Source organism: Rhinolophus hipposideros (assembly GCF_964194185.1).
Source record: "Rhinolophus hipposideros genome assembly, chromosome: 24".
Classification (NCBI taxonomy): Eukaryota; Metazoa; Chordata; class Mammalia; order Chiroptera; family Rhinolophidae; genus Rhinolophus; species Rhinolophus hipposideros.
In genome coordinates, this window is record NC_138070.1 from 5,041,066 (window position 1) to 5,159,251 (window position 118,186).

A 118,186-nucleotide genomic window follows, 5' to 3' on the forward strand; every position below is an offset into this window, starting at 1 on the left:
AGGTGTCTGCTTGCATGTCACTTCTTTTTTCACCTAGGACCCAGTCGGCTTCTAGAAGAGGCTCAGCTGAGCCAAGCCCATCTGCAGGAAAGTAGGAGGCTGAAGAAGTATAAATAGTTCCTCATTTCCTCAGGGTTGCGATCAAGACAGACCTTCTTAGGCAGCTTTGATTAAACAAATACAAACCAAAACGTGGAAATAATTTGTGACATTAGTCTTGCCCTTCCTTTCCACCCTGACATTTAAACCTTAGCCTTGGTTTTTAGAGACACAGAGGCAGAGGTTGTTATCAGCTCTTCCGTTGAACCCAAATGCTCTTAGTCCTTAGGAAGAAGGACAGGAAGGTCTAGAGTCTGGGTGTGTTTGGAACACCCCTCCCTGGCACCTTGGAGGCCACTCCAGACAAGCATACAACCCCCTCTGTAAGCGGGAGATATACTGGCTTTAACACAGAGTCACCAAGAGCAGGCAGTAGCATGGAAACCCAAAGGGTCTCGGTTCCCCACCTGTCTGAGCCTCTGAGCAGCTGAAAGCAGATTCCAGAAGGCTGTGGAGGTCTCCACCAGCTGGGGCAGGATGGGGCACTGGTTGTTGGCACAGGCTTCATAACTGCTGCCCAACGTGGGTTGGAATCTGGGTCTGCCCCTGGATCTTGGGCCAGCTCTGCAAACCAACCAAGCTTTGCTTTCCCTTAGAGATAATCACAGCCGGCAGGGTGGCTGCACTGATTAGATGAGGTGCAGGGGGCGGGGAAGGCTCGCTGGTCATAGAGGAAGCATTCAGACGTTACCTGTTGGGATTTCTAGCAAACCGAATGCTCATCCGTCTCTCCTCTTTGTTTCATCCCTGAAGGATGAGAGGGGACTGCTAGAATCTAGACTGGACCCGCTGCCAAGGTTGACCTCGTCCTGCAAACCACCGAACATCATCAACAGCTCAACCATCCTGCCTTATTTCAGGGCAATCGAACTGTTATCAAACGACAAAAATATCGATCACGTCATAGACCATCTCCAAAAACTCAACGATGGACCAGAAACAAAAGTGTTAGTGCCGAAAGGGAAGTTTCAACGTAAAATGTTCATCTTTGCTGTTAAGCAAGCGTTTTCTACGTGCATGGAATCACTGAGCCCCATGAAGATGTGTGAAGCCTCAAAAAACAAAGATGAGTGATAGCTAAGTGTGCAAACTTGGCTGTGAGTTATCCCAGAGCATAATGCCAATGTACATTGGTGCCAATCCAAGGAGAACTGAGATAGAAATGTATGGGTGAACTTTAAGCAGATTTCAAACAATGTCATTGTTATTAGTCCTGGTATTTATAGAATGTTTCTCTTCTGAGGACAGAAATCTTATTTATTCTTATTATACCCTTCTGAGGGCAGGAAGTGGCAACTCTGTTAACTTATTGATATTTATTGTATTGAGAGTTGTTAATGCTTCTTGGAGGAGCCCTCAGAACCTATTTAATAAATTATTTTGAATTTTTCTCATCATCATGTGTTTTGCATTTTGTGAGGGGGTTACAGTGAGTGACAGGGAACCCAGCCTGGGTGGCGCTATGGCTGAGGGAGCCTGACTTGCTGTGGAAATACGCACTTCTTCTGTCACCACCATGTGTCCCCATCAGATGGGCTCGGTAGCAAATGATAGTAATTCTAGCTGCAACACCCATTTATTGAGCAGTGTCTTTACACCAAGCTACGTAAGTACCATTAGTGTCCTCTTCTTATGGGTAGTCACTTGGCCGAGGCCACAAAGCTATTAAGTGATGGGACCCAGAGCCAAGCTGGCTCTCACCACCATGTCCAACCTTTGTCCCTCACTGGGTCTTCGGGGCACTTCATGCCATGGTTGGCACAGAACGAGCATTCAAGGGTCTAGTGCATGTTTCCCCACGCGATTTCCAGTGTCCCTGCTCCTGCAAAATCTTATTCCTTCATTTCATCAGGGACTTCCTCATAGCCAGGGCCAAGAGCTGGTCGTTCGAATGAAAGTGGAGTCAGTTGTTGGAGCTCATCTGGACTAATAATTGTTTCCAAAGTGTGCTCTCTGGACTGGCAGCGGCATCGCCCGACTGCGTGTGAGAAATGCAAACCCGTGGACCTCCCCCCAGACCTACTGAATCAGGCACTTTGGGGGTGCAGCCAGCAACCTGTGCTTTAATGAAACCTCTAGGTGATTCACAGGCATGCTCAAGCCTGAGCACCACTGACCTTGAGTGGAGCAGCACGTTCATCTTTATCTTATTTGGGGGGAAACTGAGGCCCAAGGAGATACAAGAGGAGGGGGGATGAGGTTAAGACTCTGAGACAGGCAGTTTAGCCTTGGACTTCTCATTCTCACTCTTGCATGGATTCCTACTCTAAGTCCCACACCAGGTTTTTAAGCCCTCAAATCTCCTAGCCTCCGAAGACAATGTTTTGGTCAATCCTTCCCAAAATAGCCCCTGTGGTGGACAGCTATCATTCTTTTTGACTGTCCAATATTACATTACCTTTACTATTACTAGAAACATTGTCCAAAATTGGGAAACAAGGCAAAAAGATAACCATATGTCCTTCCAAAGAATACAATAAACATCCACCAGTCTGTAGTGATATAAATAAATAGATGGAGGAGAATTCTGTGTTCCTTACAGAATTCAAATTAATCAACGTAGGAGGAAGGAGGGAAACAGAAAATCGCCGTTAGAGCTAGCGGCTCCGGCCAGGTCTGTTGGCGTAGGAATGGTCAATGAGTCGGCAAAGCTTGGAGCGGAAACAGGAATTTGCACAGCCTCACAGCAGCTCCCCCAGATGTTTACCTCACACCCACAAATTCTCGCCTCTTTCTCCTCCAGAAGGTGGAGCTGGGTGGGCTCCCCTGCCCTTTACAGTAGAGGGATGTGGCGACTTGCCTCTAAAGCAGAGACGGAAGGAAAGACAGCTATGGGACAGAGCAGACACACAGCTGACACCACCCTGAGCGAGGGAGCAAGGCGAACACCACCAGTCAGTGGGTGTGAGGGACCCGGACAGGACGGGGGACAGGGTGTGATGGGGAGGCCCTCCCTCACCTCTGCGGGTCTCCCCCAAGTCCACAAGCCCAGCCTCCTCATGAGGAAACATCAGCCCAACCCAAACCAAGGGCCATTCTACAAAATCCCTGACTGGCACTCTTCAAAAGTGTCCGGGTCAGGAAAACCAAGGGAAGGCTGACAAGCTGACATACTGGAGACTGAGGGGACACGAGGGTTGCATGCAATCTTGGAGGAAATCCTGACGAGGGACATATGTGAACAAACTGCACTGGTATTAATTTCTTAGTTTTGTTCAACGTACCACCATTAGGCAAGACATTCGTATTTAGGAGAAGCTAGGTATGTGAGAACTCTGCACTACCTACAAGGTTTCTGTGCATCTAAATTGATTTCAAAGTAAAACAGTTTTTCAAAACTCCGGTTCCTCTGTCACACCAGCTACATTGCATGTGTTCAGTAGCCACATGTGGCTGGTGGCTCCAATAGTGGACGCACAGACATGGAACAATTCCATCACCGCCGAAAGTGCCAGTGGACAGTGCTGGCCTCAGGGAATTGGACTTTGTTTGGCATGATTTACTACTGATCAGTCCGAGAGTCTGTAGACTCGTAGAAAACTGATGATTCAAATGATTTCTATGGAGTCGAGATGATAACCCCAGAGGTGATGGTTTTATTGATGGTAGGACGTTAACCAGTTGAAAATCTATCTACCGGAGCATTTTAGTCCAACATTCATTTCTTGACCAGTGACGGAGAGGCAGATGAGAGATGTCAGTTTCTTGGCTTGTCCTCGGAACCAGTTGCGCTGTGGTGTTTGATGCCTAGGCTGAAAACCTTGGCATGTGCCCACGCTGTCTGAGAACAAAGTGTGGACAGTTTGTGACTTAGGTTTGGTGGAAAGCAGAGCCTGCCTCCTGCTATTGAAGCTGAAAAGGTAAGAGGTTTTTTGCCTTCTTTGTAGCGAGGATGTGGGGGTGTGAAAAAACGTTTCTTTACTTAGGCACTTCTACACCAAGTAAGGTTTCCACTCCAAGCGAGTGCCCAGTTCTCTGCGGACACCCGCTGGGTGTCCCACAAGGCAATTCTGTCCTGACACTGGCTACCCAGCGTTAGTGCAGACCCCATAGGACTGCTCCCCCTCCACTTCAGGCGCCAACCGCAAGTGGTAGGTCCCCAGGTTACCCACACTTCTGCCCAACTTGGCTACAGAGTTGGGGTTCCCACAGCCTTCCTCAGGTACAATAATTTGCTAGAACGGCTCACAGAACTCAAGGAACCATTTACTTATGTTTGTGGCTCATGACAAAGGAAGTGACAAAGGACACAGAAGCACAGCCAGAGGAAGAGGCATAGAGGGTGAGGTCTGGAATGGTCCCGAGGGCAGGAGCTTTGTCCCCATGGAGTTCGGTTGTGCCGTCCTCCTGGCATGTGGATACGCAGAGGAGAAGAGACAGGGCGGGTGGGGCTGCAAGTTCCAAGCGTCTAACCATGACTTGGTCTTTCTGGAGATATCAGGAAGCCCACCGGGAGACACCTCATTAGAGCCGAAGATGTTCCATCACTCAGGAAATTCCAGGAGTTTCAGGAGCTCTGGGTGAGGTACTGGGCCAGAGAGCAAATGCGTACTTCTTATTACGTCACAACATGTGACCATGATAATACAGACTGGACTGGGGGCTGGTGACATGAAGTGGCAGGGAGGGTGGAAAGTTAATGGTCGCAGGGAGAGGTGGCGATTGTCTGTCTTTGGTCTCTGGGGCAGCAGGGGCTGAGCCATTAGTGGCTGCCAACCCCCCTTGGGTCCCTTGGGTCCTTTAGCCAACCTAAACTCCGTTCTGCTTGGCTCAGTCAGAGCAGTCACGTTGCTCAGCTGATGGGCCAACCCAGGACCTCCTGGGACCTGGTGGCAGACATGGGTTTTCTCCTTTTCTCACCGGAAGCCCACCATTCTGGAGATGACTCAGCCATTGGCTGTGGGACTGCACCACCGTTCTGACTAAAACCGCCTCCTGGTCTTGTTAGGAGAGGAAACATTTTGAAGCTTTTCGTTTCTCCTCTCGTACTTCCAGCAAATCCACCTACAGCTTCTCTGATGAAAAGGCTTATCTGCTAACCAAAGCCCCCTTCCTTCCTTTGGGGGAGCATGCCAAGCTCTGGTCGGGGCTGGACAGCTGGGTCCCGTGCGGTGTCACGCTTGTTCTACTGTCCTGTTGTTACTTTCTTGAAATTCTTAATGATTCTCGAACAAAGGGGCCCTACACTTCCATCCTGCAGTGGACCCTGCAAATTACGTCGCTGGTCCTGCTGGGGTGTTTGAGTGAAATGCAGGTTCCTCCTGGGTTTTACACCCAGATTCTGACTGAGCAGGTCTGGGCTGGGCCCTGAAATCGGTACTTTTAACAGCTTTCTTGACATCTAATTTACATGTCTTGAAGTTCTCCCACTTAAAGGGTATAATGCGGTGGGGTTTTTTAGTATAGTCACAGAATTGTGCAACCATCATCACTATCTAATTCTAGAACATTCCATCACCCAAAAAAGAAACCCTGTTCCCATTAACAGTCACTCCCCTCAGCCTCTAGTCATCACTAATCTGCTTTCTTTCATTGTGGATTTGCCTATTCTGGACATTGAATGTCATGGAATTATATCACACGTGGCCCTTTGTGTCTGGCTTCTCTCAGCATGATGTTTTCAGGCCTCATCCATATCGTAGCAAGTGTCAGCCCCTCATTCCTGTTTATGGTTGAATAATATGGGATCAGTATTTTTCCAAGCCCCCAAGGCCTGATGCTGGGCGCCTACCAGCTCGTCGACACTGCCTGACGCCTACTTTCCCCATTTCTCAGAAACAAGAACAACTTGGAGGGGAGGTAAGGGAAGAGATTGGGAGCAGACATGTGCCTCTAACTCAAGACCACCTGCCACAGCATCATGCAAAAGGAAAAAACCCAATTTCCTTGCCTTTCCCCAAAACTGTGACATGGGACAGAGATGCCCGCAGGGAATAAGGGTGACAGATCCTAAGTAACCTGAATCACCACTAGTAAGGACTCTCAAATAATTAGAATTTCTTTTGGTGATAATTTGCCAACATCAAGAAACACGCAAAAAGATAAGCAGAGCTCATCATTTTGTGACAAACTTATTATCTCCTCCACCAAACAATTGTCGTGGCATATCTTGGGATCAAAACACTCCAAAATCATGACTTTAAAAAAAATCAAGTGCCACTAACAGTGTAAAGAAAAACACACGAATAAGTAAGGGTCGCAGAGAAGCAAAAACTAGTATGATAACATGATTTATTTGTTTCAGAGGGAACTTTCTGTGACTGAGTAAAAGCTTAACCTTGCCCAATTTTTAAAGAAAGAACAGGGAATATAACATAAAGCTGTAAGAAAACCATTTTCAAACCAATGTCATTTTTTTTTAAATTCTGGAGAGTTAAAAGGTGAGAAGAAAAATAAAAAGGAAATAGAAGAGGCAATCAGATAATGAGAGAGAGAGAGAAGAAAGAGGAAAAGGAGGAGGAGAAGGAGGGAGAGAAAAGAGAAGAAATGCGTTAGTGTAAAATAAGAAATCAAATAGCCAGTAAATGTGAAACAGCTCAGCCTCTCTCACAACCAGAAAGGCAAAGAAAGAGAAGATCCTATCTTCTGCCCACCAAATCAGCAAAGGTTTTACAAGTGAGGTTGTGATGAGAAGGTCCTGCTCAGCCACTTCTGGACACAGGTATCAGTCTCCTAAAAGGATTCCATTCCTCGCCCCGTGGCCCTCTCCCGCGGTTCTACCCTAACATAATTTCCTAAGGAGATAGCCACCCACTTGGACAGGATATACACACTTCATGGTCAAAACAGCATTAAAATGGTACATCTAAAACAAGGATGGGGCAAATATACGGTGATGGAAAGAGAACTGACTCTGGGTGGTGAACACACAATGTGATATATACATGATGTATTACAGAATCGTGCACCTGAAATCTATGTAACTTTACTAACCATTGTCACCCAATACACTTTAATTAAAACAAACAAACAAACAAGGAAATAAGAGTGGGACCGACCTGTGTTAGTCCAAGTCTTCCGGGAGAGAAGCGGATGGAATTCACCATGCCCCTTGTTTGTCAGCAGCCCAGCCTGTGAGGGGAGGAGGGGAAGTAGCAGGAGGAGGGAGGGGGCTGGGAGGCTGGGCAGGTCCAGGCAGGTCTGCACCCAGCTGAAGGAAGGGGTGAAGAAAGAAGGGCTGGTTGCAGGCTCTGAGACTGCAGTGCTTTTCCAGGAGAGTTCGGTAAGGCGGTCCGGGAATTCTCAGAGTCACTTGTCAGAGGAATGAGGTAGTCTCAGTGTCCCTGCCACACGGTCACTGGCTGGGAGAAGCCTATGGGAGGCATGATGGGCCAATGGGTTTCAGAGCACAAGAGCTGGGGCCCTCAGTCCAGATCTCTGCTTCCCAAAGGAGAAGATCTGAGAGGTACATGTTCAGCTCTGTCCTATCACCCAAATGACTAAAAATAAGAAAATGGCTAAAAAATACTATGGTGTCCCTATACGATGGCCATTCAAAATCATTTTCTCAAAGAATTCTTAATGGTATGGTAAAAATGCTCCAAATATTATATTTATAAAAGCAGGGTTCAAAACTGTATTTATGGTGGGACGGCCCGGTGGCTCAGGTGGTTGGAGCTCCATGCTCCTAACTCCGAAGTCTGCCGGTTCGATTCCCACATGGGCCAGTGGCCTCTCAACCACAAGGTTGACAGTTCAACTCCTAGAGTCCTGCAAGGGATGGTGGGCAGCGCCTCCTGCAACTAAGATTGAACACAGCACCTTAAGCTGAGCTGCCGCTGAGCTGCCGCTGAGCTCCCGAATGGCTCAGTTGGTCGGAGTGCGTCCTCTCAACCACAAGGTTGCCGGTTCTACTCCCCCAAGGGATGGTGGGCTGCGCCCCCTGCAACTAGCAACAGCAACTGGACCTGGAGCTGAGCTGCGCCCTCCACAACTAAGACTGAAAGGACAACTTGACTTGGAAAAAAGTCCTGGAAGTACACACTGTTCCCGAATAAAGTCCTGTTCCCCTTCCCCAATAAAATCTTTTTAAAAACTGAAAAAACAAAACTGTATTTATGGTGATCCCTATTAAGTTTAAAAGTGTGTGTGTGTGTGTGTGTGTGTGTGTAATGTGTATGAAGCAAGACTGGAAAAAGCATATCTTTGAGGATGGGGTAATTTTCTTTATATTTGTATGCATTTCCCAAATTTTCTAAATTCAGTGTGTATTATTTTAAAAACAAGTAAAATAAATACAACTTTAAAATTTAAAGAAATCGCAGTTGGAGGGAGGAAGATGAAATGTGGAGCAATGTGAAGGGTTTTAGAAGGACTATCAATAAACGTAAAATTCTTTGGCCACCAGGGTCTGTTCACTGTAGCAGTGGGTTTGCAATGTTTGTTGTTTCTTCTTACTATTCTTTGAAATTAGACTAGGGTCCACTGTTCACCACTCTTCATCTGCTCTCCAGGCCCCCAGCTGAATGGCACAATCCAAGCAGCCTATCTGGTCAGGTTATTCCTGACCATTCCTTGTACAGTATAACCGATTTCTCAGTGTCACCAATGCAGTATTATTTCTCCCAGCGCTTCCGTGGCCTATCCAAAACTATAGTACTTTATAATGAGAAGGAATATGCAGAATGACAATTACGAGGCTCTTTCAGATCTCAGCATTATTAATTCACTTATTCGAAAACATTGTTTCACCCAACAATATTGGTGCTAAGAGCAGATATTCTTGGGTTTCAGTTTCTGGTCCTCTCCTTAACTACATGTGATACAGCCTTAGACAGATTACTTCATCTCTGTTCTGGGCACTTTATATGAACGGCATTCTACAGTACGTGGCCTTTTTTGTCTGGCTTCTGTTACTCAGCATCACGTTTTCAAGATTCATCCATGTTGTCGCGTGGGTCAGTGCTTCATTCCTTTCTATGGTTGAATACTATTCCATAGTATGGATGGACCACATTTTGTTTATCCATTCATCAGTTCCAGGATGTTTGGGTCGTTCCTTATTTGGCTCTTATGAACAGCACTGCTGTGAATGTTTGCACACAGGTATCTGTTTGAATCCCTGTTTTCATTCCCTTTGGGTCCATACCTAGGAGTGGAATGGCTGGACCACATGGTAACTCTGTTTAACTTTTGGAGGAACTACCAAACTCTTTCCCACAGCAGCTGTACCATTTTACATTCCCACCAGCTATATATGAGGGTTCCGATATCTCCACATTCTCACCAACACTTCTTATTTTCCATTTTCTAAAAATTATAACCGTCCTGGTAGGTGTGAAGGAGTAGCTCATTGTGCTTTTTATTTCATTCCCCTAATGACCAATGATGTTGAGCATCTTTTCTTGTGATTAATGGTCATTTTCTTATCTTCTTTGGAGAAAAGTCTACTCCAATCCTTTCTGTATTTTTTCACTTTATTGTTGAGTTTTAAGAGTTATACATTCTGGATACTAACCCCTTCCTAGAAACGTGATTTGCAAATATTTTCTCCCTTTCTGTGGGTTTTCCTTTTGCTTTCTTAATAGTGTCTTTTGACACACAAAAGTTTTTATTTCCAATGAAGTGTAATGTATCTCTTTTTCCTTTGGTTGTTTGTGCTTTTGATGTCATGTCTAAGAAACTGTTGCCCAGTCCACGGTCATGAAGATTTACACCTCTTCTCTTCTAAGTCCCAACACCACTTGCTGAAAAGACTATTTTTCCCTCACAAGACTCCTGGCACCCTGTAGAAAATCGTTTGACATTCGATGTATAGGTTTATTTCTGGACTCTCAACAGGACAGAATTCCATCGATCTACACGTCTGTCTCAATGCCAGGATCAACTGCCTTCGTTATGTATGTAGACTTGTAATTAAAAATGGGAAATGTGAGCCCTCCGACTTTGAACTTCTTTTTCAAGATGGTTTTGGTTCGTCTGGGTCCCCTGCATTTCCACATGAATTTTAGGATCAGCTTGTTCATTTCTGCAAAGAAGGTGGTTGTCATTTTGGGAGGGGATTGCACTGAAGCCATAGAGCACTTTGGGGAGTATTGTCGTGTGGGCAATACTATCTTCCAACCCACAAACACAGGATGGCTTTCCATTTAGACAGGCCTTCTTTAATGTCTTTCAACATTTTTTAAATCGGGGTAAAATTCATATAACATAAAATTAACCATCTTAAAGTGCACAATTCAGTGGTGTTTTAGTATGATCACAATGTTGCGTAACCACCACCTATATTAAGTTCAAAAACATTGTCATCACCCCAAAAGGACACCCCATAATTAACCCGTCACTCTCTAACCCTCCTTCCCCGAGCCCCTCGCAAACCTAATCTGCTTTCTATCTCTATGGATTTGCCTGTTCTGGGTATTTCCTATAAATGGGATCATACAATACGTGGTCTTTTATGTCTGGTTTCTTTAACTCAGCACCGTGTTTCTGAGGTTCATCCACATTATAGCATGTCTGAGGACATCATTCCTTTTTACAGCGGGATAATAGTCCTCAACAATGTTTTGTAGGTTTCAGTGTAAAAGTCTTACATTTCCTTGATTAAATTCTCTCCTAAGCATTTTATTCTCTTTGAAGCTATTGCACATAAAATGGTGTATTGCTAGTGTCCAGAAATGCAGCTGATTTTTGTATATCGATGTTGTGTCCTGCGACCTTGGCGCACTCATTACGAATGTGTGTGCATGTGTGTGTCCCTTACCGTTTTCTATATATGGCGTCATGTCATCTGCACATAGAGACGATTTCCCCGTTAAATATGTTGCTGTGGGGTTCTCGTTGATGCCCTTATCAGGTTGAGAGAGTCCCCCTCTACTCCTAATTTTTTGAGTGTTCTTATCATGAAAGGTAAGGCTTAGTTTTCTCCTTTGTAACATAAGGATAAACATCTCTACCATACAGTGTCTTTAGGGGATAAAAATGTGATAACGGAACATGGCCAGCATGGGGCTGGCCCCTGTAGGCTGTTATCACAGGGGCAAGGGCCAGGCTCTACAGTCAGACACACCCACGTCTACAGCTCAGGTTCAAACTTAGTCATGGTGCCACTGGGCAAGTTACGTAACCCTCTACGCCTCAACCTCCTTATCTCCGAAGTGGGCTGCGAACAGCACCCGTGTCACAGGGCTGTTGCGTCACCCCGGGCAGGTAGTGGGTTGATGTGATTTCAATCATGAGCTTCCTAAGTAAGTGCCCAGGACATAGAAGCTTTGCGCTACGGTAGATGACTGATAAAATGCGAGGTGGTCCCTGTCCTTAGGAAGGGGTGATGATGTGAATGCAGTATTGACAATTCCCCAGCAGAAGGTGGCATGTGACGTAAGTGACAGGAATGGAGCATTGGTTGCAGTTCAAAGTCCAAAGTGGGTTGGGCCAGGGCAGGCTAGAGAGAGGAGAAAACACAAGGCCTCCGGGAGAGGGACTGCTGGCCAAGGCACAGCGGGAAGAAGCACGGGGCCTGGCTGCAGACCCACAGGGAGGCCATTTTGCTCAGAACCTGGGCTGTGTAACGGGGAGTAATGGGAGATGGGAGATGCCACGTTGATGACCCCGGGGCTTTATTCTAGATGAGCAGGAAGTTCTGAAGTGCTGGGAGGAGGGCAGGTTTTGAAAAGGGGATGGGTGTTAGGAAGCAGAATGCTATGTTCTGACCTTGTGAAACCAGAGCGAAGAGGGTTCTGTTAGGACATAACTCTGACCTGTACCAGCTGTGTCCACGACACGGAATGGGATCACAGTCTGCGACATTTCAGAGACAGAATTCACAACACAAGATTTGGCGAATGAAAAGGGAGCGGGCAGGATGCGGTGGGGAAACGAGAATTACAATGACTTCAGGGTATTAAAAAGGAGGATGGTCTTTGCGGTGGCATTAATACAATCTGAGAAATTTGCAAGAAGATTTGATTTGTTGGGGAAGCATGAAGAGCAAAAGTAGCTAATATGACGGGCTTCCTACACACCGGGCCATGTAATCCTTACAACCGTCTGGTGGGTGTGATGTGATCGTTAGACACATTTTATAGGTGAAGACTTTCAGGCCCCCAGAGGCTGTCACTGGCCCAAGGCAGTCAGGAGCCAGAGGGTGAGGCGTTGGATTTTAGTTGAAATGCAATAGGAAGCCTCTAGAAGCTCAAACAGTGTGTCGTGTCTTTAAAAAGCTCATTGCAGCTCTGTGGAGATGACGGAGGAGCAGCAAGAAATGGAACATGGAAAATAAGTCACCCAAGGAGGTGATGGCAGTTTGGTTTATTGTGACAGCCGTGGGGGTGGGGTGGGGTGCTGGATCTGTGATGATTTGGGAGGGAACACTGACAGGAATTACTGATAAACTGAAGGTGGTAAGTGAAAGAAAGGATGACACCAGGGTGAGGTCTGAATTTATGGCTGAGCAATTGGGTGAAGAGCAGGGCCATCTATCCGGATGCAGAATATTTGGGGACGGATGAGTTTGCGGCAGGAGAGATTGACAGTTAAAGAAACACCGGTTAGAAGTAGAGAGAGTTGAGAGAAACTTGTGAGTGGAGAAGAATGAGTCAACTGGTAAAAGAGACAGAAGAGATAACAGACAAGAAAAAGCCCCCATGGGGAGACACGGCCACACGGAGATGTGGGATTTGTGAATGTTTCTGTCTGTGGGAAGCGCTCTCCCTGGGGGTTTTGCCCCTCTCTGCCTGGCTAACTCTGCTTGTGCTGCTGGCTCCTGGTTCAGGTGCCAAGTACCAACGGGGACACCCCTGACCCTCTCCAGGACTGGCTCCTGCCGATCCTGTAGGACCTCATGCACCCGCCTTCACCCCATCACTCGCAGATTTTGTTATGTCTCCAGTACAGCCCGTTGTGTTCCCTGAACCAAGGTCAAATTCAGCCTTCAGCACATGCTTGATCAAATACTGGAGGAAAAGAGGGAAAGTGGGGAAACTCGTGGCAGCTATTTGGGGAGGAGGTACAGTATGTCTGTCTCAGTGGTGGTCACTCAGTTAAGTGACAGGTGGGCTGGGATTCAGGGGACATCACAGGTTGGCGTCTGGGCTGCAGGGCAGGATGGAAGGACTGCTAACTTCTGCAGCACGCCCCACCCCCACTGCAGATCTGTAATGGAACCGACCAACCCTGTTGGGTCACTTCCCCCAGGAGTGAAAATCAGTCAGACTAGATGGAGAGATTAGACTGTTTGCTGTACCATACCCATTAAGGCAGGAAAGTAGACGCTTATCTTAGAAAGCTTTTCCCCTCTTTAAACAAAAAGGGTTTTCTAGGTAATAGTTCCGTGACACAGAAAATCTGATCAATCAGAACTCTCCATTCCCCAGGTTTCTCTTTAACTGTGACTCGGTAGCTTTCACAAAGCTTTCGGAAGCCTCTAAGGCACCAACATGGCAGGCATGTGTGTAATTCTGGAAACGGTAATTAAAAACACACTTACTATTAAGAGATGAAATCTATGCGGTGTCTGAGGTTGGCTTCAAAGGAGTGGGGGTGGGGTGAGGTAGATATAGAATGGAATTGGCCCTGCATTGGTCACCATTAGAGTGGGTGATGGGTACATGGGGGTTCATTATACTGTGCGTTCTACTTTTGTGCATGCTGGAGGTTTTCTGAAGTAAAAAGGTAAAAAAAGAAATAAATAAAATGCATACTTATTGAAATTTAGGACCAGTGCAATCACACCGCCCTCCATGAGGCTAAATTCAGATTTTGACACCCAAACCAGAGCTACTAGAGAGGACAAGCTGTGTTCTACAGAATCAAGTCCACATCCAGGACAAAATGCTTTTAAATGCCGTTTAGGGAGAATTCTTATCATACCTAAACCTAAGTACTAAATTGCAACCTAAATGACTAAAGTGGACCTTTTATACTAAGTCTGTAATCGCAGGAGTCAATGCCTAAGTGAGCTTGACGTCTGCCCTCGCCAGTCGCCCCCTCGCTCCCCTGAAGTCTTACCAGGGTTCCCACACCCTCCACCTCTCCGAGGAGGGAAGGGCAGCTGAGCCGGTGGAATGGCCGGGGCTGAGGGTTCACGCAGCAGGTTACCTGGGCACCTGCCATGTGAAAATTGGGTGCTGGGTACAGCAGTGACCACGGGGCCTTGGAACCTGGAGGGGAAGCTGGACAGAATGACAAGCACGGTCGGTGCCTGAGGAAACGGGGGCTCTGAGGCCTAACTTCGTGTGTGTGCTTACGTGTGTGGGCACCGGTGTGGGCACGAGTGATTGTCCCCCTGCGCTGGGGGGAGTGCCTTTGGGGCTGGTTTCTGAAGAACTGCTATGTAAGGTTGAAGACCGGAAGAAGGACTAGGAGATAGCCAGGAAAATGAGTGGAGGTGGGGGAAAGGCCTGGGGAAAACCTGAAGAGAGAAGCACAACGTGGTTGTGTTCCAAGAACTGAAAAGAGCAAAGAAGTCTGCAGGGGCAAGATGGCGGGCGGGGAGGATGGCCAGGAGGGGTGGCCTTGCTCTGCAAAGCCCTTGAAGGACTGAGTGAGGAGTGACATGGCTGGACTTGGGCTTCTCCAAGCTCGCACTGACTGTAACGTAAGCTGGACCATAAGACAGGATGGGCTGGAGGACACCATGGTGGGAACTGGTTGAGAAACGACAGCAACATGGGCGTGGATAATGGCAGGGGGTGGAGAAAGCGGTGACGTCTTTGGAAGAAAATTAGAAGGCAAATTTGACAGGGCTTGGTGTTGGGAAAAGTGAAGGCAGAGTGAGGGGAAGGACTTCAGAGGTAACCCTCAGATTTGGTGCATGGAAAGGATGCTTACAAGATAAAAGTGACCCTTTAGCCATCTTACTCAGACATGTAGCCTCGTGACCTTGGGAATGACTCGGATTCTTCCCTATGAAATGGGAATAACTACACCACCAACCTGAGACCTGTCCCCCCACGGTGGCTCCACACCTGACAGTGCACTGGCCTCGCTCCCTCTGGACACTCTGCCCCTCCCCTCCCAGCCTATCCACTCTGCCTTCTTCTCCAGATGATGTCCCAACCACCTTCTAAGATTCCACATGTACCATGGGGCTGGGCTCAGGAAATCATAAACAACAAAATAGATACCTGTTGCTTAGCGCAAAGGAAATTGAGCTCTTTCTAAAGCCCACAGGAGTCCTTGCACCACTCACTTCTCTCTCTCGGGCCCCCCTCTCAAGATCCCAAATCTTGTCCTGTCATGAACTCTGTTCCTTGGGGGAGGCATGGGGATTTGATCAGACAAGAGCCTGTGTATCCAACCACTGCCTTTTGGTCAAGAGATCCAGACCTGGGCAGTTGTTGGGTGAAACAGCTGGCAGCTCCACAGAGGGACAGCAGCCTGCAAGGACCCCATGGCTCATCCCATCGAGTCTCCCTGCCCAGGCACAAGGAGCGGGGTGGGGGAAGTCGGGGTACAGGAAGATGGTATGGAAGAGAGGAAAGCTTCAAGATTAGCGATCATCAAAACCTTCTCAGCACAACACAGGTCAACTTTCTAACTCTGCTGGTCAACTTGCCAGCATTTTCCATCTCTGGTATTAGGTCAACAGGTTAGCAGAGGCCACAGCCACCTGGGACCATCACGAGAACCCTTTCAGCGTCGGGGCCAGCCATATAGGCGATAACCTCCACTTTCTTACGTGCAGGGCTTCATGGGTCAGAGCACCGTGACACGTGTGCTTTTGTGAACTCACCGCCACCCTGTACGGCGTGTGAGGCAAGGGCTGTGTGCTGACCTTGCAGGTGAGGAAATAGGCAGTCTGTACAAGCACCACTGAACTGTTCGCCTGGCAAAGCCCTGCAGCGCCAGACTCTGGTGAGAGCAAGGCCTGTCACACTGGGCGTGTCACCAGCCCTTTCAGCACAGGCCCCTTTAGGACCTGCCTTCCTGGACACAGCTCCAGAGCCCCCGCCTGCTTGGGCCTCTCCCCACACCACTCCAGGCCGAGCCACATCTCCAGGTTAGAATGAGTGAGCTTTGTCATCTCCTGTCATCTCTGCCACAACTCAACCACTAATGAACACACACCACAGGTTTTTCCAAAAAATACGGCTTTTTATTGTCTTGGATGCAAATATAGTTTTCAAACTGCATTGTAGTGTTGAATACAGCTGGTGGAGATGTGCTTCTCGACAGCAGAGCAGAAAGGGCCGTGTTCTGGGTGACGCAGGCCTGAGGGAGCCTCCAATGGACAAGGCTCTTCTGGGGTCTGATTGGTTTTCAGACCCCCAAAGGGTACCTGTCTCCTCAGGGGCCCTGGAAAACGAGTCATTTACACAATGGACCAAAACCTGGAACAGAACGTGGTGTTTCGGCCCTGCTGTTACAAAATAAGCAAATAATACGGTTTCCTTTCACAGACTGTGTGAAAAAATTCAGATACAGAAGCAGCAGGCGCAGTGGGGGAGAGGCTGCTTTCCAGCTCCCTTGCGAGAACGCGGCCCGGGAGTTGTGGCTCCTGGGGCCGAGCCCTTCATACCTTTTAATTGCAGGATGTAAACTCTACGGAAATGTATAAACTTCAGTCTCTCCCAACCCTCCACAACCTCAACTCTTGAGAGCAGCATGTCTCTGCTCAGAAACCCAGCAGAGAATCCTTCAAATCAGCGATGCCCTGGGTTGACTGGGAAACCGAAAGTTCGACTGGGAGATAGAGGTGAGTTTTGCTACATAATTGGAAAGGAATTTCACAAAAATAAAATTCCATTAAGTAAACACACACGCACACGTACACACACACACAAAGGAAAAGCCAACATTCAACATAAAGAGTTCCCTTTTCTTTCTCAAGGGCTGATTTTCCCAAGTTCCAACAAGAAAACAGCCCACAGGGGCTGAGGCAGGAAAGCCAAGTCCTCAGAAGGGAGAGAGACTCAGGCAGCTGACCCGTGTGAAGCACCGGGGAACCTAAGGCTTCTCTCCGTGTTCCTGGAGCCCTTCCGACCACAGACCTGCTGGGCAGACCAAGGCCAAGATAGCTACGAAATGGTACAAACATGCGTTGAGCTTCCAAACTCTTCCACCCTCCAGCCTCGCTGCTCTCTCCCTTTACCTGTGTTCAGACATGGAGAAAACCCTCTATTATACGTGGGAGGCATTGGGGTGCTGAGCCAAACCAGGGTTTGCCACTGCCCGGGCATCCCAAGGCTCCACGCTGCCACAGCAGGGCTCTCCCCACTCCCTTCCCTGCCAGGCGCCAGCCCAGGAATCGCTCTGCAAAGTTAAGTCCTTACAGGTGGTGGGTGGGTTTCGCCTTCGGCAAAGGGATTAAGCGGAAGCAAGGTGTCTCTAGGGAAAGGCTGTTCTTCCTGCCAGAGAGAGAGCAGCCCGACTTACACCCTGGTTTGTGAGGGGGCCTCGAGCAGTGGGACAAATTCCACCGAGGGACCAGGTGACCACCAGAGGGGAAGGGACTGCTGAGAGTGTGAGGGGGAATGAGGTGCTGTTACAAGCCTATCTGCAGCCAGTGACATAAAAGAACCGAACTGAGAAAGGATCGGCCATCGCGGGGCCTGGCCCACTGCACCCACCCACCCTTCCCCACACTGAGCGAGTCTGCTAGCCACGGCTGACAGACCCACAGGACAGTCCCACTCCACTCCAATGAGTTCTAGTCAGCTACAGTGAAAACTGGTCACCTGCAGACAACTATAAACCTGCTACCGGGGATTCTAGGTGGGGAGCCAGCCAGGACTGCACATGGAGACGGGAGTGTGTGACCCTTCCGGGTAGTGAGTCTGCCAGGATCAGGCAATGGCACTCACCACCGTACCACTTCACCTGGGACAGGACAAAGGGGTTCCGCACCACCCTGGTCTCCTGTGTCCCCTAAGAATCTGTTTATATTTCTATCAGCCATAGCAGAAAAACCTTTAGGCCTGACCTCTAGAAGGGGGATGTAGGGTCAGGTTGCAAGAACAGGAAGTAGAGAAAGAGGGGTACCCAAGGACACACGGCCAACCACTGAGCACCCCTCCCACAGGGCCGAGCTGCGATGCCACTGCCCAGCCCCATTCCCTCATCCTTGACAAGACCCAGTACCAACTTCTGATGTGGGGACTGCTTCCAAAGCTGCCGGTCTGCCACCTTCTGAGGGGGTGACAGCTGGTGTGTAACTGGCCTGAGATAAGAGGGACAGGCCTTCTGCCTTTCAGAAAGCCCCACGGTGGCAGCGGCTCTGTCCCCACTCATTGTGAAACAGCAAGCAGCAGCGTGAGGGAGCTGATGGCACACAGAGATTTCACAGAAACACTTGCAGAGTCCTGTGCCAGACAGCATTGTTTTCTCTTTTCGGATTGATTTTTCTTATTCTCCAAAATGTCAGCATTTTAGTTTCTTTTGTGGGAATAGGAAGAGGAGTGGGGGTGACAATGAGTGTAAACAAACCACAGCCCCACCGTCAGCATCCACGGCAGGCCGCTGGCAGAGTGGCCTCGGTATCCCAGACCCCAGCTGGGGGACTCCAGGATGGAGGTCAAGGCTAACCCAGATTCATTAGGCAAGATTCCACAAGAAAACTTCCAGGACAAGAAACGATCACGTCTGCAGTAAGAGAAACAACAACTTTGTGGCCTTCCAGGCGTGGTAATGGCAAGCACCAAGAGAAATGGATTTAAGTAAATATCTCAAACAAAAACATGCATCTGTTACCAGTCTGCTGGGACACACAGAGACAGAGAGACAGACAGACAGACACACACACATCCTTCAAAGTCACATACAAGCTAACAGCCTTAAATATCGAACAAAACAGAATCATGAACATTAATTCAGCAAAAGGGAGAGAGGGAGAGGTAGGCCAAAGAAGCAAGAGGCCAATTTTATATCCCATGGAGTTTTTAAAAAAGGACTCCCAGCAAGGGGTGGGTGGGGAGAAAGCTATCGATTTAGGAGAGGTTTAGGCCGGGCCAAGCACTGTGGCCACCTCACGGTTTATAAAGGCACAGGATCTGGGGCAGGAGCCAAGCTCCCGACCCTCCACGAGCCCTCAGAGCTGGGGACGTTTCACGTTTTACTCTTTTCCTTTGACTCTCCTGGGGCTCTTACCTCAGTGGTCGCCCCCTTTTGAAGGGGGCTTCACGTTTACCCTGGGGGCAAAGGTGGGTTCTCTCACATCGCAGTGGAAATTAAGGACCAGTCCAGCCTCATCTTGTGCTCACCCCTTGGAAAGAGATCCGGGAGGCTTGTAAACACGTTTTATGGGGAGACTGAGGGGTGCCGCCACTCTGCTCTCGTACGGGGTCGGAGCACGGACCAGACTGCAGGCGACTGACTGGTCAGTGACCTGCAGCGGAGACGGTGGCACGGCCGGAAGCGGGAGAACCCCCATCCGTGCTCCATCACCCAAGCTGAGGCAGGGCTGGCCGCCTTCTGACAACCTTCCCTGGGCCTCCAGGAGCCAGGGTGGCCTCGGCATGGATCGGAACTTCAGGAGGTAGTGATGGTTCCCCCACACAGGCCTCCCGGGCCCCCTCAGACTCCCAGTCTGCCCAGCACTGCTGTCTTGTCACCATCTCTGGCAGGGAGGCTAGGTGACAGCCAGCTGGCCCTCTGAACTTCACAGCAGGACGATAAGAGCACTTTCTTTGCAGGAGGTGCTCTTAGCCGGGCTTCCTGAGTGTTAGTTTGCCCTTCCACCCTCAGCTCCTCCAGCAGATCCGGCGAGGACAGGGCCTCGACACCCTGTGGCCGTGCCTTCCCCTGGACCCACCCCCCACTACAAGTCGCACATTCAGAAACAGCCCGCTGTCCCCACACGTCCCCCGCTCCGTCAGCTCCGAGGGTAATGCTTCGCTGTCTGATCTGGGAGACGCCGACACACAGGGAGGCTGGCCTCCCTGGAGTTCTACCTGTCAACATTCGGTTTCTTCCTCCCAACACAGGACGGGACAGACTTTGGGTGTGCAGACGTCTTTGGTCCGAGAACTGTGATGGTTTGAGGCTCCCGGGTGAACAATGGCAGCACCGTGGAGTCTGGTCTTTCAAATGCCACACCCTAAGGGCTGTGCGTGTCCTTTAGACACTGCTGACTTGTCCGAGGCTGACCTTGGAAGCAGGTGGAGAAGAAGGGTGGAAGGGCCACGCTGTGAGCTGACGCCCGGGGAGGCCCCGGGCTGAGTCCCCACCATAATTCTCAAGTCACGCCAAGGGGACCTAAATCTAGCGGATGAGGACACCGCGCCGGAGGGTTTCCCAGCCAGAGTGGCAGCTTTGCATTGTTTGTGCTTTCCTTCTCGTCCCATGTGCACTCACAGCCCCTGCTTTTGCAGACGTGCGTTCTGAGGCTCCCCAAGCAGCTGACCGTGCATAAGCCTGAGCAGTTGTCCAAGTCTATCTACAAAGTCAGAGTCAGAGGAAGTCAGAGGGGAGGAAGAAAGATGCCTTCCAAGTCCCCACGGCGGGCCAGAGCAGTACAACTGCCCAGGATACGACAGACATGAACCAGAAGGGACCCTTCAGTTTTCCAACTCCAGGAGCAGTGCTGCCTCCTGCTGCCCCACCTACTCCCCACACTGGCGCCAGGGGCCACCAGCAGAACAGGGCCACAGCGGCAGCGTTCCGTCTGGGCTGCCCCGAGGGCAGGAGAGGTTGTGACTGAGGTTGCTGAGTGAGACTTTACAGCAAGGGGTCCCCAAGACAGGCTATTGCCGTTGGCAGGACCGACCCTGCTTCAGACCTGAGTACAGTGCCCCAGCGGCCCAGTGGGCCCGCAGAGTCAGAGGGAGGCCCTGGGGCTCCGCGTCAGCAGAGGTGCGGCCACCTGTCACAAGCAGGGAAAGGTCCCCAGGGCATCTCGTGTGGCCACGTGCCCACTGAGCGTTGCTAAGACTCCCCCGATCTCTTGCCAATCTTGGTGACGGCCTCTGCAGCCTGCTCTGGCAGCCGGGACGGGTCTGTGAGGATGGAGGTGCTGGTACTCAGATGCCGCAGGGTGTTCAGCACCGCTGGAAGACAGGAGGGGGGTTAGCCTGACGGCACGGCACACGCACGGCTTCCAGCCCCACAGTGAACCGCGCACGCAGTCTTACACACCACCGTGGCGGTTCTCGTGCCTGCCAAGGTGGGAGGCACTGAGCCCAACCCAAGGGCAGGCCCCAGGAAGCTGCTATGCCGACGGGGCACTCACCCCTCTGCCTGTAGGATAGCGCCCCGAATCCTACCTTCTATCCTACACAGGCGGGAATGCTAAGCTCTTCCCGCTGGTCCTCCTGTTAGCACTACGCCTCCATAACCTGACTTGCAGGCATAGCTTTGTTGGTTATTTTAAGGACTAAACAAGAAAACACATCTGAAGGCACCGAGACAGGCCTGGTGAACAGCAAGTGCTCAGTAAATGTGGGCCAGACGTGATCGCAGTGACACACACACAGGTGGCAGGCGAGCCGTGCTGGCCCAGCGCCCGCTGCACAGCACCCGCTGTGGGCCCTGGAGCCGGGCTTCTCTGCAGCTCAGGGTGATGCCCGCAGCCCCACACCCAGGCCACCGGCCCGCCACTCACTCGGCCTGAGGATGGGCAGGGAGCAGTGCTGGTCCAGCCAGGACAGTGCCGTCCGGTGCAGCTCTTCCAGGCTGTTGGTGGACACCATGCCCTTGAAGGACTCAAACAGTGGCTTGATGATGACACTGAACTACACGGTATGCGGGTTAAAGAAAAGGTTGAGCGAGGAGGAGGTGGGTGGCCTCCTTGGGACCAACAAGCAACTGCAGACGGTGGCGACAGGGCCTGGGCAAGGTAAGCAGCCCTCACACACGCCACAACGGCTCTACCTAACCACGCCCGGCTCTGAGCAGGCCAGAGGCAGGACAGGGACGTTTCCTTGGTCTGGAATGTGTCCTGGTGCAGCAGAAGCACACAGCACAGCGGGTGGAAGCCATCTGTCTGCAGATGACGTCTGTCTTTTGTGTCAAACACCAGGATGCCGGCTCTCCACCTCAGGCAACCTGCTCAGTGGAGGCACGAGGTCCACCTGCCCTGTGACCTGGGCCGGGACACTGTCCCCAGGGCCCCGTGCCTCAGCCTGGTGCTGAGGAATGTGCCATTCGACCAGAGGTCCCGCTTCACCCCAGCTGCCACTCGCTAGTGATAAGGGATCAGGATCAGAGCTCGGCCTCAGGACAGCAAGGCAGGAAGCCAGAGGGGCGTCCAACCTCTTCTTTTCAGAGCCAGCCATTAGGTGCACAGGTACCATCTGCCCTGTCAGCTGACAGGGGCGGCTCCTGTTTGTCAGAGCCAAGGCCGGGGTGGCGGCCCACCCACCGTGTGTGCACTGTCTGCTCAGAGGTGGAGTACCACCTGGGTGAGGAGTGACAAGGCAGGAGCCGTTCCCCGTGAGGGCCCTGCTGCCATCTGGAAAGCCAGGTGAGCGGGGCCTTGTCCCCAGAGACAGGGCCCAGCACCTCATGACGGCATTCAGGGTCTGGGGCACAAACTTAGAGGACAGCCTGCAGAGAACTGGTTTCAATGTGGGCTCTGCCACTTGGTCCTGTGAGCCCCAGTTTCCCATCTGTCACATGGGTGGTACTGCCCCTTCCCACTGTTGGCTGCTGGAATGTGTTAGACGAGATCCCACCTCCTCTCCACACTATTGCTTCCGCAAGCGGCTCTAGCGGTATCTTTATTTCTCAAGGACCTAGAGAGCACTGCTGGCCCCTTGTGCCTCGCAGGAAGCCCCGAGCCTGGGGGGTTGCCAACGACAGACTCGCTCCACATCGTGGGCCTGGCCAGACCTCCTCGCTCGACACAGAAACTAGCACTGCCTGTCCCAATGAACAACCACCACCTAGAGAGAATCTTTCTGAAGGAACTAGACTGTGGATGTGTGCTGCTTTGGTGTGCTGGTTTGGGGCGGGGGGGAGGGCACAAAGAAAACCCAAAGATACAATCCAGAACTTCCAGTTCTGCAGGGTCCGGCTCTTCACATATTCGTCAAACATGTCTGTCATGTGATCGAACTGGCGCCGGGTGATGGGGACTCCTGTGGCCGGGAGCAGCTGCTGGCAGGAGCTGAAAGGGCAGGACGAGTCAGAAAGCTTGGAGGAGCTGGTGGCAAATTTGGACCCCGGGGGCCGCAATGGACATGGCCAGCCCGTTGTTGGGTCACCACAGGCCCAAGAGGGGGCCTGGGAAGGGGAGGGTGACAAAAAGCAAATTGCTGCTGCCAAGGGTGCCAAGGTCACAGGCCCAGGCCGCGCCTTACATGATGGTGGCATTGAGCTCCTCGATCTCGTCCCGCAGACGCCGCGCTTCCTCCTGCACCTGGCTGCGTTCCTGCTGCAGCTTGGTGATGTGCTCCACCGTCTTCTGCAGCGTGATGGCGTGGCTGGTCTGCGGGCGGCGGGCAGGCGGCGGGCGTCAGGCACAGCTCCGCCCTGCGGCCGGCCCGCCTGGCCCCCGGCCCCCACACCCCCGGTGCCTCACCAGCTTGGAGTTGTTGGAGATCAAACTGTTCAGCGTGTCGAAACCCATCTTGATGTTGAAGCGCCTCTTCTGCTCAGCTGAAATGTGCTTCATCTGCCGGTTCTGTTGGGGACAGGGCCCGTCACAGCGACCTGGGGCCGCGTCCCCTCGTCCCTCCTCTCCCTCCTCCCTCCCAACCTGCTGCTGACTACTGGGGACAGAGCTACGTGGAAGGAGGGGCGACAGGAAGCTGGAGGGCAAGGCCCTTCAACGACTGGAAAGAACAAACGCTGCTGACTCGGCACTTCCCAGCCACCCGCAAACCTGTCCCCTGCTGTCCCAGTTCTGGCAGCTGCCACTTCCTCCCACGTTACAGGACTCCATGTTCCTTCCACAGGCCGGAGAGTGGGTGGCGGGGGGAGGAGCGGGCTCAGGCTCCAAATGACAGCAGCAGACACCATGCTTCTGATGCTAACTAACCCAGCCCAGGGACACGGGAGCCTGTGGCTCTCCTTTCCAGTGTCCTACGGGACGCAGCTGTCCCAAAGGTCCCAGGCTATTCTCCGCCTCCTGGCCGCCCCATCCTTCCGAGAGAATCAAGACCTGAGAGGGACATGAGGTACCTTTAAAACAGCCACATTTTTGGGGTCCGTGGAGTATTTCCCTGAGCAGTTGTTCTGGGGAGACTGAGGACTAGGGCTGTGTTCAGATGCACATGGGGACGCCTGCCCTGAGGTCGGGCCGTCTCGACCTGAGAGAACAGACGCTTCTGAGGGACAGGGCTGGAGAGGGGGGCTTGGCAAGGCTGCACCAGCTGCAGTCCTCACCCACGAAGCGAACCCCCAACAAGTCCTAAGACTCGGAAACCCCTGGTGAACCCTGCACAGTGGCCTCAGAGCAAAACCCAGAGAAATCCTTGCCAACCTCCAAAGGGGGTTCTGCCAGGCCCGAGCGAGGCCTGAGGAGGGCTGGCCGGACATGGAGCGGAGTGTGGCCTGAGCTCTGCCAGTCACACGTCTTGGGGGACGTGGGCGTTTTGAGAGGAGGTCGGATAGCCTCTTACAAAGCCACCTGGAGCCAACAGTCTCCACAGGGCTTATAAGGCTCTGCTTCTCACCCGGTGTGGTAAGAACATGCATATGTTCTACTTTTGTTCTTTAAACTCTACAGAGATGTTTTCTCGTACTTTTTTCAACCTTACCCACACCCCAAACTTTAATTAAAAAAATAAAAACACTGTTTTACCCACGGAGAGTGTGATGGAGAGAACCTACGACCTTGGTGGGCCGTGCTGCAACCTCTCGGCCCTTCTACCTTCCTGTACACGACGGTTCAAGTTCATTTCCTCTACTGGATTATTCCTGCCATACACTCTCTCAAGCTCCCAGCACAGCTCTCACTTTCTGTGTCTTAAGTCTCAGTAGACAAGGTGACATCTCCCAAGCTCTTCCTTATGTGACTTTAGGGGCCTGTCTCATTACTAGTCTGTGTCCTTTCCAGACACGAGGTCCTTATTCTTCCAAAGCTGTCCTCGGACAGATCCCTCTGTCTGGTCCCTGTAAGCAGAGACCTTCCTCCTTGTGCCTTCCGAGGCAGAAGGAAGATAGCTCTTGAAACCGAGTTCCAGGAGCAGCCAGGCCGTGGCTTGGTTTCAGCTTCCTGAGCGGAAGGAGCTGGGCTTCTGGTTCCAGCCCCGCCCCAGCCCCAGTGGAACAGCTTGGGACAAATCCCTTACCCCCAACCTCCTGCTGGCCAGGCGTCACCCTGACTGGCTCCCCAATGAAAGGCCCACACGTGGAAGCTGGCTGACAGATGCGCAGGGCTTATGAGCTGACGCGGAGACAGAGCTCGTGTGTTCTGGCAACTACCGACAAGGACCCCTCAATTCCTTTTCTCCTTTCCTGGCTCAGACTGGCAGCTCAGGGCCAGGCCTTTCTGAAGGAGGTTACCATTCGTGTTTCCCCGAGTTTCTAGCTACCGACACTGCAACATGCCAGCTACTTTTCCACGGCTGTGGTTCTCCTGCTCGAGTTGAACATTTTCCTAGCCTGGGCCATCGGCAGGCTTGTGACACCTCCCTGCATTGCCCACGAGGCCAGGCTCAATCCTGAGGCACCTCACGGGCGCCTCCCCACCCCAGGAGGGGGCCCACTCGTTTCACTTACAAAGCCCCAGCTGCTCCCCCGGAGTAAACACTCACTGGCACATGCAGGGACCTGGGGGCTGCCCCCGGGCACTGGGGCCTGCTCGCCCTTCACCAGGGACTCCGGCACTGTGCTTGGAGAGAAGAGCCGGGGGACGGGCGTGGGCTGGCTGCTCGTGGCGTGGCTGAGGTCTGTCACCAGGATGCCACTGTGGAACTCCGTAACTCCAGGAGCCTGAGGTGACACAGGAGACAGAGGTCACCCCTGACCATGTCGTGCTGGGGGAGGCCGCCCACGAGCAGGACCACGCGGGGGTTGTGATGCTGAGGTCTGTCCCTCACCCTGGCGATGGCAGCAGGCGTGAGGACCACGTTGGACTGGGCCACGGTAGAGGCCAACATCCCTTCTGTCTTCAGAGGGCCTGTCATAATCACTGCTTGTGCTTGTCCTGCAAAGGCAGCAGCTGGCACAACAAGCACAAGGTGACGGGGGGCTCCTTGTGCTGAATCCCAAGCTGTCGGGCCCCAGGAGAAACACACGACCCCTTGGCTGCCACGGAGACAGCTTCCTTCACCACAGGGCATGGAAAGACAAAGCCACCAGGGCACCTAATATTTGTTTGTAACTTCTTGACGGGGACAGATTACACACCCAGGAGAGAGATGACTGGGACCACAAGTTTCCAAACTGAGTTGAGACTAACTTTAAAAGAACAACACAGCATAGAAAATAGAGTAGGTCACACACATGTAGTGTTTCATAACGTTTTTCACATTCCAATGTGTGTCACGGGTTTATAAGCCTTGGGGACAGGGGAAAACCCAGGGGAGGGGGTCACCCCCCGACTCACCTGGGGCGATGCAAGCATTCTTCAGTACCAAGGACACAGGCTCTGGTTTGGGAGCAGGCACTATTTTAGGGGGCTGCTTGGGCCTCCCTCCAGTCAAGGATACAGGTTTGGGGTGCACAAAAGTTAAACGGGGTTGGGGAGGCCCCACGGCTGGTGGCCGGGTGACTGGAGACAGAGCCAGGCCACAGGGGGAAAGTGAGGGGGTGGGATGGCGGGTGGTGATGACAAGGCCCTGGCTCTGGCTGAAGGTGGTGGCAGAGGCATCGTGCGTGAGAGTGGCAGAGGCCGTGTGGGTGATGACAGCTGGCGACTTGTTGACTCCAGCAAACTTCTGTGGCTGCAGGAAGGCAGGCGGAGTTGTGGGGTTCAGGGCAGTTGCAGGAGGGGGGACGAGCGGCATAGCTGGGGAGGCTGGTGCTGGGGTGTGACTGGGAGAGAGCATGGGCATGGTGAAGACGGGAAGGAAAGGCTGTGGGACGCTCAGCGGTGGCGCCGAGGGACCAAAGTCTGCGGGCTGGACAAAGGGGTCCTCGGGCTGGCCAGGGTGCTCACAGCCCGGCCTGTCTGTGGAGTCCAGGGCACTGGCTGCTCCAGGCGGCGCAATGAGGCTGTCAGGGAGGCTCACGGTGGGGAGGGCAGTGGTTGGCAGGGGGTTCTCCTGAGCGGGGAGACAAGGAAGTGAGCAACAAATGCTGCGACCACACAGCGTGTCACTTTCTAGTTCAACACACCACAAAGTCCAACATCGTCCGCCGGGCACCTGAGATGAAGCCGCGGACAGAAGGGATAAAAGGATCCCCCATCCCGTGACTGCTAATCTGGGGAGATGGATCTGCGTCTGCCCAGGCGTCGGCAGGGCTCTTGTTTCCAGAAGGAACTAAATGATAACACAGGGCTCAGACAAAGCAACTATCTGCACACAGCTGGCTCTCAGCCTGGGAATATCTTGTTTCTGGAGTCCAGCAGGGGTCCCCCGAAAGTCCCTGCCATCTTCTGTTACAGAGCAGAAGCAGCCTGGATCACAGCTGCTCATGGGGTTCCCTCAGGACAGTTTCATGTTATCACCTTCTAGAGAGGTCACCTCTTCCAAAAAGGGAAACGCTTTAAGGAATCAGCTGTTCAGATCTCAGTCTCTACAGAAGAACTTCCCAGAGCCAGGCGGGAGGAGATGGGGCCAGGTTACTGGTGTCTAACTGGGTACGGGCAGGACCCTGCCTGACTCAGCCCTATAGCCCTAGCTTGTGTTAACTGCTGAGTAAAAAGTACAAGGAATACATAGAACTTTTTCTTAGCGATCCCCGTTTTTGCTTGCTGTCTCGCTAAGCCCATCTTAACAGCTCAGAACAGAGCTCGCTGCACACACGTTATTTGGAGCCTTTGGCAGGAGCACGAGACAGTCTCCCACGATCATGGAGACCTAGGATGCTTTCAAGGACGGCTAGAATAACTTCGTGTGTTCGGCACTAGATGCAGCCACCCCTAGCACTTTGCACATGACTGCGTGGTCGTGGCTGCAGAGGCCTGACGACCAGCCCGGTGCCCCTCCCCCAGCTCCCTCTACCTGAGCAGGTGGGCTGTTGGAATCTGGCGCAGGTACTGAGACAGGTGCAGGCAGCATGGACCCGAAAATAGAACGGCTGGAAGAGAAGAGGTCTGAAAGACAACACCAGGGGCTTTTGAGCTCTGTGTGCCCATCTCTTCCCTGAATTAAGATGCAAACAAATCAGGCACTGAACCCCTGAGGAATGATGGCAAGAGGGCATTCTTCCCAGAGGTAACTCTGCAGAAAGAGGCCCTCTGATTGGAACCGCACAGGCTGGCAACTAGGATGGCTCTGAAATGCTCCCAGGTCTGGCATTTCACCTGCTCTTACAATGGCGGGAGCTCAAGGCCCAGTTCTAACCACAGGAAACTGCCCGGGACGTGGCCGTGTCCTCAGCGCCCTCTGCTGCCTAGAGAGAGAACTGCTTACAGCCATGGCCAAACCAGAAGCTCTGAGAGACAGTGACAGTGAGAATACAATTTCCTTGACAGAGAACTGTCCCAGAGAAACTTCCCAGGCTTTGTAGCTACAACCAGAAAAGAAAGTACTTTTGGAATACTTCTAAGTCCTCCCCACATGCCCTGCACATTCTAACAGTGCCCTCTGTGAAAGGGAAGCACCAGCCCCCTGGGCACAGGAGGTGCCGGTAGCCGTGCTTTCTCTGCCCCATGTCCTCACCCTGGAAAGGTTCAAACGTGTCCATGAAGTCCAGATTGGGCTGCAACGGAATCAGCCCCGGCTGAATCATGTCCGCATTTCCCAGATGTGCTATAAGAATCAGAGAGGAGACAGAGGACTCACTTTGCCTTCTCAAAGTCGAAAGGCCTGGAATGGATCTTCCTGGCCTGCTCACATTCTAGATTCTTCCATGGAGAAATGTAGGCAGCTGGCTGGGATTTTGACCCTCTTGTGGGTTCCTGACCATTCTCCACCCTCAGAAGGCAGGAAAGAATGTGAGTTTTTGCAAGAAAGGTAAACTGAGTATCAGGAACAGACACTCCCAGGGAGCTGTGAACAGCTATGCCGACATTTCCTCCCGCCGACCCCGTCTAATTTTCAGTCGGTGGGCTCTTCCCTGAAGGGTTAACCAGACAACCAGGTGAGCGGTCATGCCCAGAAATGCTGCTGACTTTGCTTAGAGTGAGTCACAGGCCCTGCCACTGGGCCTCCGCACACATCCTCTGCTAAGGGGACAGAATCAGAGATGTGAAGGTGGCTCAGATCAACCCCCCCGCTGTGTTCTCTCAGAGGTACCACGGGCCTGACAGCTGCCCAGGCAGGCTCAGTCTGCAGGCCCCACCCACTCAGGATATGTGGCCCTCAGACGTCTGTGAGGCTGGCCACTGCTCCTCCTTACGGGCTGCCCTAAACAAGCGACACACAGCAGCTCAGACATGGCCCTGAGGCAAAGCCTGCCCCAGAGGGGGCCTGGCAGAGAAGCAAGCCAGCTGAGCATTCCAAGTCCAGGATGTGGAGTGGGTTACCTATTTCCCGTGGGTTGGGCCAGGCCACCGGCTGGTGTGAGGAGAGCGTGGAGAAGAGTGTATCGCTGAATTCTGACATGAGCATGTCTGTGTCCAGCAGTGGGTCCTCCTCCATGGGGACTGGCGTCTTCCATCCATCCCCATGTTTGTGCCAATAAAGCAAGTCATCATCCTACCGCCAACAGAGGGGGAAGGAAAAAGCGAAGGGCGACAGTGGACTCAGTTCCCAACCTGTCATGTGGGGACACACGTTCTCCTATCCTACAGAGGGGCTGCTGTACAGAAGATGAGGTGAGTGCTAGAGGCATGTGGGGACCCACCTAGCAAAGAGAACTGCCCGGTTTCCTTAGCCTTTCGTGTCCTTCATGTGGGAAGGGGGTGGCCTCTCCTCAAGCTGCAGGGAGAGTCTGTGTCCCCACCGCCTTCTGCTGCAAGGCTCATTGTCGGGCCACCCAAGTCATTGCTGCTTCTTGTCAAAAAGGGGTTCCCCTGAGGGTCCTCATGGCCCCGGCTCACTCACCTGGGCCAGGCTGGAGAGGTCCTCATCCCTGTGCTGCTGTAACTGTGGAGAAAAGGAGGGACAGGTGGTCACCCAAGGCCCTGGCAGGGAATGAGACCTGCAGCCTCTCCTCTCTAAAAGTGCGCGAACTCCGGAAGCATCTTGACCTCTTCTGTCTGGGAGGCAGGTGGGGAGAGGGGTCCTGCCTCCTGCTGTCCCTAGGCCGATGGGGGCACAGAGGAGATTTCTAACCAGTGTTTGTGGGACAAACAGCCTGCCCATAGCCGGAGAAGCCGAGAGCTCAGACAGGGTGACCAGGCAGCGATGGAGCCACAGCCTCAGGGCCAGCGTTCTGAACACGGACGGGCGAGGTCATGTCGCCTCTACGGGGGCTTCACGAACATGCCCTTTGTGGAGCCAAGCAGGACGGATACCCTTTTCTTGAAGTAGGTTCTCCACTTGTGATACTCCCGGATCACGATCTCGATGCGGCTTTTCCAGTACTTCCCTTCTGTGGTGATGGCCTGTGAGAGGGAAGCAGGTCAGGGTGAAAAGACGGCGTCTTGGTGGATGAGCAGAAGTCACTGTGCACAAAGCAGCGTCTGACGCTGGGCTGGAAGTCAGCCTAGTGGACCCTGCCCTGTGCCCACACCTTCGTTCATAAAGTGTCTCCCTCTCTGGGCGACAAGTGGCCTCTGATTGAACATGTGCTTTCACCTCATGACCTACAACAACCAGGAGGGGCTTTGGCAGCACGGTCCCGAGGGCCTGGACGGGGTGGGGTCGCGCAGAATGCTCGGAGGGAGGAGCCCTCCTTCCTGGCGCTGAGGGCCCTACACAGACCTAGGGGTCGCAACAAGGGCCTGTTTCCAGTAGCCGCTGCCGCATTCTCAGAGTGAAGACGAGCGGTGAGTCACAGGGAGTGTCAGGTGGAAAGTGACTTCCCAGAGGACCTAGCTCAGCCGTCCCTTACGCGGGGCGTGAGTCCCTGCCACCATAGCCTTGCAGAGTTCTGGTGAGAAGGAATTCACGACTGCCTCAGCCAGAGAGCCCACCTCACTTTCAGCTCCCTGTCACATCAAGGTCCCACATCATTTCACCTGAAAACGCTTCCTTGTGTGTCTCTGACAGTGAAGAACCTTCGCCGTGAATAATACAGTATGGATACCAGACCTGACATAATTTTATTCTTGAATGTCTAGTACCATGTCCAACCACTCAACACTGTCTTCCATTAGGTTACTTTCCATTCTCCCCCCTTTTATCACAGCAGAAAGACATGCTTGGACAAAACTGAAACAGTGCAGGAGAGTATAAAGGAAAGAAGGGTCTCGGCTCTTCCGCACATGTACCACCCGCCAGAGGTACCCACACCAGGAAGAGACTTCTGAATAAAGATACTAAGATACTGCCATGCGGCTTGCATTTTTTTTTCATGTATTTTTCCTTCAACATCCTTCCCTCCCAAGGCAAAAAGATCTCGAGGTCATTCTTTAATTGTTGAAGATATCTGTCTTGCAAGGATCCTAAATCCCTCGCTGCTGTCTCCAGAGCAGTATGAATGTCACAGGAAAGGAGAGGGTAAGTCCCGCCTGGAGGACCCCTCAGTCCCTGGGTCAGCCAGCTCCGAGAAGGGGCGGCCTCTGCAGGGTGTCAGAGGCCACCGCTTCCATATCCCTGTCACTTCTCAAGGTCACAACTGACAGGACAGTGCAGCCCTGCACCGTCCCCTGTGGTCACCCACTGTGGGAGCCGACCCTCACTGCCAGCCCTCCGTGAGTCGTCTCCTCCCGAGTGACCGACGGAGCAGTCCTTTCCTAGCCACCCGTGGTCAGCAGCCAAGTACCTCCGGCCGGCGATGCTCATCAACTTCCACAGAGCCGTCCAGTGGCGTGACAAAGTGGCACACAGGATTCTGGCGCTTCTCCAAGTCTGGGGAGAGAGAGGGTAAGACATCATCACCACAACCAAGCCCCTGAAGGAGCCCCGGGCCTCCGTCCACAGCCCTTCCCTCAGGGGGAAACCCTCCCACATGTTCTTCTCTTCTCCTTCCCTTGGAAAAAGGTGTCAGAGAAACAAAGGGGCCCAGGTTAAAGGGCAAGAATCGGTCAGTAACACATGGGTGAGAAAGGGAATCCTGCTCATTGAGAGAAATGTCAGCCTAAGCCAAGGGTGGACAAACACGCCAATCACCTGTCGAAGTCACCAGGCCCACTACACCCAGGGAGTTGCAGACAGAACAAGGCTGGGACCTGCATCTTCTCTGACCTGCTGGCAATGGGAGCTGCTCTGACTCTTCAAATGTCACCTCTCGACTATACCCTTCCTGACTCCCCTGAAAAGAACTGGGCCCTCCCTCCTCCTCTGCCTTTACGCACTAGGTCCAAGCATCTGTCGTAACAGTGGGAGCTGTTGGGAGCAACTGGCTAACACACGTGTCTCCTGCAGACGACAGGCATCTCCATGACGCGGACCCCTAGGCTGACTCTCTGTGCCTGGCGGCCGAGCAGGGTCCAGCTCACCAGGATTTGGCTTGCTTGTCCCTCTGCACACTGCCCGAGACATGCTGCTCTTTGAGGCACATGTTCCGAGGGGCCCAGGTGCAAAGGCCTCCAGGTGGAAGTACCTGGAGGGTCGCCCCACAAGGCCCCAGGGTCCCTGCAGCCTCCTCGCAGCCCCAGCTCGTAGAGGGCCCCAGCTGAGGCCCCACTTACACTGCATGTACCAGGCCCGCCAGATGGCATTGTTGAGCCGGATCTTGTCTCTCCACTGGAGCTTCAGGCCCTTAAAATTCTTCCACTTTGGAGATACTAGCTTCCCACTGAAAGGCAAGAAGAGAGGAAACTCAGTGGTTCCTCTGAAAATAAAATGAAAGAAAAAAGTGCCACCAGATCATCCCAGGCCCAGAACTCTGGATGAATCCGTTACAAGCCACAGGACAGGCCTGACAGAATATACAAGTCACTGGGGTGTGGAGTGGGAGGGGCTGGAGGAGTGGTGGCAAAGGCGGCAGGTGTGGAGGAAGCAGGACGGGCCACGGGCTGTTACTTGTCGGAACAGAATGAGGGTATACAGGGTTCATTAGCCTATTCTGTCTACTTCTGCATGTCTTTACATTTTTCCATAGTTAAAAGTTACAAAAAGATCTGTTGATTTTGCAACATACGAGCAACAAATCACACTGTACATCTTAAACATACACAGTGTCACATGTCAATTACACGTCAATGAAGCTGGAAAAACAGAAAAAAAATCTGTGGACCACTGAACGAAAGCCAAGTTCTTCTAATCTGGTCTCGGCCCGCCTCCTTTGCCACCAGTCCCCACGAGGCACTTAGAACCCAAGCACCCAAACATCCCACTGGCCTTAGAATCTGCGGGGCCCCCTCCTGACTCCAGGCCTCAGCACACGCGGTCCTCACTCCTTCTGGAGCTCCCTGCGCCCTGGCCACCTGCTCATCCTTCAACGCTCCTCAAACACCATGTCCTCCAAACTGGCACTGGGCTCTCGCAGGGTGCCGCCGATGGCTTCAGGGTTCCCTGAGCACTGTTTGAACCTCGAATAGCACTCCGCCACAGCCCACACAGCGCCCACTGTCTGTACCCACACCTCCCTCCACCGGACTGCAGCTTCTCAGGGACGGCCCTTTAGGCTCACCCTCCCTAAGCACTTAGCACAGCACTTGGCACACAGCAGGGGTTCATGTAATAATTCTTCGTTAATCAGTTAAAGAGCTCTTGCAAAGCAAGCAAGGGACGCTCCCTGGTGGCAGAGCTGTCTCAGTTTAGTTTTCCAAGGGCTTTGCCAGGAGCCACCTCCAAGCAGCTGGCAGAGGGTTTCCCTTTTCCAGATGGCTTGAGACGGGCATGGCACTATTTTTGGTCTGTACCAAAGCGGGTTCTCAGGGTCCTCCTGACCACAGGTCACAGCCCTGCCCTTTTTCCAAACCCGCTCAGAAAGCTCACATGACGAGCAGAGACGCGCCAACAGTCACAACAGCTGAGGTCTTCAATGGCAGTGCCCAAACAAACAGTAAACCTTATCTGAACCTGAAAACCTGAGTGGTTACAAATCAAAAGGCCTGGCGGTGAACCTGATGAAGCCTCATGGTTCCCCCCACCCAAACCAGCACCGAGCCAGGCCGGGAATCACAGAATCACATCAGCCGAAGGCTCAAGTCCCAGCCCCACACCCAGGGAAAATGTCACAGCACGTCGTCGTCTTACAGTCTGAGAAACAGACAGTAGCAGCAGCAGGCTTCAAAGCAGGCGCACCCCTTTTTCCTCCCCGCCTCTCTCCCACCCACAGGTACTTCCAACCAGCCCCATGTTGCTCAGCTTTCACCCGCAAGCCCAACAGCCTGCAGCCACAACGTTTTAGATCCTCCACTGCATAATCCAGTCCTGACTGTGAACTTCTACGGTCACTTAACTTTTCTGGGACACGTTTCCTACGTAGGATCAGAATAATAACATCACCTCCAGAGTGTTTTAACACAGATTAAATGTACACAGGCACACACACAGACACACTGACACACACGCACACATACACATGCACACACACGCACACACATGGACACACACACACACACGCACACAGACACACATACACATGCACAGAGACACATACACACGGACACACAGACACACATACACACACGCACACGGACACATGCGCACACACGGACACACACGCACACACATGGACACACACACGCGCACACGCACACACGGACACATACACGCACAGACACACATACACACATGCACACACACGGACACATGCACACACACACGCACACAGACATGTGCACACGCACACACATGGACACATGCACGCACACAGACACACATGCACACACACGGACACGCACACGCACACACAGACACATACACATACACACACGGACACACACACACAATGGGTGAACCCTAAAGCAAAATATAAATGTAAGAGATTAATAACCACCTCAATAATTTAAATTTATTACCAAAAGGCCTGATTTTAACTCCTCCTGACTTGAAAAGTCCTCTTTTTTATGTGCCACTGTTGTCACATGGCTCTTCCTCCTCTCCAGGAGGGAAAAGGTGACACCCACGTGCCCACTCTCAATACCACAGAACAAAGACCTGGGCAAAAGTCCACCCTGAATTCCATGTATCTGCAGAACCATTTGCTTCTCATTTACTCATCTGACGAGCGTTACATGCCTACTCTGTCATGATGTGCTAAGAACTCAAGAAAGGGACGGACAGGGCAGATGAGGTCCCCCGCCCTCGTGGAGCATACAAGTTGCTACAGTACAAGTCCTGACTGTGTGCTGAGGGTCGTGAAGAAGAGCAGAGGGCTGTGGGAGCATACAGTTGGCATAACTAATCGGCCTGAGCAGTCAGGAGGGCTTTCTGGAGGAGGTGACATCTAAGCTACAGCCTAGAGGATGAGAAAACTTTAGCTAAACCAAGAAAAGGGGGAGAGGCCTTTCCTTCTGCCTGACTTGTTATGGCCCTGAGGTGAGAGCAAAGATGGCTCTGGCCAGGCAGTACAGAACAGAGCCTGAAGGGGTGGGGGAAGTGGGGGTGGGGTGGGCAAGGGGGAGGTGCTTCTAGACCAGGCTGGACAGCAGAATAGATACCACAGTATATTAGGCCCCACGATTTGGCAAAACCAACCCTCTTCCTCTGCAAGATCTTTCAGCAGCCTGACGTCTAGCTAGGCAGGTGGTTCCAGGAAAACACAAAACAGAAAACTGTCCCTGCCTCTTTAAGGGCGAAAAAGAACCCCAAACTTTTCTATCATTGATAGCATCCTCACATTGAAGACCATGAATCACAGGCCTCCTCCTCTGCTGAGAGCCCTGACCCAGCACTTGCTATGAGCAGAGAGGACCCAACAGGCAGGGAGGACCCTGGGACAAGTCACCTTTGGTAGCTGGCAACATTCGCTTAAGAACTAACCCCTGGGCTTAAAAACAAACCCAACCGTACCCCTGCTTTGTTACTGAAGACAAAGCGGGGCGAGGTGAGTGAGAGTAAGAGCATCTTCTCAGAGAAGCCAGACTACACAGACAGCTTCAATTACTTACATCGAAGGGGGCGGAAAGATACAGAGAGAGGGAGAGAGAGAGAGAGAGAGAGAGAGAGAGCGCGCGCAAACTCTATAGGCTAAAACCCAAATGTGACAGGGTGTGGTTTGGGGGTTCTCGTCTTCCTTGCTGAAATGTTTCACTTTTCCTCGATGTTTATGTCAAATTTGGTCAAACTGAGAACATAAGCTGCCGTAGGTATCCCACCAGCATCCCAGGTTTCTGTAATTATCTCAACAGCCAACAGGTGGCGCTCCACCGACGCATAGAAGTGAGTCCAAAACCAAAACCAAAACCACCCGCAGAAGCACCGAGGGTGGAAGGGGTCCAGGCTGTTTTCGTCGGGACTCACCACCCCTCCCCCACAGCAAATTCAAGACAAGAGCTGAAGAAGCAACACACAGAGCTCTATGGTATCAAGGTACTACAGAGAAAAAGGATTCCATAGGCGAATTGTTAGGAAAATGTGGGATACATTCCTGACGGGCTTCTCAGAGCCTTTAATGTGGGAAGTGACTGTCAGTCTTCCCAGAAGGGAAAGGAGACACTCCCTGCTCCCCAACCACACCTGGACTGGGAGCCTTGCTACCGGGCTACCCAGAGTCTAGTTTCCCACAGGACGGCCGAGGAAAGGCTGCTCTAAGTTCTGAGACCTTGAGTTCCCCAGAGCTGTATCCCCAGAAGCATCTTTGGTGGGACGTCTGCTTCCCCTGGGCCCTGCCCCAGCTTCACCCTTCTTCCAGACATGGCTGCCTGGGATACTTCTTGTTCTAACTCAGGATGATGTTACATTCCTTCTTTAAAGTAGAACCAGAAACAGAATATGAGAACTTCTAAGTCCCTGGCTTGCCCCCTCCCATAAACCAAAGGCCTCTTCTGGCCCTCACCACCCAAACCTGCTCCTCTTATATGCCTGGGCAGCTCCTGGGGCTTCCCTGACAGAACAATGGCCTGGATTCACCTCCCGCTGTCCCACTAGGACCACAGGAAGCCCAAGGCCTGGCTGACTCATCCCACCCCAGTGCCTGGCACCTGAGAGGTGTATGGAGTTACTAAATGAATGCTCAACTTTTCCATAAAGAAAACTCTTCACACTTACCCTGCCATGCCAGTCTTCCTGGAAGACAGGTTCATGACCTGAAGCAGGATGTTCACAGTACAACAAAGGCCCCTCTCAAAACTGTAGGTCAGAACCCGCAAACTCTGAATTCTGCAGAGGCCTGGCCAGAGCCCACTTTGGAATGGGAATTAAGTGCAAACCCTGCACAGCAGGAGTTGGAATTAACAGAGGAGGGTGGGGCTGGGGCAGGGTTTTGGGATTCTGTGGGTCCCAGGTAGGATTGGCTCCGAACTCCAAGTTAGACCGGTCTCTCCAAAAGAAAGCAGGCAGGGGGCTCCGGGGTCTATCACTCTAGGTCTCAGCCTTGGTGGAGTCCACTCACTCGTTCATTCAACCGTACTTGCTTGTTATGTGACATTTCTTCGCCATTCCTGATGCTCGCTGGAGGACCCACTAACAAAACATTCCTAGCCCTGCCTTCCCCTCCCTCATTCCCTCCCAGCTGGGTGGAGTGGATGTGTCACCAGTGAGTGTCATAGGAGCACCTGGCGTGAGTGGCCCAGGCCCTTCCCCCCTTTCCTCTTAGCAAGCTGCCCACCAAGGGGTCTGCTGCTACTGAGCCTGGTGGAAGGGACGGCTGGGCCTAGTCCTGGAACTACCTGGACAGGCAGGCCGGGCTCCATGCATAAGTCACATCCTCAGCTCGATCAACATTACAGGTCATGTTTTGGCCAGCATCTGCTGGCTCTTGTTTATTGTGGTAAAGTACATATAACATAAAATGTACCATCTTAACCATTTTAAAGTGTACGATTCAGTGGCAGTAAGTGCATTCGCACTGCTGTGTGCTGGTCACTGCTACTGAGTTTTACAGCTTTTTTTCTTCGCCCCAAAAGGAAACCCTGTACCACCAGCAGTCACTCCCCACTACCTCTTCCCCCCGCCCGTCACCCAGTAATCTACTTTGTCTCTTATGAATTTGTTTCTTCTGGACATTTCATATAAAAAGAGTGACAAAACATGTGGCATTCGGTGCCCGGCTTGTCACTTCGTACAAGCTCTTAAGGCTCATCCATGTTGCAGTGTGTCAGTACCTCCTTCCTTTCGATGACTGAATCATATTTCACCGGATGGACAGACCGCGTTTTGCTGCTTCTTTCATCCATTGATAATCATTTGGGTTGTTTTACCTTTTGGCAACAGTGGCATGTGCTGCTGGGAACCCACTCCTCTATTTTATTTCCCAATCAGTTCAGAACTCTGATGGGGAGACAGCTCTGATCACTAGGCTGGCTCTGGGACAAATGATGGGCAAAAACAATTGTAAACTGTTGGAGGGCAAGTGGACAATTGTCTACCAACATCGTAAACGCACAATTCCACGACTAGGAATCGATTCTACAGACCCACTTGCAAACGGACACAAAGACATAAATTAAACTGCAGTGCTGTTTGTGGTGGCAAAAGGCTGCAGACAATCTAGGGGAAATGGTTTGAAAACTATGGTATAGCCACACAGTGGAGGCCATGGGGCAATTTAAAAACAACATACATTTGTATGTGCTGATATACAGGCAAGATCTACAAGATGTGTTCAATGGGAACAAAACCAAGGTGCAAGATATACAGTATGGCCACCATTTGCACTTTTAATAGGGAGATTTACACACAGACACACTGGAAGGGAGGGAGGAAAGGATGGAGGCAGGCAGGGAGGAGGGGGCAGGAAGACAGCCAGTCAGTCTCAGGAAAGACACACAAGAAACAGGTAACAGTGAAATGGGGACTTCCCTTTGCAGAGGTGAATTAAGGGATTCGGTAGTTTTCACTGTTGACCATTTTATACTGTTTAAAGGTAACATAGGCATGTATAATTTTTTGTAACATAGGCATGTATAATTTTTTAAAAATAAACAAGGAAAAAACAGCAGGTACAGTCCAAAACCTTATAGGGCTTCTGGTTAATTTGGGAAGACAATCACATGAGCAGATAAAATTTGTACCAGTCAAGTTGTGCACCAGGTCCAAGTGTGAGGATAATGGCTCCTAAGTGGTCTCTCTAATGAGCAAGTGGATGAATAACGCTCAGACTGGTCTCTCTTCCAGGACTCTGATTCTTTTTCTTCAAAAGAGCGATCTCTACTGGCTTTTCCTGGGATCTGGGCCGGGTTCCACAGGCTGCTTGGAGCCAAAACTAACAGGCTCCAGACAAAGGTTCATTGAGGAGCCAAGACGTGGGGTGAGCCACCCGAGAGGCAAGGCAGGAGGAGGGCACCGCCTGGAGCTGTGGGCCCGCCACCCTCTGAGGAAGCCTGGGAGGTTTTCAGGCCCTGCTCCCAAGCCCAGGCCTGGGTCCTCCCTCCAGTGCCCAAAATTCATCCTCCTCATGGGTCATTTGGTGTTTTTTTTAACCTTCAGAGAAAAGTCCTGTTGGAGAAGCAGGCTCTGAGGGTGATGGCAGAAAGGCAGGAATATGGGCTCCTGAGGTCCACTCTCAGGTCTGTCCTACTGACAAGGAGGGCGCGTGTCTTTGGGGTGTGTGTGTGGTGTGTGGGGTGTGTGTAGGTGTGGTACGTATGCATATGTATGTGGTACGTGTGGTGTGTATTGGGGTATGTGTGGTGGGGTGTAGTGTGGGTATGAAGTATATGTGGTGTGTATGTTCCAAGTGGTATGTATGTTGTGTGGTGGGTGTCGTATGTGGTGTATACTTGGTGTGTGTGTGTATGTGTGTGACAGCACATTTGTGGATGTGGTTTGCTAGTGTGTCTAGGTGTGCATTGGCCCACGTGTGTGAGCAAGTTTATAAGGGTTTGCGTTTGTCTGTTTTGTATAAAAAGCAGGGACTAGTTATCTCTATGACCATCAAAAATTAGAGCAACTTGATGAAGTTGAAACCAGGCAGTCGGCCTCGCTCTGTGGTGGCTTGGCCTGCTGTGGACACTAGTGACCCGTCCTTGCTGGGAGCACTCCCCCGTGTGCTCTGGCCTTCCACCCGCTGACCAACACCGCCATGCTCATGCCATTTCCAAGCAAATGAGGAAAGAGAGCGGTTTCCGTTTCTGGACGAGTGACCTGAGCCCCGCCTTCAGTGAAATGGTGACCCGTCTGCCTGACAAGGGAGCTGGGAGGCCTCAAAGACCCAGCCCTGGCAGAGTGAGTGCCCGTCAAACCTGGGGCATGTTCCTGAGTTTCCTGTCAGATTCCAGCCATACCTGGACTTCCAGGCAAGAGCAGGGACGCTGGGCCGGGCACCATTAGGCCATATTCGTACGTTCATTACAAACTTGAATCCAGAGCCCAGGGTGTTCCTGCTTCCCCTGGACGGGGGACAGGACCAGACTTCCAACAGGAAAAAGGTGGTGAGTCACTTCCACTTGCATCATTTGTTCATAAATTTTAATATTTAAAAAAAAAATCTGTGTATTAGCCATGTGTCTCTTCCTTTACAAACTGTGTGTGCCCCTCAACTTTTTAAAAACGTTTTATTTTGAAATAATGATAAACTCACAGGAAATGGCAAAAAGCACAGAGCCGCATGCAGCCTCTCCCCCAGTGAGGACATCATTTGCAGTTGCAGCACAATTTTAGAACCAGGAAACTGGCTCTGGACTCCAGCTCTTAGCCTGTTTCCACCATCCATTGAAACCTTAGCAGTTTTTTGTTGCTATTTTATGTTGGTGATTCTATAAGATTAATGCTATTAACCCTTTGTGATGTTTCTGCAAATGTTTCCCACTTCAGCCCCTCCCAGGGCGTGAGCCGCGTACACACTGAACACTACAGACTCAGATGAACTTCCTGGTTGGCAATATTCTGCACGTTGTCACACATCGTGGCCCAAAAGGTAACGCCGTCCAGGACCCCCCTGGCAGAGGACAACCGAGCACCGTCTTAAGACCCTCTTGGAACCTCTCTGCCCTCCGCATCCTTCCCTTGGCTGATTCCATTTGAATCTCTTCCCTGTAATAAGCCATCACCATGAATACATAAGCTTTCAGTGACTTCTGAGTCCCTCTAGAGTATTACTGACACTGACGGTTTGGGGACTCCCCCAACTTACAACTGCTGTTAAAAGCTGCCTTGTGGACTCTTCTCTTTAACTTTGTACTTGGCCCCTAAGACCTTGTAATATATATGTATCTAATTATATACATTCAGATAAATATATGAGTCAACATAATACTCAAATGTATGGATCGTAATTTTGTTTAACCCATTTTTAACTTATATGTCATAGGTATCTTATTATGCCAATAAATACTTTTATATTAGTTTTATTAGCTATAAAATACTATAGTATATATATTTACCCAACCTCCTTAACCATTTCTCTATAGACATTTGTTTCTAGTAATGGACACATGTTGTTTCCATTTTTCACTATTATAAACAATGCTATGGTGAACATACTGCTACTGGAACGTTTTGTGCAATTACACGACCATTTCGGTGAGATACGTTCTTAGAAATCGAAAAACTAAACCAGAGGGTATGCATACATTTATAATTATTTTATAGTCAAAGAGTCTTTCAAAGTTTATACTAAGTTACCCTCCCAACAGCAACAAATTGTGTCTATTTCCCCAAACCGCTACTCATATTAGTTATTATTGTTTGCTAATCTGACAAGCAAAAATTTAGTTCACCTGATATTTTTGGTTCCCACTCATTGGTGTCTTTTTATGTTTATTAGCCATTGATGCTGTTGTTGTTGTCAATTGCCTGCATATCTTCTGCTCATTTTCCATTAAGAGCCTTAATTTGGTGGGAATGTCTGCAGCACACATGAGAGTTAACAGGCCTGTTTTGACTATGTATCTTTTCCTTGACTATTTATGGTGTGTTTTGTTTTGGGTTTTGCTCTACTTAACTCTTTAATGTAAGGTGGGTTTGTTGTTATTTTTAGTAGAATTATTTCATTCATATAGTCAAAATTTTAAAGTCTTCGTTTGTTTCTATTTTTTGCATCATACTTAAAAAGGTTTTTTCCACCCCAAGATTGTGAAAACACTTATGTAGATTTTCTTCTAGTATAGTCACAGTTTTACTTTTATATATTTCTTCCATATTTTCAGTTTCACTTTTTACTTTCAACTCTTTGCTCTACCTAGAAGTTATTTGGTATAATGCTTGATACTAGGGTCCCACTTTAGTTAGTGGTTGCACCTATTTACTAAATAACCCACCTTTCCCCTGATGGACTAAAATACAATCTTCATCATATACCACGTTCCCATATATATACTTGGCACCACTTCTGAATGCCCCCCTTCTTTTGGTGTTTTGTATATATGTTTTAATGGTTTCACTTTTTACATTTAACTCTGATGCATCTGGAAGAGAAAAAAAAATCAATCTAGTTCTTTACATAGCTCATCAAAATAAATTCAAACTAGCTATCTGATTGTCACTGTCCCCCACTAATTTGACACTTTCATTCACATATATTCAATTATAATACAGACAGGGGTCTGTTCTGGAGCCTCATGTATCACTGAGTCATGTCCAATTCTGTGCTGGTATTACACTGACTTAGAATTACAAACTGTGATATACTTTACTATCTACGTAAGGCTAGTCCCATCATTTTTTAAAGCAAATTTTAGAAGTCTTGCCTATTTATTCTTCCATGTGAACTTTACAATCATGTTGTCAGTTCTCAAAAGAAAACTATTTAGATGGGAGGTGCACTTAATAAATAAATTAACATGGGCAGCACTGACCAGTCCAACTGGGTCATCTCCATCCTAGGTCGGCATATGTTTCTCCACTTACTCAAGCTACTTAACTTACTTAAAAAGTCAAAGAAATCTGAAGCTGTCTGATATTCTTTAAATTTCTTCACATATGGTCTTCACATTTCTAATCGTAACACTTTTATAAACATTTAAAAAAGCAAAAAGAGGGGCGGCTGGTTGGCTCAGTTGGTTAGAGCGCAGTGATCATAATACCAACGTCGCCAGTTGGATTCCCACATGGGCCAGTGAGCTAGCGTGAAAACGACTTGAGTGAAAACTCCACTAGAGTGAAATGACTAGAGTGAAAACAAAGACTTGACACGGAGCTGAGCTGCGCCCTCCACAATTAGACTGAAAACAACTTGACTTGGAGCTGATGGGTCCTGGAAAAACACTCTGTTCCCCAATATTCCCAATAAAAATAAATAAATAAGCAAAAAGAAAACAGAGAGAAACCGGCGAGACAAACACAATCACATAGTCACACGCCTAGACACAAGCTCTATCCATGTTATTATAGTCAGCACAGCCCAGGCCAGCTGATAACAGTACCTGCCACCCTCACCTGCCCAGGTGGCTAAGCCACAGATACAACTGAGGGGTTTCTGTCCTATTCAGTACCAGGAATGCTACCCTCAAAGAACACAGCCTTTCCCTAGCATTTTCAACCACTTACGGGAAAAGGTAATTAATAGGTTCAAGTATTCACCAAGGTTGAGATTTTTATGTAAAGAATAAAAACCTCCACCCCACTGCAGACATCTGGCTTAAAGAGGAAGTAAATTAACAGAGGTCTTGGGCCAGAATACACACCTGGAGTCAGGACTCTAGAAACCAGCCACCAGAGATGTACTAGAAATAGACCGTGTTTGCAAAGGTTCCTAAGTTCCTACGACGACTGGCAGGAAAGGAGTTTGTTATTATCACCATTATTAGTCATTTTCAAGGCACTGCCAGCTACATAACCTACTTAAAAGGCAAAGAAAGCTGAAACTGTCTGATGCATTTCAAAGGATAAGGTAACACTCTCCAGGTAGCCAAGACCTATAAATAGGCTTTAAAAGCGTTGGTTTCTATTCTAAAAGTCAGCTTTAAGTATTAAAGAAAACCCATGGAATCTGCTCTCTAGAGTCTGAAACTCCAAACCTTGACTTTGACAGGAACTAGGGTCACAGTGACATTACAGTAAGGTAACTGAAGTCAGCCTGGGTACCTCTATCAAATTCTAATCTTTCTGGGGCCCGGAGCTGGAGCTAGAAGTTAATTCTGTACAGCGTCTATGATGATGCCCTGTGTGCAATGGTGCTTAACAAAAGAAATGGGTCGATGATACAAAGAAGTGGAACCTTTTCAGGTTGCGTGTGGGTCATACACACGCATGAGTACCGTGGCCAGATTAATCTGGCTGATATAGCACTGTCTTCCTGGCACTACCCTGATTCACCACTCAATTCATTTATTTAGCACTGTTCTTGGTGCTAAGAATAGAGCAGTGAGCAAAACCAAGTTTCCAGCCTCATGGAGCTTATATTCTAAAGGGGAAAAGACAGGCAGACAAGCAAACATGTGCCTCACCAGGAGTCCTCAGCAGTATATATGCAGCAACAGCAGGCCGGGGAGGGAGCTGGGAGAGGCTATTTATGCAGGTGTTCTGCGAAGCTGACGTGGGAGTGGACGTGAAAGTAAAAGGGGAGCAGCACAGACCCTGGATGGATTCTGGCTTCTGCTCCCACAAGCCACCAAAACCGCCCTTGCCTCGGCTGCTGACAACATTCACACGATCAAACCCAACAGTCACTTTTCAGACCAGAGCTCCAGGCAGCCTCTGACGCCTTTCTGGTCCCCACGAGTCACCACACTCCCGGCCTTCTCCCGCTCACACCCGGCCTTCTGGTCGCGCTGCTCTTGCTGGGTCTCTCCTTCGCCAGCTTGTCCTCCACCTTCCCTCAGCCTCTAACTCTGCTGTCCTCGAAGCTGGTCCCGGGCTCTTTGTACTCCACACTCTCTCCCTCTGCTCCCTTCCGCGTGTGTCTTCCAGGTTCGTACACGGGCTGCCCCGATTTCCTATCTGGGCTGCTCCCCTCTTGCCTTCATCCCACCCAGCAAGCCAGAATGCCCTTGACGACGCACGTCTGTTCACATCGCTCCCCAGGGGGAACCCCTTCAGAGGTTCCCCTGCTGACAGAAAGGAATCCCTAAATATTCACCAAGGTCGAGTCTCCTCCAGCTGCACACATCTGGTTTTAACAAGAACCTCATTCAGCCATCTAATTCCTTCATCTTCCAAATACTAGCTTCCTGCAGGAGTCCCCCTGGATCACTCACAAGGTATAATAGTTAGCTAGGCCCTCTCACCATATCCTGTACCTACCAGAATCTGCACTTACCTATTTTTATGTCTGTTGACTGTCTGTCTCCACAAACAGACTGCATTTGCCACGGGGCAGTGACTACGCCTGTTCTGTTTACCGATGCCTGCCCCTCCCCAGCACAGAAGCTCCACAGTATGTGCAGAATGAACTCCAGAATGAAACTCCACTGTCTTCCTATAGCCTACAGCCCCACTCTGGACTAAACGGCCCCTGCTCCCTGGCCTGCCCATGCCTCCAGCACTCTGCCCTCCAGGCTCTGCACTGTGCCCCATCTTCTAAGCGGCCCTGTGTCAGACCACACCTCAGTTCTTTGCCTGAACCCCCGAGACTCACGTAGCTGGATTCTTGCCCATTTGGTCTTAGTTTGCATTTCCCCCCATTTAAAATCAGGTAACACATCTTAGAATATTAACTGATTATCACTTTTTCCAGGTTTGCTTCACTTTAGAGAACACAAAGCAGTAGCACAGCTGAAGAGGAACTGTGTATTACAAGCAGAACAAGAAGAACCCAGGAGTTGGGAGCCAGTACTGCAGCCCCCGTTTGGATGCTAAGTGGCAATGTGACTTTAAGTGGGGTTCCATGTCTGCTTGCCACGTCATTTCTTCTTCCTGGCCCTGCTTTCCTTTTCTTAGATGAGAGAGAACTGAATTAGCTTATCACAACTCGCATTCCAGTTCTAAGGGTCTAGAACTATCGTCCTCCCGCCCCAGAAAGGGAGATGCTGGCCCTAAAGAACACAAATGAGTGGAACTCAAAGTAGGGGTGTGTTGGGGTAATACCTGCTGCTACTAAGCAAAATAAAGAATAGAAGGATCTGTAACACCCCCACCTTAACCACAGACGTCTAGTTATCTCTGAGGAGGGGGCTTTTAAAAAGCATACAAACCAATACAAAACTTTGTACAGCCCTCCTCACAAAACAAATTCCAAAATAAAGTCTGTTTTACCTTTGCCTGCTAAAGATAATTTCTCCTCTCTGCTACTGAGAATCAGCTGTCACCCTAAATCTCTCCCTCTTTTCATCCTCCTGCCATGCATGCTTGTGAACCTTCCAAGTGGCAGAGGAGTTTGGGATGGGCAGCAGAGCTGGAGACTAACCCACTAAATCAAAGACAAGCTAGACCATCTGGGTCAGATCCGTGGCGATTTCAGAAACACTGTAAGTCTCTACATCAACCCAACGGAGATGAACCCCCTTCAGCTGACACTGTCTCCCGAGACATATGAACATATTACATCGTTACCAGATTCAAAATACCTACATTTTTCTCTTTGTGATTTACTCATTTTCACTGTATCATTTTTGTCAAAAACAACAATGGATTATTCATAAAATCAAGCTTAAAAACAGCGGCGGGAGATGAAGTTTCAGTTTATCATCAGGCTCCAGTTTTTAGCCTCAGGCCTTATTAACTCTGCTGCATAGGTCATTCCCATCCTCCTTGCTGTTCCCATCCTAAAGCTCCAGGAGAGGGTAAACACACCTTTAGTTGCCACAGTGCTGCAAAAATCAAGGTCAGGTAACTTACATCTCATTCATCACCCCTGCTTCAAGGCCTCCTGGAAATATAGACAAAAATACATCGAGAATACCTAAGGCACAAATAATTTCACAAACTGCAGAGCAGGAACAAAAGCCAACACAGAAAGTGATGGACATTTATTTTCTCAAAACTCAAGTCCCTAATATGCTGATTTTTCCCACATTCACAACAAATGAGCCGGACAAGACCGTGTGGTATATAATGAAAAGGCCGAACCAAATGGCTAGGAGATTTTGTGCTGTCTTACCCCACAGACCTTTGGGGACCAGGATGCATTTTGGGGGTGGGGGGAGAAGGGAGAGAGGTATTTATGAAGGAAACTTGAAGCCAACCATTTAAACTGCTTTTTCAACTGTGCAACTTGAGTCTTCATGTTATTGCGAGGACAAGCTCTGCGTTCCTGGTACATCTGATTGCTCTCAGGTCAAAATCCCAGGTTTTACTGAGGAAATCTGATCCTGGCCATTGATGTCATAAAAATTCATCTATCAACAGCATCTCAGGCCAGGCCACCCTTCACGGGTGGAAACACAGAGTGCCTTCCAATAAGCAGACTCTGAAGTACAGCAGCAACTTTCTCATTAGAGGACGATTTCATAATCACCCTGCTACCCTGCTGCTAGCCACGGGACGGGGAGAGAGGACGGTGTCCCCACCTGCCTACCACGCGGCCTTGGGCAGACATCTGGCCTTTCTGAACTTCATTTTCTTTGGGGAAAAATAAACTATGTCACAGAGCTGTGGTAAAAATTCAATGCAGCCAGGTGTTGAGAAGGACTCAGCATCTGGGACACAGGAGGTTCTTCTCAGTCAAATGGATTTCTACGCTCAGTGGCCATTCCCATGGCCTTCAGAACTGTTCGGGCTCTGTGCTGTCACAAAGCACAATCACAGAACTCCAGGCCACAGCAGCCAGCGTCCCAGTGACCCTGAGGGGTGGTGACGAGCAAAGGGCCTTGAGAGCAGCACAGAACTCCATTTATAGATGGGACACGTTCTTCAGTGACAATGCAGTCGCATCCCACCACTGTCTGGGCACAGAGACAACTGTCTTTCTTTTTATTAGCACGTTTCACTCTCCACCACAGAGGAGTATCTACATAGTAGAAAAGCCTAATAGCTCTTCAACAGGAATTGAAGCTGGGGCATTTCACAGACGCGCATCACCTGCGCCCCAGCCCCCTCACCCCCTAAGCTCCCTGAGCAAGGAAATGCGGCTGAGGGATGGGTGACTGCCTTTCACGTTAGCTCTTGGGCACACTTCTCAGGGATGCCCCTTATCAAGCACACTTAGTCAGGCTAGAGAGAGGAAAACCTGAAGAAGGTGGGAGAAGGAGAGACGCAAGGAGGCGAGCTGGTGTCCTGAGCACCGCGGGGGCTCCAGGAGGGAGCAGACCGGCCTGGGGGTCCACGTTTTTGGTAGTGGTGCTGAATGCTACACCTCTTTCAGCTCCAAATCCGTAATTCTATGACGCTGTAAGAGTAAAGAATAACGAAAGATACCAAATGAAACATGGTTACCCTAGAATGCGAAGAAGCCAGCTTTGAGGCAGCTGGAACAATGAAAAAGGGAAAGACCAAAGAGTTTAAATTCCTCAGTTCTTTATAAGGTGCAGATAAATACGTGTTTGGATAAGAAAAAAAGGAAAACCCAAGGGCCTGCAATTACACTTTGCTTTCCCAACCAGGAAGCAATGCATGCATGCCGCGTGGAAGACGTGACCTGCAGGCTGAGGGTGAAACATCCCAGCAGCGTTCCTGTCACCTCTGCTCTAAGACTGGGTGATAAAGCCCATCGCTTGCTCTTGTCTTCAGCCCCTCACAGGCCAATGAGAAAGACACGAATGTCTGGGTCAAAGGGAGTGTATGAAAACAGGGGGAGGCAGGCGATGGTGCGTGGGTCCAGGACGTCTTCCTCAAGGAGGAGGCCTGAGCGGAGATGGGCAGGAGTCAACCAGGAAAGGGAATGTGGAGAAAAGGGTTTCAAGCAGAAGGAAGCAAAAGGTATGGTTCAAAATATCAGCAGTTTGGCTTCGCCCCCCCCCCTCACTTTGATAAGAGAAGATAAGAGCTGACTGTGGAGCCTTAAGGATCAAAGTCTCAGCCTTGCCGTGGGATGGGTTCAGCAACAGCAGTCAAGTCCTGGGAAAAAGAAAAGAAAGCGATGGGACCATCATCCGTACCTCGCGTTTAGGGTCAGTGTCATTTTCTGAATCTGCAGTCCAAAAAGATGATGGAATTAAGGAGGAAGAGCCAGCCCGTCATACCAGTTTTCAAAGTAAAGCAGAACAAGAAAAAGGGGCGAGAGACACGAAGAAAAGAAGGGGGAGAGTAGGGTTTAGGAAAGGGAAGTTTGGGAAAGATACCTCCTGTCCTATTGGTAGTTTGACTATGTAAAAGTGAAAATCTCTTCTAAATCAAAAAATCAATAAGCATAGTTAGAGGATAAGTGCCAAACTGAGGGAGATGGTGAAGAAGAAAAAAACATTACTGTCTAAGGAGTTCTACAAAATCAGTCAAGTTCCCCAAGTTACTTTCTAATTGCAGAGAGAAAAACATACTGTATTTTGCGCACCCACGTTTTTGGCCCAAACTTTCAGGGGAAAAATCTTTCGTTTTAATTTTTTAATTCAAATTTTTGTTTTTTGTATTATACTTGTTTTTTGGACTTAAGATACTTGTTTTTTGTATCATAAAGGAATTTTAGCATTTGTTTTTAAACATATTATGATACAAGAAATTTTATGTAACAAATAATTACAAAACACAGCAACAAATACAAGGTACAAGAAATTTTATGTACCGGTAACAAATTTACGATATTTACACCTCATAGAAGGCCAAGAACTCTTCCTGGTTCCAAGTTCGTCATAAGTTCAACAAAACTGATTGTCGTATTCCTGGGTATTATTTTGCCTACGGATATCGTTATTGATTTCTAGAGTTACACTTTTAACTTGTAAACATAAATAAAAGAACTAAAAACATTTATATAGATACGGAATTAGCTCCACCCGTGTATAATGTACATCATTATTTTTCCCTCACAAATTTGGGCAATTAAGTGTGCATCATACACGGCAAAACACGGTTCCTTTACAATGAAGAGATCTGGCAGCGGACTTAACCAAAATGATCAAATTTAGCTCCACTAAGAATGGGACAACCTGACATTATGTACCTTTGATGTGACTGTCTGTGAAGACACTCCCCAGAAAACGTTGAACCTAAATGTAATCAAGCCTAACATGGGTTTACAGGAAATACAGAGGGCAGAGGGACACCCCAACATGAAAACAAAGGCAAAACGTGGGCCATTCTTCAAGACAACTGGACTGGTTGCTCCAAAAAGCCAATGTCAAGGGGGAAAAGGTAGAAGGATTATTCTAGATTAAAAGCAACTTGAGATGAAAACCAAATGCAAAGCATAAGCCCCGACTGAGTCCTAATTCATAATAACTAAGAACAAAAGACATTCTGAGGAAAACTGGAGAAATTTTAATATAGACTGTATGTTATATGAATTACTGTTTTCTTTGGCATGAAAATGACAATGAATGGGAGTATCTTTATTTTTAGGGATAAATGTCATGCTGTCTCCAACTTTTTTCCTGAACCATCTGAAAGTCAGAGACAGATACATAAAGCAAGTATGGCAAAAGTTAACAAATGTGGGTCACAGGTGGTGGCTATAAAGGTGATGGCTGCACCATTATTTCAAAGATTCTTTTTTACAATAAAAAGTTCAAAAAGTACTGGAAAAGGAAAGACCGACATCCCAACTTAGAAAAGAGCACAACTGAAGAATCCAAAGAAAATTCACAAATATGAAATAAATGGTCAATTTCAGGGAATAAAAAATTCACTAGCGATCAAAGAAACACAAATAAAAATACCAGAGATACTGGGGTTTTTTTTGCCTGTCAGATTAACAAAGATATTTAAAAACACAGTAATAAATGGTACCAACTTGTTTCTTAAAGGTACAGCCATTTTGGAAAACAGTTTGACAGTTTCTTATGAAGTGAAACATGTACTTACATATGACCCCACGTTTACCCAAGAGAAATGAAAACAAATGTCCACACCAAGACTTGTACCTGAACATTCACAGCAGCTTTGATCAATAAAGTGCAGGCAAGCCAAATGTCCTTCAACAGGTGAATGGCTAAAACAAACTGTGGGACATCCGTGCAATAGAATATCAACTACTGATACATGTAGCAACACAGATGAGTCTTAAAAACATGCTGAGCAAAACAAGCCAGGCAAACAGAGTGCACACTATATGGTTCCACTTATACTCAACAGAAGGCAAGACAAATGCAACATAGAGTGAGGAGAACAGGTGGGGGATGGGAGGCATGCGTGGGGAGGGTACAAGGGGACCTTGTGGGGTGATGGAAATGTTCTCTCTCTTGGCTGTAGTGGCTGTTACAGTCGACCGTGTGTGCATTTGTCAAGACGATAGAACTGTGCATTTAAATAAAAGGTGAATTTTCTTGTTTACACAGTAAACCTCAATAGGATTGATTTAAAACGTAAAATTACAGTAATGATGCCCAGAGTTGGGGAGGGGGTCAGGGAATGCGCTCTTCTGTGCACTGCTAGTGGGAACAGTAATCAATAGAACTTTCCCTTTTTTGGTAACAGCATCTTCGGGATATCATTTACATGCCACACAATTCACCCACTTACCGTGTACAGCTCAATGGTTTCTGGTATAGTCACAGAGTTGTGCAACTACAACCACAATCCATTGTAGAACATTTTCACTCCCTCAAAAAGACATGCCGTACCCCTTACTCATCACCTCCCCATCATAAGCAACCACTAATCCGCCTCTCGTCTCTGTGTGTACGCCCACTCTGGAGATCGCATGTAACTGGAATCATATAATAGGTGGATTTTTTTGTGTGACTGGCTTCTTTCACTTAATGCTTTCAAGGTTCAATCCATGTTGAAGCAAATATTCCATTCCTTTTTTATGGCTGAATAACAGTTCATTGCATGGATATATCACATTTCATTTACTTATCCATTAGTTGGTAGTCATTTTGAATTATTTCCATCTTTTGGCTCTTATAAGTAATGCTGCTAAGAACACTCGTGTACAAGTTTTTGTGTGGACATACACTTTCATTCCCTTGAGTATATACCTAGAAGTGCAATCGCTGGGGCAAATGGTACCTCTATGTTTAACTTTTTAAGGAACTGCCAGGCTGTTTTCCACACCAGCTGCACCATTTCATTCCCACCCACAGTATAGGAGGGTTCCATCCTTGCCACCACTTATCACATGCTAGTGGGAATAAAGCAGTATCTCCGTGGTTTGTATTTTCATTTCCCCAGTGATTAATAATGTTGAACATCTTTTCATGTGTTTATTGGTCATCTGTGTATCTTTGGAGAAATGTCTGTTCAAATCCTTTGCCAGTTTTTTTAATTGGGCTGTTTGTCTTTTTATGTTTGAGTTGTATGTAGTTTTTTTTATGTATTCTAGATACACATCCCTTTTTAGATATATGCTTTGCAAATAGTTTCTCCCATTCTAGGAGTTGCCTTTTCTAATTAGTACAACTGGTAAAAATCAGGCTAGCAACATACATCAAAGATTTCAGTGTGAATATCCTTTGATCTTACAGTTTTGCTTTAAAGAATTTATCCTAAGAAAATGATCAGAGAAGTGAAATGAGAAGAGCTACAAGGAAGAACATTCACAAAATACTATTTAAATTGAATCTCTTTACCTCACACCATGTATAAAAATTGACTCCAAATGGATCATAGTCCTAAAGGTAACCACAAAACTATAAAACTTCTTGAAGAAAACAGGAAAAAGTCTTACAGAGCTTGGGTCTGGTAAAGATTTCTTAACTAGAACACAAAAATCAAGACTACAAAAAAAAAAAAAAAGACACACTGGACTTCACCAAAATTAAAAACGTTTGCTCTCCGAAACACAACTGAAAATAATAGTGCAGGTCTATTTTTACCTACATAGGTACAGAAAAAAGTAAAAAGGACACAGTAACAAAATAATAGGGTATATAACTCCAGGAAGAGTGTTTCAGAGGATTCTGCTCTTTTCCATCTTTCTAAAATGTCTAAATTCTCCATTTGACGATGAGTATGCATTTCTGTATAATGAGGAAGGTTGGAGAGGGACCTCCACAAAACTGTTTGCATTTTGAAAAAGGGAAAAGTGAATTTCCACCTCATTATTAACAGAAAGTAATATTCAATTACCCAGGAGACACAGCTTACCACGTTGATTTGTAGTTACTATTATTTGCCACATCCCAGAAATAAGAATACACTGTAATTTTCTTAAGAGTTTAATGTCTTTCCTCTTTCACATGAGTTGCAGATAATTTCTATCATGCATATAAATTAATATGGTCAACAAATTTCAGTGATGCAATTGGATACATAATGGCTTAAGATTATTCTGTAAGAAAAGTTTACATGTACAGCATTACCTCCCAGCTAGCTGGAGTTTCATTTAGTGATACAGACGTAGGTAAAATAATTCAAGTTAGATAATAAAGGTCTATGCACTTGATTCAGAGAGTCTCTAAACCCTCCCTAAGTTAATTACCCTTATTTTACACTCAATTTAACAAGTTATGCAAACTAACAGAAAGTAGGAAGCACCGGACAAAAGGGGAGGGTAAGTGGCAAACAGTGCAGAGCAAGTGGCAGCCAACAGCCTGGAGGGCACAATCATTAAAGATTTAAAAACCCAACTCCCAGAGAGCCTGAGAAAGTTGGGTGGAGAAGCAAATATTACCTTAATGGTGCAAGACTATCAAGAGGTTACTATAATAATATGTAATATTCAGAAATGGGGTTCTAAAGAATCAGAAGTTATATTATAGTCAATATGTTCAAGAAGCAGTGAAGATTATTACGCATTTGAGAGAGATTTCCACTTCCATTAAAAATGACTAAGTTCATAAGAGACGGCTAACGAAAGAAATAATGGTGATCTGGGATTGGCTTATAGCACAAAGCTCTATTCATTAAGAGAGCGGCTAATAAATAAGGTGTTTCTACAAACGTGACTGTCTCTGAGTAAGAACTAACTGTGTGGATAAAGTGATTTTATTTCACCACCCTCCCCCCGCCCCGGCTCTGGCCACCTCACAATGTCCTCCTGCCTTTGCAGCTCCACCGTGGAGAAAAGGCACCGTAACTTGGCTGTCCAGGGCTTGGGGCGTTTGCTCCCAAGCTCTTTAAATGGATTCTGCAACCACACTGCATTTGGAGAGCCATCCAATCAAATGCAGAGAAAACAATTTCCTGACTGGCAGGAAATGGAGTCTGGATCTCACCGCAGTGCGAGCTCGCTCCCTCCCACGTGAGTTCCTGCTGTCCTCACCTGTGAGCCTGGGGTTTCCACGAAGACAGATGATAATGACTGATCTGACCCCACACATACGAAAGTGAACGAGGGGCAGAGGTGAGACAGGGCGACCTAAGTCAGCAGCAGAAAGAAGCCAAACACCGAGTTTCTGCTTCCAGTCTGGAGGGACTGCATCCGGGAGTCCGGCCAGAGGAATTATTCGCTCCACAGATGAACGCTGGACCTTGAAGCATCATACACATGATAAGGGCAGATGCCAGGCCAAAAGGCTGGCGAGAAGGTCAGCCGTGACAGCAGGTGGGGAACCTGGCCAGAGCAGGTGGTCTCCTGGACAGGGCAGGCGAGTGCCAAGTGAGGCTAAGGGCACAAGCAAACAGCCCGATTCCTGCAGGCTCCGTGCCAAGAGGCCACGATGGCTGCCACCCAGCTGGGGGCCAGGAGTGGCCTGGGATGCCCACTGACCAGGAGACAGCTGTCCGTTCTGGAATGGTCAGCTAATCGCCTCAGGCGCTGCTAAGCACAGAGAACAAGGGAAAGCAGGTTGTCCCTTCTGGCCGGGGCAGTCCTCTTCTGGCCTGCGCCCCCCCCCCCCCCCCCCCCCGAACGCGGCTGAGGTGGAGGAAAAGCAGCCAGTTTCAGAGCACCAGAGCGACTGGAGCTTTATTCAACACAATGACGGCTTTGTCAGGAGACTGCAACGGCCCCAAGGAGCCAGTTGAAAAGTCTGCCCTCTTCTCCTCATTTCTAGCCCCTGGTCCCCATGAGTTTGACACACCACACTAAAAAAAGGGGAAAAAAGTTACACACATAAACCAACATCTGCCAACTGATGTTGGGAGGGGCCGGCCAGCTGCCATTCAGAGAAGACACCACGGGGCTGGCTGTTTCACAGCCGTGGGTCTTCCACCCAGGAGCTGAGCTCCCGGGACATAGTAACCTCACTTACTAATATATTTAGTGATCTTAGGCAACAAAGAACAAGGACCAAAACGGCAAGTTTTTCTCCCGTGCTGGTGGGTCAACGTTGCAGTCAATTCAGGGGTGCAGCAAACCCAAGACCTCAGTTAGAGCCACCAAGCAGGGCAGCCGCTCCCAGCTTCACAAGAGCCTGAAAGCTGCCACTCCAAGGCCCTCAAGGGCAAGAAATGAAAATTCTCTCTGCAGGGAAGAACTGGGGAGGGGGAGGGCACCAGCAGATTACAGTACTTCTCACACCACACCCTGCCCTGCTCACTTCATCCATATTTTACAAATCAGTGACAATCATCTCCAAGCACTATACAAACACACCCAGAGCTCCAAGGAGCCAGCAACAGGAACAAAAACAGAGATAAGCAAACGAAGTTATCCGTAAAGAGCAGCTGGCTACATACAGGCCAACCCAGCTCACTGAGCCCAGCCGGTCTCTAGGCTGCTCTGAGGAGGCGGCGGCCACAGGTGAGTCTCCCCAGCACCACCTGCCTACTGGCTCTCAGGAGCTGCACAAGGACAGGCCAAGGACAAGCCAGAGGCTAAGCTGATAACTAGGGTCTTTGCTTCCATGAGAAGGTTTTTTTCTCCATGGGACAAGGCCTTCTACCAAGGTTTCTCTTGGGGGGAAAAATCATGAATTCCAAAGCTAAAGGGAAATAGCGACCGGTCCAATAAAGAGGTAACCAGCCTGGGACAGAGCTAGGAGGCCGGCAGGCTCTGCTAGGCTCGGAAACGGAGCCCTCAGTAAGGAGTTCTGAGCTAGAAGGTAGCCGCTGGACGTGAGGCCACAGGGGCAGCCTAACCGCTCCACTGGGCCTAGGGCGTCAGAGGACCGGATCCAGCTTTGAAAACACACCCAGAGTCCTGAGGTCTTTAGCCAGCGCCTCCCGCGCACACTCTGCCAGCAGTGCGATGGTGGGCTGCATGGGACCCCTGACGCCCGCAGCTGAGTCAGGTTGCTAGACCAGAGAGCACCTCCAGACTCGATGTGACAGGAAGTATTTCAATCGTCTTCCAGAAGGTTGAGGCAGCGCGTCCTTCCACGTACCAAGGCACCCTTGCGTTTTGTTTTGTAACTCGCAGGAACACGCATTCACGTGCTCCCCGTCACGTGTGCACTTGGCAAGCTGTGCTGGCTCCCAGCTGGAATCCCCTTTCGGAAGCTCTGAGCTCTGCCCGCCTGTGAACAAGAGACTGTCCCCACCTGCCCACATCCCTGCGAAGCCTTGGCTTCGGGGGTCTGTCAGCCAGCAGGGCACAACATGGGCATGCAAGCTGGAAGCTCAGCCCAGGTGTGCGCGCTGCCGACCTGTGTATGTCGCACACCACCCGCCATGTCCCTGCCCCTCTGCAGGTTGTAAGGACACACGGCAAATGCAGGGAGCTTTCCTATGCACAGCCCAGGCCCTGCTCACAACCTTCCTCCACACACCTCATTGAGCATAGAGTGGAAGGTGTGACACGGCAGGTCGGGGCCTAATATGGCAACTGCCGCCTTTTTTCAAGAGTCCTATCGAAAAGTTCTCAGGGCAAAGGGTTCTTTCTGCCAGGAAGAATGAGGAGGCAGAGGGACGTTTTCAGAGAAAATAGCCAACCTGGAGTATGGTAACAGAGATTAATAGAACAGGAACCCAGAAACACCTTAAGGTTACACAATAATGCCATGAAATATTCTCAATGACCCTCAGAGAGGGATTAAATAAAAAACAGTATAGCCACACAATGAAATACTATTCAGTTACTAAAAAATATTGCAGATAAATATTTGGGGGCTTGGAAAGGTATGCACCATCTATTAAGTGGAAAAAATACACTCACTATGCAAAAGAAAAAAGAAAAAATAAAATGAAAAACAAATAAAAAACCCACAGGTCTGGAAGGATAAACACTAGGGAATTGACAATGGTTATTTCTGGGTGTTGGAAATTTTTTTTCCTGGAAGGAGGCCTGGAAATACAGTCAAATTCAAAAAAGTAAGTCTTCAGCTTAGAAAACGAATTCCCCAAATTTTCAGTGAACATGTCCCAGCAGAGGAAACACTGCACCTCTGATAAATCCAAGTTCTATTTCAATTTGGCTTGGAAGTAGAAGCTACGGCATTAAAGAACCATGCAGATACCAGGCAGCACCTAATTTATAGATCAGATCAAATATGGAGAGAAAATCCGAGAGCTAGAAAGTGTAAGGAACATGTGCCAAGTAGCTGCACAAGCAGTACTTGTGTGTGAACGTGCGCATTGGGGGTAGGGTTCTAAAGTGGACACGTCCATTCCTTTCTTTAAAAAAAAAAAAAATTGTATTTAAATGGAATTTATTTAGCTGTTACTTGATTAAGCCTTTTGGGGGGAGGGGAACAGGATTTTTTTGCGGGGGGAACAGTGTGTACTTCCAGGACTTTTTCCAAGTCCTGTTGTTGTCCTTTCAGTCTTAGTTGTGGAGGGCGCAGCTCAGCTCCAGGTCCAGTTGCCATTGCTAGTTGCAGGGGGCGCAGCCCACCATCCCTTGCCAGCCCACCATCCCTTGCGGGAGTCAAACCATCAACCTTATGGTTGAGAGGACGTGCTCCAACCAACTGAGCCATCCGGGAGCTCAGCAGCAGCTCAGCTCAAGGTGCCGTGTTCAATCTGAGTTTCAGGGGGGCAGCCCACCATCCCTTGAACAGACAACCTTGTGGTTCAGAGCCCACTTGCCCACGTGGGAATCGAACCGGGCAGCGTTAGGAGCACGGAGCTCCAACCGCCTGAGCCACCAGACCAGCCCTCCATTCCTTTCTTAACCACCTCAAACAAACACACATGCACACACTGGGGAAGCACAGACAGAGGTCTGCAATGCAAGGTCAAATGTGTAGGTTAGAAACTTGAAACAAGAGCCAAGAGAGAGGCCTCCTCAGTCTAACAAAGTTGTAATTTTGTTTCAACTATAACCAAGTCAACTGTCTGGAGTTAAATCAAATTATTATCCCTTTCCTTCACCCTAGAATCACCCCATGTAACAGCCCCATTCCAGTTAAGTATGGTGAAGTAAGTGAAGGGGTAATAGAAATGGAACGGAAAGTTAAGAGTAACCTGTGGTCCAAGAATTTCACAAAATGGAGAATCAACCCTCCTCCACCTCCCAAGACAAGATTATTTAAATAACTGACCAAGTTCCTCATCACTCGGAGAAACCAACTATCTACCAGGAGCAGGTGTACCTCTAGTTCACCACAGACCCCACCACTCCCAACTGCCCTCCCGTCACTGAGACCAAGTCAATTTCAGTTTACACTTGCATGGTTTTCATAACAAAGAAATGTTTCCCTGTAACCATGCCTTTATCAAAAGGTAGAAAATGAAAGATCGCAAAGGTCCTCTTCACCTTACAGATGACCCACTTTATTTCCTGGCCCTTGTGGGCATTTGTTTATGACCCCTGACAGACAATGTTAAAATAAAAAAGGTCTTAAGATGATAACCTTAGAGAGGTGATCTGGCAACCCAGGGGCAAGTTAGAGAGGCCAATTCCTGAGCTGATTTTAATCTAGGGAAATGCTCAGAGCAGGTCACCTTCCCAACCACTCTCATTTACTGTACACAGAAGAGATGGAAGATAGAGAATCATGGAATTTCTGGACACTGACATATTTAAGACCTTTAAGATCATGTGGTCCAGGGCTTCCCAAGTCAGCGTCCCTAAAGATAATGTTGAAAACCGGAACTGCCTTGCATATTTTTTTAAATGACAGCTTTACTGAGGCATAATTTATACATCATGAAACTCGCTCTTTAAAGTGTACATTGGTTTTAGTACATTCACAGAGCTGTGCAACCACCACCATTCTCTAATTTTAGGACTCTTTCATCACTCCCTCAGAAAAGCCCCACACCCATCAGCAGCGATGACCAGTATGTGTTCTTCCCTCCCCCGGCAACCACCACTCTACTCTCTGTTTTGTGAGCTTGTCACCCCTGGATGCTACAATTAACACTTTGGTATATTTACTTTATCACAAATTCTTTGATCCATCTGGTATTTTTAAGCAGTTCTCCGAGAGTATTTAGAGACCCCTGAGATCCTCATTGGTGCACATACCAACAGTTTCTTCTTTCTTACTGCTTAAAGCAATTTGTTTCTAAGCCAATATTTCTCAAAAACATAGGGTCCATAAAAGAAAAATAAGGTTGGTAACCACGATTCTAGTCAAACCCCCTCCATACAGCTGTCCCTCTTGCTTTTCTTTATAGTTATGGACACCTTGACTGAGAGGGGCTAAGGACACACTGTCAATCCACTGATCTGACCACGTATCACTTAGCCCCTCTAAGTCATGGTGTCCTGAACTATAAAAAAAGCACAACTGTCCTGTGTCATCCAATCCAACGATCTTTCCACCAGATTTTCTGCGTTTCCTGCTCTCACCTTGTAAGGGACTCCCTGTCTGAATCTCCGTTATAGGAACTGGAAAGTCAATACCCAAATAATGAAGGTACTAGGCTTCCCTCGGAAACCTGTCTGTAAATGAATGGGTAAACAAAACGCGGTAGGACTAAATCCAATGGAATACTATTCAGCAATAAAGAGGAATAAATACTGACATGTACTACAACGTGGGTGAACCCTGAGAACATGACGCTACGTGAAAAAAGCCAGACACAAAAGGCCACATATAGTATGTCCCATTTCTATTAGATGTCTAGAAAAGGCACATCCAAGACAGAGAAAGCAGAGTTGTGGTTGTGTGGGGCTAAGGTGGGAATTGGGGTTAAACGATAAAGGGCCTGAGGGATCTCAGTGGGGCGAGGGAATCCGTTCTAAAACTGGATTGTGATCACTGATTGCACAAGTAAAAACTCACCGAACTGCACACTTAAAACGAGTGCATTTGATAGTATGCAAATCATACCTCAATAAAGTTGCTAAACAACAACTTGTCCGTGCAAGAGGATGAAAGAGTCCTGTGCCAAGGCAGAAGAAAGCCCTGTTTAATAATTTAAAGAACAAAGGAGGCAATTTAAAAGACCCTGCTACTCAACTAGAAAATAGTTGTTTAAAACAGCAAACTAGGGCCGGCCCGATGGCTCAGGCGGTTGGAACTCCATGCTCCTAACTCTGAAGGCTGCGGGTTCGATTCCCACATGGGCCAGTGGGCTCTCAACCACAAGGTTGCCAGTTCAATTCCTTGAGTCCTGCAAGGGATGGTTGGCTGCGCCCCCTGCAACTAGCAACGGCAACTGGACCTGGAGCTGAGCTGCGCCCTCCACAACTAAGACTAAGAAAGGACAACAATTTGACTTGGAGAAAAAAAAAAAAGTCCTGGAAGTACACACTGTTCCCCAATCAAGTCCTGTTCCCCTTCCCCCAATAAAATATTTAAAAACCAACAACAACAAAAAAAACCCCAGCAAACTAATATAATCATAGACTGTTTTAAGAATTCATGTCAAGTGTCTCATTTTAATAAAGGAAGGGATTTATAAATTAACTTTCTGCAAAGCTCAGTATCAAGCTATCTGGGCCCGTCTCCTAAGAGCAGGCCGTCCACTTGCCAAGGGGCCAGTTACCACGTGAGCATATGGAGGGAGCAGTTCTTTAGGTTGTTAGTGTGTTTTTTAAGCTAGAATATTGGGTAAATATGTGGAAACGAAGTTAATCCCCCTACTTTCTACACAAGAAACTGCTTTTTGTGATGATGGCCGCGTCTGTCTCCCAGGGGCTGACGGAAAGAGGCCGCTGTCCTCCCCTCCTGCGAGCTGCAGATGGGCAAATGGTAACTAGGTCCTCCCACCCAGGGAATATTCCTTCACAGTGACCGCTGCCCAGGCCCCAGAGCTTCCAGTCTCTGGGACACGCAACGCGCCTACACCTCTGTTTCTCCCAACAGCCTGGTTCTCTCTGTGGGCCTGGGACGAGCTCTTACCTGCCCTTAGCTTTACTCTTCACTGTTACTCAGTTGGATTCTTCGTGTCCATTTCTGAGGCTCAAACACTAATGACAAGGAACTCTGTTTCTGGAATTATTTTTCCAGATCTTGGACACCCTTCTGGAGCTACCAAAATAACTCCTTCCACACTGCCTCCTTCTAGAAGATTTTTCTGATGATGCGGTCCAACCTCAAATTCACCACGAAGGCTAGATTTGGAGAAGTTTCCTGAGGCCATACAAGACCAGGCAGTATTTCTCTACCACAACCAGCCCCCACTGAGTAAAAATATCATTTGGGACATATGATAGGATATATGTCACCAGAAACAACACTACATTCCAAATGCCAGCTCAGAGCTCCAACCTCCCTCCCCCATTGGCCCCTCATGAGGCAAACAGGTTAGGGAGGCGGGAAGGACAGAGCTAAGTGGAGAATTGCTCTGGCGACAGGGAGGACCTCCCCGGGCCGCAGAGGTGCCCCCACACAGGCAGCCCCCGCGGCCCCTTCTGAGGAAGCTGGCCCACCCACCACTCTGCTGACAGGGCGCCCAAAGCAGCCACACTTAATGCACCCAGCGGTGTCCTCAGCGCAATAGTCTTCTCAGCTTCCTCATTTCAGCAACGGGCCCCAGGGCTCAGCCCAAACCTCAGCCATCGTTAGTTCCTTTTCTTTTTTCACCCCGCATGTCCAATCCATCAGCACGCTCAAAACCCCCCTGAACCATCCACTTCTCATCACCTCCTGCGACCATCCTCGTCAAGGGGTCCCCCAGCTTCCACTCTTGGCCTCCTATCGACAAGGCTCCACCGAGCAGCCTTAACAAGCCGTCTTCCCCAGGACAATGGGCATAGTCTCCTAACTTGGCACCATGGCCGACCAGGGCCCTGCCCTCTTCAGGCTTTCCACCACTCTCCCCTGCCCTCAACACTGTAGCCATGCTTTGCTGGCCTTCTGTCCAGCCCTGCACTGTGCCAAGTTCATCCACCTTGGGCCTCTGCCTCGGGCTCTTTCATGGCCTGGAATGACCATCCACTCAGGTTTCAGTTTAACCTGAAATGTCACCTCCTCTGAGGACTTCCCTGCCCACCCCCACCCCCCCGTCATGTGCCATCTTCCCTCTTGCTTAGTGATCTTTGATGCATGAATATAAATCTAATTTGCTTACTGATTACGCTCCTAGAATATAAGCGCCGTGAGGGAAGATGACGCCTCCATCCCGTTTGCCACTGTATCCCCAGGGGTTAGAGCAGTGTCTGGCACACAACAGAGGCCCGATTAATATTTCTGGAAGGAATGAGCACTGTGCCAAGAGCAGCCCGTCCAAAGACCATGGCCAGACGCACGTTCATGGCTGCCGAGGTTCTGCTCAGAGAGGAGGGGCCAGCGAGGCTCCCTCTTAAACATCTGCATGCGAGGCCGTGGGCTAATTGAATGACACCACTAGCAAGGAGCACTGACAGTCACAGGAAGCTCTAAGCAAGGTCTGTATGTGAAACGCAAGCCAGGCCGGTGCAGAAGCTCCAAAGCACAGAAGAACAGGACAGCAGGTGGAGAGCCCGCCAGCAGCAGGGGACGTAAGACCACAAAGAGGCAGAGCCCGAGAGAGGTGCCCAGTCACCTAAGGGCGGTGTATCAGTAAAGAAGGGCCAACTCCTCCCGCCAAGGACCCAGAGCTGCCTGGACCCCGGCTGCAGCCTCCATTGAAGTCAGGCAATCCCAGGAGCCCTGGAAGTAGCATGAGGTGATCAGCACGTTCCTGCTTGCAATTAACCTCCACGACATGGGCTAGAGGTCCGGGAGCCACGTGGCCACAAAAACTCTGACCACAACACAGAATTCTAACTACAGACAGAATTCCAACAAAAGAGGGAAAAGACCACCTAAGCTAGGTATTTGCTGTCTGGACTGCACACCCTATATTGTGCCCAAGAGGTCATTCAATTCCGGGGAATGGGAGCACACACTGAATCTTTCATCAGCCATTACATGAATCCTTAAAAATAAGGAAAATTAACTTTCCTACTCTAGGATAAAACCCACTCTACAGGCTTTTCCTTTTATAATGAGGGCCCTCCTATCACGAAGTCCCCTGAGCAGGCGCCTGATACACTCAGCAGGACTTGGCGTAACTCCAGGGTGGGCTGCTATGCTTCCTGTGGTTGACAAAGAGATAAGGAAGACTTTTTTATACCTGGGTTATATGCTTCAAAACATCACCTCAAAAACGTTGGAAACCCGTCTCTTAGTTTCCTTTTGCTGCTATAACAAACGACGACCAATGGCTGAGAACAACACAGATTTATTATCTTACAGGCCTGGAGGTCAGAAGCCTGAAAAGGGTCTCGCTGGCTAACATGAACCTGTCAGCAGGGCTGGGTTCCTTCTGCAGCTCTAAGGGAGCGTCTGTTCCTGGTCTTTTCCAGCTTCCAGAGGCGGCCCGCATTCCGCAGCTCGTGGCTCCTTCCTCCAGCTTTAAAGCAGCAACATCAGGCCAAGTCTTCCCGCTCCTCTCTCACTTTTGATTTCCAATTCTACTTTTAAGAACCCTTGAGATTACACTGGGCCCACCCAGACAACCCAAAATAATCTCCCCACTTTAAAGGCAGCTGATCAACAAACTTAATCCCTCTTTGCTACATAACCTAAGGTATTCACAGGTCCTGGGGGTTAGGGCGGGGACATCTCGGGGTGGGGGGACATTAATCTGCCTACCACACCAGGCCACCTGGCCACAATACAAACGCCACCTAGCAAAGGCACCTAGCCTGTTCTCCCACTGCACACCAATATCCCCTAAAGCACTGTTCCACAGAGGTTGTTTGTCTCTGCACAGCTGAAGATAACATTCGCCAGAGGCAAGCCCAGCTGCCAGAGCTTCCCTTTTCAATTTCATATATATATTTCTTAATCACCCAGTATGAGCCAGACAATGCTGGGCTCTGTGGGAAAATCAAAGGTGAAGACAGCAGGAATCCTGGTAGGTCAGGTCTATGTAATGACAGGAGGCAGTAGCAGTAGGCTCGTGGATTTACAGAGGACATGGTTCCCGCCCTTTGGGAAGGTTTACTAGGGCAACCGGGGCTGAGTGGCAAAGGAAGAGTAGGATTCCACCAGTGGGGAAGGGCAGCCATGGACCGGCACAGAGCAGCCTAAAGGCATTCATCTCCCCTTCTTGCATTCCCCAGGCCCACGTTACACTGGGAGAAGAACTGGCACTGTCACCTCCTCTCTAACAAAACTACAGGCTTCCGTGAGCAGATAAGGGAGGCAACTTTTCAGCTCCCGACACCTCCTTGGACAAGTTGCCTAACCTCCCGGTAACAGGGCAAATTAACTTTTAAGCTCGGGTTTTCAGTTTCTTTTTTTAAATGTGAAAAATAAGAACTCTACCAGAACCTACCTGGGGGGTTACTGTGAGAGGTGCTTAAGATACGTAGAGAATCTAGGGCATAGTAGTTGCTCAGTTAGTGTGGATTCGCATATCTTCTCTTCTCTTCTCCTACCCTAGCAAATAAACTGCCACCACCTTCTCCTCTAATCTCTTTTCCCAGGCTCTCCCAAATTTCATCATCCTTCTTTGCCTTTCCATCAGAATGGCAATTGGAAATTTGGTCCTGGAACTACTAAAGGGGAGAAGATAGGTAAAAGGAACACCGGGGCTTCCTTCTAGGGAATGTGATTCATCACTTGTGACAGTTCACATGGGGGAGGGTACATATTAAACCTTGACGTGAGGGGGAAATGCCCGCACGGATACTGGCTATGTAAACACACACACTCAATCTGGTTTCGGCACTTTTCCTCGGTACCGCATAGACCTGATTCACGTCTTTTATCACAGCCCTTGCTAACTGTTTTACATTTGTCTGTTTCTCTGTCCCCCACCGCAGGTTTGTAAGCTCCTGGAGGACAGAGCCTGTCTTTCTCATCTCTGTAGCCGTCACTCCCATGTCAGGACATGTCTTCAACGGCACACGATATAATGATCAAAGACTAACAGAAAGTACAAGAGAAGAAAAACTGCTTGTCTTCAGCATGTGGAAAAGCAAAACTAATTTAGTCATTTGTGTGAATGGTTTTCATTTACAACTAGTTACCAGGCCTGGCATTAGAAAGTTCCTTGACTGAAACCTTCCAGTTTGGAAGGCACAGTGCTCTGAGCCTTTAATCCCTGCTACTGCTTTAGGCTGGCAGACTCCCGCCTTGGGTCAGGAACAGAGGGTTACTATGTGGCCACGTATACAAGGCCAGAGTCTAGAAACTTGTATCCCAAGGCGATCTCACAGGTCCGAATTAAAAGGTCTCTTCAAGTCTCCACTTCAGCAGAAACCCATGGTGCAGATAGCTACCGCTTATCTCTAAATACACACACACACAAAAACCTCTCTCACCCCCTCGAGACATTCACACCAAGGCTCCCTAATAAAAAGGTAGAGAAGTGAAACCAAAACCAACCACAAAAAGCTAGATACGAGATGTGTCCAGAATCTGTGTGAGTGATTTACATGTGTGGCATTCCTTAAAATGCTAAGAGGGCAAGAACCATGAACTGTGTTCTAGGGTACACAGCTCCATTGTGGAGCCTCAGAAAGCATGGGCCCGCCAAGAATGCGTCTATTTAATATTTGTCAAGCAGACATTTCAAAGACACACTGAAAGACCCCAGTCAGATAGATCCGTGATTTCCTTTGGTTTACAGATGAGAAACTTAGGCTCCTTATAAATGTCAGTTGAATGAGGACACAGAGCTGGATTCCGCCTGTTAAACCTCCTCTTGCCTCTTACTTGCCAGGTACTAAAATCATCCACAGACATGATCTCAGTTAATCCTCATACTCACCCTGCAGGGAAGTTTTATCCTCCCTATTTTACTGTGGCACAGACAGAAAGGGTTAGAAAAGGCAGGCTTCTGTCATCTAAATTTTGCCTTGGGGAAAGGCAATTTCTTCCCCTCCAACACGTCCCACTCACTGAGCACACGTAGTAGGTCCAAATCAAGATGTTTCGCAGTAGGGCTATCCCCGAGTGGGAAGGACATGGGTTTGTTTGAAGGCAGCGGCATGAAGCTGGCTGGAATCCCATCAGCACTGTTCCTTACCCAGGTGGGCCACTGGGCATTCACATAGTCCCTATTCCTCAAACACCCTATTTCCCCAGCCCAAGTCGGTCTTGCCAAAGACCCTCCAGGAGACCAAGACTTTGATGTTTAGGAACAGATCATATTCAGAATCCCTAGACCACTTCGAAGGACTGGGGGGAAAAGAACCACAACTTCTCCTGCACTTAGTTCCTCCCCCAAAGAACTGCTGAACCTCATCTGGAAACAGCTGGGAGGCAGCAGTTAACAGGAAACCAAACCGAAAAAAAATTAGCACAGAGTGTGCCAGGGACAGTTAGGCAGCTAGAATGAAGAGGCCAGGGGACAGACAGGAAGCTGAAGTTAGAAAGCGCCCAGGCCAGAAAGTCACACACGCGAGGAGGCCCAGCTGCCTTTCCTCTGGGGCTGAGGAGAAAACCTGGAAACAGGTGAAGGCTCAGACCCCAGTGAAAGGGAAGTCAGCCCACCTCAGAGATGAGGTCTCCTTCCCTCGCTCTCCCCTGCCTCGACCCTACTTCTCTGAAAGCCAGCTAGTGGTTATGACAGGACAGCTCAGGTCAGCAACTCCCTTCTGTTCTCGAGCTGCTTCCTGTGCCAGAGGCGACAGCCCAGACCACTGGTTTTAGACTCATTCCTCTGTCAGTCTGTACCAAAGGTCCGCACTTCCATCTCAACCTGAGGGCCGTCCAAACCGGCCTCACACACAGAGACAAAGAGCATCTTCATGAGAAATTACTCAGCAGATACCCACTGGGGACCTGCAGTGGCAGGACCTCTGCACAGGGAGTAGCAGTAAAGCAAGAGCCAGCCAGAGGTGTTGAAGAGCAGGGTAAGTCTCCAACCAAAGGAAGGGTGCATTTTGCAATCAAGAAAGTTAATTGAGCAATGGCCAGTGCCAAAATAGTTCTGAAACCGGTGGGGGGGGGGAATGCCATTACTAAAATTCCTCGGTGTTATTTAATAAGAAGCCTTTTAGGTTGTCCAATAACAAGCCTTTTAGGTTATCCAAACAGACTGCAAAAGGGAGAGGAGCTTATTTTTCCTGCAGCAGAGCGGAGGTGAGAGCTTTCTAGCCCATGCTGCCTGCTCCTCAGGCATCCGTTCTCTCCCTTACATGGAGAAGTTTACATTAAAATAAAGAACAGGATTAAGTTCTCTTAATAAAACACATTCCTGTCTTTCGCCTCTACTTTTGCGCGAAAGGGCTCTCTCACACTGGAACACATGCTACAGTCGGGTTGGGTTTGCTTCCCATGGAAGTGCTCAACATTTGAGATGGAGTAAGCAGGGCTAAAAGAAGGCGGAGGGCTGGAATCTCAATACCATTCGTTTAAAACACAACACAAAACAGAACATCTTCACAGGCTCGATGCCAGCTCGGACTGGCAAGAGCAGAGAAGCAGAGCAGAACCGCCCAGCTCCCGCTAAGAGGAGTGGGGGGCGTGCTATGGGTAACCTCCTGCAGCCAAGGGGCAAACACACCATCAGGGGAACCTCCAAGAGAGGAAATGGGCCGGGTGGGGGGGGTGGGGGGGGCATTTCAGGCACATAACAAAGGAGCAAGTTGACTAATCATTTATTCCAAAGGAGAAAATTGCCACCCGGAGTGTGTATCTAGTGTTTCCAGTTCAGGTAAATGTGTAATGTTTTAACTTGGATGTATTCTGGGTTCATAGCTCTCAAAAAAAAAACAACAAAAAAACACGGGGCAGGGAGGGGTTCCTTCGCTTCTTTGCAGTGTTTCTGGACTCTCCCAGGAACGCCTTCCTGGGCGGCCTGCAGAGCGGACCTAACGCGGCCCCAGCCCGCGCAGTCACCGAAGCCATGCCCTCCCCTCGGCAGGGCCCCTATCGTGAGCTTTCCGCAGCCGCGAATCCCCAAACGTCGCGCGGCTGGAGCGCAGGCTGCCCGAAGCGAATACCTGACGCCGCTGGCAGGAAGGCAGGGAGCGGAGCGCTCTTTCACCCCGAGGCCCGGCCTTTGCGCCCGGGCCGGGGGCGTCGGGGATGCGGGCCCGGAGGCTCCCGTCGCCCATCGCGTGTCAGGCCCGGGGAAGCCCCGACCTGCCAGGACAGGCTGCACCCCCAACAGCCGTGGCGCCGGCGTCCTCCTACGGACGCCCAGGGCCCCTCCCGAGTGGGGGGGGCTTCCCAACAGGGGGCTGCGCGGGGACCTCGCCCTCCCGCGGGGACGGCACGAGGAGCTCACGTTACGGGGCATCCACGGAGGAGCATCCACGGAGGAGCCAGGCTCCTTCCACGCCCACAACGCGGGGGGACGCCCACGGGAGCCAGTGGAGGCAGGGACCTCCGTCGCCCGCCTTCATGAAGCAGGAGACGGGCTCCAGCAGAGGCTGTACACGGCCACTCGAGCCCGGGGCCAGCGCTTCGGCCCCCCGGCCCCCCCGGACGGGGAGTCTTACCCGTGACTCGGGGTCGCTGCAAACACAGAGCGACTGGGGGCCGCGCTGGCTGGAGTCCAGTAACACCCGGCGCGGCCAGTGCTTACACCTCCTCTCGTCCACAACCGGGCAGGTGACGCGGGAACGGCCCCCGCACGGCCGACCGGGGACGAGCCCAGGACGCGGCGCCGCTCCCACTGCGGACCCCAGACCCCGCGACGCGCCCGGAGGGGGAAAGACGCCCAGGGGACGCGCTACGTCAAGGCCCCGGCGACCGGGCCCCAGCCCCGCGAGCGACCGGCGGCGGCCGGCGCCTACCTGTAGGCCAGGCTCATGCACTCGAAGAGCTTGGTGAGCGAGGCGTCGATGGACAGGCGGCAGGAGCTGGTCTTGCCGAAGCTGTAGGTCTGGCACGTCTGCTTGTTGACCGTGTCGAAATCGTAGCCCTTCTTGGGCGGGTGCTCGCGGTGCGGCGACGACACCATGAAGTGGCCGCTGTGAATGATCTGCTGGCGGCGCGGAGGCTCTTCGCGGCCCGGCCCGGCCCGGGACGGCGGCGGCGCGGCGCTCGCGTGGGCCCGGGCCGCGGTGGACGCGCCGGAGGCGGGCGGTGGGGACGGCTCGTCCGTGTCGGAATCGTCGTCGTCCTCAGGCACCGGGGGCTTGAGCAGCACCGGGCGGCCCCGGCTGCTGGGCCGGCGCGGGGAGCACATGAAGACGTCGGCGGCCATGGGGAGACCCCGCCGGGGGCATCCCCCGGGGGCCCGGCGCGACGCGGGCGAGCGAGGGTGAGGGGACGCCGGCCCAGCCCGCGCGGGGACTGCCCGCGAGCGCGCCGTGGGGCGGGAGGGGACGGCGCGGGCAGACGGGGGCGCCTGGGCGCCGGCCCCGGCGTGACGACACCGGCTCCTCTCGGCCAATCGGCTGCCCGCCCCGGCCTCTTAAAGGCGCAGGGGAGCCTTTCCGAGTCTAGGCGGACAAAAAGAAAAAAACAAGGGGGAGCCGGAGGCCACGCCTCCAAGCCCCGCCCCTAGCCTCCCCCTTCCCTCCGGGTAGCCGAGGTGCAGTGGGACGCGGTGGCCAGGTTGCGCCTCTCGCCAGTGTGGTGGCCTAGAAGGGGCGTTGACCGAGGAGGCCGTGCTGACCCCGCCTGGCGCTCCGGGGAATCGCCCTACAGCCCGGCTACGGGCGGGGCGGGGCGGGGCGGGCCCTCCACGTGTGAGTGGGGGTGGGGCTCCTTCCTCCTCCCAAGCCCGGCTTTCAGCTGCATGGCCCGGAACTGGGTCCTAACAGCTCATCCCTGATGTGGCTGGGCGCTATGGTTGTTGTCCCCATTTTATTGATGAGAAGACTGAGTCGTTGAATACCAAAGGGATTTTTCTAACGGGAAAACAAGATCAAGAACTCTTCTGAGACCTTACATCCACAGAGATGGAAACTGGTTTTGCCAAGTTAAGGCACTTTCCTGAGGCATCACAGTTAGTAGGTGGCAGAGCCACCAGCACCTTTAACTACAACTGAAAATACTGTCATTCTTACTAAGTTCTTAAGTTTGGAGGGCAAACCGGCCTCTAAACAATTCCAAAAGGGGAAATTCTGAGCCATAGTTTTGTTTCCTGTCAAGTGGGGAACAACAATTCCTATACCTCAGAAAGTTGTGACAGTTAAAAACATGACTATAAAGTGCTTACTTAACACAGCACCTAGCACAGAATAAGCTCTAAATAAACGTACTAGGGAGTGAAAGAACTGACCAACCAGACCAGACCAGACATACGGTATAAAGCTGACACTCAAACAAAAACAGCTGTTTCATGTAATTCAACCTAATAGTTAACATTTCTAGAAAGCTGTCAAGGTTTCAGCGACTCAAAGCCAGCCTGGGATGGGGGGCGCTGTGGGGAGGGTGGGAGTGGCAGGTCATCAAGAGGGCGAGTGCGGGCCCCCTTGGTCCCTGAGCACTCATCCTAGTACCAGCAGGGCCACGCAAGTCCTCCACAGTGGCTGCTGTGCACTGCTTTGAAGTCAGTTTTGCTTCCAGATTTGGGTGGAGGCTGATTGCCCAGCCCCACCCTCCTCCTAAAGGGTAGGGTGTTGGGAATGGAAGGGACAAAGGCTCACCAAGTTGGCTGCACTAACTCCTTTTCCGGGATGTCTCCAAGGAGGGGTAGGTCACAAGGGACTGGCAGCTTCCAGTGTGAGTTTGAGATCTGCCCCCCCCTTGCCCAAACCACCATTTTGAACTCATGTTGCAAATATCTGAAAGTCCGCCCTTTGAGTTGCCTTCCTTTATCGAAAAAATTTTCTCCTTGGTAAACTCTTAAATGCCCAACTAACATTTGACACAGCAATTCCACTTCTAGAATTTTATCCTAAGGACATGTGTACAAGGATGATGATTGTAGCATTATTTATAAAGAGGAACAGAAACAATGTAATTTCTAACAAGAGGGAATTTTTTGGATATATTATAGCCCCAATAGAACAGAACACTACATATTAAATAATGCAAATGTATATTAATTGATATGGAAAGAAGTCCATGATATATTGTTGGATGGAAAAAATGACTTTTTAAAAGTTATCAGTCATTTGATAACAATTTCAAAACTAAGTAAATTCACATATTTATGTGTGTATGTCAGAAAGTGCACCATATTGTTAACTTTTGCTATCTGGTTATCTCTGGGTGGGATAATTTTTATTTTCTTCTTTATGTTTATCTATATTTTCTAATTTCCAAAAGAAACAATTATGATTTGTATGCTTTTTGGGGGGAGTTTACTCTTTATTTCTGTTTGGTTTCTCAACACAAATGACATTCATGAGGGAGGATGTACACTTTTTTTAATTCAAAAACAAAATAAATATCAATTTCCTAGAAGGAGATGGCCTCTTAAGGCCGATGTTAAAAACTGGCAATCTGTGGGCCATGTTCAGTGCACAAACATGCTTTGTTTAATCCTCACTATAAGTTCCTAAAGGTTGTATTAGAAAAGAAATAAGACTTGAGGAAAATCACAGTTAAAAATGAAGGACGTAGAGGACCACCAAGAGTGAGATCTGGAGAGTGCTCCAAGCTCACAATCAACAGCTAGAAGGAGGTTCAGGGAATTGTGGAGATGCTTGCAAAGGATCTAGGCTGATGGCCCCCACCTCCCTTCCTACTGAGTAGTGGGCAGTGACCCCAAGTGCACAGAAGGACACGCAGGGCAGTGCGCCAGGGAGCCGACAACTCTCATGAAGGACAAAGAGCTCCCATACCCAACAAACCATAAGAACACAGACATCTCCTCTCCAAAAATCGGAAAGCATTGTAATCACTCCATGGTAATCAAATCAGCAATTGGGCAAATAAGAATTCCTAAATACAAACTATTAAAGACCGGCAAAAAATTAAGGAAAGCCAGTGCTCTGGAAGAAAGCTACCTGAGAACCGACAAGATAAAAAGTCAACAGAACAAACAGAAGAATTAAAATAATTAGTAGCCCTAGAAAGAATATCAGTGCTCTGGAAGAAAGCTACCTGAGAACCGACAAGAGAAAAAGTCAACAGAACAAACAGAAGAATTAAAATAATTTAATAGCCCTAGAAAGAATATGGAAGATTCTGCCCAAGTTAAGCAGCAACCCATTATGGAAAAGAAGCAAGTAAAGGTCTTGGAAAATAAATAGAAATACAAAATTATGAGTTAAAAAAAAAAGCTGAGTTGAACAGCAAAATGAATATGGTTGGAAAACACAGTAGTAAGCTAAAAGATTAATCTGACAATTTCTCCCAGAAAACTGCCAAAAGGACAAAAGGAAGTTAAGTGACATGAAAGATACACCCAGAAGTTCCAACACCTGCCTAATAGTTCTAGAAAGAAAGAGGAAAGTGTGTGTGTGTGTGTGTGTGTGAGAGAGAGAGAGAGAGAGAGAGAGAGAGAGAGAGAGAGAGAGAGAGAGAGAGAAAGTGGAGAAAAGAAATAATGAAAGCAGCAGTAAAACAAAATTTCCCAGTGCTGAAAATACAAGCCTTCCATATGCTTCAATATAGGCTGTGCTGAATCTGGCCCAGATCTCAATGGCTTACACCCACCATCATGTGCTTCTGGTTCAAATTACCTATCTATTGGCTACCTGTCCGTCACAGGCTGGCAGTGGGCTCTGCTGGTTGTATTCACTTCAAGACTCATGCTGACAGAGCAGCCACCATGGCAAATGTTTGCCCATCACTGTGGCAGACAGAAGAGAGAGCTCACTAGAGCCTTGCATTGTCAATTACATGGTCCGGCCCAGAAGTGAAATGTACTCACAACTCATTGGCCAGAACCAATCACATGGCCACACCCAATCACAAGGGAGCCAGGAAGTACAATAATCTGAGGATATGATGGGAAAACAGACAGCCAGAAATAGTTGGTGAACAGCACTGATGACTGGTGACAACTATTCCTTTGGATTTCAAAAGTCCCCATGCATGCAATACCACAGATGACTCTCAAAAGCATTATGATAAGTAAAAGTAACCAGACTTAAAAGATCATATATTGTTTGATTCCATTTATATGACATCTGGAAAAAGCAAAATGATAGAGACAGAAAGCAGATCAGTAGTTGCCAGGAAAGGAACAAGGGAACTTCTTGGGGTGGTGGTTACAGGACTGTGTAAACTTCTCAAAACTCAGAAAAATGTATACCTGAAAAGGGTGAATTTCACTATATATAAATTATACCTCAATAAATCTTGTAAGATAAAAGGTTAAATGGCCTTTTCATCTGTAGGCCATGGTTGAAAGAATTACTAGAAATTGTTCTCCCATAAAACAAAAATTAAATTCAAGTAAGAGAAAGATATAGGACACAAGAAACAGTGTAAAGCAAAAACTAAAACGTAAGGGCCGGCCCGGTGGCTTAGGCGGTTAGAGCTCCATGCTCCTAACTTCGAAAGCTGCCGGTTCGATTCCCACATGGGCCAGTGGGCTCTCAGCCACAAGGTTGCCAGTTCGATTCCTCTACTCCCGCAAGGGATGGTGGGCTGCACTCCCTGCAACTAGCAACGGCAACTGGACCTTGAGCTGAGCTGCGCCCTCCACAACTAAGACTGAAAGGACAACTTGAAGCTGAATGGCACCCTCCACAACTAAGATTGAAAGGACAACAACCTGACTTGGAAAAAAGGCCTGGAAGTACACACTGTTCCCCAATCAAGTCCTGTTCCCCTTCCACAATAAAAATCTTTAAAAACAAAACAAAACAAAACAAAAAAACCTTACACTTAAAATTGAGTTTTTAAAATTATGATTTTAAAGACTTTTATAAAATGTACAGTTTTTAAAAAATCAAATCATGTTAGAAGGCTTATCATTAAAAATAGTAGTCCCCTATCTGGCCCACTCACCCATGCTGTTTACTGCCTGTCCAGAACTGGTTATTCAGTCGTATCCACCTCCTCCCTAAAGGTAATCACTTTCAAACTTTTTAGTTATTACTTCCAGTATTTGTCTCCACATTAAAAAAAAATACTCTTATATTCTAGAATCATCAACTTCAGACATCATCTATTAAGTTAGATTGATTTTACTTTATTATGCACCTCTTTCCTCCCCCATTCTACCAATATAGTTAAGTCATATGTTGTTAAATTTATCTTCAATGTTTTTATTACTTTTGACCACAAAATAGTGTGTGTTCTTCACCCAAGTTGTGCACTATGATTTCTTTTCCTTTATTGTCCAAATTTTTGTTTTTCCTGGAGTTAACAATTGCCTCACTATTTTCCCATTTGCTTAGCTTTCTTTGAAACTATGGTTTAAGTCTTTCCACACCATCCAACAGCTTTGTTAAATACCTCTCAATATAATTTTCACAGAGTCAACCTTGTCAGATCCTATCAGCCTTAACTCCCCCCTTCCCCCCCCCCCCCCGCAGAGCCCTTTATCCAAACAACCTGGACTGGTTGTTGTAGACTTAATATATAGCTATTGTCCTGGGACCTCCCTTTATCCTTCTGCAAATTTACTTCCTTTTTTTGTGTGTCAAATCTATTTCTGGGATCCTTTGTCTTTGCTTTCTTTATGTACTTCCTTGTTTTACAGAAGCACATCCTCCAGTAGCTTCTTCAGAAAGGTCATGGGAAGCAGAGTTCTTGAAACTTCACTCCTAAAAATGATTTTATTTTACCTGCACACTGTTTGATAGTTTGGCTGGCTAGAAAAATACAGTATGAAAATATTTGCCCACTGAATTTGAAAGGTCTGGCTCTACTATGTTGGAGGTTTTTGTTTGTTTGTTTGTTTGTTTGTTTGTTTTAAGAAGGGCACAGCCTCACTTGCGGGATCGAACTGGCAACCTTGGTGTTATTAGCACCTCGCTCTAACCGACTGAGCTAACCGACCACCCTGTTGGAGCTTCTTGCTGTTACTTTTGAGACATCCAATGTCATTCTTATACTGGACCCTTTTTCTGGGATGTGTTTTTCTCTCTGGAAGTGTTTAGAATCTTCTATCCTTGGTGTTCTGAATTTCAGTATTATGTGCTTTGGTGTGGGTCCTCTTAAACTTCATGAGGTTAGGCACTTTTGTGAGCATTTAACCTGGAGGTTCAAGTTGTCAGGTGAGGGATATTTCGTTATATTCTTCAAATGATTGTTTTCTCCCTTTCATTTTTTTCTTGCCTCTGGCTCTTCCATTAGATGTTGAACTTGCTGAATCAACTCTCTAATTGTATTATAAATTCTGATTTTTGTCTCTTTGACTTAGTTTTAAGGAAATTTTACGAAAAATTCATGTCACACTTAAATTTTTGTTTCTTAGAAGTCTTTCTCACTTTCTGGGTGTTACTGCTTCATGTAGAGGCATCCTTTTCTTATTTCAAGGAAGCAGTATTGTCCCATTAATCCAACAGTATTATTTTGAGTTTATTTGAAGTTTATCTTTTGCTCGCTGCATTGTTTACATTTCTTTCTCTCCGCCTTCTCCTTCTCTCCTCCATTAGTTTGCTTTGAACTCTCTCCTTAGGTGGGAAGTTTTCCTCAAAAGACCGATGCCCAGTAAAATGACATGGCATCAGTGTGTATGGCAGGAACATAGCTGATCAACTTGTGAGTCCGTCTGGGGCCAGGCTTTAAGGTTGGAGACTCCTAACTGTCTGAACCTGGAGGTCTTTTCTCTGGGTGGTTCAGATGGCACAGATGACCTCCAGTTGCCTGCTGGGAGGGTTAAGCTTGAATACTGAATCTCTGGAGCAAGGCCAAGGAAGGGTCTATAGTCGTGCTGTTCGTTCTGTCTATTGCCACTAAATTGCCACCCGTTCTCACAGCCTCTGGCACCCCACTCGCTGCACTCCTCTATGCCTACTGTCTGATTTCACAAGCCTCCCTGATTTAATTTTTCCAGACGCTAAATCTCCTGTCTCCAGCGGAAGGGAGAGTGGGGCAGTCAGTCAAGATTGTGCAGCACGGGGGCTATTTACCTGGAGGTCTGTTTCATATGCAGACCTTTCAACCGATCCCTGCTTTTTTTAAATAAAAAAAATTTAAGTTTATTGGGATTTTTTTTTCAATCCCTGCTTTTTAATCCTTTGCTTTTTGCAGTCCCCGATGCCTCCTATTCCTGAGATTTTCTAGGATTCCGGGGATGACTGATCTGCTCGGTGGGATATACTTCTGTACCACTTGGGTCTGTTCCCCCTCCATCCTCCTTTCCTTTTTCATAGGCTGTGGTTTGGGGCTACAGATGTTGCTTAATTTCACTAAATACCAATTCTCTGCTTCTACTTCTCATTTTCCTGTACTTTGGCGGTGATTTTAGAGGAAAAGAAAGGGGTGACCACGCCTTTACAATAGTAAAACCAAAAACCAATATCTAAACAGCTGGTTTTTAAATTGACTTAGTTGCTAATATTTTTAAAATCATGACATTTCATGTAAACACGAGAATGTTAGAATTTTCTTGAACTATCAGAAGACTGGGCCCTTACTGGTTCCACGTGGCAGCAGGTGGCGCTAAGGAGCAGCTATCCTTTGTAGACACAGCATGTGCTCTTCAGCTTTCCACAGTCCCCACCGCGCCCTATTGTCCCCATGTGTTTTGCTTATTTACATTACCTGCCTGTAGGTAATGTAAGCACGGAACACATGGGGACAAGTTCCTGTAGGCATCCGAGTTTGAAATCCCTGTGTAGTCACATTATTAGCCGTGCCCCTGAGTGGTGAGCCATAGGAGAGGTGAGGGTTACAGAAGGAAGGGGGCACCGGAGATCAGACCCAGGCGGTTGGAAACCAAAGAAGGTGAGAGGATTCTGGGGACAAAACTTTCACAATTTGGGGATAATTAACACCTACTTCTTAGGGTTGTTGTGAGGACTGAGGGAGTTAATACATTGGAAATACCGCAAACAGTGCCTGGCACGTAGTATGCGGTGCTGTGTTGGCTATTATTATTTTTGTTTTGTTTTATTGGGGTATGAATTACACACAGGAACGTTCTCTCTTTTTAGTGTACAGTTCCACAAGTTTTGATAAACATATACTGTCATGTAACCCCACCTCAATTGTGATACGGAATAGTTCCAACACACACACACAATTCCCTCACCCTTTGGCTGTCAACCCCTCTCTCCCTCCCGTCCCCCCGCAGCCACTGATCTTTTTTTTTTTTTAATCTGCTTCTTCTCCCTATTGTTTTGCCCTTTCCAGAATGTCATGTAAATGGAATCATTCAGGAAGTAGCAGCCTTGAGTCTGGCTTCTTTTCACTTAGCATAATGCATCTGAGATTCTTCCCTATTATTGCGTGTATCTGGAGTTCATTTCTTCTTATTTCTGAGTAGGATTTTATCTTATGAAGGTACCACAGTTTGTCGCTCTATTCACCAGTTCAAGGCCATTTCAGTTGTTTCCAGTTTTTGGTGATTACAAATGAGGCCACTATAAACATTTACATACAGGCTTCTGTACATTTTGATTTCTCCTAGATAAATACATACGAGTGGGATTTGCCGGATTGTATGGTAAGTTTATGTTTAACTTCATAAGGACCTGCCAAACTCTTTTCGCAATGGCTGTCCCGTTTTCCCTTCCCACCAGCACGTAGTTTTCTCGTCGCTCTGCGTCCTCACCAGCACTTTATACGTTCTATTCTAGTGCGAGTGTAGTGGCATCTCCTTGTGATTTTAGTTTGTGTTTCCCTAACAACTAGTGATGCTGAACTTTTCATATACTTATTTGCTTTCTGTATATTTTCTTTGATGAAGTGTGTATGCAAATATTTTGCTAGTTTTTCTTAGAGGGCGGGGGTGTTGGCTTTCTTACTATTGAGTTTTGAGAGTTCTTTATATATTCTAGACCCCAGTCCTTTATCAGATACATGTTTTGCAGGACTCATCTGCCTATTCGTGGCTTGTCTCTTCATTCTCTTAACAGCGCCTTTAACAGAGCAGAAGCTTGGAATTTTGATACAGTCCAATTTGTCAGTTTTTTTCTTTTATAGTTAACGCATTGATGTCTAAAAGTGCTTTGCCTAACCCATGGTCACAAAGACTTTCTCCTGTTATCCTCTAGAATTTTTAGTTACGTTTGGCCCATCCATGTTGAGTGAATTTTGCTATTAGGTGCAAGATATGGGCTGAGGTTCATTCATTTTGCACAGGGATGTCCAATGGTTCCAGTATGAATTGTTGACCATTTGCAATAATCGTTATCACTGTCATGACCCCCTGCTGTTCTGGGGGCTGAAGGCCCACAAGGGGACATCCTGGCCCCTCACCTTCCTCAAACCTAACAGTTGGGGCCTGTTGCAGTTCTTTGCTGGCAGAACAATTGATTTCAGGTCGCTTTACCTCCTCCTCTCTCTCTTCCTGAAATCTCTTACATAAAACAAACCGTGAAAGGGCAGGGGTGGCCTAGCGGTTTGGCAACGTCCCTTTGAAAATAAACAAGTGCAGAAACTGAAAGGCAGCGGCCATCTCTGGGGACCTCCTTGGAGAAACAGTTTGCGGCTGAAACATCCGCAGCGCGTGGCTGTGCCGCCCCGGCCACACGGCAGGTCGAACACAGGGAAGCCAACAGGATGCTGATTGCTTCAGATGTCACCTCTGGCCAGGGAGACCCTCTGACGGACACCTCTTCAGGGAGCGGTCATGCTGCTGGGGAACATCTAACCGTGGTGGGAGCCGGAAGACTTTCATGGCTGAACAGACTTAGAGGGAAATTGAGGCACATGGGGAGTGGTAGTGAAGAAATACAGGCATATGGGTTTGGGATTTTTTTTTTTTTGAGCTTTATAGAGGTATAACGTACATCCCATGAAATTCACCCGCTTTAAGTGTACAATTCACAAGCATTTCCTCCCGCATCTATGCATTCAATCCTTGCTCCCAGCCCCAGACAACCCAGACTCTACCTTCTGTCTCCATATTTTTGCTTTTTCCATAAATGTTATATACATGGGATCATACAGCCTGTGATTACAGTGGGATTTCAAGTCAGAATCTAACAAGGACGCCAGAGAGCCAGGTCAGCAAGCGCACGTGCACCGAGGGCCTCCCCTGTCTACCTACCATGTCACCTTGTGGTCACCAATGTCTCTGAACTTCAATCTTCACCTTTTAAAATGGGGCTACAAATTGGTCCCCTTCTCAGGGTTGAGCGAAGGTGAAATGAGGTGATGCAGTTCTAACATCTTGCATCCTCATAATCCTCCATGGAAACTGGAAGCAGATCCGACGTCCAGCAGCCAGAGGATGGGTAAGTACGAGTGTTGTCTTGTCCTCACCCCATGGAAGATTCTCCAGCAATGACAATGAATGGCCTCCAATGGCATGAAACAATATAGAAGAATGTCACCAACGTCACATTGAGTGAAAGGAGCCAGACACAAAAGAGCACATACTGTACAAGTCCATGAATATAAAGTCCAAGAACAGGCAAAACTCACCTGTGCAAAAAGAAGTCGAGGGCAGTGGCTGGAAAGCACAGGAGGGAGACGTCTGGGGGCTAATGATTTGCTGTTTCTTGATCTCAGTGCTGGTTAGGCAGGTGTATTCAGTGTGGGGGAACTCACTGAGCTACCGTGTTTCCCTGAAAATAAGACCTAGCTGGACCATCAGCTCTAATGCATCTTTTGGAGCAAAAATTTATATAAGACCTGGTCTTATTTTACTATAACATAAGACCGGGATTTATAGTCTTATATTAATTTTTGCTCCAAAAGACACATTAGAACTGATTGTCCAGCTAGGTCTTATTTTTGAGGGAGCACAGTACACCTTTATATGTGGAGAACAAATTCAGAAAAGTCTTTCTTTGTGCCTTGCACATAGTAGGTAATTATTATTATTTTTCAACTACACAGTGTTTCAACAGGAAAGTGTGATCAAGTGCAAGGGTTGGCCAGCTTTTTCTGTAGAGAGCCAAATGATAAATATTTTCAACTTCGCAAGCCATACGGTGTCTGTTGCAACTACTCAACTCTGCTGTTGTATCTCGAAAGCAGCCCAGAACAATATGTAAACGAGTAAACGTGGCTGTATTCCTATAATATTTTATTTATAGAGACGAGTGGCAGGCCGGATTTGCTGAACCCTGGTCTAGTGGAAGACAGACTGTGTTCCAAAGCCTCCTTCACTGAGTGCCTGCCTGCAGGACCCTGTTTGGTCACTTCCCTACCTCAGTTTTCCTATCTGTATAATGGGGAGGCAGGTCCCTGCTCTAAACCACCATTCAGGGTTGCAAAGAGGTCAAGGGAGCTCATAACTGAGGGATCCCTGAAGGAGATAAGGGCAGATGTTATTCCTGCCAAAGTCTGAAGGGAGAAACACATTGACCCCAAGTCACCAAGGACAGCAATGGGTACCAGTGTCCAGGGGATCCCAGAGGGAGACAGGACCCACAGACCTGCCACCACATCTTGACCCTTGCCTCCGAGAGGTCTTTCTAAGAGCCTGTGGCAAGACAACAACGGGAAGGAGAGAGACTGAAAAAATGTGTCCCTAGTGGGCTGTCCCTTTGAGACCCAGGGCCCGAGCTCCCTGCTCTGGCCTGCTTTCCTGAGTGGCCACTGCCTGCGATGAGGACGTGTCCTCAAACCTCCAGCCCTTTGCTCACACCCTTCCCTCAGCCAGAATGCTTCCACTTCTGCCTGTTTCCTGGTGGGCTCCTACTCATCCCTCATGCGTGGCTCGGGCTTGGATCACCTGGGACCCGCTGGCTGGATAACTCATGTCAATCATCCGGGGAAGAGGTGAGTCTTCAGAGAGCAAGGTGAAACTCAGAGGACGAGCCCAGGCAAGCTGCGGGTGAGCGATTCTTGCCTTTCCCTGTGTCTCATTTTCTAAGAGCTGGACTTTTGGAGTCTAGACATGCTTGAGGATGATAATTATAATAGTAATAACAATAGCAGCTACCATTGATTGAGAGACTATGTGCCAGGGCTCATCCCAAGCACTTTACATGTGTTCATTCATTGAATCCTCACAAGAACCCAAGTAGGCACTATTATTCTCCCCATTTTCCAGATGAGGAAAGTGGGGCCCACAGAGGTTAAAACAGTTACCTGAGATCCTGCAGCTCTAAAGTGCTGGAGCTCTGAGGATCATAGAAGAGGCTGCTCCAGAAGTCCAAAATGGGTCCATGATCTCCTGTTTGCTTCTTTGTCATCAGCTGTGAAACTTCCAAGTCCTTGTCACATGGGAGCATTGAAAGGGAAACAGCTTGCAGGGGGAGAGAGACACTCTCAGTTAGGAGTCAGAGCTACCATCTCTGCAACCACCTCTCCTGGATTTGTCCAGGAGACACTCCAAGCCCTTGGATAGAGAGCTGGCAGCTCACAAGGGAAAGGCCCAGTAAAAATTGACCTAAACTATCAAGGGCATTTATTGGCCCAAAAGTTGAAAAGTTCAGGAGGGCTGGCTTCAGGGCCTACTGGGCCTACGCGCTCAAATGCTGCTCTCCGGAAGCTCACACTCACCATCTTTCAACTCTTTCCTGTGTTGGCTTCATTCTCAGGCAGGCTTCTCTCCACCTTGAAGCAAGGTGGCTCCAGCAGCTTCATTTCACAATTCCAGCAAACACTCTAGTAGAACGCTTTCCCAGCAGTTCCTGCAAAAATCCCAGGGCGGACTCTCATTGGGCCACTAGGTCATGTGATCACCCCTGAACTAATTGCTGTCGCCAGAGGGAGGGACCTGAGCTACATGGCCACCCTTGGGACTGAGAATAGGCAAGGGCGACCCCTACTGGAAGAAGAAGGGAATGCAACTGGCAAAGGCAGCCTATCAGCCTCTGGAGGAAAACAGCATTCCTCACCTAGAGGTGTGGTGGGTAGACTTGGCCTTTAGGGGTTGCAGTCTCGCCTCAGACAGACCACCGATTTCCATGACACTTGTTGACTTGGTTCAGACTTAGACCTGGGCCAGAGCTTTCTGTGTCTGCTTCCCCAGCCCAGCTGGTGTACCTATCTGCAGTGCCCATTGCCTCACAACACCTGGGGACAAACAGGCCCTTCAGTCACCTTCCAGCCTCCTGCTTGGCCTACTGTCCCAGGTCCCTAGCTGTCCTGCCCCACCTCTAGTCTGGCCTTTTCCAATCCATGCCACTCACTGGCAGCTCCATCCCCAGTTCAGCAGAGCCCTCACTCAAACCTACAGCCACTCTTTCTCGTCCACAAAGAAAAACAAGCTTCTTGGCTCCATCTCTGGGCTTCCTCCACTATCCTAGAAGCCTCCCTGCCCCCACTATCAAAATGCACCTCTCCCCTAATTCCAAACTGTGTCAGCCACCCTACTGCACTGGCTCACTTCTCTGCCCAGAGGGAAAGGGTCAAATTTGAGTATTGCTGCCCAGGGCCCAGCACACAGATGGTCCTCCACAAATGGCTGTAAAGCCATGTGCACAACTGCTTCTCGATGGAGATGAGAGGAAGTGAGCTCCACAGAGATAGATAGGGAGCTGAGAGAAACAGAGAAGCCAAGAGAGACAGAGAATGTGAAACAGAATGACTGAGAGACACAGACCCAGGAGGAGTGGAGACAATGAATGGCAGAGAAAGGAGAGGAGGACCATAGAGACGAGTCTGGAAGGAAGGGAACTTCATTCACCCAGGACTGAGACCCAGAGAACAGACACACTGGGAAGACAGAAAAGGGGGCAGCAAATGAGTGCCAGCTAAAGCTTCTTTTTTTATTAAGCAAACAAGGCCCCTGTGATCTGGGTTCTGTCAAGCTGAACTTTCCATATCAGGAGTTTATTTCACTGAGCAGCCGGTCCTGGTAAAAACACTGGAACACTTAAAAAGGAACGGGGTGGGGAGGAGAGGCAGAAAAACAAGGAGAGAACATTTGCCTCCAGGTCGGTCAACAGGGTGAGACTTGGCACAGGCCTCACAAAAACAATATTCCCACCCTTTCCCCGCTCCCTGCTGCCCCAGGGACGAGTTTCAGGTGGAAGAAGAGGAAATGAGACTGGACAGAGGAAAAAGTCCACTGTGTCTGAGCTGAGAGAGAGAGAAGCGCGTGAGCGGCTGGGCGGGGAAAGGGCCCTGGGAAGGTTCTGGTCCTGGCTTGATCACAAGTCACCAGATGGCGAGTTAAGACAGGTCAGAACAAAGCTGCAATCCACCTGTGACGTGGGCTGACCTCTCAGAGTCCCTGCCATGGACCACACAGCCTCCCAAAGTCAGGGACATGGCAAACTGGTGTCCTTGGTCAGGACCTGGGTTGGGGGGCCAGGTGTGGCTTTCATACTGGGGCTCTGATTGGCTACATGACTCAGGCAAGAGACACTCCTGCTGTTGCCTCATCTACCCATGGTGGCCAACGCCCACCCACGGCACCCACTGGGGCTGAATGATGGCAGCTAGCATGACGGTGGGAGGTGCCAATCCCTGCACACAAGGGCCATACGGTGACCTATACCAAATCAGGGCCACACAGCCATGCAGGTCAGAGGAGCCGGTGAGGGGCATTCTCACCATCGATTGGATTTTATTCTTTATTATAACGCTACAAAATCACACGGTGCTATGATTTGAAATTTTTTATTTTTATTTTCTGAAATGGAACCATTGTACATTGTACAAACCATATCTACTGATAGAATAAATAAGTGAAAAATTATACTGCTGTACAACACACCAAAAAAAATCGTAAGAGGAAAAAAAAAATTAGATAATGTGAAAAAAGGTCTTTATACCTCTACCCAGGTCCTTGGCGGTAATGAGCATTCCAAACCGTGACATCGTTTGTAATGGGAGGTCACCACCCTATGAGTCGGTCAACTGCCTTCCGGGTTATGGGTGTTAAGTGCCAGCACTTTGTGGAATGTGTAGCCGCAGCTTCCCCAACTTCAAGTTTTTTCGGGGAATTAGTTTGCCCTGGGAGCCCTTTAGGCCATGGGGCCTAGTGTCCGCGGAAGGCATTCGCTTAGGACCCCCGCCCTGGCTTGGTCGGCTGGAAGGTCTTAGATTCTGTGGGGGGAGAGCGTGAGGGGCGCAGGGTGGGTGGGGACAGCAGCGCCAAGGAGCGGGCTGTGGGGAAGGAAGCACGTCTGGATTTTTGCAGTCTCATTGTTCGGCGTGGAAGGCCTTCCTGGCCAGCTCTGCCTGGCGTGGCCGTGGCGGGGCGGGGGGGAGGATGGGGGGCCCAGTCGGTCCCGACCACCGGCCCATTCCTACCTTCAGGCACTTCAGAGAAAAACTAATGACAGCCTCGGTGCGGTGGATGGCGTCTTCATCAACCGTGTCGACTCCCCTTGCCTGTCCAGAGGCCACTGCAAACAGAAGGGGTGCAGGGGACCCTGGCCGACTGCTGTTTCCGTGGATGTGTGTGCATGTGTGACAGAGAGAGAGAGAGAGAGAGAGAGAGAGAGAGATTCTCCTTCAATTATCTTGGTTGCCACCTCTCGTTTCCTCAAAAGAGCAGGAAATAAACATCCAAATTCATCTTTTGTCAAAATGGAGTTTTGCTGCAAAGGAAAAACGTTAACTCTATAGGAGCTGGAGGTAAAGCCGCCTTGAGATTTGCTGAGAGGTAACGCAGAGCGCAGTTCTCCGCGGAACCGCCTGCCTGCCTGAGTGAGGGCAAAACTGATAGGGGGTTTTTTTTGTTTTTTTTTTAAGACAGAAACCTTTCGGCATCATTAACTTCAACATTAAGATTTCCAAAGTTTGTTTGTTTGTTTTCCCTTATTTCAGGACACATTTTTGCATGAGGTATTTGAAATTCAGGAACATTTTGATTTCTTCCTTGAAGTGCAGGAACTAGACTGGCTCCCTTAAAAACAAAAATTAAGAGCCTCACCCTCAGAAACTCTTAGAAAATTGAACCTGGCAGACACTTCCTATGGTAGTCAGGAGAAAGATCCGCATGTCAAAGGTGGTACCTGAATATGCACCAATTAGCAAAAACAAACAAAACAAAACAAATCCCAAAAAACCACCAACAAAACCCACAACCCTCCCCACCCCACCACACACAACTCAAAGGGAGTTGGAACTCCAGTGCAGTAAAGAAAGCTCAGGAAAAGGGTTAAGGTCTGAGGAGTCCATTTAGGAACTAAGAGCAACCAGGCCTCAGAACCAAACAAGTAGGCAGTTGGTCCAAGGGGGCATCTCCATTTTGGTGAGAGGAAGTTGCCCCAGGCAGGCGGGGTTGGAGGCGAGATTGGATCACCCCTTCCTGGAGGAGTGCAGAGCTTTCCAACTCCTTAGTGCCTCCTTTCTGGCCCAACCATCAAAGATCCGCTCCCTGGTGGGGACCCACGCTGGTGCATACTGGCAATGAGACGAGATCCAACAGTTGGCTCAGAGAGTCAGGAACATTCTGCAGAAGCCAGCGGATTTCCCAAACTGCGATCTTGTGTCCCCCGGGGTGGGGCCGGGGGACCTGGGGAGGCAGAGGGTAGCAGGTTACTGTGGATTTGAAATCCAAGCGACATCCAGTCCTATGAAAGTTCAGCACCAGCTATTCCTGCCTCTGCTCCCAGCCTCCTCAGCCCTTTTATCGTCTTAAAGAGACAATCGTGCAGTCAGCCACAGAAGCCATTTCATCTTGGGGGGAATGGGAGAAAGCCATTTGGTGGGGGCAGAGGGTGGAAGTGCCAGAACAATCTAAGGGCTCTGCATGTCCGTCTGGGCTGCTCAGAAACACCAGGCTCAGACGCCCCGAAGAAGTAAGAGCATATTGAGTGGCCAGCGCTTGGGGACAGTGCCAACATCGGAGACTCCTCGGACCCTAGACGCTGGTGCTGTCCCTCCCACCCCCCAGGCAAAGGCCCAGGGAGTGCCCAAGCACCCCACACCTAAAAATCAGGGATCTGAGGAGGTTCTGCTCTTCTGCAACCTCTGGCTCTTTTCCTCCCTGCCTGCTCTGTTCCCATTGAAGTCCCAGGGCAGGGAGGAGCGAGATGTGAGGGCCGGAGCAATGGCAATGCCGCCTCAATAAAGCCAAGAGGACACTTTGCAAAGGGAGATGCAAAACAACCGGGAAAACATGCCAGAGGTCACCTCAAGGGCACAAGGCACAAAAAAAGAAAGCAGGAGGAATCGGTGGAACAGTGAAAAGCCCCGACAAAAAGCAAATTCCTGATGGGTACCACCCTCAAATAGCTTATATCGTTAAATAGAGAAGTGGGGGGGGGGACAATACAGCAGCAACGCAAATGTGAGCTCGGCTGCAGAGACAGTGTGCAGACACTCCTGAGCTGTCGACCCGCCTCCACAAGGACAGTCACTTCAAGATTCGAGTGTTTTGCTTCACAGCAGCAAGTTCTTCAGTGTCTGAGAAGTCATGCCATTCTAGGTTTTCTTGGATTTGCACTTGGTAAACTTGGAAAGTTAGTAGTTCTAACCCGAGGGCTCGCTCGGGGGAAGCTGTTGTAGAATTAAGCCTGCTGACGGATCTCCCGTGAAATGTGGTCCGGAGACGGGACCTAGTGTCTACATCTCTTCAGAGTTTTGTTGCGAAGCCTCCAGTTTCATCTTTTTAGAGGGCGGCCCTCCTTCCAAGTCCTTGGGGAAAGAGGGAGAAAAGGTCACAGGTCAACAAGCTGTGAGGTTGAAGGGGAGCCCAGGACGGGATTGAGGGCAGGACCCCAAGGCCAACTGAGTGTGGACTTTAGGAGGTTCATGGACCCGCGGAGAACTTCAAACCCAAACTCCTCCAACTCCCCCAAACGCCACGTCACCTGGGCCCTGCCTATCCCTGTCACACTGGATTCCCTCCAGGTCTTCCCTCTGTGCCTCGAATCACTCTCTCCCCTTCACCCTGCACAGACTGGAGAGACTGTCCTATTAGCCATCCTCCAATCTGTAATTAACTGCCAGGGTCATTATTTACACACAAGGTTCAAGTTTTTCTCTCTAAGTTCAAAGCCCTCGACCAACCTTGCCATGCTGACAAGTGCTCCTCCAGGGCCCAGCACTGGTGGCTGGCCTGGGGCGAACGCTCGGCAGTCGTTGAATGTGCACACGTATGTTATTCTGGGGAGAGGGTCCGAAGAGGTCACCAAATTCCCAAGAAGTCACTTGACTCAAAGAAAGGTCAAACACTCGCTCACCCACCTCTGCCTGGACTGTGCCACTCAATCATCTCTGGCGTCGCCATCCTGACCTGTCACCCAAGACCCACTCTTGCCTTTACTCACCCTAGCCGGCGCTCCCACGTCCATCAGGGATGCCTCCATCTGACTGGGATAAAAATGGACGGCGCCTGGGAGGCCTCCCTTTCTCTCCACACTCCCACGCCGAACCTAACAGCAAGTCCCTTCAGCTCCGTCTCCAAAGCCCCCAGCCCACCCTGCTCGCGCTCTGCCTAGCGCCCCGTCTGCCCCTCACTTGCCACCACCTCTGGCCCGGATGACACAGCTGCTTGCTCTCCCGCCTTCCTACACAGCCTCCAACATAGCCTAGGCGGTCTCCTCCGAATAGAAATCATACATAGAATCTAAAACCCACCGAGGCTTTCCCATTGACTTCACAACAACATCCCAACTCCTTACCAGGCTGGGAAGGCCCGGGACCTCGCCCATTGTCCCTTTGTGCCTTGTCTCACCAGCTAGGCTCCAGCCGCCCTGGCCTCTCCTCTGTCCTCAGGCTCGCGCCTGTCTCCAGGCCTGTACACCTTTGGTTCCCTCTGCCTAGAAAGCATGCCCTCCCAGCCCTAATGCCTGTCCTTCGTAGTCCCGCCCCCAGCCCATGCCTCTCCGCCTCCACTATTCTGGAAGAACACCCCACTGCTGTCAGGCTTGTTCGCATCACTCTGTGCTGGTTCTCCCACGGCACATACTGCGGCTCTGTAATCCACTGTGGCTGCTGGTTCCCCCTGGGTCTCTGTATCTGGCATAGTCCCTGGTACACAGTGGGTGCCTGATTAATGTTAGAGACGCTGGGGCCTTGAGTTTCTTGTAGCCGACCCTGAGAGCACGTATGGCATGGAGACAAGAAGAGGCTGCTGTCTTTCCTCTCTCCTTTTCTTACTATGAAAGCGATCAAAGTTCAATCCAGATGTAACAGGAGCCAGTGGGCTGCATGGTCCCTTCTTTTTTTTTTTTTTTTTTTTTTAATTAGATTTATTGCAGTGACAATTGTTAGTAAATTTACATAGATTTCAGGTGTACAATTCTGTATTATATCATCTATAAATCCCATTGTGTGTTCACCACCCAGAGTCAGTTCTCCTTCCATCACCATATATTTGACCCTGCATGGTCCCTTCTGAGGAAGGTGGGTCTTGCTCAGAAGGTCCCAGGGTTCTGCAGACCACTTGGATGGGAGAGTGGGGGGGGTGAAAATGTGTGAGCTTGGGAATGGAACCTGGAAAGGACAGAGAGAGCAGGAGGCAGAAGGTGGGGGAGGTGAAATGAAAGAGAGAAGAGACACGTGGGCTTGGCCAGACAGACAAGCAGGAATGGCCGGGCTTCAATGTCAAGCTGTTTGCTTTACTGCAATGCACCCTCCATCTTGCTCACAGACCTGGCAGCTCTGCAGGTGAGTGTGGGCGCCTCTGTGTGTGTGAAAGCAGTGGAGGGGGCCCAATTTCAGGTCTGCGCCCCCTGGAATGGGAGTGGAGTTAGAATGGAAGACCCCTAGACTTTTCCAGATGTCAGGGGGGAAGCACTAGATGCCCCCAGGGGTATGGATCTAAGTTTCAAGTTGAGCTTTCCTCCACTGAGTTCAAAAGGCCATGAGACCCCAGCTCACACGTTGGTTTTACAAACTATACATGAGGCTTTGATTTTTATTTTTAATCAAATGGGCTCATGTTATGCTTGAGGCTCTGTACTTGCTTTTCTCATTTCACAGTGCGAGAATATTTCTTCATTCTTTATCCTACCTAAGTCAACCGTACCCCTTCTAACGGCTGCATACGAGACTGTTTTATACACGACCCCAGATTCATTTAGCCAGTTCCCTTTTGACAAACTTCCTGCCCCTGCGAACACATCTTCCATCAACCCTCCCTCTGTGGCTCTGGGCATTTGGAGAGTGTTCCATAGAATGAAGGGAAGGTGCAGAGGCAAAGGTATAGAGATGCCAAAGTCTGAGAGGCACGTCCCCTGGGGAAGGCCTGGTTCAAGGCTCCATAACGTGCAGACCAAGTTTTGCTGCATGCTGCCCTCTCCTTTCTTTCTGCTGCTTCTTACTGTCAACTTCTCTCAAGGTACCGGAAACTACTCAGCAAAGAGGAAACAGATTTTTTAGTTGACATTTTGATAACTCTGAGACCCCATTCCTCTCGGATGAGCATAGAGGGTTGACAATCAGTCTTCATGGTGGCCGTGGCAACACCGAGGATCTCCTGTGTCCAGCTCTGCTGTAAGCATGTTACCCACCTTCTCTCATCTTACCACACTCTGGCCCCAAGACAGCCCTGACATCCCATTTGGGCTGCTGGAGACACTGCAGCTCGGTGCATGCCAAGTGACAGACCTGGGATTTGAACCCGGGACTTCTGTTCCTATCCACTGGGCCACCTGCTTCTGCACTATTTGATTCAGACCAGATTCTGACAAATGGTGATGACCCAGAAAGGGGTCCAAGCGGGGGGAGTACAGTCAGTTGCAAAATATATCCAAAGACTATTCCATCCAGCCTTGAGGATTCTGAAGACTTATCTTCCTAGCTCTAAAGGAAGTTGACTTTGGGTCACTGAGAGCAGGCAACGCTTTTATGGACACAAATAAACAAAGTTACAAAGCTGAGGCTAGGAAAAAAAGAACCTTCGTCTTCCTCCACCCATCCCAAGGGCCGGGCCCAGGTCCTATCCTTCATCATACCCCAGCGCCCAGGACGGGACACAGAAGGCCGCTCACGAATCTTACTCAATGAATACACAAAAGTTCTAACTGTCTAACGAGAAAACAACAAAACAAAATTACAAAACACCTTTCAACGTACCCCCGACACCCCAACGGGCTCTTGGCTGATCTGGCTGCCCCTCTGAGACCTCGATCGAGGTACCTGAGAGATTGAGGACGTCTCTGCAGCTAGACCCGTGTCTCCAGATGGCTGCCGCTCGACCTTTTCTGAACTGTTCATCGCGTTTTCCAGTGATGACTGTGAATTCTGCTCGTCAGAGGCATCTGAGGGAGAAGAAGACGACAGAAGCTGTTTTCAGACACGTGAGATGCAGGGCCAGATGGACCAATTACTAAAAATACCTGGAACTGGGTAGTTTTGTGGCCAGGCGGTCTGTCAGGGCTGCAATGAGCTGGGGGGCTTGGGAAACTTCTTACTTATTTTTCAATGATGTCAATTTAAGCAGCCAGGCCATGCGCTGGCCCTGTGGCCTCCAACTCTTTCCTGCACACCCCATTATCTGCCAACTGCCCCTAGAGGGCATCCAAAAAGATGCCACAGGCTCTGTGCCGCGTGCACCCGGCTCCCTCTGGTGGACACAGCGCGTTCCAACCATCATGGCTGCAGACTCCTCCCTCTTCATCACAAAGCCTGCATTCTCCTCCATTGGGGAACCGCAGAGGTAACTGCCCCCTTGTAAACATTGCTCTTAACAATATGGGTATTTTTCTGACCGTCAGAACAATGACAGATCATTGCAAGAAACAAAACATACAGAAACAAGTAAGTTAAAATCGCCAATTATCTCACGCCACCCACAGCTACCATCCCACTAACATTATAGAGGATTTAGTCCCATCTTTCCAGATGTTTTCCCCTTACACGCACATAATTCTCCTCTCTCCCCAAATGGGGATCACACAGTATTTTGGAAGACTTGTTCATGTCTTTACAAATTCTCTAAATACAAGAGCATACAAAATGGCTGCATGGCATTCTATCAAACAATCACTTATTTAGTGAATCCTGTTTCATCTCCCTGCTCCCCCCAACCCCGGCCCCCACATTCCTTTAGCAGAAGGAATGTGCAGGGCATAGCAGGTTGTATGAGGTGGTGTGGCTTTGGAAGAAGAGGAACCTGTAGTCGTACCTGCAGCTTTTTTAGGGCACAGAACCAGAGCACTCATGGAACAAGCAGTGACATCCCACCCGGGGCCCCACTATTCTGGAACCCAGGGCCCCAACAACATCTGTCACCCTGATTTTCTAAAAGTGCACTAAAATACTCAAGAATGCCTTACTTTCTGGGATTACAGAGGCAGAAGAGTGACAAAGGGGGGAAAAAAATCCAGGCTTAAATTTTAAAGCAAGCAAGCAATATAGAGAACTGGGAAAAAGTCAGCAGCACTCCAGAGCCTGAGTCGGGAGGAGATCAGAGGGCTGGGAAGCAGGGCAGGCAAGGGCTGCACAACCCTCCTCCCAAGGGGCTGGCCTCCTAGCCCATCACCTCCGGCCCAGGTGAGCTGCTCTTAACATTCTCTCACTCCCCAAACCAGTGAGAGTTTGGGGACCTCTCACTCCCCAAACTGATCTCTTGTGTGCAGTGCCCGGAGACCTGACATTCTGCCAGGGTCTGAGCTGGGGTATCCTGCTGCCATAGGGAGAGTCAGGGTTCCATCCTCACTAGGGCTGGGCTCCACCTACAAGCTGGTGTCTGGGAAGACATGGGGTTTACAGACAGACCTGGGTTCAAATACTGCCTCGGTCATTTGTTTTCTATGGGACCCGGGCTCTCAGTCTCAGATCCCCCATCCCCGTAAAAATCAAGGCTGACAACAGTCACCCTGACGAGTCCCTGTGACGATTAAGTGGAATGACAGGAAAAGGACCCAAGCAGCAAAATAACCCCAAGTGGGAGTAAAGGAGGGATTACATACGGCACAGAACCAAACTCCCCATAAACCTGACATTTCTTTGACATTTTTAGTTTTACATTTAAAACCCATGTTAATGGCAATTCCTCAAAAAGTTAAACACAGAATTACCGCACGACCTAGCAACTCCACTCCAAGGTATAGACCTAAAAGAACTGAAAGTAAGTCCTCCAATACTGGCACACAAATGTTCAGAGCAGCACTGCTTACTATGGCCAAAAGATGGAAACAGCCCAAATGTAAATGAACAGATGCAGGGATAAACAGAACGCAGTCTGTGCCCACGATGGAATGTTATGCAGCCATCAAAAGGAATGAAGCATTGACACATCACAGTGTGGATGAACCTCAAAGACATGATGGTGAGTGAAATCAGCCAGACACAAAAGGCCACACAGTACGTGATTCCATTTATAGGAAATGTCCAGAAAGGGCAAATCCACAGAGACAGAAAGCAGAGTGGTAGGTGCCAGGGGCTGGGGGAGGGAAAGGGAGTGATAGCTAATGGGGACAGGATTTCCACTGGGGTGATGGAAATGTTCTGGAACTAGACAGAAGTGGTGATTATACAACATTGTGAATTGTCTGTCCTAAATGCCACTGGCTTGTGTATTTTAACCTGGTTACTTTTGTATTATGTGAATTTTATCTCAATTTTTAAAACTCCACCTTAATGTCTCAGTCTATTTCATGTGTTTGCTTTAACAAACATTTTCGATTGTGATTGTCCTCCTTCTCTCTGACCACAGTTCCCTTCCTGCGCTACACAGCGTGTTCTGCAGAGTGGCGTGGCAGGTGGGGCCCCAGATGCAGGCGTAGAAATCACGAAGGTGGCTGGAGATCACCTGGAGAATCACGCTGCCTCCTTGCCCCACCTGACGCTCAGTGGCCCTGGAGCTCACGGAGTGTTCAAGGGCTCCACGCAGCGGCCTGATTCTCTTAGCAGAACAGTACTGGAACTCACCCAGGGGAAATTATTTTCCTGGGGCCTAAATTTAGTCCAGGGAGTTTGAACATTATGTCATTCCCTGAACTCACTCAGCAGTAAACAAGTTCAAAGCAAGGTCAACAGCTGGTGACCAATCCACCCTGTCCCACAGGCAGGCAGGCAGCGTGCGCCCACTTGGGAAAGCTGTGTGGGAGGGGTCTGTCTCCGTGTCCTTCCCACAGGAGCTCAGGTGGCCCCTGGCAGTGGGCAGGTGGGCCTGGCCCTCTGTGGTGGTCCTGCCTGAGCAATGCTGGGCAACTGTGCAGGCCGAGTGAGCTGCAGTGGCCGGAAGAGGACCCTGGTGTGGTCCCCACCTAGAGCGGTGAAGCTTGTGGGGTGTTGGTGCATGGGGCTGGTGGTTACCAAAATGTGGCAGTTATGGAAGGAAGCACTAAACTGAGATATGGATTCCTGCCGCTGAGCTTGAACTGGCCCTTTAGGACAAAGGAGACACAGACCCCAAACATGGGAGAAACAAGGCCACCGCCGGAAAGAAAGCAGGACGTGGCCCACACCTGGTCCTGCAGGGCCCCTGCCCCCAGCACCACTGGGTCACCCCCCAACCCCCCCACAGCTCACCAGGCCCTTCCTACGCGCCAGGCTCAGCCGAGCATGTCACTGACTTTCCTGCCTCACTTACCCCTTGCAGTGACCTGCCAAGAGGCAACTTTTCTTTATCTCATTTCATAAACAAGGAAACAGGAAGGTGGGTAGGAGGAGATGCTGCCGCTCAGGGCCACACGGCCGGGAAGAGTCCGCCTAAATGTGACCAGCTCTTCCTGTGTCCACAGCCTGTGACTGCATGGCAGGCTGGGAGCTGCGGCTCACTGTCCAGCATCACGAGAGAAGCAGACCACCACGTATCACTAGCGCGGCAAAAGACCAAAATTCAGAATACGGTTTGTATTGAATGCATATATATGGCTTTCTTACCGTCCTAAAGTTGAAAAATCATTAAGTCAAACCATTGTAAGTCAGGGACCATATATATTTGACAATTTTCATTTAGTGGAAGTCCAGAGACCTCAAAATAAATGAGCATATACACGTGTACACACACACACACACACGTGGTCCACAATCAGACCGCTTTTTTTTTTTTTTTTTTTTAATCAGACCGCTTCTTACGGCGCCCTCCACTCCCACTATGGTGCAGCCGCCATGCCCTCCCACCGGAATGACTGCACTAGCCCCGCTCTGGTCTCCTGCCTCTATCCTGGCGCCCCATGATTTGTTCTCAATCACAGCAACCCAAGTGATCCTTCAGGTCACAACACGCAAATTCCCACTGGCTCTCATCTCACTCAGCACAGAAGTCGGCGTCTGCTACATGGCCTTACGAGCCCCCCACACTGGAGGCCTGCCTCCTCTCCAACCTCATCTCACTGTCTGAGCCCCTCACCCCCTCTCCCCAAGCCACACTGAGCACGTTCCCACCTCAAGGCCCTTGCACGGGTTCCCTCTGCCCACAATGCGCTTCTCCCAGTTATCCACGTGCTTGCTCCCTCGCCTCATTTGAGCCTCATTTGCACAATGAGGCTTTCCCTGACCCTATAATGTGGCAAGACTCCTGATTCCGTTTTCTTACTTTATAATTCTCCACAACACTTATTTTCCAAATACTAAATCGTGTGATTTTTAAATTGCACCCCACCCCCCACCAAGAATACGAACTCCAGGTGTTACCTTTCTTCTGCCCTTACCTTCCTGGGGCCAGCACATGGAAGGGCCTCCTTAGAGACCTGTCAACTGCCTGCCTAACTGAAGGCTGGATGGAGAGAAGCACCTCTGAACCCAGCGCTCCAAGGGCACATACCTTCAGCCCCAGGGAGCTCCTTTCCCTCGGCCTGCGCCTCATCAGCCTTGGTGTCGGAGCCATCGCCGGGCACAGATGAGTTGGGCTCTGGAGCAGGGCTTGAGTTGCTGCTGTTCTCCTGCTTGATGGGGGAGGCGTCTGCTATGGAGCTCTGGTTGCTGTTATCATCTGTGTGGGGAACAGAACAACAGGTGAAATCGTGCAGCTGCTGAGAAAAAACCGGGTTGAAGCCTCGGCCTGTCCACGCCTCTGTGCCTGCAGCAGGACAGTCTCCCAGGAAAGGAGATACTTCCTCCTCTGGAACTTCTGGACTGACACATTTAGCGCTGGCCCTCACGACCTGTGACCTGTGCGGCAAAGGGTTCTGGGAGTTGGGCCTGGCCTGCCCCCACAGGGGCCCCTGAGGACAGCTCTGTGTTTGGAGGCAGCCAGCCACACACAGTGGCCTGGCACAGTGTGACTTTTGGGGGGGCCATTTGAGGTCTCCTTCTGGGTGAGGAACCCAGACATCTTGTGTACTTGGCTCTGAAGTGATACAAAGGCCAAAGCACGTCCCGAGGCAGCACTGCCAAGAGGTTTCGTCTGATCTCATCGAGCCTCCAGATCAAACTTCCACTTGACACAAAATAAAAGGGAGAGAAGAACAAGTTCACAGCACAAAGTGATTCCACAGGATTCCACAGTTGTCCTGATTCCACAGGACAACTGACCCAGGTTCTTCAAGTCAATACCATTAAAAAAATTTTTTAAAAGGAGAAGTAGGGAAGATTATTGTAGATGAAAGAAAATGAAGAGAACTAACAGTTAAACATGATGTGAGAAAATGATTTGGATCCTATTTTGAACATGCCAGCTGTCAGAGACGTTTTGGGACAATTGGTGAATTTGAACATAGTTTGGAGTTTAAAAGATATTGAAGACTTGTTAATTTTGCTCGGAGTGACAATGGTACAGTGGTTATACAGAAATGTCATTTATTAGTAATGCTGCTTAAGTGTTTTGATACAGACTTAAATATCGTGATGTAGGAAATTTTATTTTAAAATGCTCTGGCACAGGCTCCACACAATTGTCAGAATTTCCTGAACTTTATACTCAAGAGACGTGCATTTTTCATACGTAAATTGTAATTCAATTTAAAAACAACACAGTTAATAAATAGATCAGGCAAATATGGCATGATGTGACTGGAAATCTAGGTGGTAGGTATATGGGGTGGTTCACCATAGTATTCATTCTACTGGTCTCTCTTATGAAATTTTTCATAATGAAAAGAAAAAAGGAAATAAAGTTAATTGGGCAATTGCATTAGTTAAGCTGGAGACAGAACTGGGGTCCCAGGGCACATACCCCCTTACTTTGGACCCCCTTTCTTGGGCACAGACAGTCATCTTAAACTGTGGATACTCAAGTAGCAAATTTCAAAAATAATACTATAAACTTACGCTGCTTTTCTGGGCCATGCTGTACACCTGAGACCAAGGACATTTTTGTGGGGAGGGGAGTGGAGGGAAGAAGAGGGGAAGGGAAGGGAAGGGAGGAGCATTTAGTCACCTTTTTTAATGCTCTCAACAACCTACCAGGTAGGTGCTGTTATCACCCTCACTTTACAGAGAGGGAAACTGAGGCTCAGAGTGGCAGAGTCCCTTGCTCAGGCCGGTCTTCCCAACTCCGAACCCCCAGTTTTTCTTCCACCTCAACCTGACGAGGAAGCGCCAGGCAGTCACGCAGCCCCAGCTGGGTAAATTGCATCTTAAGCGTACTCCGGGGGTTAGTTAGGAGTGAATTCTGGGACTTAAAAAAAGAAAAAAAATGTACTCTCCTGATTTACCTTTTGAGAAAATCTAAACCTCCTTTCTATGCCAGGATACGCATGCATGTGTGTAGGAAGCATGGAAGGCAGAGAGGCTGGACACATGGGTCCCAGCGTGAGATTATGTTAATGAGTGACAATAAGCACTAATGTTTAGCAAGTTAGCTGCCCAAGCCAAGCCTGGTGGCCCAGTGACAGCATGACCCTGATACGGGGGCTAACCTCAGTTGGATCCTGGAGACTACAGAGCTGGATGCAGAGGCCCTCACTTCACCTCCTCCTATCCCATCCTCCCACGCAGAGCCTGCCAGGCAAATCCAGCCGGGCCCCCGCATCTTGCCCTGAACTTTCACTGACATACTCTGTGGTTGGGCTCGGTCTTGGCTGCACAGGTACTAAAATGGAAATGACACTGAGAAGGTGAGCATGGCTCCTGGTGTGTTCAGCATTCTAGATTTTTTCTAGAATGCTAGTCTAGATTTTTCTAGTGGCCACAAACTTAGATTCTGCCTCCAAAGGACGTTGCATGCCAACACGGGCATTTCTGACTCTAGGCAAGTTACAGCATTCTCGGAGCCTTACTTTCCTCATCTGAACAATGGGTAATGCATGAAGCAGGCTTAGCAAAACGCTTGGCACGTTGTGATGGCTTCTTAAATGTTAGCTACCAGCATGCTAAGGCTTTAAAAAATTATCTTATTTAATACTTATTTAATACAATGGGCCCCAGCCTGGTGGCTCAGGTGGTTGGAGTGCCGTGCCCCTAACGCCGAGGTCACCGGTTCAATTCCCACGTGGGCCAGTGAGCTGCGCCCTCTACAGCTAAGACTCTGAACAACCGCTCTCCCTGGAGCTGGGAGCAGCCAGAGGTTGGCATGAGCTGCTGTGAGCTGCCATGGACTGCTGAGTGCTGCCGCGGGCTACCGTGTGCCACCATGAGTGGCCGGCAGCCCGAGAGCTGCCGTGAGCTGCTGTGAATGGCCAACTGACAACCGGCGACCGACTGCCTCAGCGGGGGGGAGCGCAAGGCTCATAACACCAGCATGGGCCAGAAAGCTGTGTCCTACACAACTAGACTGAAAACAACGGCTGGGGGGGGGGACGGAGGGGGTAAAAATACTCACAATGATCTTATAAAGTGGGCGTTACCACCCCCATTTGACAGATTAAAACAGACAAACCCAAAGGCGACAAGTTAAGTAACTAGTCTGGCATCGTGCAGCTGAGGGGAGACCCGAGGAGAGTCAGGCTTGAACCCAGGTCGGTAGGAGCTCTGACCTAAAAGGCCCCACCTGTAATTCTGTGCTTCAACCAAAACCCTGAGCCAGGCCTGGAGTCTTCTTGACCCCTAGAGAGCGGGGGCACTAGCCGGTGCCAAGGAGACAGGTATTATGTCCCAGCCCAAATCCCCTGCTTCCAAAAAGGAAACGCATCCCAGCTATGATTGTTCGGCCAGCGGGAGGCTTTCTCCACGCGCTGTCTGCCAAATCCCTGTGCTTTCTCCTCCCCTCTCTTCCCTTCTGTGTTTCTTTCAGCAACAAGCAAGACTCTGTCCTCAGAACCTGTGACTATTCTCCAGACGAGTCAGCCTCCCCAGTACCAGACAGCTCTGGGTCTGGAGGGTTAGAACTCAATCAAACCACAATTCTTTCTGGATGTACTTACTCATTTATCTTAATACCACCTCGTGCCAAAGGCTTAGAGTGGTCAAAAGTACGAAACAGTGAACTTGGGATTAAGAGATGGAAAGAGGCAAGTGCTGCAAGCTCTTATACCAGCAGGCCAGGCAGGTGACAGAAGGAGGTGAGCCAGATGGGCCTGGAGAGGCCGCGCCCTCCCTAAGGCTCAGTGCTCCTGCCCGGGCAGGTTGCGGCCCCAAGAGGGAACGAGTGCCCGGGATTACAGGTTCGGATTTCTCCAAGGATGGCAGAAAAGCAGATTTCCTGATTTATAAGTATCAGAAAGTCAATGTTTTAGAGACTTCACATTTAAGTCTCCAAGGTCAGAAGTCAGGTGGTGGTTTTCCTCGGAGGCGTGGGGACAACCAGTAGGGGACACCTGGGCTAGTGTGACCTGGGTGTGCATTGTCTGTCAACACTTCATGCAGCCATACACTTAGGGTCTGGGCCTTCCTCTCAGATAAAAAGGTAAAAAAGAAAAATAAACACCAGTAACGTCAAGACAACTGCAGAATGGCTGAAGCACGCCCCCGGCCTGGATTTGATCGGTGGGACACCGGTTACAACTTTTGAAATAAGACAGCAAAGGAGGTGAGGCTGGCGCTGTGGAACTCAAGTCCCAGAGGGATTAAGGTGACATCAGAAATCCAGGTTGGAGCTTCCCAGCAGCCAAAGCAAAATTTGAAAATGGAATATAGAGTCATTTATAGGGTATGTCAGGCCTAGGAGGGACACAGAGAAATGTGTGCCCCAAAAACCTACTGGACACCCAGGGCTGACAGAACATCTGTGAGATTTTTGTCCCTGGGTGAGAAGAAGGTCTCCTTTTATGTTTCTTGGCTTGTCGGGCTGGGAAGAGCAGTTCCTTCTCCTCCACGGAGCCTTCTCCTTGGCACAGAGGCCTCCTGCTCCTGCCCAGCCCTCCTACCCCTCACCTGGAATGTGAACAAACCTGCTGCTGAAACAAAACACAACTGAGTGCTCTGCTCGGCCCAGGGGCCTGGCGGGAGAGGGCCGAGCACATGGGGCGGGGGGAGCTCACCATGCATGTCCATCATCCCCGGGGACGAGCTGTTCTCCGGCGTGGTCACCTCTGAGCCACACTTCTCATCTTTGCTCTTTTTCTTGTTCTTGTTTTTCTGGAGGAGAAAATGGAGCAGAAAACGAGTTACCAAATCACATGTATGCACACAGGAGCAAGACCCTGGGGGGTGGTAGGAATATTTTATTCCACAGACTGCTGTTGGAGCCCCCAAGTCCCTGGAGTGCTCTCCTTGGACTCCTTGGGCTTCATCTGAACACATCCCATTAGGGGTCTCATCAAAGAGCTCAACGGAGGTAGGCCTCTGGGGCTGCAGATAAACCCACGGCGTTTGTAGGGCCAGCACCTGCAGGCCTGCAAACACCCTGATTGGCGGGAGTCTCCTCCTCCTTCAGGGAGAGCATCTGGGGAAAAGGCCATGGTCACGGGCCCAGAGCTGGTACAGTGATGCCAGGTGAGCCATGGAAAAACGGAGTCACACATTCCCACGCTGTTTAAGCCCCAGGGCTGCCTTTCTCCAGCACCGCAGTGGAAGACCAAGGGAAGAGGGAGGGAGAAGTTTTGCACGTGGTTCTATTTTTTACAACTGGAATAGAGTCATGTTAGAAACGACCTGTGTCCACCGGTAAGAGACTCATTAAATAAATTATGGTTCATTCATTCGATGTAATGTGATGTAACAATTACGGAGAATAAGGCAGCCCTTCCTTTAATAATGGGGAATGATCTACAAAAATGTCAACATTAAACACATTTCAATTTCTCCAAGATGTATGTATAAAAGGTGCAGAATGGCATGCCGCCATTAATGGTAACAGAAAGGACAAACGTGTATTTACATGTTTGCAGGCACTTGCTCTCTGTGGAAGAATAAACACTGGGTGCCTCCAAGGAAAGGAGCTGGATGGGGTCGGGTGAGGGGGAGACGGCGTGCGCAGGGATGGAAAGCAGATTTATAAAATGGTATACAGTAAAAAAATAAATAAATAAATAAAAAGCTAACATTTGAAGAATAAGTAAACCTAGAAAAGCAGAATGTAGATTGGTGGTTTCCAGGATCTTGGGTTGTAGGGAGGAACTGCTAAGTTTTCTTTTCGGAATGATGAGAAAGTTCTAGAATTACAGCAGTGATGGTTACAAAACTCTGTGAATATACTAACACTGACTTGTACACGTTAAAAGAGTGAATTTTATGGCAGGTGAATTGTCTCTGTTTAAAGAAAGTTTTTAAAGTAATGTTTGAATTTCGTAACACATTTTACCTATGTAAAAGAACAAAATTTTCCAGAGTTCTAAAGGAAAAAAAAAAGGTGTAACCGTGTCATAATTGGGTGTTATTTTTTTAAAAAGCTATCTATCCCCCACAATGCAGATTCCTGGACAAAACCATCTGAGATTTGGATTCAGCTGTCTGGGGCGGGGCCCAGGAACCTGCATTTCTTCAAGAGTCCCAGGATACCAGATGTTCAGCCAGTTGGGAGACCCGTCACCCTAGAGGGAGCGGGGGTGGGGAAGTGGCGTCTTCTACGTCCCACCTCAGAAATCACAGCAAACCAGCATTTCTTGAGCACCACCTCTGTAGCTGCGCTGGGCTATGTTCTCTCCGTGCGACATAGCTCACCTCTGCTCTGTTGCAGAACCCCCGGGACCTGCATTCTACTGCTTCATGGCACGGAAAAGGGAACTAAGGCCCATGGAGGTGGGGGTCACCTGTCCAACATCACAGGTTCATCAGGGGTGGTCTGTCCCACTCCAAATCTAGTGCCCTCGGCCCAGCCTGGGGCTGCCTGAACTTGCCGACAGCCCATGTATTATGTTTTCTCCTTGATCAGGATCCATTTGGCACTTCTCCGATGTCTGTTTCGTGCTATTCTATAATTGTCTTCTCCCAATGAGATTATAAATTCCTTGAGAGCAGGGACCACGTCTTCTGAAATGCAACAGCGTTTCTACACCACCTAATGATGTGCAAGGCACAGACAGGGCCAGAGCCAGGAGCTGCCTTCAAGGAGCCTGGCCATGCTCTGCTCTCCCTGGGGAACGGCCGACACCCAGTACCGTGAGGGTCCAGGTCTCAGGGCGTCTGGGGAGGGCAGCCCTGGTGGCTCCATGAGCCCAGGCCAGAACCAGAAGGGACTACAAACAGCCACATTCTCAGCCCAGCACCGACCCAGGCAGGAGCAAGCATGTAACCACAGGGTCAAGAATGCAGTCTCAGCCCTGCCTGGAGACCCAAGACAGGTAACCAAAGACGGCGGAGGGAGGCTTAGCCCGCCTTTACTTAGCCCCCCCCTCCAGAAACCTACCAATCACAATCATGTCACCCCCAGGAGCAAACGGGGCCTTGCGACTCAGTGTGACCTGTTGTCCTGGAGGAGAGAACTGTGTACGCATAGGAAAGGCATTCCAGGTGGGGGAACGGCCCATACAAAGGCCTGGAGGGGGCCATTCTGGATTTTGCCTGGAAATGAGAGTAGCTGACCTGGAGCCTTTGGGAGTAACTGACCTGGGAGCCACAAAGCTGAAAAACTGCCACAGGGAGCTGCCATCAATCCCTCCTTAAGCTCAAGCACAGCCCCTGGGGCGCCCTCCGGTGGCCATAGTCACAATCTCTCCTGGAGCTCCCCACAGTGGTCCATGCTTCCTACACCAAACTCTCTTACTCTGGGGTCACCTGTCACCAGCAGCTCCAACCACCAGAAGGTTCTCCAACAGTGGAGAGGACATGTGCTTTAGAGTCAGACAGACCTGACACTTGCTGTGTGACTCTGGGGAAATGGCTTCACCTCTCTGAGCCTGTGTCCTCACGTGTACAGAGGCTAGAGATCAACTCCACACACTCAGTATGAGAAATAAATGAGGTAATGCTAGGCAGATAGTCAGGTGTTCAAGACGGGAGAGGATCTGCCTATCTGTGGGCACCACTACACGCGTCCCCCAAACCATGGTGCCCAGGGCCCAGGGGAGGGGACACCTCTGCACTAAGGTGTGTCCCCGCTGGCAAAATGTGGAGCTCTCAGCCCAGAAGAGATGACCTACAGGGGACACTCCCCACCTCTCTGAGGACCAAACTCTGGGGCTGGACCATGAGTGGGGAGGAGGGCTGGCAGTCTGTCCATCCCTAAGCTGGGTGCCTCTGCTTCCCAGGGAGCCCTGGGTCCAGGGTCCCAACATGGTGGCAGGCAAAGCCCCTGTCCTCCTGGTGGGAGGGACATGGATGGATGGCCCACCCCAGGGGGCAGGCCCCTAATACTCACATCGTCAACCTTTGGCTCTGTCACAGGGACCCACTTGTAGATTCGCAGGGATGTGTCACCCACGGTCACCCACTTCTTCTCCCTGCGGAGGAAGAGGAAGAGCCTGTTACCAGGGGCTTTGGGGGCAGGGCCCTGCTCACCCCTGTGGGGGCACCAGCCCTACTCCCTTGGGGCAGCTGTGATGCAGTGACTGCTTGGGATTAAGAGGACAAGCCCCAGGTCCCACAGATGAGGTTCTAATCCCAGCTCTGCTGCTCGTCAGCTGGGGACCCTGGGCAAGTCACTTCACCCGTCTGAGCCTCAGTGTCCCCCTCTGTTAGACCATGTAGAGTCGTCCAGCTCTCTGGGCGGCTGTGAGGAGTACATGACACCACGCGTGTTAAGGTCCCCCCCGGGACTGGAAGGACCGATAAGCCTGGGGGGAGAAGGGCTGCCATTGGGGTGACTCATCTGGATGAGGGAAACCTGGCCCCCGAGTCCTCTAGCTCTTGTCCCACATCGCTCCCAAGCAGGGCCACCCCAGCCTTCTGGGCAGCAGAGAAGCCCATGTCTGCATGGCTGCCCCCGCCCCCAGCCTGTCCTAAATTCCTGGGGAACAGCGTCCAGGGCCCGTGGCTGCCAGAGGCAGGTTTATGGATGAGGAGAAAGTCACAAGCCATGAGAAGGCAAAGGGGTGACTGGTTTTCATTCAGGATAAAAATGACCGCCCTCTCCTCCACACCATTATGCTCCAAGCCGTTGTCCTTTTCTAGATTATTGTCACAGCTCCAGAACTTCTGTCCTTGACCCCCTGTAGCCTACAAGCCAGATCATGTCACTTTCTGCCCCAAACACTGGGACTGAGGGCACGTGAGCTAAGGGAGAACTCACTGTAGGGGGAGCTGGGATTTGAACCCCGGGCAGTGCTGGCTCTTGGGTCTACACTCCAAGCAGCAGGCTCTGCCATCCTGGGAGAGGTGGGAGGTCAAGGCCAGACCCACGCCTGGTACAGGTGGTGTAGCTGCCAGGAGGCCTCAGCAATTTTAGTGACAAGGTTCCACCAGAACCCAGAACTACACGTGACATGAATGCCTCTCTTCGTGAGCTGCCTGGCACTTCCTCCAGCCTCCCCGCCCTGATCTCAGCCTTGGGTCCTCTCCTCTGTGGATGGGGAAGCCCTGACATGCTGGTATTACAGCCACCTGGTGCCCCTTCACTACACGGGGTTCTGGGCACCCGAGCACACTCCAAAACACCTAACCAAAACCACAGACACCTCTATTCCCAAAATTGTGCCTGCTTGGGTCCCACATGTTCCCTGCTAGAGGAAGGTAGGACCTTGCTTTTATTTTTATATATGATAATATATTATTATGCCCATTTCTAGTGTGTTCTATGTGCTAAGCATTGTACACACTTGCTCTAATCTTCCCATAACCTTGTGTGGCAGGAATTGTTACCCTCCCCATTTGATGGATGAAGAAACTGAGGCTCAGGGAGGTGAAGTCATCAGATCCTCCTTGCTGCACTGTTGTTTGGAGCAGCCTCTCCCGCCTCATTCCTGCCTCTTTTAGCCCAGAAAGAAACAAGTAAAGGCAGGTATCTAAGTCACCACCCACCCACCTCCTTCGTGCTGGAGGCAGGATGGACAATCCACAATCCCAGTCTTTCCCTACCTCCATTCTGAATAATCAGAAGGTGCCAGGAAGGGACAGAGGCAGTCCAAGAAACAGTCTCAGACAAAGCAACAATCATAATAGCCATTGTGTGCCAGGCTTCGTGCCAAGTGCTTAATTTACACGCCTTCGCTCCCAGAGATTGCCACCAGGCCTATGTAAGGGGGACTACTATCACCCCACTTTATAGATGGGGAGATTGGAGGCCCAGAGAGATTATACCACTAGTTCATGGTCACACAGCTAGTCAATGGCAGAACCAGGACTAGACACAGGCTCTGAGCCCAGCACCCACCTTATGCTATTCTGTCTCCTGTGAAAACTAAGCATCGGTTCCACAGAGCGTGCTGGGAACAGAAGCTGGACAAACGTGCAAACTGCTTGAATCCTGTAAAAGTGACCGAAGGCACTTACTACTCACAAGCCCTTGACTGGCTTCCTTGCCCTGGGCCCCAGTATACCAGGAAATCCACAGTTTGATTGTTTAAAAAAAAAAAAAAAAGCAATTGACTTGCAAATACACAAGACACCTTTCAGAAAGTACCACATCTGGGTTTGCGGCCACATGAGTCAGGATGAATGTTTGCAGTCGCAGGTGCTTCCCAGAGAGGTTACGGGGCCTGCAGGTTATGAGCTCAATACAACCAGGTCGTCCCTTTGTCCTAGCTGGAGACCCTTGGCCCAAGTCCCCCGCTCATCGTGCTTCAGCTGCATTCCAAGGTGTGGACACTGAGGGGCTATCAGACAGGGGGTAGAGTGTCAAGGAGCCCATCTCAGGCCTGCCATTCGGTCAAGAGCCACCCAGGAAGAGACAGGGCCCCAGAGCTCAGGTGTTAAGTCACTGAGCAAGCACCAGGGAAGATGAGAAGGGATTTCACAGACGTGTCGCGTGAGCTCAGAACGTCTCATCAAGCTGGCGGCTTGGCAGCGTCCTGGGAAACACCACATGGGCTTAGAGGAACAGCTGAGTTCCCAGAGCCGCCCCCAAACCCATCACCCAGGGCACAAAGCCCCCAACCCCCACAAGGGTAGTAAGCGGTAGTTATTACCTTGCGTCTGGCAAACAAGTGGCCCACAGACATGTTTTTGTCTGGCCTGCATGGTGCTTTTAAAATTTTGAATCAATTGCCAAACTTAAAAAAAGTCAGTATAAAAATCTAGATTCCTGGCTACCTTCAAAAACATGATCTGACCACGAGGGGCCCACAGGCCCCCAGAGAGGAGCAATGGCAGTCGCCAGATGGGACTCTGCGGTCCCCTCAGATCCTCCAGCTCTCCCCACCTGTAGGCACTGGGCCCGGATTCACGACCACCAGGCCCCACCCCAACCTTGCCAGGAAGCTGCCCCTGGGCGTTGCCCTAAGCCCTCCTGCTTCCATGGCCCCTGGTAATCAGCCAGGCTTCAGTATCACTCTCTTCCCTATCAGACCTGGACTACAGGATGGCAGGAGGACGTGAGGTCCCAGCTGTGGGGACAGAGCTCCGAATGCTCCTCCTTAGCACAGGCTCCTGTCAACTACAAGCACCCATCACAGGTTCTCCAGGCCAAGGCCAATTTCCAACGGTCTCCCAAGGCCAGGTCCAAGGCCAAGACCATCCTGGGGTCACCTGGCTCCCTCAAAGAGAGCCCTACATCCCTTCCTTTGTATCCACTTCCCAGGGCTAGTCCTTGACACCTCCGGAGGCCTGGTCAATGGCTGGCCTTATCCTAACTAGGCTCAGGCCCACGTGAGCTGCCCGGTGCCTGGCAGGAGGGTACCCCCAAAGGTACTGAGGGGGGGCCCTAGGCACAAACCTCCCCCAACCCCAGGGACAGGTGGGAAGTCCTTGGAAAGTCTCACTGAGGGACCTTTCAGACCAAAGGCCTGGGGGCCCCCAGCCCAGTCCTATTTCTCAGCTCAAGCCATTGCCTCCCACCTAATGAGTCTCCCACCCTGTAGTTCTCCACTCACACTGGCCCGCCTAACCCTGGCCGGTTTCCTAAAAAGGGGCCCACCATTTTGTCCTTCCTTCAGCCATCTTCTGGCTGCCTCACACTCACCAGCCTGCCCTGCTGGGACATCAGACAGAAAGGAGAAGAGGAGCGGCCAGCAGCTGTGGACACAGTGGCTACTGCGGGCTGCTGGCTCTTTCCAGAGGTAGGGGAAGGGTAGGGCTGGCAGAGGGTTGTCAGGGGGTCACTGGGGCTGGCGAGAAATACCACCCTCGGCTTCCAGGCTGAATGACATGCCAGACACCTCCTTTCTCCTCTGGGTACAACATAGGATGCTGAAATAAATTTGAATTTCAGATAAACAATGAGTAATTTTTTTTTTTTAAGTATGAGCATGTCCCAAATATTGCATGGGACATACTTATATTAAAAAAACAAAAACAAAAACGCCCATTTTAAAAATTATTTTGTTGTTTACCTAAAATTCAAATTTAACTTGGTGTCCTGTCATTTTATTTGCTAAATCTGGCAACCCAGCATCCCAGCCAACGGCGAACTGCATGGTTGGTGGCCACGCAGTTAATAAACAACCCAACGTCTGGAGGACTGACTGGAAGACCCCTTCTAAAAGCACAGTGAAGGTGAGATTTGGCTTCTGGAGGCCGGAGAAACCCAAGATATAAGGCAGTTTTTGTTTTGTTTTGTTTTTGCCTAAAAGAGGCAGGGAAAAAAGCAAACATCAGCAAAATGTAAGTTTCTACAGAGCCCACCTTATAATGAAGACATTTAATGACTGCTCCAGTGTACAGGGGTAAGGGCTGTTGGAGACCCGACCTTATTCTAGTGGGGGAGTGGGGAAGGAAGCAGCACAGAACCCCTTTGCTGCCATGGTTGGAGAAGTACCATGGTTTGCCCAAGGTCACAGCAAGGAAGTTACCTGGAAGCCCAGTCCAGCCTTGAGATCCCAAGCCTGAGGTCTTTAGAGGACTTCACAGGTTGTTCCCCAAAATACAAGCAGGGAGGGACATAAGTTCTCCTCCCCTCCCCTAAACACAGGCTGGGCCTACAGTGGGCTCAGCAGCATCCAAAGCCTCCAGGCCGGCTGCTCTGGGGCCCACAGGGTGGAAAACCCCATAGTTCCATCTGCCCTCCCTGCAGAGCAGCTGGCAGGCAGGCCCTACCGGAGCAGCTGTCAGGGTGCAGGAGCCGCTGCCTGGCTGGGAACCTGGGGCAGAAGGTCCCACCACGCCTCCTGGAACAGAAAAAGGCAGCTTGTCCCCAGCCTCTTTCTCACCTCCAGGCCTGTGATAGAAGGGACTCAGGCCCAGACACCAGTTTTTCTCTTTACAAAGGCGCTAAGATAGGGGACAACTCCAGCCTTCTCTCTGGAAATCCCACAGGAGAGGGGGCTGTGGACTTGTTTTCCGGTGTGTATTGGCCCGCAGCTGTTTCTGCCATTTTTAAATGGGTCCAGTCCCAATTGGGGTGCCCTGAGCACTAGCGGAGCTCCCACAGCACGGAAGACTTGGGTTTCAACTTTGGAAAGTCTCCCCTTCTCACGGTTCTGAAAATTCTTTGTCCCATTGGAGCCAAACCCAGCCCTCGGCCGGGCATCCGGCCATCTGCAGGCAGCCCTTTCCATAGGAGGCCTGGGAGCACGTGGACTTGATTGATTTTCCTCTTGCCTTTTTTGTTGGGTTTGACTCAGAAAGGACAACTAACTTGTGACACGGCTAGACTGGATCCTGGCCCCCTGTGGTATTTAGAGACCAAGGCGTTACTCAAGAAATGACACCCCTAAACATAAACATAGTCCTCCACGGGGGGCCTGCCCAGTTTTCAGGCTTTAAATAAAGGGTCAGGACAAGCCCGCCGGCACTGACACTCCAGAACGTCGCGGCTGCTCCTCTCCCTCCCTGACCCTGGTGAAGCCGTGGGAAAAAAATAATAATAAAGTTGAAATCAGGGAGCTCGGAGTTTTCAACAAGTCTGCCCCAACCTGGCGATGTGCTGCGTCTCGGGCCTGGCCCTCGGGCGACTCCGAGTCAGACCCCGCCGGGGCCGAGCAAACATTCAGTCCTATTAATTACAATAACGCCACGCCGGACACTAGCTCGAGCTCGAGAAACACGCGCGGCCAACCCGGAGTCTCCCTCCCCCTTTCGCCCCCCCCCCCCCCGTGCAGAGAACAAAAACAACGGCTCCCTCCGCAAAACAAACACGAGCTGCTGGTTGGGGAAAGGCAGACGCGCGGCCCAGGACCAGTTTCTGGGCAAAAACACTGGCTCGCCCGAGCCCCGCGCCCGGGTGCCGGGTGGAGCGGGTGCAGGGGGCGCCCGGCGCCCTGGTCCCCGCGGCGCCCCTCCTCGCGCTCGCCCCCATCTTGCTTCCCCGCCAACAGCCCTCGCTCCAGGCAGCCCAAAGCGCTAAATTTAAACGGCTCGCGCTCTGCAAACTCCGCAGACTCGAGGGCGCCGGGCCTGGGAGGCGGGGAGCGAGCGAGCGAGCCGGCTGGGGCGGGAGCGAGGGAGGGAGGCCCGGCGCGGGCAAGGGCGCGGGGGCCGGCGCTGCGCCGCCCGGGGCGCGCGGGGAGGAGACGGAGACCGCGGCGGCCCGCTCCGCGCCGCACAATGGAGCTCGCGCTCTCCCCTCCGCCGCCGGCATCGCGGCCCCGGCGCGCGGGAAGCCGCTTTCATGTGACTTGCACAAAACGAAATGGCTTCTGGGGCCGGCCCCGAGCCCCCCTTCCCGGGAGCCGAGCGCCGCGGCGGGGACTGCCCGCCGCTCAGCCGCCCGGCTCGGGGCGCCCCCGCCTCCAGGCTGCCACCGCCGCCGCGCCAGGTGGGCGACAGGCGCGAGCGCACCTGGGCAGCGGCCGCGGCCCCCGCGTCGCGCAGGTGACCCGGCTCGCGCGCCGCCCGCCCTCTCCAACTCCCGGGCCCGCGGCGGCCGGGACGCTGCGCCCGCCGGCTTTTTGTATGTGGTCCGGGGTCGGGCGGCCGCGGCGCCGGGGGGCGAGCTGCGCCTCCGCTTACCATTTGCGCACTTTCTCAATAGCCGCCATGACCCTCTTGATATCATCTTTGGCCCGGCTCCTGGTCTCGGCTCGAACCGACCTGCCCGACATGGTTCTGGCGGGGAGAGAGAGGCTGCGAGCGCGCCGCCGGGTCCTGCTCGCGCTCCGCGGCCGCCACACTCGCGCCCGCCCGCCCGCCCGCCGCTCACTCACACACACAGACTCACACACACAGACGCTCACACACACACACACACACACACTCACACACACGCGCGCACACACACACACATACACACACACACACAAAGCCGGGGCCGCCGCGCGCCCGGGCCCAGTGCGCAAGCGCCGGGCGGCAGCTGCTCCGAGCAGGGGGAGCAGCGCCGCCGCAGCCGCCAGCAGTGCGGCCTCCGGGCGCCGCCTGGCTGCGCCGCGAGCCTGCCACCCGCCCCGGGGACGCGGCCGGGGGCGCCCGGCGACCCGCACCCGGCACGCGGAGGGGGCAGCGGGCGGGCGAGCGCACGGACACTCACCCCGAGGCCGCAGGTGCCGCGGGGTCCCCCGGGGAGGACGCGCCGGCCGCGGAGGGAGCGCGTTCCTCGGGAGCCAGCCCGGCGGCCGGTGCGCCGCCCCGGGTTTGCGGCAGCCGGTGCAGTAACGCAAGTTTCCTGCGGGGCTCTCGACTTCGCGGAGTTGAAGGCGACGATTCGGGACGCGAGTGCTCTTGGACACAGTGGAGAAACACGGATCTTGGCTGGCCCTCTGCCCCGTGCAGACACCCGAGCTAGGACGTCGCTTCCCTTTCCTGAATCCTTTGGAAAACGGGGGTCGGAGGAAAGGTGCCACTCGCGACCTTGCTGACTAAGTAGCATTCGGCAGGGAAAGTTCAAGAGTGATCAGCATTTTAACCGGGGCTCTGCTTGCCCCTGGAGATCGTGGCCCTCGCCATCAATAAAGGGCCCGCGCTGGGTTTGTGGGAAAACCACGATTTAAATGCAAGGCCCTCCCGACTTAAGTCCCAGTCTCAGAGCAGATGCCGCGACCGCACAAATGACCCTGGCGCAGGTAAAATGGACTGGCCGGCCTACAAGGACGACTCTGCACGTCGTTTCTTCCCCGTCCAGCCCCAGGACAGCTCTGTGGAGGAACCCACAGTTATCAGGACAACTCAGGTCTCCATGTTTGTGTTCAGGGGCAGCTAACCAGACTTGACCAGAGGTAATTCACACCCAGATGGATGCTGGGGAAAGTGAGAGTGACCCTGTCAGCAAGCCTGGGGAATTGGAGATAAACGAGCCCAACACCAGTCATCTTACACGTGGGGAAACGGAATCGCAGGAAGTTCAAGGTCACAGCCATAGCTACTAGAACTCTGATTCCCACTCACTCTACAACCCAGCAGTTTGCCCAGAGGTTTTGGTTTTGGGTAGAGAAGCTATGAGGGTAATGGAGTGGGAGATTGCACTGCAGACCGTTTCCTAGTCATGTCTTGTTAGCATTCTGAACCACAAGTTACTAATGTGAAAAATGAAGGTCCACTGAGAGAATCATTCTGAGGAGGACAGGGGAAAATATGTAACAGCAGGCCCTAAAATAGACGTCTCACACTGTCGGGGTCAGGTCAGCAGACATGTGCTTGGGGCCACACAGAACTTTTAAAAATATGTATTTGAATTTAAAATAGGAAGATACATCAGAAATCCAAGTATCGACTGATGAACGGCTGAATGCGTGTATCTGTTAAGCAAGAATGAAGTCCTGACGCTTGCCACAACGTGGATGAACGGTGAAAACACACTAAGTGATACTAACAATTGTCACCCCAATAAATTTAATAAAAAAAAAAGAAAAAAAGAAAACACACTAAGTGAAAGGAGCTACTCACCAAAGGACAAATATGGTATGATTCCATTTACATGAGATCTCTAGGCCAGGCAAATCCAGAGAGACAGAAAATAGATTGGTGGTTGCCGGGAAGGGAGGTACGAATGGGGAATGACTGCTAATGGGTACATGGGGTCTCCTTCTGGGGTGATGAAAAAATTCTGGAACTAGAGAGGTGATAGTTGCACAACATGGTGGATATACAGAATGCCACTGAATTGTACACTTTAAAATGCTTACAATGCTTAATTTTATCTTATAGGTATTTTACCACAATGAAAAGAAATCCAGAAATCCAGCAGATATCTACAAAGTGGGTCCCCAGTACCACATGGCAACAATCGGCTGTAGCTGAGAACTTCTGTGTCCCCTCAAAGCTCTCCAGATCACCAGTGTATCACCCCGTCTTTTTATTCATTTATTACCAGATGGCCCCTGAAGGAATTTGTGTTTCTGATTTCTGATTAAACTGTAAAGCTTTCTACAAATGTTCTTTATAAATCTGGCATGTCGCTTTTTATGGTTTCCTGTCCACTGCAGAGACTTTAAAACTTCTATCTTTCAACAAAGCACAGTTATTTTATCGTCTGTGTCTGATCATTCTAATATTTGAAGTGTCTGAGGGTCTGTTTCTGCTAGTTCTTGCTCATGGTGTCCTATTTCCTTGTGATCTGCCTGGTTCTCTCTGACCATGCTGAACACTGTATTTGAACATGTATTTATAGGGATAATTTGAGGTCGAGGATGAAGTCACCTTCTTTGAGAGATGTTTTACATTTGCTCTCCCAGGCTCCTGAGGGCACTGCTAGTCCAGGACGACCTCCACCGAGTTCTGGGCTTGTGGGTCCCTGGACCACCCAGCCCATACAGGCTGCCCAATTGAGCAAGTCTGGTTTGTCTGCTGTACCCTGAGGACGGGGTCAGTGATGGGGCAGCTGGCTGACAGACCTGTACTTCTTTACTTTGTGTTCAGTGACCTCACATTGATAGTCTGAAATCAGCTACAATGGGAGCTTTTACACTATGGTAATCAGCAAATGCTACACATCAGGACCCTTTCCCCAATGCCACTCGGAGCTGGTTGGTAAACATTTACCAGCATACCACTGATGGAGCCTAATGGAATCCCTAATTGTTGTGGGGAAGGTCTCCCCCAACGTGTGAGCCTCATGGTGAGTTTCAAATAGACTGGGGAGGCCTTGAAAAGAAAGAAAAAGTTTTCTGTTAAACCAGACACTGCCATTTACCTCGCAGTACTGTAACCACAACTATAAAAACTCACCAGCTCAAGACACCAGTGGATTGGCAATTTGCATCCCCATCGGGGCAGCCATTGGCTTGCCAAAAAGTTGGGCCACTTGGGGTCATATGAAAATAAAGAGATAGTATATATATAAAGTGCTTTGAGAAACTAATGTGTTCAAAGGTGAGACGTGTAATCCAGACACTCTTCTAACAATGAATAATTAAACGCAGGCTGTCGGGTCATGACCCAGTGACCTGGAGCAAGGCTGGAATCTGTCCATAAATAGGCTTGGCAAATTCTCAGGTCAGGAATCTCAAGGCTGCCCAAGTGTCTGCAGCTTCACTCCCACGGGTGCAGTCATTTTGGCTGCCCAGCATCTGAATACCCTTCCTAGTTCTGGGTGAGCCTTTGGGGGCAAAGCCATTCCCACCCCATTACGGAAGCTCTCTTCATCCAGGGAGTTAGGTCCTGGGCCTGGGGCCCAACTTAACCAGTTGATGGATGGTCTAGCCAGTCGAATTTTTAAAATAATACCTTTGTTGAAATATAATTAAAATATCATAAAAATTCACCCTTTCAAAGTGGTGTTTAGTATATTCGCCAAGTGGTGAAACCATCACCACAATCAATTTTAGAACATTTTTGTCATCCAACAAAGAAAGCTTTTACTTATCAGCAATCACTCTTCCTCTCCCCTCCCCCCAGCCCCTGGCAACCACAAGTCTACTTTTTGTCTATGGATTTGCCTATTCTGGACATTTCACATAAAGGAAATCATACAATATGAGTCTTTTTGTTTCTGGCTCCTTTTGCTTAGCATAATTTCAAGGTTCATCCATGTTGTAGTGTGTATTAATACTTCATTCCTTTTTATGACTGAATAGTATTCTATTATGGATTTACCACATTTTATTCATTCATTCATTCATTCATTCATTCATTCATTGACATCTGGATGGTTTCCACTTTTTGGTTGTTATGAATAACGTTGCTATGAACATTAGCATACAGGTTTTTATGAAGATGTGTGTTTTCATTTCTCTCACCAGCGTACCTAGGAGTAGAATTGCTGGGTCACAGGGTGACTCTGTTTAACATTTTTGAGGAACTACCTGACTGTTTTCCAAGGTGGCTGCACCATTTTAAATTCTTACCACCAGTGAATGAGAGTTCCAACTTCTCCACATCCTCACTAATACTTGTTATTATCTGTCATTTTTACTTTAGCCATCCCAGTGGAGGTGAAGTGGTATCTCACTGTGGCTTTGATTTTGACTCTGATTTTTTGTGGGACAGGAGGGGCAGTGGAGAAATAACCTACCACAGACATGGCCACTGGAGAACTAAGAGGATTGGAGGCACTGAGCTCCCAGTGGTGGCACTACCACTGGAATCCTGGCTGCCTTTGGTTCCTGCTCATTTCCAGACCTTGCTTCTCCAGTCTCTCCATTGATTCTGTGAGTTACCCAACAGTCTTCAAATAAAGTCCCTTTCCATTTAAGCTAACCAGGGCCCATTTCTGTTGCTACAAACCAAAGATCGTGATTGATACCATCTTCAAGCTGCCCCTTAGTTATACTTCCAGAATGCCTCGTCTCTTGTTGCAATCCTACACTCCTCCCCAAACTACTGTAAGAGTCTCCTCATTGTTGTCCCTTTCCCCAGACACCCCCTCCTGCCCATTACCCGGTTCTAGGCCTCTAAGATGCCAATTTAATCCACTTCTCCCCTTCACTTTAATCGGAATAAACATCCTCGATTCAGTATACAAGGCCACCTAGAACGTAACCACTGCCTTCCCTGGCCACCGCCCCCAGGCACCTCTCAGATTGGCTCAGAGTGCCTCGTTTATATCATTTCTCCTCTACCGTCCCTGGCCTCCTCCTCCTTCCCACGCCATCTTCTCTGGATGCCCCTATATCAGATCACAAGGTACTGTAATTAGTGACGTTTCCCTCACTACAACATGACCATCTTAAGGGCAACGCCCATGCTTCGTGCCACATTGTATCTCGGCTTAACACACTATGTTGGCACTGAGGTCACTATTAGTAAGAGGACCTGTAGTCCACAAGTTACTGCCACCTGGCATTTATCCCAGAAAAGTGGAAACGGTAGAGGTGACCGACAGGACCCTGAGGAAGGGGTAAGTGGCAAGCATTTGCTGAAGCTTCGCTGTAGGCAGGCTGCCTTCTGGCGATCACCAGAGACTCAGGCAAGTGTGTAAACGTGACCATGTGTGAAGGGATTACAGAGTCACTGAGAAAATTGTGGTCACATTTAAAACACAAGAAAAACATTGAAATCCCTTTAAAACTCAGAAGGTAGAAGAGGTGCCAACTCAGGACTTCGGGTGTATGGGGCTGAAACCCACTGTGAGTATTTCCACTGTTGGCGAGTGTCCCATGAATGAACACAACTTCAGGGCTGGCTGCACATATGACTTCCGTTTGGTCTTTCCTCTGAGTGACAGGCTATCCCACATGAGGACTCTTTGGATAGAAAGAAATGAGAATGGCCAGATCTTCCCCTTGGGAGACTGGGCCAGCCTCCATTGCTCCTGCCAAGCACCCACACAAAAGCATTCCTATTCAGACCCGAGAAGAAGAACCATCAATGGCAGTGCTGAAGGAATGCCAGAGATCCTTCTAGACCCCTACAGACCTCGTCTTGAGCCTACAGCCCCCTCTATGGTCTGACCTCACAAACCTTTGGTTCACTGAATGCCTCTGGCTTAGATGCACACTGTCCCCTCTGTCTGGAATGGTCTCCCCGTCTCTTTCCACGATTGGCTTTCCACTTCTCTGTGCTTCAGAACCGTGGTTCACAATCCCACCCACTGCTCCCCTCACCAGGGCAGATGTGCTGGACGAAACTCGTGCTCCTCCCAAAGAAAACAGCCCCACTTGCTTGAAAGAGCACGATATACAAAAATAGATACCTTTGTGACTTCCAGTCAAGAAAATAAAAGAACAGAAGGGGTGCCGGCGGAACACAACGGTTCAGCCCCTTTCGGTGGGGCGACTTTGGTGTTGAATATCCCCCATTGCACCACCAGTGATTTCAAACTATCAAGAGAGGCGGTGGGGCTAAAGGGGACAGCGACCTTCTGGGGCCTGACACCTCTCACCTGGCATTGATAAACACCCACTGTTACCTAGGAAGGCAAGAGGCCTTTCAGCAGCTCAGGAACACACGAGCTGAAGGGCACAGGGACCCTGATATTAACTGTCTCGTGAGGTCGGTCCCTACACTCAGTATTGCACTGCCATTGAAGAATGTTGCATCAACCTTTTTTTGTGTGTGTGTTTTAAAAGACTCCTTTAGGCTAAGCTCGCAGAGGGTTCTTATATGACATCTGAGTAGGGTGACAAGTTGCTGTAGATCCCCTGTGCCCTGTATCTATTTATTACTGTCCATTTTAAGGCAGCTGCCTGTAGGGAAATGCTGGCCAAATCCCAAAGGAGCATGCTCAGGCTGCAAATACAGGTGTCTAGCCATGGCCTAAGGACACACATCTTTAGAACAAGACCTGTCTGCACTGCCTCGAGGTGTTCACAGAAGACAGAACGCCAGTGAGCTGACCGGGGAGCAGCAGGCCCTGACTGGCTCTGGGAGCGTCTGCTTACGACCTGAGGCCTAGGGCAGGTCATGGAAACAATTCAGGGTGACTGAGTCGGAAAGGTGGTAGATTTCTTCTTCTTTTCTTTCTTTCTTTTTTTTTTTTTTTTCAATGTTGAAATAATGTTAGATTTACAGGAGAGTTGCAAAGGCAGAAGTGAGAGTTCCCACAGACCCATCATCCCGCCTCCCTAGTGTGCACATCGAACCATGACAGTGATCGAAACAGAAACTAACACTGGTACTATGCCATTGACTAAACGACAGACTTCATGTCAGCCTCACCAGTTCCTCCTAACGTCCGCTGTCTGTTCCAGAAATCCAGGATCCCACTTTGCATTTCATTATTGGGTCTCCTTTAGTCACCTCCGATCTGTGACAGCTTCTCATTCTTTTCTTGTTGGTCCCCACCTCGACGTTTTTGAAGAGTACTAGTCAGGTATGTTGTACAGATTCAATGCATTTGGAAAAATCTGTTGGGAGGGGTAATCCTGGCCTACGAGGGAGAGCAAACTCCAGCCTATGGGACACATCCGGGCGGCTAGTCCTGTGTGGACCACAAGCGAAGGACGGTTTCCATATTTTTTAATAGTTGAAAAGAATCAAAAGAAGACGATGGTTTCATGACACGTGGAAATTACACACAATCCAGGTTTTCGTGTCCATCACTGTATGTGTTCGAAACACAGCCACCATCATTCTTTTCTGGATTGTCTCTGGCTGCTTTCCTTTTGTGCTCCAAGCATGCAGTGGGGGTGGGGTGGGGGCTGGGCCGGCAGAACCTCAGTATTTCCTCTCTAGCCCTTTCCAGGGGAAGTCTGCCCACCATGATGGAGAGGGCCTGTGAGGACTGGCATGCACTTGTATTCACAAGCTAAGTCAGCTATGAAAAGGGCACTGAAGCTTCAGGTTCATTCATTCCATCATCCCACAAATGTTTATTGAGGGCCCACTGTCAAAACCCGCAGAGACCCCTCTTTGAACAAGTGTTAACTGGTGCTAAAACTCAAAGTGGGAGAGGTTAGTTCTCATCAAACGTCTTCCCAAGTCTCAAGCACAGTTTCCTCCTATAGTGATAATAGCTGCTGTCCAATTTTGAGCTCACACGCCCTGTGACGCTTGACTTACGCCATCTCTTTTGATCCTCACGAGCACCCCAGGTGTTCCAGAAGGAAACTGAGCTTTAAGAGATTAGCCACACCCAAGGGCAACCAGAGAGCTATTAAATAGCAGAAGCAGAAAACGAACGCAGCCCAGGCTTTCCGAGCTGAAGCATGGGCCAGAGAGGCCTGGGGGTTTGCAGCAGAGAGTGGGCTTTGGGGGAAGGCTCATGGTGGTTCCTGGAAGACCACTGCTATTCTACATGCTCCTGAACTCTGCAGGCAACAAACCAGGATGTGGAAGTCAGCAGCCAGAGGCCCCATCAATGGTGTTCTTTCTTCAAAGGAACACCCCAGTGTGCTCTTTGGGGTTTGCTGTTTTGTCCCTGAGGCTGGATGGATGTACGAGCCCACGATCCCGTCTTCAGGCCCTCCTTCCTCCCTTTCTGGGGTCACTGCTCTGCCACCTATACTATTGGACAGCCTGAGTTCTCTGCTCACAGGGCAGAAAGGCCGGCCTTGGATGGATGTCCTTCCTCCCTGCTACCTTTGTGGCCACAGGCTGGGCCTACCTGGCCAGGATGGAAGGTGGAGAGGCCCTCCTGGGGTTGAAAGGTGAACATGCTGCTTTCTGCCTTGGTCAACGTAACTGAGAGACACCAAAACAAAAGCACCTGCAGAAAGGGGTCCTGAAGGTGAGAAGGGGCCCCACAGACCAGGCTGGGCGGGAATGCCACTGACACAGGACCTGCTGTCCCTCGCTATTTTGGCCTCCCTGGATGAATGTCATAACCATCGTGACTTAAAGAGATGCCAGAAGCTGGCTCCGCACACAGGGAGCATCTCAACCCGAGTCTGACCGTGGCCCAGCCATAGAGGGTCTACCTGGTCATTAGTCCATTCTGCTGCAGACAATGATTCCAACGCATGTAGTCGCTAAGAACGAAATCAGCGTGCCAGCTTTAATGAAAGAAGTCTCTGGTTGGTGTCCAGACTGCATCCAATTCTGAGTTATTTTTCGAAGAGAACAAGTCATTTGAGAATTTCCTGTTCCCTAAAATGTCCCCAGGAACTTTTTAAATGGCTTGGTAATATATCCCTGAAGCCCTTAGCAGCTGCAAAATTGATTCATAAAGCATGTTTTCCTTTTTGTGTTTTTTAAAAAGAACAAAATGTAAACTAGGTTGCAAAGCCCTGGTGACACAACGTGATCAGCCTGTGGAAACGTGGCCCAGGCCGTCTGTCCCAAGGTCGCAGTGACACAGCCTGGTTCGGAGTAGATGGTTCCATTCGCTGTTCCAGGGTGTTCCAAAGACTCCCCGTGCCAACCTTCCAGGTGGACGCTATGCCGTGGGGAGGGCTCTGTGCACGGGGGAGACTG

The 118,186-nt window shown here is 49.9% G+C and overlaps 2 protein-coding genes and 1 long non-coding RNA gene across 7 annotated transcripts; 1 reads left to right on the top strand and 2 right to left on the bottom strand.

The window, feature by feature from the left end:
- Window positions 1-16,113: 16,113 nt before the first annotated feature.
- Window positions 16,114-69,411, bottom strand: MLXIP (MLX interacting protein). 3 transcript variants are annotated; one of them, XM_081036725.1, is made up of 17 exons: window positions 68,866-69,411; window positions 32,711-32,817; window positions 31,843-31,928; window positions 30,431-30,520; window positions 30,018-30,059; window positions 29,498-29,669; window positions 28,692-28,781; window positions 28,032-28,123; window positions 26,471-27,128; window positions 25,962-26,083; window positions 25,677-25,854; window positions 24,100-24,227; window positions 23,498-23,599; window positions 23,277-23,404; window positions 22,960-23,083; window positions 21,578-21,707; window positions 16,114-21,023 (listed from the first exon to the last, which is right to left on the bottom strand). In XM_081036725.1, the coding sequence occupies exons 1-17, from the start codon at window positions 69,276-69,278 to the stop codon at window positions 20,902-20,904; spliced, it is 2,784 nt and encodes a 927-aa protein (XP_080892851.1). In that variant the 5' UTR covers window positions 69,279-69,411; the 3' UTR covers window positions 16,114-20,901. The 3 variants fall into 3 exon arrangements, 2 of the variants coding, with proteins under 2 accessions (XP_080892851.1, XP_080892850.1); XM_081036724.1 differs by having other exon boundaries at window positions 25,962-26,068; window positions 68,866-69,403; XR_013992462.1 differs by lacking the exons at window positions 16,114-21,023; window positions 21,578-21,707; window positions 22,960-23,083; window positions 24,100-24,227 and having other exon boundaries at window positions 68,866-69,404.
- A 16,140-nt stretch (window positions 69,412-85,551) lies between these two features.
- BCL7A (BAF chromatin remodeling complex subunit BCL7A) lies at window positions 85,552-109,587 on the bottom strand. Of its 3 annotated transcripts, none has more exons than XM_081036802.1 (7): window positions 109,488-109,587; window positions 108,974-109,069; window positions 102,351-102,432; window positions 99,094-99,190; window positions 94,560-94,727; window positions 89,921-90,105; window positions 85,552-86,533 (listed from the first exon to the last, which is right to left on the bottom strand). In XM_081036802.1, the coding sequence occupies exons 2-7, from the start codon at window positions 109,063-109,065 to the stop codon at window positions 86,462-86,464; spliced, it is 696 nt and encodes a 231-aa protein (XP_080892928.1). In that variant the 5' UTR covers window positions 109,066-109,069; window positions 109,488-109,587; the 3' UTR covers window positions 85,552-86,461. The 3 variants fall into 3 exon arrangements, with proteins under 3 accessions (XP_080892928.1, XP_080892927.1, XP_080892926.1); XM_081036801.1 differs by having other exon boundaries at window positions 89,984-90,105; window positions 109,488-109,577; XM_081036800.1 differs by lacking the exon at window positions 109,488-109,587 and having other exon boundaries at window positions 89,984-90,105; window positions 108,974-109,287.
- LOC308492173 lies at window positions 109,321-111,421 on the top strand. The gene is made up of 3 exons (XR_013992471.1): window positions 109,321-110,172; window positions 110,639-110,854; window positions 111,101-111,421. It is a non-coding gene; the product is annotated as an uncharacterized lncRNA (long non-coding RNA).
- The last annotated feature ends 6,765 nt before the right edge of the window (window positions 111,422-118,186 follow it).

Bases quoted from the DNA above. Each gene is read 5' to 3' on its own strand.
- MLXIP (XM_081036725.1), bottom strand. From the start codon at position 69,278: ATGGCCGCCGACGTCTTCATGTGCTCCCCGCGCCGGCCCAGCAGCCGG. The intron at 28,124-28,691 runs GTGAGGACATGG...GTTGTCTTTCAG, and splicing joins CACGTTTGAACCTTTCCAGG to ACCTCTTCTCTTCCAGCCGT. The intron at 25,855-25,961 runs GTGAGGGACAGA...GTGTCACCTCAG, and splicing joins CGCCTGCTGCCATCGCCAGG to GCTCCTGGAGTTACGGAGTT.
- BCL7A (XM_081036802.1), bottom strand. From the start codon at position 109,065: ATGTCGGGCAGGTCGGTTCGAGCCGAGACCAGGAGCCGGGCCAAAGAT. The intron at 99,191-102,350 runs GTGAGTATTAGG...TTTCTCCTCCAG, and splicing joins CAGAGCCAAAGGTTGACGAT to AAAAACAAGAACAAGAAAAA. The intron at 94,728-99,093 runs GTGAGCTCCCCC...TTCCCCACACAG, and splicing joins GGGGATGATGGACATGCATG to ATGATAACAGCAACCAGAGC.